The 121896-nt window shown below is 39.7% G+C and overlaps 1 protein-coding gene across 3 annotated transcripts; it reads right to left on the bottom strand.

The window, feature by feature from the left end:
• Positions 1 to 3319: 3319 nt before the first annotated feature.
• LOC140232574 (uncharacterized) lies at positions 3320 to 107109 on the bottom strand. 3 transcript variants are annotated; one of them, XM_072312669.1, is made up of 4 exons: positions 16607 to 16853; positions 8382 to 8581; positions 4602 to 5273; positions 3320 to 4230 (listed from the first exon to the last, which is right to left on the bottom strand). In XM_072312669.1, exons 1-4 carry the CDS (start codon positions 16788 to 16790, stop codon positions 4198 to 4200), a joined length of 1089 nt encoding a protein of 362 aa, XP_072168770.1. In that variant the 5' UTR covers positions 16791 to 16853; the 3' UTR covers positions 3320 to 4197. The 3 variants fall into 3 exon arrangements, with proteins under 3 accessions (XP_072168770.1, XP_072168771.1, XP_072168769.1); XM_072312670.1 differs by lacking the exon at positions 16607 to 16853 and adding an exon at positions 106743 to 107109 and having other exon boundaries at positions 3320 to 5273; XM_072312668.1 differs by having other exon boundaries at positions 3320 to 5273.
• Positions 107110 to 121896: the final 14787 nt, after the last annotated feature.

Genomic DNA, 121896 nt, shown 5'->3' with positions numbered 1-121896 from the left:
GGCTGCAACAACAGTGGCTGGTCATCCGGGCATGCTAGATATGGCTACGCTCGTTTTCGACAGCTGCGACATACCACCACAGCGATACATCCAGCAAGCTCCCACTTTCACGCTAACCCAATTCTCCTGAACGACACATACACAGTATGACAAAAACATGTAGACCTTGTCTCTCATAATCTTATTTTCATCTGCTTGGCAGGAAGATTAAAAAAAAAAAAAATGTCATTGTAATGATGAACAAACAATCAATCTCACATACCAGTGACAGATTAGCATGAAAAAAAAAAAATAAATAAATGGATTAAAAAAAAAAAATGAAACATTTCTTTGTGACTACTGCTCATGTGAATAACAGAAGACATTTTGTTTCAGCGATCAAGAATGATTGATTGCACAGTAGGGAAAGGACAGGACCTATGAGAAGCAGTGATAAATATCTACAATAGTATAGACTGCATCCAGACAAGTAGGTGTCTCTCAATAATCCTGGTGGGGTCTGAAGAGTTGCTCACTACTAGGACTATTGACATCTTACACCTGAAGAAATTCTTCAAAATCTCTGATCAATGATCACTGCATGTCAAGGTGTGAGTAAATGGAGGCATTTTCTTCAGTCTTTCTTACTTTGTGACGAGGAAGGGAAAGATGAGGCTAATGACCAGAGCATGACCTCTCATCCTCTTCTTCTACTACTCCTATCTATCAGACACATGACAGAATGAATTGAATCTTTCCATTCAAACTACTTGTCAGTTGTGCTCTTTGGTTTGTTCTCAAGTCTTTGTCAAGTAGAAGATGATGAATGAGGAAGCTAAAACATTTGGTAAAAAAGTAATTTTTTATTATTTATTATTATTATCTTCTTCTTTATTTTAACTTGACAAGGTGCTCGCAAGTCCCATACAAGGTAATGTACCTCAATGAATTTCAACAAATCACGTTCTTGCATCATGCGTTTTAAGCAATTTCCATGTCTCCGATGAATCTTAGAATCTATCCTAACGATAACAAGAAAGGACAAATTTAGTTCACTCAGAATTATTCTCAAGTTAAGGAGTAGCCAGCCCAGATGATGGTATCACACATGTGATGAGGGAATAATGTGTTGGGCTACCCCACTACCTCTCGGGTCATCTCTTGGTAAATGTTCACTTTACCGAGCCCCATTACCTCCCATCACCATGGAAACAGACATGAGTTCTGCTTGATTAAACATCAACTGCCAACTAAAAATTGACAAGCTACAAAGTCAAGTTTCCTGACAAATAACAATGAAAATACCACATGTAGTCATCTCTTATTGTGAATTTGATGGTTTGTAGCATTTTTTCGGTAAAGTGTTTACAGAGATTGCTAAGTCTCACACATACTGGTCTAACCAATTGTAATTATTATGCTTTACTTCTCATAGGTCCATACCAGGATTACAGGATCAGTGCTTTAATGAAGAACTGAACATAACCACGAAACATGCATTCTTGACCAACTCATCCACACAGTAGTCAGTAGTACACACGTCTTTCTCTGACACATAACAGAGAAAGGCAGACATCTTGGATGTGATAAGCAAGAGATGTGGAAAAAAAAAAAAACAGACATTCAGGGCTTACTTTGTACAGGCAATGTCTAGAAGACAATGGTGTCATCGTATATAACATGTCAAAATGTGTTAATAGATTTACTGTCTGCTAATAAAATAGAAAGAGAGCAATGCCTGGAATGCCACTATGTGGCAAAAGCATCTTTTAAAAAAAAGAAAAGAAAAGAAAAAAAAAGAGTGATGAAGCGGACAAGTAATGTAGACTACACTGCTTTGAGCAGGGCTGGCTATCAGTCAGTATACAGACTCATGAAACGTGCAAACTTATGGATAGCGTTTATCGACAAAGTTGTGTTGTTTACAAATTGACATGATACCTGCGTTTCATTTTCTGACACAGTGCGGAGAGTAAACTTGTGCGGCATTTCATCTGCCTACAGGCTGAGAAAGCAAAAAAAAAAAAGAAGAAAAAAAAAAGACAGGATAAGATTGCAAAATATTTCAAATCTTTCTCAGTGCGTGTTCCTTCCATGAAGGAAGAACTTCCCTTTTTTCTAATTTTTCTTCATTCCCACGGGAAATAGACAATTGGCCACGGTTAATATAGATATAAAATGGCAATGCTTTGGTTACCACATTATCAAGCATAACAATGAACAAAACAAAACAACTGAGGGGATACTTATGTCTCTTTTAGAACAATGCTACAAATACAAAGTCACACACTTATGTTGAAGTTGGCTATTGAAGGTCAACATTAACAGAAAAACTGACAAAGTTTGATGTATACCCAAAATTGGTTTCACAGCATTCAGCCCAAGGAGCTTTGTTCCTTAGAATGCTGGGCAGTGACCACTCTTACCCATTACACAGGCATGGGACTTGGTCCCAAAAGCTGTATGGCATACCATAAAGATACAGACTTGTTAGCTCTTTGCCTCTCATATCAATTTTGAAGAGGTTTGCACAAGGCAGCTACACTCCTTCTCACGTACACAAGAAAGCATCTGTTATATTTAGGTGGAGTAAAGAAGAGTATCATTAAACACATTAGAACCACCTATTTCCTTTCACTGCTTGCCACAGGCACCTACACATTCACTTCCTGTTACCATCTCTGCTCTCTGGGTTCTTCCATTTTTTGCAAGGGGGTTAGAGCATGACAGAGTTTTAAACAAAGTCTTCTTTCACAAAAGGAAAGCTCTCTTTCTATACAACTGGACACTGCTGCATACCGGTCACTGCTGAGTACCAGTCACTAGCTTCTGGTAGGAAGAGAATGGTGGGAATGGACATCACTCATTTATTACAGTCAATTAAACATCTACTCAAATTTCTGTATCTCATACACACATACCTGTTGTATGCCCTATGGTCTAACAGTGTTCATCCATGGGGGGGGGGGGGGGGGGCGGCGGCAGTGTTACATTGACTGACTCCATACCAGGGTCCTTTTATACTCTATACTCTCATCATTTTAGCTTGGCCTGATTTTTTCCCATAGATAATACACCAATGAAAATGATCATTGCTAAACTCTCAATACACCACACTTACAACCATGAGTGTTTTTTTTTTTTTTGTTTTTTTTTATATCTTTCCAATCATTTTTGTTCATTCCAATTCATTTGATTCCTATTACCAAGATGCTTATTCAACAGATAGAGCAGCTTTAGGAAACAATATGGCATAAGATTTAAAAAAAATGACTGAATTGTATATTCTGAGGTCTAGGTAAACATTAACTGTCCAGAGTATCCCCCCCCCCCCCCTTGGCCTTCAATGCTTGCTTATGTTTGTCACCATGCATAGATAAACATGTGACCATTTTGAAAGCAAAACTTTCATTTTCACACAGATTCTGTGCAGATGATGATATTGAGTGTGAAAAAAAATGAGTGATGTCATCCTGTCCATTCCTTCTCTACATGGTAACATTGCTACAGCCTTAGACAGCACACTGCTAAAACTATCTCTTTGTAGTTTTTCCAAGCACACACTAATTACACATTTTCACAGGAACATTAAGAATGATTTATGCAAGTTCCAAGTAAAAGAAGGTGGATTCTGATTAGCAAATCAACTGGGCACACTTAGTTAAAACCAGGACAGAATTCTTCCTACGTCATTATCTGCATTCCATACACCAATGTTTGGTAGTGGTTTTACTTTGGTATTTGACAACTTTTATTCTACTTTCCTTTAGAATGTAGATGACTGCTGCTCATTTGACAAAGATAAATTGTGTGCATGTGATTTTGTCATAAGAGTAGTAATGTCACTGTTACACAGCAGTCAAGTGTGGCTCTGTCAGTCCTTGCAAAAAATGAAAAAAAAAAAAAAATCAGGACTCTATGGGCAAAATATAGTAAGATGGAACTTAATGTGAAGGGACCTTAGTATTTCCAGGATCAAATTTTCTTTCAGGAGCCAGCGAGTCTTCTTCCTTGTGATCCAGTATACACACCAGTGTTGCATCCATCGAAAGGGAACAGGATAACATCGTTCCAAGATGGCGCTATCTAGTGTCAAGAAAGGTACGAATTCTTTCCAGTCGTTCTTGGTGCAGCAGAGAGAGGTACGCTGTCTTGGTTCTTGTGAAGAGATGAGGGGGGCAGAAATGGACAAATGTTTCCTTCTTGTGTCTTTTCCTTTCATTTTATCTCTGAAGATGCACTTGGATATGGCTTGATGAGGCGAGAGATGAAAGGCAGCAAAGCATTTTGATCCAAAGATTTTAAGATAATCACTTTTCAGACATAACACAAGCTGAAGGGTGTTTTGCTTTTTTCCTTCATTCAAGAATCAACAATTTTGTATTTTTGCGGCAATATTTCTTCTTTGTCATCAACTGAACGACGGCAACATCGTGCTGATGTTTTGCTCGATCTCACTGTCTGCTATGAATGTTACAACAACCCCCTCCCCCCGTACAATATCCCACTTCTCATATTTTTCCTTTGTTTGCAAGTCTAAACGCACCCACAAATAGTTCACAGGTTCACACAAAGCAGAAGCAATGTCAGACACAGTCTGCGCTGTCATACTTTAGTCTTACCCCGCTGCCTCGGCTGGCCCCTCTTGTGTTTGCGTGATATCTCCCGTTAGAGTTTGGCTGGCAGGGGGAGAAAGGGGCTTGCTGTTGGTCTTGTTGGACCTGTAGGAGGCCGTCCGTGCTGCTACTGGTACTGACGGTACTATCATCACACACATTGATACTATTGTTGTTGGTCTGAACCAAGCTGGCATACGGAGGAGGCCCCTCCATGTCTGAGTCCACTAGATTGAGGGGGCTTCGTGTCTCGCTATCTATCACCTCACCTCCACTGCTGCCCCTCTGTAACGTTGTTGCACCTTGCTTGCTCCCACCTCCTCCCCCGATGCCCCCTCCCCGTTTAGACGAAGCCGTGGAGGGGCTGCGTCGCACTGAATGTCTCTGTGAGTCTGGTTTGTGGTTACTACAGACTCTCATCAAGTCCTGCTGTTCACTGTCGTAGACAGTCCGATTCGGAGGTGCCCGAATCCCATTCTCCGACATCACCTCTCGGTGTATCCTCACGTTTTCTCTCATGTGCTGTGGCTCATCCTCATCTAGGAGGCACACAGAAGTTGGAAACTTCTCGGTGGACTCGCTGCGCTGCGGACAAACCATCTCCCGCTGCTTTCGCAAGCGCTCTTGCTGGTGCTGTGCAGAGAACCGGTGGCTGGAAATGAGTGGTGACTGACTTGCCTAGAGACAAAGAAAGAAAGGTAGATAGGGGGAAATTGGAGAAAGAAAGGCAAAAGGAATCATGGTGAGGCCATAGAAACATTTTCCTTCTCTCATACAGCAAGGAACGTCTACTACATATTGCACAACACATGCTCAATCTTTCTTCCAGAAATATGCAAACTTTTCTCGCCAATGGAAAGGACACATTCTCTCAAAAAGCTAAAATCCAGAATTTTACTCTTTTTTTTTTGTCTGCCTGTTACTGCATGAAGAATGTTGGTTTTGGCTGTATTTTGCTTTGTTTTTCCATTCATAAAGTATGCTAATGCCAGAGAAAAAGGAACAAACACACTTCTGCCCAAGGTCTACAGTGAACAAAGGCTTAGCACAAAGTAGATCACCACTCTTGCGAAACAAAATCCAGCTCCGAGTCTTTGATTTAAAGGACCACGCTGCAGCAGCCGGATTACTACTGTCTTGTCTCTATCTAGACTGCTACCTTCAGAACCACAAAAAAAGTCCCCCATAGAATGATCAAGGCAGAGTTTAAGACAGCCATTAATCAGTCTCCTCACAGGGCAAGGTTTGTTTGCTTTGGTTTTATTTTTTCTACCCCATTAAATTCAGCCTCAATCTGTCTCCTTCTTTTGTTTTATTTATTTTATTTTTTTGGGCAACAGTCCTCTGGTTAGAAGACCTTCCTTCAATGCATACAGACTGTCTTACAGCACTCTATTAAACATAACGCCACTAAAGAAAACACAACTGTCTTATCTGAGTGTACCTAATACACACATACTCTCAGTTCACCTCACCTGCCATGTCCTTACAAATGATTTCAGTTGCACAGCAGCACCAACCAAGGGCCATGCCATACTGGTGACCACAGAGAATAGTTAATAATTGCCGATTTCATCCACTAACGGCCCTTTAGCCAAGTCTTATCATCAATGGCCACATTTGATGACATAGACTGCTTCTAATGAGATTGACATTCCAGACAAGATGAAATGTGACAACATTCCAGGGTGCCAACCTGCACTCTGACCCTGTCCATCACCTGGGAGTGGGGGGGGGGGGGGGGGGGGGGGAGGCACTCATTGTGGTCCCTGGATCCTTAGTATCCGTCTTACCCTGCGAACATCAGCAGCAAGTCAGCGTGTTGACACTATGCATCCTTTTTCAGTTCATATTTCTTCTCTCTCTAGCAGTACGGCTGCTACATCTCCATTCCCACACATTTATAAGCAACGGTCTCTTGAAATCTTTTAATGGCTTTGACAAAGTCGATCCCAATAAACATCATTCTGAAATATCCAACATGAAGGAGCTTGATTTTTATAATCCACTTTATCTATTATATGAAGCATGAGAAATATTCTCACTGCATATGTTTTGATGTAAAGTGAGTCAACTATGCATCCACTAGTAATTAAATCACACAAAATGAGCCTCAAAAACAGAAAATCTATATCTGGTTTGAAGAGAAAGAAACAAACGTCTTTGGAGTAACAGGTGGGTAGGTAAATACTAGTAATGGGGAGGGGTGGTTCAAGGAAAGATGACAGAGAGCACTACCAAGTCCTTCCAAGTCAGGTATCAAGAAGGGGGCACCCCATGCCAGCCCAGGAGTCTGAAATTAAGGTGGGGAGGGGGGGAGGGCTTCCTCACTAGTATACTACAAAGTCATAAGGGAAAAGAAGGGTAAGGGGCACAATGAGTACTTCAAGCCCCAGTAGTTTGGGGATACAATGGAGTGGGAAGTGTAGCCAAACTCAGATATATTCAGTAATCCCTGTAAAGAATTGTGTACAGTTCTATTACTGATCTCTACGGATGTACATACATGGCCAACTAATCTTGACTGGAGTCGAACATTGCTGATGAGCTTATTCTTTGATGCACATATTTGCTGATGGCAATTCTATTCTAGCAGGCCTGTGCTTGTCATGGTTTTCTGATGTACACCATTGGGTAGCGAATGAAGATCAATTCAATCAGGCTACCCCCCCCCCCTTTCCCCCATGCTACCAGGTCTTAAACTTGTGGTCCAGTGTGATGATTGGAAGGGGGAAAGATTCCCCCATGCTTCCAGGTCTTAACTTTTGGTCCAGTGTAACGATTGGAAGGGGTAAAGATTCCCCCATGCTACCAGGTCTTTAACTTGTGGTCTGGTGTGATGATTGGAAGGGGGTAAAGATTCCCCCATGCTACCAGGTCTAACTTTTGGTCCGGTGTGATGAGTTTCGGAAGGGGGTAAAGATTCCCCCATGCTACCAGGTCTTTAAAGGGTGTGTACAGTTCTGGTTGAGGTGAGGATTTAGCTTTTAACGTTTTGCGAGATATTCAGAAACTACTCTATGAGATGTCAAGGAGCATTCAATGCTAAGGGGTATCAAGAGTTTATTTGATGAAAATCGGTTTTGAAATGGTTGAGATATCCAAAAACAAGGTGAAACAAAGAGATCCTAATAAAATTGTGGCCTGTTGCTTCTTATTATTATCACTTTTTTGGATATCTCGGCCATTTGAAAACCAATTTTCATCAAATAAATGTTGAATCGTTCTTAAAATGACATGCTCTTTCATATTTCATAAGAGGTTTCTCATTATCTCACCAAGGAATGTTCAAAACATGAATCCCCACCTCAACCAGTACTGTACAGTCCCTTTAACTTGTGGTCCTGTGTAATGATTGGAAGGGGGTAAAGATTCCCCCATGCTACCAGGTCTAACTTGTGGTCCGGTATGATGATTGGAAGTGGGTAAAGATTCCCTCATGCTACCAGGTCTAACTTGTGGTCCGGTTTGATGATTGGAAGGGGGTAAAGATTCCCCCATGATACCAGGTCTAACTTGTGGTCCGGTATAATGATTGGAAGGGGGTAAAGATTTCCTCATGCTACCAGGTCTTTAACTTGTGGTCCGGTGTAATGATTGGAAGGGGGTAAAGAAGAGACTCGCTTGGACTTGAAGGTGTCACAGGCTTCAGGGATAGGGTGAATGAAGAGTGCCAACTGACACTCAGAATCACTAAAGTACTTACTGGTACTTGGGGATCAACTCAGAATCACTAAAGTACTTACTGGTACTTGGGGATCAACTCAGAATCACTAAAGTACTTACTGGTACATGGGGATCAGAGGTGATGGAGTAGCTGGACGTTGGGAGCGAGGATGAGTGGGAGGCGAAGCGGCCACCACTGCGGCGGTGGTAGTAAAACATGATGACGCAGCACAAACACACAACGGTCAGCGGTGCCAGGACAACCAGTACGAAATATTCCATGTGCAGCGCACTGCCACTTTTGCTACCTTCTTCTGCACCTATGTGAGGTTGAAGAAAGAAAGACAGACATCGTCTGGTTACTAATAAAGTCTCTGCTTGTCTGACATGAGACAGGTACACACATACAGCAAAGTGACATAACAAAGTTTGACAATGATGAAAACAAATTTAATAAAATGATGCTGTTAAAGTCAACCATCACTGACAAGGATTTGGTGAATGAAATTGATATCCATATAATCACAGGTATGACAATCAGACCACGATCATGATCATTTCAAAAAAACCCTCCCTCATGACTTTGTAGCAGTTTACAGATCAGGCATAAACATGACTGTAGAATAACAATTATCTGGGGAGAAAATTATGTCTTGTTTTCCTGGGATAAAAGACACACATGTCAGTTCCACAATGTATTCAAATTTCTAGCTGGTTATCTCCCTCAGTAAGATAGCACACAGCTCAAAAAGGTCAGCCATGATCATTGTGCTGGCAACAGATTATAGATTCCAAACATCACTTGCACCTACAACAGCTAATGCCCAAGGGAAATCTAAGGAAATCTTGGGAAAAGCTCTGGTGTTGCCACGGAAACCCTTGAAGATGAAAGTCCGTACAGAATTTGAAGACCCTCTCCTACCATATCACACTAACAATAATTTTTTTTTTAACCTGATTGCACACTTGAAGCACATTACATGTGCTACCACACTACATCATATACACACATGCTATCTAAATCACTTCATCCCGTCCCCTCCCCCCCCCCCCCCAAAAAAAGGAACATGTCTGATACAAGACAAGAATATCAACTATTCCAAAATATCTGAGTTTGAGTAGAATTGACAAAAGTGCAATGGATTTTAATCTATTTAACCACAGTTCTACCAGTAATTATTATCTTTGTGAAATACCAAAGGTGTAAACTGATTGCAGAGCTAGGATTACTGGGATATCTGTGACTGTTTCCATGACAACAAACAGCACATGAAGAAGATGGATCTTGGCAACCTTCATTAGTTACAGTTTAAAAATTGATATTACTCAAAGTATTTGGATGAAAATCTCTGGAATGAACAGAAACTAAAGCAGCCCGTGGCAGATATTTTTAGTCACATGCAGTCAAAATTACAACTCAGCTGACTGTTAACCAAAGCATCCAATGAATGCACACATCAGAAATCCTTGAAGTCTGAATGAACAAATTCGCCTCTAGCTTTTAAGCCAGCAGGGAGAGCAAGGGAGCAGACAGTAGGCTGCCCTCTGGTGTTGGAATCATGCCAATTTGCACATGACACCTTCCCTGGAATGGCTTCCAATTACAACTAGAAGAAAAACAAAAAATGACAGAAATCTTGACGTGCGTACACAGAATGCAGGCATAGCAAAATAAAGATTTTGACTGCAAAACAGAAAATTGAAATGTAAAATTACAACTTGTTGGACTCCCTTCACAAAGTTCAATTTTTCCACGAGATGTTGAGAATATCACAAATTATTTCTTTCTCTCTTTCCCAAGCAGATATCTTCTGTTGAAAATGTAGGTCTGTGATACAGAAAATAACAGTTAGAATATAAGTTTTTGCCACATTAACAAATTAACTTAATTTGTTTTTTCATTTCTATCTTGATGCATTTTTTGAATGTGAAAGTCTTACATGAAGCATATTCCCCCGTCCTTCAGTATAATGACAACGAAGAAAAAGAGACAGCTTAAATTCAACTACCAGTAAAAAGATGTCTGTGCATGACAACACAGGAGTTTTTCCTCATGTTTGCTTCTTTCACGAATATATCAAAATTGAACTTGAGGAAAAATAAATTCAATGGAACATAGCAATTAAAATGGTACTGGTAACTCTTGTGTGCAGGTATGTATCGTGTATATGTTTGTGTGTGCATATACGATATGCACGTATGTCTTCACAGCTATAATATGCCTGACAGAGTTGGTGCGTACATTGTGAATGTGTGTGTGTGCGCGCCTGTTTAGTGCATGCTTGTGTGTATGTAGGTCAGATGTCTAGACAATAGCCTTCATAAGACACTGATGTATGAAATCCTATCCACTGCGTGCAATGCTTTTATATTGACTGGCCCTGAAAGAGAGGATAATATTTTCCAATGTCATCCAACAACAAAGGCAAGCCATTATCATAATCATCACTGATACTACCTCAAGCCTAATGGCTGATGATCAGATGTGCAGGTAATGCATGGAAGTGTAGTCCACTTCTGCAATGCACACTTAAATTTCAAAAGACAGACACAGCAACCTGGCCCTATGGCTAGAACCGCCTTGTTTGCCATCAATAGCGTTTTACCACTGACTAAGACAGCATTTCTATCAAGCTTGTCTCTAAACCAAAATGCTCTCTTACTGAATAAAAGCCAGTTAATAATAATACAGAAAAGTCTGGTTACATTAGCCTTTTGACAAGGCCCCTCTCACTGTATGATGGTTAAAATAGGCGTGTAAAGCGAGCCCAGTCGAGTGCAACAGCCCAAGGACCTTTTGAGATCTTATTATTCATGACCACATGAACCCTACTGATAATTCATATTAATGGGTTCCGGTCGACCAATGGAATGGCGCGCTGCTGACATCCTGTGTCTTGGCGTTCTGGCCTGTTCGCATGCATTACTGACCACCAGTGGAGGTCAGTGGCATGCATTCACCGTATGCAAATTGGGCTCGGGCAGACAGACACGTAGACAGGTCGATCTTTGCTCCAGAAATCAGGGAGCAAAAAACGGTAATTCAAAGGGCTAACATAAGGATGTGAATCAGATCTCTAAAGGCTCTTGCACTCAGCTGAACTCACTTCGTTCGCCCCTATTCGTTCACCACCATACAGTGAGAGGGCCTTGGCAAAAGGCTATGTACATTCTGCCAGTGAGTAATTTACATGGATTCAAGTGAAGAATTGTTTCTTACAAGAAGTAACCTGATAATTAGGGGTCAAACTTGCCAGAAATTCTGGTGTACCTTGGGAATCCGAGGCATTTTCTGCCCTGCTTCATACTACACATCATCATCATGTAAAACTCACGTTACCTGCAGTTACCATGGCAACAGCCAGACAATAACCATGGCAACTATCACTGTAATGACTGCTACACACACTGCAATCACTCCTACTTGAAATACTAATCACAATATTGGAATCACAGGGACTCCTATAAAACCAACTCCTGAGCATGAACCAGAGTGAATTCAACCAACAAAGAAAAAAAGTTAATTAGCTCGATCAAGTAAAAGGAGATGTTGTGCTTTTCAATAAATTTTAAGAAGCCTGGCACGTAACTTATTCATAATCACCACTCAATCTAAACTGGGGCACTGTCTGTAATCTTGAAAATAATGTCTACATCTGTAAAACATAAGACATCAGCTATAGCAGGACTTTACAGTCCTGTCCACATTGCCAATTTGATGAAGTCCCTCCACACAAACTTGACATTTACTTGAACAACAAATATATTTCTGAACACTATACTGTTGAGCATACACTCAAAATTGATGCAGAAGCCATGAATACAGTCTTGATTGAAGAAGTTATTATTTTGATACAGGTGGGGTACCAGCCAACTGTAATGCAAGGCTTTGTAAAATTGTTTTCTGGCTAGAATGTGATAATTTTACATAAATGTGTCTAAAAACACATGATCACAGTGAGGCAAAACACACCTCACTGAACTTCTTTAGTTTGCAATCATACATTCCTGAGTAAATCAAACATGAAGTCACATGACAAGATTCCATTCCATGACATCTCGTCATCTTTCATTGCCATTTCTCACAGTGATGTCTGACGGGACTATCAAACAACCTCTAGCTCTGTCACAGAATTTGGGGGGAGTGAATATGCCCTTCCTTCAGCTGTCTTCAAACCGCAACCAATCCAACCAGACTGACTGTTTTAATCTCAGCACCACGTACGCAACAGATTAGCTGGATAGAGAGACATGGGGTTATTTCTCTCCTATGGCATTCATGGTGAAATCTACAATCCCCTCACTGGTTCACAACTGCTTTCCATAGCAGCATAGAATCCCCCACATAGCCAGACACACAGAGGCAGAATAACAGACACAGAGACAGACAGAATTGATCAGAAAGAGAGAAAAAAAAGTCCTCTGAATCATGACTAGGAACGCTGGCAGAGAGGGAAAAAAAAAACCTGAAAGCAACAGCAGGAGAGGGAGGAAGAAATAGTTGTTTGTGTAGACAGACAGTTCACGGTCACCTTGTGTCTGGTTCATAAAAAAACAAAACATGTGAGTAGAGCAACATCCCCATGACGTTAGCTATGCATCCGCCTGATAAACAGCATGCTGCAGCTATGCAGCTTTTATTGTGGCAGGTTCTAGGACACATTGTTCAAGCTTGTTATGATATTATATTGTATGTCATGAATAACATTCCAGACACAAGATGAGCCCAACAATGCTTGTTCTAAAATATGTCATCTGAACGAACTATGGCCCACGTAACTTTCTGACAGACTTCTACATAGACTTGCGGAAATGACAGAAAAAAACTGATTTCCTTCATATATGAATAAATTACAAGTCAGACATGACAACTGTGTCAGAGTGTAAATACTAAATAAAAGATATTACAGACAGGACAGTCCTTTGCCATTCTTAGGTGATGATCAATAGCTGTATGGTCTCAGAAAGCCTGTGAATAGCCTCTTCAAAGGAGTCAGTCTCATCAAATGTCAAAATATATCAAGTTTGTCCTCATTGCAGATTTAAAACAAAATAAAACAAACTTTTATTATCCTTAAACACAAATGGAAACATGCAGTGATGTAGATTCTCATTTAATGGAATCAAATTTCTTTTCTTAAAATGCAAGACTTGTTTGAATGCCAAGCAAGTATTTCAAGAAAAAACAAATATCATTGGGTTCTGTGTGATTGATAAGGCAATTCCACATATATCCTACAATTTGCAACCATGCCCTTCCTAAAAAAGTATATACAAAGTTCAGTTTTTAAGACCATGCACGCTAAAATACACCAACATGTGGGACATCACAGATTATCTCATATCTTTAAATCCACATACATGTTCAACAAAATTATTATATTCAAGCATGTTCTTATCTACCTATTACTTGCACACTTGTAAATAGATATCTCATTTCATACAAGCATTATACAAAAGAAGAATTCTTTCATTTTGCAATCGTTTCCTGGAACTTCTCTCTAAATCACATTTGGACTTTAAAACCATTTGTATCTCAGCGATTCTTTGTTCCCTTTGACCTTTCATCCATACTTGTCTGATCAATATTTACAGTTTTGTCAAAGGTCAGACAAAACCACTGATAAAAAATTGTTTATCAAATAAACCAAAGAGAGGAAACTTAAGTCAGTCACCTAGTTTTGGGGGAATTCATGAACTGTGAAATTATCTTGAAAGATAAGTCAAGTGTAATGACAAAAAAACATATGACTTTTATTTACTTTTTATTCTATTTTTGATCAGAACAGAATTCTTTGAACTCACTTCTATTCTACGAAAATATGATGGTCAAGACAGCCATCTGTGGGAATTCATAAAACACTTTTCTCAGATATTAGCAAAAAAAAACGTCAAGGAAGCTTGAAAAGTCTAGCCACGCATGCTATCTTCCCTTGTCGCTCACAAAAAAATAGACCGGTACTTTAAATACTTAACATGAAGCCAAAATAATGTCACAAATGTAGCATACTGTACAACGAGGAATGTTCACATGCATTTTAATTTCACGAATTTCATGAGAGCCAAGATTCGCAAAATTAAAATGCATGCGATGGCTCTTGTCTACACTATATGCATTGAATGCCAGAAGCACTTTGCGAAAATTTCATGCTGTGAAAAAAAGGCAGTTGGCTCCAACTCACGCAAGTTTCATGCTGCTGAAATATATCATGTTTTATAGTATGATACTGCGGAATGACAATACATTGTATGTCTTACATCTGACACAGTGGAGGCACTATTATCATCATCATCATCCAGTTTTGTCCCCTGTAAAGGGGGTGGCCTAATTTAACTGCTAAGAGAGAAATGGACACACTCTTCATGCAGAATGTAAGAGAAAAATAAAATGATGGTAACAACATGCTACTCAGTATGATAACACATCTTTGCAATGTTCCACTGACTATTATAAATCTAAAAGATTACTTTACCATAAATGTATGCTGTGAAAAGGAGTTGAATATATAATTTTGAAGTGACCGAGTGTTTCATTACAGAATACTGCACAACCAGAAATTTTCATGTGCATGCAACTTGCAAATTTCGCAAAGAGCCAACGTTCAAAAAAGTAAAATGCTAGCGAAAGGTTTTGTCTACACAATGCATTAAATGCCCATGACAATGCGTGAAAACTTCATGCCATGAATGTTTCTGGATTTACAGTAGAATACAACCACATACACTATCTCATTAAAATAATGTACTCATGAAGGGCCTTTTTTCATAAATAATAATCAAGTCAAAGCTGCCACTACGCACAAGTTACCACAATAAAATATCATCTTTTGCTAAACTGACAGTCAAAACACTCTTTAACTTCACCCTCAGAATTACAGACTCGGTAGCATAGCGACATAAGATTAGCTGGTTTGAATCAATTTTTATTTGCCGCTCATCGTGGTACATTTGAAAACCACAACCAGCACAGGACTGCCAAAACAGAATTGCTCGTCAGCGAATATGCATCAAAGCATATCAGTAACGTTCAGTCAAGATTCTTCTGCTGTGCGAGTACTCTCAAAGAGATCAGTGATAAAGCCGTACACAATTCGTTACATGCATGTCTGATTATATCCGAGTCAGACCAGCTTTCCATTGCATGGTATCCCCATGCTGCTACAGTAGGTCTTTTAATAGATGCTACAACATAGTTACGGCTTGAAAACTGAGTGTCTTGGAGAACTTTGCTTGAACTCAGTGCTCCACAACATCTCGCGTCTTTTGAGAGCGGTGGCACGACCCAGCCTTAATGAGGATGTCATTTTATAACTGACTCTCATCAGACAAACTATGATAACATCACGATGATGAAGTTTGGTCTTCTTACAGACTCCCCTTCCCTATCATTCTCATCTCTGTTGAAGTATATGAGACACAGTTATGGCCCTGAGACACTAACAGTCCCAACCATTCCAGACTTTGTCCCTAATCAAAGGAGCCAGGCTACTATAGGTACAACAATGTAACTACGGCTGTCTGAGAGCTGCTATCATAAAAGTAGGTTAAGTGAAGTAGTTTTTGATAACATTTCTTCTTTCTCTCCCCAGCCACTTGTTCATTCCACATCTCTTTGTACCACAAGGAAAATCAAATATTTGCTCAGTAATAACAAGCGCAAAGGGCAAAGGCACTTGAGGGCTGTCTGTACACGCCAGACAGTCCCAGTAGATTGGGTTCGATTAATTACGTGTCATAAGACTCTTGTCTAGCTTTATGTGTCTGTACAGACATTGCCAACATACTACATCTACACTAAACATGAAGGAATATATCTGACAATGAAGTTTGACTTGCACAGAGACAATCAATAGAGGGTATATACTGAATGCCCCTCGTGCGTCACCGACACTAAAAATCTCTCACAGTTCATGAATGACAAGGAGGTAATATATCATGTTACAAAAGTTTACACCTCATATTCTCCTCTTTCCATCCACACAACACAAGAACTGGAAATACATACCCAGTGATGTAAATAGGTCTCCCAGAGGGGTAGCCCAAACAAACGCATAAAGCACTCAGACTTGTGATAATATATACGAGCATTAATGATCCATTCAGACTAGAGCTAAGATCACACTCAACCTGAAGAGCACTCATCTGATCAGCTGTGAGTGAAAAATGCTAAAACTCCAACAAATTCCATAAGGCAAGGCACAGGGAGTGACAAGGCAGGAGAAGGCGAGAGGCGTTCTCATCCAATGACGACTTCTATCCAACTATGCAGATCTGTCTGGGAAAGAACAGCGATCAGCCGAGAACTCTGAGAACATGATATACAACTGTTATTACAACATACGTACATTGTTTGCGCGTAAAGTCAGGGAGCACAGACAGAGAAAAAGGAGAAGCGATGCTGGCAGCCACGAAGACGACGGCGCGTTGGGCACACACACCAGGCACTGGCCGTGTTGTTGGCTTGGGTGGCAGCGACGGCAGCGTGATACGACCGACTCCTGGAGAATGTATGCGTATGTGTTTTGTCATTAGGACAACAAGCTATAAAGCCGGAATTGAGAGGAAGGTGAACTTGTCTCACCGCTCACGTACACTCCCCCCACGGCTGCCTGTGCCCTGACTGCTAGGCTGCAGAGTGTGTGTATGTCTGGTAGCCTCGTCTGTGTGTACTCATCACCAACCATGTCTGAGCTATGTGCACTCCACAGGCTGTTCTCTCTCTCCCTCTCTCTCTTCCTCTTCTTCCCTCTCTCCTCAGACAGACAGACAGTGTACTAAGCCTTCCGCATTGCCTGTCTTTCCCTTGTGGAGTCAGGCCAGACGTGTGTACGTATTGTGTACACGAATGTCCTCGGCCACAATAGTGTGATTATATCAGAGAAGGATTATTATAAGCCCGCTTATAGTCGTGACAGGCACACGGCCAATTACCACACCGTATTTCCTTCTCTCTCTCTCTCTCTCTTTTTCTCTTCTTTTCTCTGTCTCTGTCTCTCTATCTCTTACTCACTCTCTTCTCACACAAAATTCTCTTTGATGGCCATTTATTGGCTGATCAGAGCTTCTATCGTGAGCTGCCATTGGCTGCCTAGTTGTGAGTTACCTGCCTACTGATAGACAAGACCACTTCCAGCCGAGGAAGAGTTGCTAATGCTTCCCTTTAAACCACATCATGTGATGTGTGTGGTTGGTTCCTGTGTCTGTCTGTGTGTGCATAGTCTGTGTGTGTTGATGCGTGAATGCGAATGATGTGCATGTGTGTGCGCACCCGTATCCCTTCCCCTTCTCTCCCTCCCTCTATGTCTTTTTGCGGACAGTTTTTGAGGGGGGAAGTTCCCCTCGTGTTGTCAGACATTTTAATTGCCTGTAAATGACGACAGGAACTATTAGCAATCCAGCTATCAACTCACAGTAATGCCCCCTAGACGGCCTTAAAGCCACAGTGTAGCAGGCTGATGACAGCGCCTGCGAATCTGACCATCTTTCTGCAACACTCCCACGGAAATCCTAGAAGAGCACGACTTAAGACTAGAGGATCATATATTACGATCATAAATGCACACTCAGAATGGAGGAGGGGCTAAAATCTATGAATAATGATATTTTTGTAATATTTTTACCTAAGGATTCTTCCCATAAATTGAACATGAAGTCTCATTCTCTCCCTGTGAGACTGGACTGGCATTAGGAGGAAATTGTAAAGAGGAAGTTGTACAAGACTCGTTCCAATGCACTTCTCTTGTCTAGCTCCTACTAATTACTTTAATGTGATGTCAGGACAGCTCAGCTGTGAGGGAAGGGACACGGCTAAGGCAGATGGTGGGGGGGGGGGGGGAGGAGGGAGCATAGCTCCTCCAACTTCATAGGAGAAAGACCTTGGTGAGCTCTGAGACAGACGGCTTGCTTAGCAAAGACACAGTGTTTGATCGTGAGCTTGCCATGACACATGGGACAGAAGACTTAGGTGTGAGATACTTTAATTATCTCTGCACTAATAAGCACATTGTATCTGTATCGACTACTACTTTATCATCGCTTTCTATGTCTTCACTTTTTCCCCCTCGGCTCCTTTCTTGTGCAGAAGGAGAGGCATGCTTTGCTAAAATTGATTTTGTGGTGTTGTTATGTGCTGGAGCCTGAGAAATTATGGGTAGTGGCAGATACTGCGGCCGTGTGAGAGGATATTTGCTTGTCTTTCTCTACCGGCTGTGCTTGATGTATGCAGGCTCATAAATCATGGTTTGGCGCTGAGACTAAATAGAGTGCTAAATGGACTGGCTGAAACCTGGGGCAGGTTCCTTGTAGAAGGGAACACCCTGCCACAACACTCAAGCTTCCTCATGACAGAGAGGGCAGAAAAAACAAATCTGAGTATAATATGTACACGTATTATATATGTAAAAAATTTTTCCACAAATAGAATTTTATTCCTTTAATAATTAGCAAACATTTCTTATCTGGATCTACTAATCTCACCTTTAAAAGAAAAAGGAAATTAATGATGGAATTAAATATGAACAGTCTTTGTAATTTTCACCCCTGTTTACTGATAGATAAAAGGAGAATGCTTAGGCCTATATGAAACAATACCACTGTGATCCAACTCCTATATTTTATTGATAACCTTTTGTAATACAGTGTGGCCTGCTTAGTGGCAATAAAAGATGGGATCTAAACTCTACATAGGTCCAAGTCAACAAAAGCCAAATATCTCCATCTTCAAAGAAAAGAAGATAAAACCCCCTGAAATTTTCCTATGAAGTCACATATAAAGACTTTCAGCTGAAGTTACATGGTCAAATATCAGATTAAAACTAGAAATGTCGCTTTGGCGACTGGTATGCCTCCGCCATAATGCATGATTTTCCCAATAGGTCTAGATAGTACATGTGGACACTGTGTGATTACATTTCCACAAAATTGGCAAAATATTGGAATGACAAGTTTGTCACAAATGTGTTGAATGTTCACCTTCCTTGACGTAGGTTTAATTGGATGAATAAGAGAGCATGTATCTAGGGATTTAAGGACTTTAACTTGACTTTGACCCATTCATACATTTAGGCATTGATTAATTTTCAAGGTACAGGTGTGGAGAAAAAGTGCAATTTCTGAATTGAATAGTAAATTGTTACCATTTTCATCTGGCCCTTGACCCTAAAATTCATAAGATAATTACTTTCAGGTAGAACATGCATAATATGTACTAAGTTTCAAGGTAACTTGAGCCACTTCCGAGATATGGAGGAAAAAGTTAGTTCAGCACTTTCACTTGATCTTTGACCTTTTGACCTTTGAGGCAAAAAGAGAGAAAAAAAAAACTTTCCAGAGAATTTCTATTAGGTTACACACGCATACACCAAGTGTAAAAAAATAACCCTGCTGGCATTGCATAAATATGAGGGTAATAGTAAAATTTTGAAGTCTTTCACTTGACCTTTGACCCCATGAACCCTACATTCTCTAGATAATCACTTCCAGTCAGTACATGTATATACTATGTTCCATGAAGATACCTTGAACAATTTTCCAAGGTAGGGAGAAAAAAAAGAAGTTTTAATATTTTTACTTGACCTTTTGACCTTTGACCTCATGACCCAAACTTTCACCAGAGAATCTTAATTGGGTAATACATGTATACACTAAGTTTCAAGAAAATATCTTCAGGCATTCAATAGATATGGTGGAAATAGTGAAATTTAATGTATTTGACCCTGACCTTTTGACCTTTGACCTTTGACCTCATGACCCAAACTTTCACCAGAGAATCTTAATTGGGTAATACATGTATACACTAAGTTTCAAGAAAATCTCTTCAGGCATTCAATAGATATGGTGGAAATAGTGAAATTTTATGTATTTGACTCTGACCTTTTGACCTTTGACCTTTGACCTCATGACCCAAACTTTCACCAGAGAATCTTAATTGGGTAATACATGTATACACTAAGTTTCAAGAAAACATCTTCAGGCATTCAATAGATATGTTGGAAATAGTGAAATTTTATGTATTTGACCTTGACCTTTTGACCTTTGACCTTGAGCATGTGCACCCAAAAGTTGATAGGCACAACTTCACCCCCTAATACACATACATGCCAAGTTTCATTAGGATACCTCAACAGGTTTCGATAGTTACCTTGTCCACAAAATTCATTACGGACGGACGGAAGGACGGACGGACGGACGGACGGACGGACGGACGGACGGAAGGACGGACGGACGGACGGACGGACGGACAACCCGAAAACATAATGCCTCCGGCACCACTTCGTGGCGGAGGCATAAAAACCTTTCACTTGAAATGTACTACAATTCATTCTCATAAATCAAACCAGTTACCTTTAACACATTAGTATCACTCTGACTGCCTTCAAAAAGTCGCAATCAGGATGGCAACCCAAATTTTGAAGTTTTTACAGTGTGAACAGAAACAATGCACTATTTTGCGAGATTTATGTTGAGATTCAAATGTCAATATTATGGTGTGATTTTTTGCAAATATTATAGACACGAAGTTGTTCACTGAGAACAGTGACTGCAAAAATTTTTTGAAATTTCATATCCCATAATGCACCGCGCATGTCGCTCCTTGCTAGTTTTACCAACTATGGCGCCTACGGTTACCTAATTGGCATTGTGATGTATTAAGCATACCATTATTCATGTACATGCACAGGTCAGCTCCTCAGCAAAGACTCGCAACTCAAGTTTTGCAATTTTTGACAGTGCAAATGAAGAATCTGTATCTTTTATTATCGTGATCCAAATCTCGATATTCTTGCAATGAGAATGGCACTTCATTTGGCTGATGCTGACTTGATCGTGAAATCATCTCTCTGAAAATCTTTCAACGTAAGCATGTGACATGCTATATCAACCATCATACAACTCCAATAAACTCACTCCTTTTCTGTCCTGTAGGCCTACATGTCTGGTTTGGTACAGAATGAAAACCAGTCAGTCAGAGTCTAAGAAATAAATCAAGTCTTGTCGGAATCAAATATCGCTGAACTTGAAGAACTTTATAATCCCCCAGACTTTGACTCAGGAAAAGTCTACTGTACACTTAAGAAGTCCAGTGGAGTGCAGATACATCTTATCATGTATTTTGACTCTCTTTTCAACATGGCAAGGACAACATCCACTTTTGAAGAAAGAAAGAGGTTAATGACCTGTAATTTTGTTTAGATTTTGTTACACTGAACCCTTAACATTAGATGCTGCTAATTCAATTTCGCTATGATGAAAAAGGGCAATAACCAGTAGTCACTGATAGTTATGTAGTCAAAAAAGAAATGATGATAGTAGATAAAAAGGGGTTGAGGGGTATCTCACTCTCTTTGACTATATATATATATATATGAAAAGAAAACTTTGCAAAAGAGGAACAAAGATGACTTCTCACAATGGCACATTAGATCATCTACACTTTAACACAGAATTACGAAAATTGCAGTAAATACCATAGGACATTTTCTAGGTAACAATGCCCTATTGTTGAAGAAGGAAATGAGATATATAATGATGTATGTCATCTACCACAAGGCTCGTAGCAAGGACGGATAGGCGGATCTCAGGGACTACTGACTAGGACATCCTGTATACCATGAATTCATTATTTAGATAACTAAGGCTATGTAAGTTGGGGGGAGTGATGGAGAGAACCCAGAAACCAACCAGGATCAACTCCAGACCAACATTGTCTGAGAGGGAAGTTAGCTGTCCGACTCGTATCCTGCCTTGTGAAAAGAGGGGGGGGGGGACCCACATACATCCAACAGTTGCATACATCATATATTCGAGCACAGATGCTGCTCTACTCCTAAACCTACATGTGGGACTGAGACATGTCTCCAACTCTCCAATACCAGTAGAATTAGTCTCCTTGCATACAAGGCTCCTCCTTCAAACAGCCTGTCTTAAGAAAGCACAAAGTAACACTCATATCACCTAGCATCTCATAACTTTTTTTTTTCCCAAGGGGGAAAAAAAAATCTCCTTTTCAAGTTCAGTAGTCAAAAGGTAATCTTTCTCCATCCAATCTTCTTCCTCATTTATTTTTATTTTCTCCTAAAAGTGGAATTATTGTGACAACGGCAGCAGAAAATATTTTCATATCACCCTACTCACTTCTACCCTACAACATTAGAGGCCAGAGCTCATACAGAAATGATGTTTAAAAGTCTAAAAAAATGTTTTAATGTGATGGTGTATGATGAATTCCAAAGTTGCAATTTTTTCCCCCTTTTTTTATGCAAGAAACATCATCCTAAGAATGGGTTCATTCTGCATGAACTCAAGAGACAGGTAGGCAAACCATTTAGTAGTATTTTGGAGAAATACTGGAGAAATATTTTCAAATATATGATTGCTTGAATACCAAATATGTTTGCAATGTTGTCTTATTGATCAGTACTCCTGGGCAGAAGCATTTACATTGTCCATGAAATGTCACTAATATCACATTTCCTCACCATTATTCATTCTTAACCACACATATCAAGAGTTGTGCGTCTTCACTCTTACACAATGCTATCATCATTTTTTTTTTTTACTATATTCACTGCAAGAAGGTCGCACCTCCATATAAGCTGCATATTGACTTTAGCACACACACAAAAAATATGCAGAAGGATTAAAATTTTTCTTAAGCGTGACAACAAATTTCATTTGTATTTCTGACTAGTTTTGCATGATTCAATTCTTTCTTTTTCTGTGTATGTTAAATTTTAGAGGTACAAACTGAATAATGCAAGCTCCTTGTCAGAATTTTTTAGAATGATTGTGTATGTGAAGAATGTGAAGAATAATCAAGTGTGAGCAAACTGTTGATGTGTCAAACTTGAGAATAAAACTTGTATGAAAAAGAGCGTGCATGTGTGTGTTTTTATTCACACACGGCGTAAAGTTTGCTATCCCAAAGCTGAGTATTGCATGAGATAGCGCAGGTTATTGTCATCTTTAGCTGCGATGGCTATAAAAAGCTACAATTTTTTTGTGTGTGTGTGCTACACTATGTGTCTTAAACTTTGGTTTACTCCTCCCCGAGTGACACAGAAACAACAACAATTAGTAGGTAATGACATAAAAAAATTAAAATGTCTGTAAGATTGATTGATTCAATGTAAAACATCAAGTTGCTCATTGGCATATTGCATAATTCCATACATGATTACACATATTGGTTAAGAAGGTGATTCACTGGGTTGGAAGACTATGATTTGATCGTGTTGGTGTATAAGCTACATCCCAAGTTTATCATTTTATTTCTGTGAAACAACAGTGCGGCCTTATTGCCGGCAAATACAGTAATTTCAAAATCCATGCAGACAGCATCTGGTATTGTTTGACACCCACACCAAATGAAATGTACCCATTGACAAGGAATGCTACCTCATGACTCTAGCACCGTGCCATGATGGATGGCTAGCTGATATTCAGTGTTATACCTCTGTCAAAACTCATCATTTTACTTCTTTTTTTCCAAGCTGTAATTTGTGTATGTCAACAATTTCAAATACACAAACCTGTTTGGAGGTAATATTGTCTTAGATATATTACAGTCCAAAGGTCTACTAAAAATGAAACAATAACCTCCTATATTTGAATTTGATTATAACATCTGTGATGTAATTCATCTTTCTTTCCCCACAGTACTGACAGATGTATCAACAGAATTGTTCTATGTACAAGAAACAGACAATATTGACTACTGTCTACAATCACAGGTAGAGAAATTATATCCCTGAAAATACTCAAATCATACATAATCCACCAGCTAATTTTGGATTTTAATGTACTTATAACAACTTGCAAGTCTTCATAACCCCACCATCAATCAAATATAAACTTTGGGAGTACCTACACTTCTCGATTTAATCTGCTCATATTGCAAAGAAAATAATTCCCGTTAACATAAATGCTATGACTACCCCTCTTTGAATCTAGGATACCCACCCCTTCACAGACACCCATGATGCTTTTATTCACTCTGACAATCTTTTTTTTTTTTTATCAATCTATCTAGTGCTACCTCTTTTATAGCCAGGATATCTGTATAATTCTACAGAACGCTACTATCCCTACCCCCACTAAAAAAAAAAAAAAAAAAATACATACACACAAAACAACAAAACTAAAATGAAAATGTGATCACAATCTAGTTTAGGTACAACATGAAAATGAAATAACATGTACAGTGCCCTCGCTTGGCCAATTAACCTATAAAGTGCAAAGGCAGTGCATCAGGGATGTTTCCACACCCCCCCCCCCCCCTTTCCCACAAAAAGAGTAAAGTCCCATCATAGCTCCATTTTGTAATCACGTCTCTCTCTCCCCCTCCTTGTTTGTTAACACAGCCAGATTCGAGATTGGTGCAAAATCTCCATGGGCACTATTACAAATACATTTACCATTCTCTAATGTTGATGAGTCGTGATCTGATTAAGGGATGGGATAAGTGCATCATAGATCTGGGCCATGATGCCAGCTCCCCTCCCAGGCAAGGATTAAAGGACTCTAGTCACAAACTCCATCACTACTATAGATTTATGTTAAATGAATGCTTGCCCTGCTTTCTTAACAAATCACCAGTCAGGTGTACATCCTACAGCCTCAGACTTACTTTACAACATATTCTCACTCTCGTTTACTTATTATCATCCAATGGTAGAATGAGGTTAGAAATATATTCAGTTAATCTTTAATTGATGTCCACTTGCATGCATGGGTTAGCCATTTAATCAAAAACAGACAACTTATCTACAGTTTTCCACCCTGACATGCTCAAGATGTCTGCCATCATTAGTAACCAACCTGCAGGTGATAAACTTTGTCAGATGTCCCTACCCAGAACAACAATCTTACTATTCATATCCTGGCTACTTTTAAGGGTCTTATTTCTCTAAACACGATTATAATATCATTATTTATCATATTTAGCTGGCATTTGACAAATGAGGATAATCTACATCAAGGCATAACAAATAAGGAAAGCACTGGTATCTTAGTTACATGAAATGCTCAACTACACAGCACAATGCCTCCATTGGCTGTTTGTCTTTTATTTTATTTTACTGCAGAGCACGGAAATCTGTTTGTTTGTTGTTTTTTTGTGTGTGTGTTTTTTTTTTGTGTGTTTCCTTTTTTTGCGCTACAATTGTCAATGCACACAGTCTCTTCAGGGTCAGACTGAAAACATAAATACAAGTAATTATGCATACGTTATCACTTCATGTACAGCAAAAATTGATATTACATCACAATGGCTGCAGTTCTTTAATGTAAGTCAGCATGTGAAATCCTACTTTACCTGATGTGGGCATTACCATGCACTTAGCAACTACAATGCGACCACATAAGTGTGATGGTACCCCTGAAGGTTAAATGAATCCAATTAGAAATTAATATAATAAACAAGGCTATAAAATGTGGTTTGAGGTAAAAGTTTGATGTATTTAACTGTGTGTGTACAATACAGATGTGTGTGTCTGTGATGTGAAAATTAATGCGTATATGGTTTATGTGATCATGTTGGGTGTATAAAGGCGATGCAAATGTAATAATGTCTTATTTGATATACTTCCTACCCAGCTTGGTGATACAAGCGAGGAAAGGAGAACGGTCAGACATGAACTCATTCCTCTTCTGAAAGGGGGAGGTGATCGTTTGCTGATGTTGGGGGGGGGGGGGATACATCACGTTACATTCAAATCCATCAACATACTTCCATTGAAAGCGGTGGCTTTATCCTTCCTGCCTTTGTCACAAGTGACTGTGAACATCAGCAGTAAGGGAGAATGTTTGATGGGAGAGGAAACACCACTGGGTTGGGGTAAAGCACAAGTGTGCTTGTCATGATGACAGAAAAACTTGACGATTCCTCGGGGACATCAGGATGTTGTATAACCTTCGGATATGTGATAGAAAGCGTGTCACTTTGTGGCAAACAACGGCCAATTCATGTGCCAAAACGCAGCAGAACTCCTCACTTCAAAGATGGCGAATATGATTGATTGCAACACCAAGCAAGATACACTGTCTGGTCCAGACAATTCTTGCCTTTATTATAAACTAACATGTTTAGCTGTGGTTCACACAACCTTCAACATAACTTTACTTTGCTACTACATCTTTCTACATGTTTCTCATTCCATGCTTCAGATAGGAGTACCAATATCACAGCATACTTCTATCTGTAAACAGTTTGCCTTGGAGCCAGTCGTGAAGATACACAAGTTTGTGTGGTGTCTTTTTAAAGCAAAGTCTGTACAGTTCATTCTCCTTGTTCTTTAACTTAAACTACCAGTACCTCTGCCTCCAACTGATACGAAAAAAAACAACAACAAAAAAAACAAAAACTAAAAGATGTCTGGGCAGGTAAGTTTCAAAGATGATGGCCAGATGCTATGGATGCACAGCCTCTCATGAATAATTTACATGCATCTCAACTCTTATAAAAACACTTAGCACAACACAGTGCTTAGAATAAACTGATTAATTTAAGATGAAATACTGTGTTGTTCTAACTTGCCACTTCCAAATCAACGAATCCCCCATTTGAACAATGTCACTGGAATACAGTGAGACTTCAAGCTGCTGCATCCTACTACTGTATATGCCAAATATTTCGCGAGGTTTTTATTTTCATGAATTTCGCGAGTCAGCTGCTATTCATGAAATTAAAAACACGCGAAAATATTGACTCTGATCTTGATATGAATGTGATGTACACGTACACATTCTCCATTCAGTACAGGACTCCAAAATCGCGAATTTAACCATTCACGAAATCATCGGGAAGTCTCGATTCACAAAAATTTAGACTCGCGAAATATATTACATTTACAGTACAACAGAGAAATGATTATCAGCAGAATGAAATGAAACAATGTCATGTCAAACATGGTGGGCATCCTCAAGACCAATGGCTTAATGAGTGACAGGTCAGAAACACAATGATATTCATTTTATAACTTTAGAATCCCAGAACTATTTTATTTCATGTCCAAATCTTACAAATACTAGACCAATTTGACTGAACTTTTTATCAAAGTCAACACAGATACAGAGGGAAATTGCACTTGCAATGTGAAGTCATAGAACAGTAATGCACTCACAGCAGGGAAAAAGCATCATAGAACAAAATTAAAAACTTGTTTGTACTCTACAACTCAAGCTCACTGAGGACCACATACAAGAAAAAAACTTATGCACATCCAAACTGGTCAAGTTTTGTCTTTGATTTATTACCAAATGCCCATGTTCACACTGATACTGACACAGAAAACCTGCTTTTGTTGTGAAATCTGAAATGCAGTTTCTCAGACATAACAATTGACAAAACACGGAAGGATCCCTCTAGAGAAAGAGAAAGCAAAACAGAGACTGGGGTCAATAAACTCTTCAGCTTCCCCTATTCTTGTCAGAATCACTGTTACACACACAAGATTTCTCCCAAAGGGCTAACTATGTCAACACAAAATATAGGTGTTGTAGTTTATCACTCCTGTCCTCCCACCAAACTAGAATACACTGTGTTTTAAAGACCTAGACTGAATATCCTTGAAGATTGCCTAGCTGATAATCACTTCATGTTGTCCACGAAATAATGTTAGATATTCTATGCAATAAAACTTTTTTTAAGTAGCATTACACAAAGACAAATCAGATAATCTATGCTCCATCTTTACATCTTGACCTTAAAGCTAGATAGAGAGAAAGATACAAGAGATAATCCTTGCATACACACAGACAAATATACACACAGACAAATATACACACAGACAAATATACACACACTCAGACTGGAGTGATGTACATTGTCTTTAGCGTCTTATAAATTCATATGATCATTCAATCCCAACCTTGAATTGCCTCCATGCATGCTGAGTTCTAAATGAAAAAGACATCATGCACAGCTTGACAAATAATTACCATTTCTGTTGGATACAATTTTACCCTGAAAGCATTGCAACTATAGCTGCAAGGCAGCTGCAAAATGGTAGAATTGTGCTATGTTTGGTCAAACATCATGTCTATGTTGACTTGTAACTCGCTCCTCAATGAAAAGTTCATGGGCTGGCCATCTGTCCTTTTACTTTGATTGCATGGTTGACTTCAGCACTAGGCCAATGGTAACAACATGGGTACTATGTCACAGAACACCGACAGCAATGATCTACTTGTGCATACAATGATTCAATACCGTGTCAAGATATGACTGACTAAATTGTTGCTCTAATTGCTCCAGTGAAAGCAACTCTCCCAACAGATGAAAAGACAGACAACAATTGACTACAATCATAGTCTAGCCAGAATTATTTCTGCTACACACTACTACTCTCTTTCAACGAAGCTTCATTTTATATCAGTCTTGCCTCCCTCTTCTCACCAAAACATTTATGAATTTCCAATTGGTTTCCCCCTTTTCTGTGCACAAGTTCTCCTTGTATTTTATTTGTAATGATTCTGAGAAGTGTGACCAAGCTCCCATTCCTTGACACACTACCAGGCTTGCCAGCGCATTCCTGTGTATTGAAGTGAAAGACCCTCACATCCAATCAACCTCCAATGTGAATATGATCATTATGTATGTCAATCCACTTTTTTATTTTCAATCAGACCATGAAGAGAAAAGACAAGGGGGAAGCATGATGTTAAAATAATGTCCCCATCTTAAACAGGTCTCTTTTCTCTGTCTGCCATCTCTCCTCCAGCACACTTCCCATACCCCACCTTCCCCGGATTCTCCTAATTGTGAGCTGATGACATTCAACCTCACATTTTGGTCACGGCTCAGCAAGAACTGATTATGATGAATTTCCAAATTCATGTTTTCAATCACACTTGGACGGGTTGATTGATAGCCAAGACACCTCCTGGTATTCATGTGATTTGCTTCAGAGCGTCTCGGCAAGTAGCTGCCTCCATTGCTAGTCTCTCACTGCTTAGAGCCAAACCCATGGAGAACCAAATAAAGTTAGTCAAGAATGGTTGAAGATGACACTTTCATCACAGGTATTCAGGTGACAGGGGTGTAGGGTCAGAGAATCAAAGCTTAGATAAACCCTGTTTATGTTTCTTTTTCATTATATAAATTCTTTCAAACTAATAAAAGACAGTAAGATAACTGTACAGTAGCAAGACATGAATGAATAGATTCAATTAATCAGACTGTGCCCTCTTGCTCATAGTGTGGAACACAATACACCTCAGCTACCCACCGAGAGCAGATGGAGGGAGCTGGATCAAGATTTTCTTGTTATTTTTTCCTCCCAACACCACCATAGATGACTGCCTTTACCCCCCAGAGGAAAGTTCAGAAATTTCTTGCCATCTCTGGATGTGCCATAAAGAGCAGACCATTAACCCCATCCTGACCTTGCCACTTCAGTGGAAGCAAAGGACCATTTATCCCACTTGTGTGGACTCACATCAAATCAGGTGGCAGCACTACCCAAAGAGAAAAAGACTTCATATTCCATAATCTCTTTTTTTTCCAGAAATTGTTTTCATCATAGTCCCCAGATTGACTTGAATTCCTTCCCCTGCTAAGGCAATCATAACTGTGATTTCAGCACTGACAGGGTGAGGATAAAGTTTATTCACAGAGAATTTCTGGAGTTCACTGTTGACAAAACAGTATTACACTTTCCACTGATCCTGATAAATCTTCATAACAGACCTCATGACCAAAATGCCACACTTGAACGAAAAGTGAGTACATGGAAAGCTTATCTTGCCCTGTATAGTAGTAGCCTTATCAGAAACCCTCCACAATTCAAGGCAAGTTTACCTCAAGAGTTCACTCAGTACATCCTCCTACTACCTTACAGATTAACCCATTGAGGACAGGCTGATTTTGCTACAACACGCATTTCCCATAAAAACTTGCCCGAGTATACTTGGGACTCATCCTCAAAGGGTTAAACTATCCTACGTCAAGGCCTTGCAAGGTTGCGACCATAAACCAAGTCTTACTATGCACCCAGGACAAAAGTCTTTCAAGGCTGCCTTGAGCCTCTCTCTGATGAGGTGAAAATCTGGGATACTACCTGGCAAACAAAACATAGCACACCTCCGAAACAAAGAAGTGAAGGGCACTTACCCTGCAACCATAAATGAAATTTCATCAATTCAGCAATGCAAAGAATGAGATTTTAAAAGAAAACAAAGAGGCATTCCAACCTGTATGGTGTATCCTTGATAGAAAGGACTTCTGGTCACAGCCTCCTCCTCCTGGAGTATGTGTCTTTGTTCAGAGAGAGAAGCTTGCCCAGAGAGAAGAGAGAGAGGAGACGGACACAGGAGGTGGACGATGAAAAGGCTAGCTTGACCATCATAGCCTGACCGGTAGTCACGTGATCAGGTGACAGCCAGTAACATGGTTACCACCAGCAATGAATTCTGGCCAGTATGCACTGAGGACAAACTGCGGCCAGACACTGGACACACAGACCATGAACCTAGTTGAACCTCAGCCAGGGCATTGTTAATCCCTACCCCCCCCCCACCCCCTCACTTTCTTCTACACAGCGGCTTATTAACTTCAGATAAGGCCAGTCCATACTGACCCCTCCCTCTCTGTCCCCTGCCTTTCTCAATCTGTCTCTCTCTCTCTCTCCTTTCCTCTATCCTGTATGTTCATATTTCACCAGCTGCCTTTCTTTGTCCAACACTCTCTACACTTATCATTTATACCATTCATTTCTAAAATAACTAGCCCTGTGATAGTCTATTGAACAGACAGTCCAGTTGACCACCTTGCCAACAGTAAATCTTCCAGTTGATGATCATTACAAAAGATCTATTAATTGTTGTTTTTTCTATTTAGTTTTCCTGATGAGAGGCAGAGATAAGGTCAAAATTCCAAGGTTTTCCAAAGAGCTGGCATCACCAGGCATCCAGCTGGCCTTCACCCCAACCAAAGGTCACCGGACCAGAGAACTAGTCTGGTAGTGATACAGCTCTTTCCTCCAACTCACATGAAATACACTAGCAATGACAAGCAGATATTTAGATCTTTAAATATAATGCAACTTTGATTCTCAGAGATATGATTTCCATAGAGCAGTGGGAGATAATGGGGGTAGTATCCCATCTCACCACGCCTGAAGGCAATTTCCTCTATGACCCAACGCTGTGAAGAGGCAGCTCTTACTCCTTCCGTATAATGGCCACGCGGGCTAGAAATATGAAGACTATTGCAGCGGTCAGTAGTGAGTGGCCAGTAGTGGTCAAGCACAAGGGTGCAAGCTGGCTGGGTAATGAGTCATGACCAAGCTCTCAGCCTCTGAATTTTAGCCAGCGAATAAGAGAGAAGGGAAGGGGGAAAAAGAGATCACAAAAGCCAGGCAGGCCGGCGCATTTATGTGCCGACCCTTTTTACACCAGATGTCCATGATCCATTGCGCAAGGCAGAATTTGGACAATAACGCTTTCATACCATTCTTTGTGTAAGAAAAAGTACATATATCATAGTTTCATATCAAGGACATTTCTTCTCATCTAGAAGGAAGCTACTAAGCAATAATGAATATTGGCAACAAAATCAGTGGTCAGTGAAACAGCTGAAAATTTCACAACAAAAGAATGAAATATGAGAGGGGAACTTTGGACGATCCCAATATGAATGGACACAAAGAATAAGATATCTGCAGATTTCAGGGATAACAGAGTGTAATGGTTACTAGAAAAGGAAGCAGATATTGTAGACATGAAAAAAAAAAAATCATACCTGAAAAGACAAGATGGTCACACTGGAATAGGCCTGAGTAGAGTCAAAGCAAGGGAGACAAAAGCTGTAGACGTGACTAAATCCTCAAACACTGCATCCTTCATATGATTATGTGTGTTTATATGACTAATTTTGGTTGTGCATATTTGATTCCCATGAAAAGATATTTCTTTTTACTGCAAATGATGATTGGTGTTAATTTCTGTTGATGAATGGCAATTATTGATCAGTTGTAATGTTAATTGTGTAAGATACATAACATATTTGTCAAATACATACATTAGACCTCAATTTGATTTGGAAGATTAAATTTTTTGTTCTGGCAGACATGAATAAGCCCTACATCTGCAACATATATTATAAGCAGTCATGATGAAACATAAGGAGATGGGGACATCTTTCAAACGAAAAAAAAAAATAGTTTTGACAGTTTTGCAAGATATACAATGTTCATGTGGTTGAACAACTTATCATGCTGTCCTTTGACAACAGAAATGAATAAGATTGACAAATGAGATTTCTAAAAGGTCTGTCTTTTGCAATGAAAATTTCAACTTCTTCATTTTCACTACTCTGTTCCAGTTGTTCCATTGCAATCACATGATGTAAATTTCTCTTCCAGGTACACTCTCCTTTGAATAAATCCTACTGCATGCTCCACAAAAGCTAGCAGTAGTCGCACATTTGCTATTGGAACTGTTCTCAATGAAAACCGGGTAGCAGCCAGCCAGACAAACTGACCTCTCATTTGTCTGGCTGGCAGCTTCCTTGGATAGGTAGACTGACCATTTGCAGACTGACCATTTGCATTTGGCCATGTCTGTAGGGGTTTGTGCCTGTCTTTGGGCAAGCTTGGCCAGACCATAATTGGCAGAGAGAGAGAAAGAAAGAGAGGGGTATAAGAAACGGATGGGAAGAGAGAACAGAACAGAAAATGGACTAAAAGGGAAGAGGAAAAAAGAATGAATGGAGGCTGGAGTCAGGCAGGCAGGCAGGTAAGGTGACCAACTGGCCCCTGCTAGAGGGACGCTAATTTGCATTTCCACTACTCCAGTAATAATTTGACCAGATGAATAATGCAGAACAGCACTGACCGGCCGAACAAACAAAATTCAGTAGGCCATAGCTATGGGATAGTAGTAAGTGACCGATGCATGATTCATGACCAATCCCCCTTCTGATGGTCAGTGCTGGACAAAGCTTTCATCACTTTAATTCACACTTTATTCATCTCACACAAAGAAAGGGCATAGTCCTGACAGGAAAAGAGCCAACATCACTCACACAGCTGAATACCAAATGAACATCAGAAAGCCATCCAACTGTCTCTCACATATCATCACTTTCCATTAGCAACACAGAAAGAATATCATTATGTCATAACTACACACAAAGCATACAAGCTTATCAAGCCGTTTGCTACTTTTAAAGATAGTCTAACTTCATTCAATACATTTAAAGGCAGTAACACACTAGAGAGCATCGAGCCAATGAATGCCCAATAAATTAAAAAATATGAAGAAACATTTCCATGTTTTGAATAAGGTCAAAATTTAAAAAGTTGGCTCTAGTTATCTCTGCGAATCCCTACAAATATTGCAGGTAAATAGGCTACACAGAATGTCAAACATGTCACAATCTATTCTAGTATTAGCAATGGATACAAACATATCTTCACATTTTCAAATTTGTTGGGCATTTGCTGACTCGATACGCTCTAGTATGGGACCTTAATACACAAATTCAAGGAATGGTTATTTCCTCCTTGATTTATAAATAGATAATCATTTGCTACGATATGATGGCAACATTTCCTCATAATTTCACTTCTCTAAAAAGTTATACCACACTCCTTTAACCCATTAACACTTACACCAACAAACAAACAAACAAATTCCTCTCTCATTCACCTGTCAGTGAAGTAAGCCATACAAGACCCCCACTTTTTGTGTCAGGTTTTGTGTGAGGTTTTAAGTCGCATACAGATTCTACCCAGTCTTGTTCCTCTTTATGAAGGAAGCCCCAGTATGAGCAAGACACTCTTGCTTAGAAAAATACACAAATAAAGAAATATAAAACAATACTTTCCCACACATGCTTGTTTGACATTTCTTAATTGCTCCTACTCCTCCAACCACATTCATCCTCTGATCTCAAATTTAGCACTCATGCACCAAATATACAGGCAGACTGGCAAGGTAGTAGTTGAGATCTAATATGTCTACGTCTGGTCACCTCCAGACAACTTACCAAGGTAATTATGGCCCTACACAAATATCACAAAACAAACATGGATGAAGCTTAAAGTCTAGGAGTGTGCAAGTCTGTTTGTATTGCGCAATGACAGAGTTGTTTGGCACTGCTTTCATAGACACTGCTCAAATAGACCAATAGATGGGTGTGAGTTAAATTGTGTGTGAGGATATTAAAAGCTATATCATGTGGTATCATTTTACAAGAGCCTGTCACGACATCACTTATACTAGATAGCACATACCAGTTTGAAAATGTGTCTTGGGTTCAAATTGGAAAAAAAAAAAAAAAAAAAAAAAACCTGTGTGGCTGAAGTGTTGACCCACAATACTACAAACGAGAATTGCTTGATTTCTGATTTGCATCATCTTGGTTTCTGACTACATAGATACATTCTTCAGGCTTAAAGACATGAATGCAGCCATGACATAACAGATTTTAGTCTGTTTCTTCTCAGGGAAACACAAATATTTCAGTGGTCAGTTTTCAATCTCCAGGCGCTGGCTGGACTTTAAGGAGTTCAATTTCCTTCCTCTTCTAAACACTCTTCACACCATGGGAAAAATATTCAGAGGAAAGGAAGACTGGTAGGGTTCTCTGATTTCACACTGGTCTGGAAAATATCACTTACATTAATGATGTAATCAAGCCTTCCTATATCAATACTCAGTGGTAAAGAGTATCATTTTTCTTCTAAATAATGCAGAAAAATAAATTACAAATATGATATTGTCACTAAATGTTGGTTACTCATATCTACATTATTACATGGTCTGCAAAAAATTGTGTAGTTGTGACAACTTATGGCAGCACAATCAAATTCTATATTTAAATTTACTGCATAATCAGTTCGGTCAATATAGTCATGACCTAAATTGAGGCTATGACACACTAGTCACAAAAAAATGATGTATGAAGGTATTCTGATTAAAACGAGATGGCCTTAGCTCCTTGGTTCAGAGACTAGCATGCAGCTGTGTCTATTGAGAGTTTTGTCTATTCTTTGTCACTACCTCATCAGGTCCATCCCCTGGCCTTCCCTTCCACCCTCTTCCCCTCCACCCTCACACCCCCCCCCCCCTTCCAATACATCTAAGGACTCATCAAGCAGAATCCACTCTAGTACAATGTCCCCCCTGGGAGTGTGACCATTCAATTACGGCCAGACACGAGAGAGAGCTGGCAGGGCGGGGCAGGGCAGACGCTGGCCTGTAAAGGAGAAAGATGAAGAGATCAGGTGGAGAAGGTTTGGTCATGCCACGCTTTGGCCTCCAACAAGGTCAACGGCAAGCAGACCAGCCAGCCAGTGATTTTGGGGGGGGGGGGGGGGAGGGGTGCAGAACAATTTATTCTTTCTGCCTCTTTTTTTCTCTCCTTCTCATCTTTTTAAATCTCTGTGATATTGCTTTGTAAAAGCATCAAATCTCTTGCTTATCACAACATGTAGCCAAAGGACATTCAGCACAATTCCTATCTTTAATTCTCATCACTTGGCCACAAAGTGACCATTTTTGCTTGGTCAAATTCCCCCTTGATGCGCCCCAAGCCCTTGGTTTTCAAAGAATGGCATGTGTGTACAGGCCTCTATCCAATCTTTCTCTCTTTTTTAAATCTATCTGTCCTTTGTTAACAATTACTCTGTCTAATGCAGCTGTCATTTGTATGACGCACCTCTTGACCCCCGGGAAATGTGCGTCATGGTCGCGTCAAGTACCACCAATTTGATGACGCGTGGTGCCGTCACGGGAGCAAAATGTCCGTCACAATACTGACCCATTATGTGCGTCATAGTCGGTCATTTAACCAGAGTGTGTCAAAAGGTTCGTTAATGGGACCGTCATGTAATTTTGCGAGGCTTCTTGCATGGGGCATGGTATCCCTCCGTAACAGAATAAAACAAACTCGCGATCGCGAGTCGGCCGAATTCACCGCGGCTCCTGGAAACGCGAAAATGACACAATTTTCAATCAGTTTTATTATAACATACTGATACTCACTTCATTCTCGTATGTCTTCTTTTTCTATCTGATGTCAGACTAAAGGTCTTTTCAGAAAGTTTGAGTACAAATTTGCTCCAAAACCACACTACCAAACACGATTTGTGATTAAAATCATCACATACAGCCCGCGGCATCGCGAAGCTCGCTATCCTTCAATCGCATTCACTGTAGTGTAGCATCATGGAGCTACCTAGCTCCATGGTAGCATCGACCGTCGACCGTGGAACCTGCAGCAAAACCACGTGCGTGATGTCGACCATGTGGTACATGTATACATACAGTACACGCGTACATACGTATACAGAAGGCGAGGCATGGCAGAGGCCAGGCCCCAAAACACATACAAACGATTATGGAACTAACATTACTGAGAGTCTATTAAAACCTGCATTAACTTAAAATAGTAAATTCTATTTAAACACTAGCCATATAAACCATGTACCTAACTTGGGTTTAATAAGGTTCGTGTTTAAATAGGCAGGGGCTTCAATCAAGCTGTTTTCGAATCGGGGAAGGGGAGGCGGGAGGTTACGGAAAAAATTACTGTGGCCAGGCCGTATTATACAAGTAGTTTCGCGAAACTAGATAGTTTGCCATAGCAACGTGTATATCAAAACACGCGTTTCTATGGGATGTCCATGAACTAGGGAACGGTTTAGAGAAATTCGAAGTCATTCGAGGTTGAAGTGGTTTTTTCCTACGCATTTTTTTTTTGTTTTTTGTTCATATCTAAAAAATTCGATTTCTTAATTTTTTTCAACTGGTATTTGGGAGTCTTGTAATATATTTAAAATGTTGATAGAAATTTCTGAATATATTCAGAAAGTACGCCTAGGCGCCTACTGTTTGGATAAACGGTAAACATGCAGTCTACGTTCGATACGAAGAAATCATTACGTCTTTCACGAGGAAAAACATACAAAACAAACAAAAAACACCTACGAACAAATGTTGATAGCCAAAACTTTGATAGTAATAAGCAGTTATCATGAGCGTGAACTGAAATTAATTGTCATGATTTTGTTGTCTAACCAGGTGATGACTGCATCTCATTGAACCTACTCGTAGTCAATTTCTCTGGGCACACGAGACCTTTTAAGTATTTCTGGCTCAGTTGCATTTTTAATTGACTGATTAATCGATCTTTTTTTATTGTTCAGGGAACATAAGATATTCGATCAAGTACATTATATTCGACTGTTTGATGTTTCCTACTATGCGCCAAAAGAAAGGCTATAGAATCACGATATCTTTGCAATGATTCCTTTAATTCAACTAATGAGCTGGTTCTTTGATCGATATTTCCATGATATTTACACGCTGTTTATTCCAGTGCGCGCATTCTTCCGTCTGGCACGCACCTGGGTGTGGCACCTGCTTTTGTGGAAATTTCCACAAGGGGAGAGGGGTGGGGTGTCAAGTTTCTTCGAGCCGAAGAGACTGCATGTAAAACAATCTCTTCGCTCTAATTTATTGTCATTCGTGCTTTCCCCTTATTCTTTGCTGATATTGAACATTTAGATTTAACTTTACGAAGGTTGGTAGCACATGGTTCTATTTTGTTGTGAGGTGTATGTAATTTCTTTTTTTTTATCATTCTTGGAAAGGAAAAGAAGAGTAAGGGGGAAAGAAGAATAAGAGGGAAAGTAAAATGGAACGAACGGCCCGTACGCTCAGCATTCACAGTAAGCCGTCTTTTTACACCAGCATAGTTATCATCATCACCATCACACATCACTTAAGACCATTTTAGCCTTTTCCTATCAACATTAAGAAAAATAAATAACAAATACAAAGTATCAACACCTCCCAACAACACAAATATTTAGAAAAGACAACACACGGCACACTACACACACTACAGAGGCTGGTATCAAACTTCGTCGCTTCGATTCGAAAAAGTATTGCAGCAAAGCGGAGAAATCGCCGTTACGAAAATAGCAGTGCGAGACACTTGAAAGAATTACGTCAAATACTTCAAAGTATAAAGGGAACGGATAAAGTGATATAAAATGGAAGAAATCGTACCAAACGATGTGTGAGAAACGACAGTGGAGAACGGTAAGTTTAGTAGTAGGCTTAGGCCCTAGCAACAGTTTACAGCACCGAAAGCTACGCGAAAATAAGGTGAAAATAAATACACATTGGAAACTCGGTATTGCGACAAGATCCTTAGGATCAAGTCAATAAACGATACAAAACAAAGGAAATCAATTCATTTTGACCGGAAAATAGTTTGTTATAAGTATTCTGTTGTATGAGATCTCCTTTGATAGGCCGAGAAATACATCGAGCTTCCATGATACTCGGGAAAGACAGTTCGAACGCTTTTCACCTGCACATACTGCAGTGCACATCAATACACGAACAGAAACTCACCTCTTCCTTGCAGAAAAATGATGCAATAACGTTACAAAAAACACACACAACACTCTAAAAACCATTTCATACTTGGGAGGCAAGGGACAAGCGGATGAAGAAGAAGAGAAAAAGAAGCAGACATTGCACAACGGAACGCTTCTACCCCGATTCGAATCGAAACAGAGTACTTGAGTGTAGTGGCAGCTGGCTACAGTGTGCAGCTAAGCTACTATACTAACGCTCCCCAGCCGCCCACAACATGGGGATACAGTACCACGGCGATCGAAGTAAACATCCAGGGTCCGTAGGCGACAGGGATTCACGCGGGCGAAGTTCCGTTCGGTGTACACAGTTCGCAGGCAGCGAATTGCGTGAGCGCACACAGAGCTCTGCAGCATAGCATTCCAGTCTGGCACGTACTGCGAATAACATGTGCGTCAAGGGTCAGTCATTTTCACGAAGAGGTGCGTCACCATTTTGACTGGTTAATGCGTCAATGTCTCATAGAGGTGGGTCACTTTTTGTGACGGAGGGTACGTCATGGTACCTAAAAGGTATGACGCACATTGGTACTTTGACGCACCTATCCCGGGGGTCAAGAGGTGCGTCATACAAATGACAGCTGCATAACTTTATCTCTCATTGATATTACTTTCTTTGTATTACCTTTAAATTCTACAGAAATCCTCTTATCCTTTGTTTCTGGCCCTTCTCTTGCTGCGTTCAGTTTTGTTTCACTTGGCCTTAAATCACACCTTCAACCTTAACACACCTTCAACCTTAACTCACCTCTCTGGACTATGTCCCTTGTGTTTTATATCATAGAGCTCCACCAGTCTACAGCCTTTTCTGTCTGGATATGCCCTCTCCTCCTAGCTCTCCAGCCACTCTGTTTAAATCACCCATGGCCCAGACACAACACAGACTGCCCTGGAGAGGTTTCACAGCTTACAAGTGACCTACGTCTGACCTCTCTCAGCGAGGTCACTTCTATATGTGGACAGTGCTGTTTTCAGGTTCTCCATATGTCTGGTATCTGCTCTGAAAATGTAAGCTATCTCAATATTCCTACATTTATTTTTGCACTTGTAGCTTTTTCAATCACCAAAGTGTGACATAACAAATATCTGCTGAGACAAAAAATTAGCAACACATACAGTGAATCTAGTCTGGACACAAAAGACATGGTAGAATGACTTTCAGCATTAATTTCATTATGCAGGTCATGTACTGTGGTGATCAATAGCGCATGACACAGATCCACATTTCTGTCGGCCTAAATAGCATCAATGTCCCATAACTGTGTCAAGGGTGTTACGACCAAAATCACTCTGAGAATGATCGCACAAAAGAAACAATCAACTAATGTTCAGGCGGTTTATTAACAGTGATATTGTGGGTACAGACTCGTAATCGGCTTTCACATCAGTACAATAATGATCAATAGAAACAATTACAAATCGGTAATAGAATCACTTACGGGCAATATCCCTGGAAATCAAATAATCCTTTGAGAATGTCCAGATACGATGTTCGATGCACAAATTAATGGTCCTTGATGCACCGATGAATGATTCCTCCAATGTAAATCCAGAGGCACTGATTGCAATAATCCACGTTATAGATCCGGGGTAAAATCCACGATAATGGCCACGGCGAAATGTGCAAAATCCAAACGTTATGACGACCACGTCCAGTTGATGCGTTGAATGATGATTCACTTTATAATGTCCAGCGAGGAATTCAGCCCGTCACAGCTTTGCCGTAACAATGTCCGTTGACATTAAAATATGGAGTCTGTCTCCAACGTAGGCAAATGGATTCTCTGCAGGCAAAATGTCTCCCAAGCCTTATCTCCATAAACACAGTTTGTATAGCAGGTCAGCAGGTAACACAGGACTGACTATAACAAGTCGCTTCAGAGCCAGAAGTGACGTAACTCTCAGAGCAGAGGTGTTGGGTACTCTGCCTACCTCAGAATTTCTCCTGCTTATATACTATCCATTCACCCCTTTCTAGTACATTCTGTAATTTTCTCCAACCTGGGGCCACATACCTGAACATACTAGCAAGTCCAAATTCCAGGAATCCTGGATGACTCACTGCCTAATATGTGCATAACATCATTGCCAAAATTAACTACCAATCACATTGGGTTACAAGGGCAGTGCCTCACTCAGCCAGCACTTCCTAGAATTTTCTGGAATGGGTTAAATCATTCTAGATTGAGTGAGCTATAATGTATTTCCTGTCACATGCATACATGTACTGTAGCTACATTGTATACCACATAGAAAATTCTCCACTGATCTGGTCAGCCTGTATGTACTATATCTATATCATATAGAATGTTCTCCATTATTCTGGTCTACCTGTATACATACAATGTACACATTAAAACAACCATGCATACAGCCTTGATACATTAAACATGTACATAACTACTTGTGTATACATTTGTGACACCATCCCCCATGGGAAAAAGAAAGCCTTGCCGTAGCAAGGGTTTCTTTTACCTTCACAATTTCTCATTGTTATTTACAACAAATGTGAGGTAAAATCCAACTCAAACAACCATAATCACATACTATCACATGCCTTTTGAAAAGCTGCATTGATTCCATGTTCTCTTTTCATGGATGCCAGTTACATTGATATTGCTTGGATTCTCGGAGCTTATACAATCATGTCAAACTGTTTTGCATACATTAATGGATATGCTAAACACATACAATGTACATCAGTGATATGCGGTGAGAACTTTTCACCTTTGATACTCTCTTCATGTTACACTCTTGACAAAGCGTCAGCAATTACATTATTTTTGCCTGCCACATGTTTGATTTTGAGAGCATATGGCTGCGTCATCATGCTCCATCTGAACAGTCTATTGTTCTTCATTTTGAACCGGTCTAAAAAGACCAAGGGGTTGTGGTCAGTATAGACCGTGATCTCCCCTTTGCTATTTGTCAAGTACACTTCATATTGCTGGAGGGCCAGGATGAGACTGAGAGCCTCCTTCTCGATAGTTGAGTATTTCTTTTGGTATGCGTTCAACTTTTTGGAAAAGTAGCTAACCGGTCGTTCAGTGCCTTCTTCATCTTCTTGGAGCAAAACCGCTCCCACTCCTACATCACTAGCATCGATTGCCACTTTGAATGGCTTTTGGAAGTCCGGAGCTGCCAGAACAGGCTCATTAGCAAGGACTGCTTTTAGTTTCTCGAAGGCCCTTTGACACTCATCAGTCCAGGTGTACTTTGCCTTACCCTTCAGCAGGTTTGTTAGGGGGGTGACTACAGTGCTGAAATTCGGTACAAATTTCCTGTAGAAACCGGCCATGCCCAGAAATCTGAGCAACTCCTTCTTGGATTGGGGAATGGGAAAGCCTAGTATAGCTTCTACCTTGGCTTCTCTTGGCAATACCTGTCCCTGACCGACTACATGCCCGAGATACACCACTTTGGCCTTTGCAAATTCACTCTTTGCCAGATTAATCACCAATCCGGCCTCCTTGAGTCGATCAAAAAGTTGCCGCAAGTGTGTAATGTGCTCTTCCCACGTGTCACTATACACTAGGATGTCATCAATGTATACTACACAGTTGTCAAGTCCGGCAATGATTTGGTTTGTTAGCCGTTGGAAGGTGGCCGGAGCATTTTTCATGCCGAATGGCATTACTTTGCATTGGAACAAGCCATCTGGTGTAGCAAAGGCAGAAATCTCCCTGGCTTTGTCGGTCAAGGGCACTTGCCAGTATCCCTTTAGAAGGTCTATTTTACTGACACATGCAGAATTTCCGACCCTGTCAATGCAGTCTTCTAGTCTGGGAATGGGGAAAGAATCTGTTTTCGTCACGGCGTTTACCTTTCGGTAATCTATACAGAATCTTTGAGACCCATCCGGTTTGGGCACCATGACGATTGGGGAGCTCCAACTGCTTTTACTCGGTTCTATTATGTCATTGTCTAACATGTACTGAACCTCTTCCCGTACTTTTTGCAGTTTGCTCGGGTTTAGTCTGTAAGGGTTTTGCTTGATAGGGTCAGCATCTCCTACATCAACATCATGTACAGCCAGAGGGGTGCAGCCTGGTTTGTCTTTACACAATTCTTTGTACTCATGTAACAGACTAGTCACATCTTTCCTCTGATTTTCAGGTAGGTAGTTCAGTGCATCATCTACTTTCCCTAACATCTCTGAGTTAGACAACCTGACACTAGAGGGCTCACTTCCATTCTCATCTTGAGCTTCTCCCTCTTCATCTACTTCCTCTTCTACCACCTGAGCTACACCTACAGGCTGACTAGCCTTTCTTTCATAGTACTCTTTCAGCATGTTTACATGACACACCCTCTGATCTTTTCGTCTGTCTGGCGTACTGATCACATAGTTCACATCATTGAGTTTCTTTTTGACACAGTATGGGCCACTGAACTTGGCTTTCAGTGGTTCACCTTGTATGGGCAGCAGTACAAGAACTTTGTCACCTGGTTTGAAGGTTCGGGCTTTGGCATTTTTGTCTGCCTTTCTCTTCATTGAGTCTTGTGACACTTTCAAGTGTTCCCTAGCTACCTCACAAGCCTTTGAAAGCCTTTCACGAAACTTTGACACATAGTCAAGTAGGTGGACCTCATCATCCTCTGTCATGAATTTCTCTTTGATGAGCTTCAGTGGGCCCCTAACTTCATGACCGTACACCAACTCAAATGGGCTGAAACCCGTCGACTCATTTGGGGAGTCCCTCGTTGCGAACAGCAGGAAAGGGATGCCCTTATCCCAATCCTCGGGATACTCCTCACAAAATGCCCTAATCATTGTCTTTAGGGTCTGGTGGTAGCGCTCCAACGCACCTTGGGATTGGGGATGATAAGCTGACGACTTCAGCTGCTTCACACCCAAACGATACATCACCTCTTGAAATATGCCTGACATGAAATTTGACCCTTGGTCAGACTGCACTTCCTTAGGCAACCCATACCTAGTGAAAAACTGCACTAGAGCATCTACCACAGTCTTTGCAGTGATATTTCTCAATGGGATAGCTTCTGGAAACCGTGTAGACATATCCATGATTGTCAAGAGGTACTTATGACCCGACCTAGTCCTAGGCAAAGGTCCAACACAGTCGACTAGAACCCGACTGAATGGTTCTTCAAACGCAGGTATCGGAATCAATGGCGCCGGCTTCACTGAATGCTGTGGTTTACCAGCCACCTGACATGTGTGACAAGTCTTGCAAAACTCGGCCACATCCACATTCAACCCTGGCCAATAGAAATGCCTCATGATCCGATCCTTTGTCTTTCTGACGCCTAAATGGCCGCCAACAGGTAACTCGTGAGCAATCCTCAAGATCTCACCGCGGTAACAGGGAGGGACAACAACTTGACGGACCACCGTCCAATCCTCATCAGCTGGCCTATGGGGAGGTCTCCACTTCCTCATCAAAATGCCATCTTTGACATAATAGCACTCAGGGACCTTTTCAGCCTCAGCCTCAGAACACGCCGTCTGAGACAAGCCTTTCAATTCAGAGTCTGCCTGCTGTGCTTCAACCAAGGAAGACTTGCTAAACAGCCCATCACTGTTAGCCTCGGAGCCTAATACAGCAACCCCATCGTTCAAATCCTTGAAAAAGGTTTCTGCCAACCAAACACCGGAATTCTCCTCCACATCAACAGAATCCGCATCATCTTGAACAGCTCTACGAGCCTGAGACCTAGTCACGACACAATCTGGGAAAATCCCAGGAAACTCCTCCTGCAACTGCTCAGTTTCAGCAACCACCACTGGTTTATCCGAAACAACTGGAGACGCAACCACCTTGTCCCCAGCCAAGTCATTCCCCAACAGGAAGTCAATGCCTGCCATGGGCAACTCAGGAACAACTCCAACAGTAACAGGACCAGAAACTAGGTCACACTTCAAATCCACTCTATACAGTGGTACTGACATATAACTGCCATCAACAGTCTGAATCAAGACTTTTGCATTCACTGCACTATCTGGTGGAAAAATCATACCGCCATCCACCATCAACGACTGAGAGGCCCCCGTATCCCGCAGGATGACTACTGGCTTACCTGCCTCACCAGAAGTACATGGGGTCACCTCACCATCAAACAAAAAGCTACGATAGCTCTCATCCACCTGCTTCAGCCTATCTTTGAATTTGGGAGATCGACTTTCAATGGCCTGTGTTTCACTGAACGGGACACTATTTTCGGGTAGGACACTTTTTGACATGACAAATCCCATGTCCTTCTTTGTTTTGTTTTGCAACTTCCAACACTGTGACTTTACATGCCCTGTCTTGTTACAGTGAAAACATTTGATGACATTTGCACTTGTACTGGACCCTTTGTCAGATTGAGGCTTTGGTGCCGATGAAGTTTCAGAACTCGTGCCTTTTTCAGAACCAGCATTCTTTGGATTGCTCGACTGATTTTTGTCTCTCTTATTTCCAGAGAAATTCCTGAAAGGTGGTCTGTTGTCATTTCTGTGGGTCAGCTCATACTCATCAGCCATCAAGGCTGCTTTATGCAAACTTGTCACTTTGTGATCATCCAAATGTGACCGCACACTGAAAGCAACACTCTTTTTGAATTCTTCCAAGAGAACAACCTCACGTAGGTTATCAAAATCCTGATCCACTTTCAGGGATCTGTACCACCTATCAAACATCATTTCTTTTTCACGAGCAAACTCAACATGTGTCTGGCCTGGTTTGCGGTACGAATTTCTGAACTTGTGTCTGTACGCCTCTGGCACCAACTCATAAGCATTCAACACTGCTTTCTTGACTGTAGCATAGTCACGTGATTGCTCTTTGGAAAGAGATGAGTACACATCGGCTGCTTTGCCGACAAACACACTTTGAAGGAGCATGGGCCAAAATTCCTGTGGCCAGTTCAAACTGTCAGCCACCTTCTCAAATGACACAAAATATGCATCAACTCTGTTTTCTTCAAACTTTGGCACCAATCGAATGTTCTTGGCCAAATCAAATTCAGAGGGAGCCCTTTCACGATTTCCAACAGTTTGTGCATGAGCCAATTCCATCTCGCGTAATTTCAATTGTTGCTCCATTTTCTTCTCTTCAATTTCAAGTTTCTTCATTTCCAGTTCTTTTTGTTCTTTCTCCCTCTCTAATCTCATCTTCTCTTTCTCTATTTCCAATTTTGCAAGCTCAAGCCGTGTCTGATCCGAAATTTGAGCTTGATCTGGAATGTCAATTTCTTCTTTGAGCTCCATGTGACCAGCTACTATGTCAAGAATTTCTGCCTTTCTTACACCTTGTGGAACATCAACATTCAAATGCTGTGCAATAGCAGTCAAATCACATTTGCGTAACCTTTGCAAATCTTTGAGGGACAAATCTGTCCTCTGAACAAATGCCTGAACATCCATTGTACTGATTGACATTGTCACAATGTATTACACACAATGTACAATTGAACAATCAACTCAACTGGTATTTTGTCTGTACCAATATTCTGGATTCCGGAACGTTCCAAATTCTAAGTTTTGGCTTTAAATTCACTTCTCGGACACAAGCCCCCAATTTTGTTACGACCAAAATCACTCTGAGAATGATCGCACAAAAGAAACAATCAACTAATGTTCAGGCGGTTTATTAACAGTGATATTGTGGGTACAGACTCGTAATCGGCTTTCACATCAGTACAATAATGATCAATAGAAACAATTACAAATCGGTAATAGAATCACTTACGGGCAATATCCCTGGAAATCAAATAATCCTTTGAGAATGTCCAGATACGATGTTCGATGCACAAATTAATGGTCCTTGATGCACCGATGAATGATTCCTCCAATGTAAATCCAGAGGCACTGATTGCAATAATCCACGTTATAGATCCGGGGTAAAATCCACGATAATGGCCACGGCGAAATGTGCAAAATCCAAACGTTATGACGACCACGTCCAGTTGATGCGTTGAATGATGATTCACTTTATAATGTCCAGCGAGGAATTCAGCCCGTCACAGCTTTGCCGTAACAATGTCCGTTGACATTAAAATATGGAGTCTGTCTCCAACGTAGGCAAATGGATTCTCTGCAGGCAAAATGTCTCCCAAGCCTTATCTCCATAAACACAGTTTGTATAGCAGGTCAGCAGGTAACACAGGACTGACTATAACAAGTCGCTTCAGAGCCAGAAGTGACGTAACTCTCAGAGCAGAGGTGTTGGGTACTCTGCCTACCTCAGAATTTCTCCTGCTTATATACTATCCATTCACCCCTTTCTAGTACATTCTGTAATTTTCTCCAACCTGGGGCCACATACCTGAACATACTAGCAAGTCCAAATTCCAGGAATCCTGGATGACTCACTGCCTAATATGTGCATAACATCATTGCCAAAATTAACTACCAATCACATTGGGTTACAAGGGCAGTGCCTCACTCAGCCAGCACTTCCTAGAATTTTCTGGAATGGGTTAAATCATTCTAGATTGAGTGAGCTATAATGTATTTCCTGTCACATGCATACATGTACTGTAGCTACATTGTATACCACATAGAAAATTCTCCACTGATCTGGTCAGCCTGTATGTACTATATCTATATCATATAGAATGTTCTCCATTATTCTGGTCTACCTGTATACATACAATGTACACATTAAAACAACCATGCATACAGCCTTGATACATTAAACATGTACATAACTACTTGTGTATACATTTGTGACAAGGGCTAGAGGCAAAAAGAACACATTCTATGAATACATCAACCTCTAAACACAGAAACATTCCTACTATCTCAACCTGGGAAGCTGCATGATCTCCTAGTCTGGCTGAGACAGTTAAATTCCATGTTGCGATATTATTTCCACATGAGATTTCATCTCAGTATCTTGGATGACGAGCAGCGAGATATAATGTATAATTCATAAAGAACCTGCTAAGGATTTTACAGGCTGAACCCAGCTAACATAAATGTGGGCATGTGGGACTGTTAAATAATGTGAGAACTTCTTTGGTCTTTCTTCCTTCCTCTACATAGCGTTTACTTCCTGTCTTCAAGGGTACCCATCAGAAAATACCAAGAGACCTGAATCTTTTATCATCACTACTTTCTTTTCTGGTTGTGGTAGTGGTGGTGTTATTTCTTTTCACCAACAATACTTGTTCTTAAGAAGGTCATACTGGTACTTCGCATATCAGTGGGTTTTACCCATTTCCTGCTCGACTGGTATTTCATTAAGATACTGACTGTGGGATCACAGTCAAAATAACAATATTTCCTGAAACATATGACCATTTTCTGACATTTCTTCAACAACTTATTTGTTTATATATTTCTGCACATGAACCTGAATTGTCACATAAGTTTAGATAACATGTCTATTTTTAGTTTTGTTTTTAAGACTAAACAGCACTGTATTCAAATATCAAATATCCCTTAACAAATGTCATGAAATCTTGCATAAAAAAAGAATAGCATCTCCCAACATTGTGTATCAAATTTTATGGTACTAAACCTCAGTTGTTGTTTTTGTAAATAAAAAACAAATCCCATGTCAATCCACAATATGCTCTACTTTAGTACCAAGAGCACCAACTGGAATTCTTTCAGATTCCTAATGAATTTACAGGAAATTTTATACTATTGTTTCCTTCTCCATCATAAAGAGGTTTCTAGTTTTTTATTCCGAGGAAAGGTCTGAATTACCTTCCTCTACAATATACCTACCAGCTTATTAAAGGAATTCGATTTTCAGGGTTGCAGAAGGGACATACAAACTACAAACCTCTTGTATGTCTAACTCTAGATGAAGAGTTTTTGTGAAATGCCAGAAATGATTTTTATTCATATGCACAAAGGGATGCATGAATCTGATTTCATATAAAGGAACAAGAAAATCTCGAATCTACCAGGAGCTTGCTGCCATGGCAAGTGATGAGTCTGCAGACGAGACTAGGTATGCTCCATTAACAACTGACCCAGACAGATTAATTCAGCCAGAAGTATTGGCTAAAAGGTGACAGATGCAATAGGTAAGAGATTCCATATCAGTTTGAAATGAAGAGGCCAAGGCTGCATTTAACCTTGGCAACCAGAAATCTCAGACAGCACGGTCAGGGTCACACAGACCAGAGGGGCTAACAGGTGTAGGGAGAAGGGGAGGGGCTGGAGGAGAATAAAGCAGCTCTCACATTAAGCCCCTCAGGCCTACCATGCCAAGAGACCACAGACTTTGTACATACAAAGTTTGCCAATGGCAATGATTGCCATCAGTGAAAGATGTTTCACAATAACTCTTATATGATACTTTCATTTTTGCTCCTCTTTGAGTGCTACTACATGAAAGGGAGGGAGCCTACACATTTTGCCATTATTTGAATATCTGTATCACAAAATGTCAAATTTCTTGTAAGAATGGCATAATTTTTGAATCAGCAAACAGTCCGTCCTCTATACCACTGTTCAGATATTGTGTAAAAATGCTATCTCTTCAAACATCAGGTGTACATGTTATGCAAGTATTGTTCACGTAGGAGATAAAACCACCGAGTATTCAAAAATTCTATTTCTATCCTTATTTCCACTAAAATATAAACAATTATCTTTTTATCAGTCATTGATACACATATTTACGGCCTGCAAACATGCATGCTGCTCTGTGGAGATCAAGGGAAAGAAGAGTACCATTCTTCCCATTTGGCATCCAACACATTATCTACAATGACATCAGATGTTGACACACAAACCATGCAGGAGATATTGCGGAAACTCCCCCAAGCTGTGTATGGCAGTACATTGGAGACTGGTGACTTGCAAATAGAAGAGAGTAGAGTGAGAGGCGAGGAGATAGAGGCCTGCAATGAGCACATTGCTACAGGCATCTCAATTAGGAATTCAGGTATCACTGTATCTGCCTCCACATCAAACTCCACCATTATCAATCATCTACCTGTAGCACTACTCATCCATTATTCAACACTATCTATGATATGCTGATGGGAGGAAAAGAAACCATCATCACCATGCACTCGCAAAACACACGCACAGGCACAAATGTGAACACAAATAACACACACATATGAAAAACAGGAACTTTTTTGTTGTTGTCTGTGTGAAGAAAAACACCTCTTCACCGCAGGCATTGACAAAAAATGAAGCATCATTTTTTTTTTCCCCCGTTGAAAATGTATTTATCACTCAGCCTCATGCATTCTTTATGTTTTATTTTACTTCACAATATTTTTTTTCATTCTAACATTTGAAGATGCAAACATTGCTTGAAGGCATTTCGTTTTTAGGACTACTCTGTCACTTTGCTCAAACTTTTATCTACTGCCAGCCTTGAGTATCGTACCATATCAGCATGCCATCAATTATTTTTTTATTCAAATAACTTGGATGCCAAACAGTAAGAAACTAATGTGTCGCTGAGATGTTGTTTGAATACCCGAGGCACATTTCTCAGTCAGTATGATTAAATCAATGAATCAAATGTATTATTAATTTTTGTTCTTGTATAAGGTTTCTTTCATGAATTGCACACTACGGCTACTGGTCCTTCAAAGTTCAGCTCATAACAGTGCATAAATCATATGGAACCATGCATGTATTAAGTTTAGTGCCTTAGTTAGTCCCTGCACACAGAGCAATATTTGAGCCATTGCTGACTAGCTAGCAGAGTCTCTTCTTCCTTGTCTAAGAACACACACCCAGAGATGAGATGCAGTCATACAAGGAGGGCTCTCAGTCCCACACATTCACACAGGTGGGGTGGTGCTCCTTACCTAGAGTCAAACAAACCCACTTCACCCCCACTGCTCCTACCACCCCACCCCCCTTCTACCTACCTACTCCAGCTGAAAAGTACTGAGGCAGAAGGCATGAACCTGTCCACCATGACATCATCCAATGTTCCAATCTCCCTCACTACTCCCAGGCCCCTCCTTGCCTATTTCATTTCAAATGGACCTTTTACCTTTTCCAAGCTCCCGAATCCCCATTTCTCAAAATGCTCTTCCCATTACCTGCTCTGGTGCTATATTATAGATGCATGGCCCAACATATGACAGCATGCTAGCATGGGAAAGGCTGAAATCATGGGATTACAGGAGTCTGGATTAAAGGAGTCCTTATCATTTGCAGGTATGAGGAAGAAGAGATAAATATTCGTGGGAAAGATGATCTTTCAGGCAAGCTTACCATATCATATTTTCCTCCTTACTGATACACTATTCATACTGGAAGTCTTCACAGACAACACTCTGTGCCCCCCCCCCCCCCCAATATTTCAGGATCAGGAAAGACACAAGAAAACAATTAAAATCTTACAAGCACAAAAGTGACAGTTGATCAGAATCACATTGAACAGTAAATATGAATATAGCTAAGTCATGACATCAATTTGCCATACAGAATGTACATAGCATCATTAAATTTCCAGCTTTTTTTTTTAATCAAACACAATTACGCCTCAGTCTCAAATCCTGATATATTTGACTGATCGTTATATTGAAGTTTTCAACTGGGGTAACGTTGATAATTTTATACTTTAAGACAAGAAGAATTAACTTTGGGCCATTTTTTGGTACATGATCAACGGAACATTGTATGGTGATGACTTCATCGGCTCATTCATTTACATATTTATATCAACTATAAAAGAACTGTTGTGCAAAAATCATCAAATCTTTGAAATTTCATAACTTCCTTATTTTTTATTCAATTTGGATCAAATTTTCACTGTTGTGCTTGTCATATGTTACCCTTTCTTCACAGATGACATTTTAACTGGTCTGGAATTCCTATTTAATACTGTCATGATCAGCTAGCTACCTGATCAAATCTGTCACCAGAAACTTGAAGTCTACCTAAAAATTTCAATAACCACTATCAATGACTATCATCATTATGATGATGACTTTTAACATCTGTTTTATTCATGCCATGGAATGGAATCCTACAAGCCAAAGTGTGTAGAAGCTGTAGCCCTTTGACCCTAAACCCTAAAACTCAACTCTCCTTGAGGAGGGCAATCAAAATAATATCAAAATCTTCTAAGAAACACTAACTGCTGTCAATCAATGAAAGAAAACCATGATGTCACTTTAGCAGGGTTTTTGTTGTTGTTTGTTTGTTTGTTTGTTTGTTTTGTTTCTGTTTTGTTGGGGGATAGGTGGTCATTGCCCTGCTTTCCTTCAAGTAAAGACATAGTCAATACATTTAACCCGAGTTATAGACAATAGACATGTGTGACTTACATAAAAAAGTGTAATGCATAGATGCTCATAAGCAAATCTGCAGTTTGAGATGGTTTGTATGTACTTCATGTCAGCTATGATAGGTATCATATATCAAACTTCTTCTCTCTTTTTTTTCAGGAAAGATTTGATGAATATAAATGACATATCATCTCTGGGACTGTATCTCATTTTAGACACTTCATCATGAGACAATAAAGGATTGAATATGACCACCTGTAACACAGTGACAAAAGAGTATCTCGACAGAATGGGATATTCCTGAATGGAAGACTCATTCTGAAAGCCAGCAACCTGAAGCATCAGGACCTTGTATCAGTATCAGCTTCCGGCTTGACAGACAAAGAAAAGAAGTCAAACGCCCTTACTACTGTAGTTGTGGCTTTAGTATATTATTACTCATAGATTGTACTAAATATAGGAACCTATTCTTAATGGCAGACTGTCGATTATGGCACAAAGAGAAAAACAAATTAATCAAGCCTAATACAAGTAATCCAACACTCAGCTCAGACCTAATCTTTTCTCATCCCTCTTTCTCCGTGATCATTCAAAACCGTTCAGTCAAGGGGGTGAGTGTGTTGTGTGCCGTAATATCCATGATATTACTGATCCACTGGATACAATTGGTCCCAAATTTCTGCATCTCAATGTGGGATTATCAACTTGGTCATCTTGTTTACTCAGAAAGCAAAATATCTGACAGGCTGGAACCAGGTCAAGGACATCTTCAAGCAATCCCCTGGGCCCCACTCCGCCCCGCCCAGCCCCGCCCTGCCCCATCCCATCCCTAGGAGCAGAACAGGTGAGTATGGTGCAGGTCATTTGGCCTGATGGAAGGACAAGAACAAAAGCTGTAGGGCACAAAGCAAGGAGCATTTGGAATAAAAACTACTACTGTAAAACCAGAAATAATTGTGTGCATTTTGATTTCATGAATTTCACCAGAGGCAAGATTCATGAAATTAAAATGCACACAAAAGTTCTTTTCTACACTATATGCATTGAATACCAGTGGCTATTCACAAAAATTTCATGCTGTGAAAAAGGCAGATGGCTCCATTTCACAAAAATCTAATGCCACAAACATATCTTGCTAAAGGAAGTATGTCCTCCTATTAAAAAAAAAACAACCAAAGAACAAAATATAATGGCAACATAATCATATTCAATGACAATCACATTCAAATGGAGTTTTTCACACTCATACCTACTGTATTCAAGACACCTACTGTATTTCAGAAAATGCAAATTGTCATTGTCACACCTCCGAGTGACAGGAAATTATTGCATTCTATATTAATTGCCATTCTATGCTATAGACTCTACGTAAATGGAGTTTATATCATAAAGAAAGGTAGCTGCTACGACTGTCCTTTCCCTGCATAAAATTAATAACACTTTTGGGCAATGTACGGAAGAACTCGAGATGCCCAGACTGTGTAGCCTGTTGCCATGGCAACAAACAGATTAGCAAAAAAAAAAAGAAAGGTGCAAGGCATCAGTATGAATTGAGAAAGCCCAATATTTATGAGCCCATGGGTTCTCATATTGTTGCTGTATTGTTTTTATCAGCGATCACTGCTGCGAAGTTATGCAGACCACCACAGCAGACGAAGCTTTGACTGCAACTGATCAGAAAGTGGGTCAGAGAAGGACAAAAGTAGGACAGACAGGATCTCTGATTACACATCGGACAAAGTCAGGCCTAATAGGTCAGGCTAACTGGAACAGCAGGGTAGCTGTGACATGAAGCAGACGAGTACAACCAGTCAGAGAGGATTGAAGAGGACAGCAGACCACAAGATCTAGACCCCTTTTACACCAAAGCTCATCCATGGCTGGACCACAGACGGCCCTAGCTTGGTGTAAACGGCAATGCCAGGCCGAACCACAGCCAAAACTTGGGACTACTTCTGGTGGTAGTCTAGGCTGCGGCTTGACCAAGGCCAAGGTGCACAATTTTTCGGTGTAAATAGGTTAGAGTCTCTGCCACGGCTCTTACATGGCTCGGCACCGCATTTCACATTCAGTACATCATCATGAGTTCTTTTATTGGTTTCAGGCAGTACTCAATCGCGTACATGCTAATCTGAGCACTGTCTGGAAAGACACCAGCTCTCATTTTGTAACTAGGTAAGATAGACCTTACCTTCTATAAACACAACTGAATTTGAAGTAAAAGAAGTGAGTGTCAACCACCCTTATTGATGTATTCTTCCACAACTTCAGATGGGATATATTCTAAGCTTTCCTGGTTACCTCACATTTTAGATTTTAGTGTTAGTATCATCGCAGTTAACATCCCTTAGATGTGACAATATTGGTTCAATCCCTTTTGGCCTTTTTATGTGTATCAGCTTAAACTCCTTCAAGCTTTTCTATGTGTGTGGCTTTAACTCCTTAACTTATTACTTCAAAATTCAAAAGATTTACATTACCTAAATTTGTTTACATGTAGCTTGCCATGACAATGTGACTGAGAAAGTCAAACTTCAAATTTCTCATGGTAAATGCCACAAACTGTGGGGCCTAGCTGAAGCTTGGACCATGTCTTTGGTGTCAATGCTTAGTCCAAGATAGCTTGCTCCACTGAACTCCCTTGTGTGATGGTAACAGAATGTTTCCCTCAAGAGATAAAACTATGTCTACAAAGCAGTATTATCGATTTTAGTTGACAATCACTTTCACATAGATAGAAGCTGCTAAACTGTCAATCATGTCCCAGAGAGGAATTGGCTCAGCGTTTGAGAGATTGTTTAATTTGTCTCAGAATTTAGTGCACTGCTGAAATCATACTACACAACTGAAAAACATATTTGTAGCTTGATCTCACATGATGACAGAAAGAAAATATCCCTTGCACAAGTTGCTTCTATACCATTTCAAAAAAAAAAAAAAAACACAAAAAACACCAACAACAACACATTAGAAACTTGCATCAATATGTATCCCACTACATCCTGTCTGGAATCCAAATCTTTTGTTTATCCTGCTAGGAACTGCTGCAAAGAAAAAAAAAAATGCACAAAACTGTTCTTAGAATATTGCCTAGAAAAACAAAACACATAAGTCTAAGTTTGAGACACTGTATCTTCTGAGATGTTGAGGATATTGAGACATGATAATTAAGCTGGCATCTGTCTCATTTTCTCTGTCGTGATGCACAAGTCATTTATTTAACTTGTTACTTTAGACTAAATTTCCACCAATGTCTTAATGGCTGTGAGAGAAATGTCCCTTCCTCGAATCCTGACACCCAGACAAGCTTCCTACTTCCTTGTTTCATAGCCAATTTTGTTTCATTCATGTAACTGTCAAAAGATGCAAATCTAATTGCCAGAAAGCGTGACAAAACAAAGTAAACAAGAAAAGTAGTGACCCAGACATGACCTCTCGACTGGCAATAATCTGCTTTCAACCTAATGCTTGAAGTGGAACAGGACAGAAAACAAAGCGAGTATCATATATTCAAGTATCACTAGCTGTCTGCTCTAAGTATGTTAATTAATCATCCTGGTATATGAGAGGCTGTGATAAGCCATGTTCTCACAACCAGTATCTTTCATCTGATGAAGAGTTTACAGTGATGATCACACAAATCAAGTGGTGTCCTACACAAGTATACTCCAATAACAGATTGACACGCTGTGATACTGAGTCATGCTGCCTAACTCAGCTCATTCTCTCAAAGGGTAAAACTGGAGAACACATGTTTAATTCATTAAGTCCTCTGAGATTATGCAAATTCTGCTACACCTAACAAAATAAACAAATGCATCAGAAGAATATCAATATGGTAACAGCTGAAATTTGTGTTTCGAATGCACTGTGTAAAGCATTAAGCTCTTATAGCTTACCTTTTAAAATACAAAGAAATGTCTGACAGCACATGCTTACGAAATCTACTAAAATATCATAATCCATCACACTGCAGTGTGGTCTTTTCAAAGTTCCCATACATAGCTACATAGTATGTCTGCATATCAAATGTAAAGATTTGAAATAAGTCTTTTTGTTTGTTTTTTTTTTATTCAGTATTAGTCAAATTTTGCTAATTTCTTTAATGACTTAATGCTGCCAGTCTGTATTTATTACAAACAGACAAATCATCCACATTGTGTTTCCCCCTTTCGGTTTCCTGGGGTTTTAGTTGTTAATTTTTGTTTTTGTTTCATCCTTTTAGTTTCCTAAAGAGAACAAAGAAAAATGAGGAGTGAAGCTCCTTAATTTGCTGATAGACAGTGTCTCTCTCCCTCTCTCTCTCTTTCGCCCTATTTCTATCTTTCTTTCATATTGTAATATGAAAATGAAACCAACACACTCTACACGCAATCCAGGAATGTCACATAATTTTTGCAGTATCACATCCTTTACTCGCGTCTGATAAATGTATGAGAAAAGCTATAGGAAGAAAGGCATTTGGGATACAAGGAGGAAACTGGCACCTTGTGTTAGGTACTGGGCATCTAGACTAATGCTGTGTATTCTCTCATACTATGAACCGTGGGAAAACCAGTAATGTATCTAGGTGTGTGAGCCGAAGGTTCTTTCGTTTTCAGTCCTGTAAGGAAAAAGATATCCTTGCCTCTCTCAGCCCTTAAAACAATGGGCCATGAACCAAACAATACATGGCTGAGATTTTCCTAACACTTTTAGCGCGAATGTTTTATTAGTCTGATATTATCAATGCCTTGGTTTAGACGAGCCAAAATCTAAAAGATTTGGAAGGGATCAACTACTAACATTGCTCTCGGCAAAGGTTCCGCGGCCTACAATGCTACTAGCGAAGAATGTCTCCATATACATATGAAATGTCATCTCCCCTCTGTATTGTTCCTCAAGCTACAGAGAGCAGGAGCGAGTAATTCTGATCTAGAAGAGTACAGCAAGACACGGTATGGCACTTCATATCCGCAAGCCATTTTAATCACAGAAATGCAAAGGAATGAAAAGTCCAAAAGAATGGTTGTACTGTATAGTATTATCGGGATAGCTTCCCCGCTGCTACAGTTCTTGTGAGTGGATTTTGACATCTTCACGCCTTACTAAGCCAAGACTTCAGGGATAAATTTCCCTTGACTACTGACGCTTGACTTCTAGCAGTAATGTATCAATTACAATAGATGAAAGAAACTCCTATCTTAACGCCAAAAAAGAACAGAAATGACAGAAACTTCGATGCTGCACTAAAAAGATATTAAAACAATAGAAATGAAACTAACTGAGCTCTTGGAGCAAAGTTGTGTACATGCAATGAAGCATCTAGCATCCTTACAGGTTCTGTATTGAGGCACTATCAATTCATTATAAGAACCCACAAACATTTCAGTCAGTATACCACTAAGCCACATGCCTTCTAACTATAAGCAGTATATTCTCTGGTAATTTAATTTTCACAAACTGTGTGAGTCTACTGACGGATGTAATATGAAGAACTCATGAAAGTTTTGCCTCCTAGAGCACAAATGGAATGGATATCATAGACTGTCAAACAGAAAATCAACCTCTTTTCTTATGAAGAGAGAGAGACTACGATTTTATTTCTCATTCCGTCCTTGTGATTCCTCATGACGAATATTTTATAAGCACTTGCAAAATTGTCTTTCAAGATCCAATTTACGTAGATATACTTGTGAAAAACATGATGTATATACAGTACATTGACCAATATGTCCCTACTTGAAACTATTGATGCACTTTTTAAGTCAACAATTGAGTGTAAGGCTAGACACACATCTTGATGCTACTCTTTCTGACATGTCACACTGACTCAACATAAAACTAAAAATAAAGCGCTGTTATCTATTGTTATTTTTTTCAACAATCATACAGTTGACTAAATTTCAGAATCTTTTCAGAGTTCATCTACTCTTGTTTCATTATCTCATGGCAAAAGAAAACCTCATATCTTTAAAATCTCATTAGGATTTTGTAAGTAAAACCTTTTCTGCCAGTACTACCACATCTCACTTCCACCCCCCAAAAAATAATGATAATAATGGAATAATAAAAAAAACTTCAAATTGTGGGCTGTGGTCAGGTGTATGCTAATATGGCATCTTTCTGGGTTTAAACTGGGTCATAGATGAGTGCAGCCTGAAAGTCTCACACAAGGATGGAGGTCACATATTTCAAATTGGAGTGTCAGACAAATACAGAGGCTAAAAATAAAAGAGAAAGTGCATATCTCTACAGTGACTTTCTATGTAATTCATGTTGCGGCAAAGAGAGAAAGTGCAAAAGTGAGTGTGGGGTGAGATAGAGTGAGAGAGGGTGTGTGTGTGTGTGTGTGAGGGAGAGAAGGGGAAAAAGGGATAGTCCATACACTTTGTGTCAGGTGCTTGCTACTCATAATATACAACAGCTAATGCATTGGTTGGGAGTGAGGAGAGAAAAAGTGAGAGAGGCCACAGAAGTGCAAATTTGACAAAGCTTTCTGCACTCTTCAAAAAGCATGCTTAATTTAATTTGATTACGCCTTCCAAGTCTAGACAGGGCTGAACACAGCACGCGGGCCGTGGGAGAGTTATTGGCAGTTCTCCATATGAATATGAATTCACGCTATGATTGGGCCTAGCACGGAGGCTTGCCCCATGCTGAAGATATGAAGACAAGTCACAGTCTGTAACAAGGGATGCAGGTATTTCCACAAACCGTCTTCGTTCTATAAATCGCTCATTTTCAAGAAATGGTGAAAGTCACAATAACAAATATATATTGAGCCATAAGTATCGATGAGACAACTTAATTACCAGTCTAGGACAACACACTTTGGCCAAGTTTGGAAAGGGACAACCCCTTGCTTCTCAGAAGGTGTCAGATTGAACGAGATTCTTCCTCCCAACTAAAAAGGGGGAAACTAGAGTGTTCCTTGGGAATCAGTTTTTCTCAAAACAAGATAAGGAGTGAAGTAGATCTGGGTTGATGAATGTCATCTGAGGCCATAACAAATGACTGTTTAATCATTCTTTCCAACAAAACAATGGGATTAATCTTTGTTTGTGTATTGTACAGACCTGTGTGCAAAGATTAAGATCAAAACTTCACTTCACAGATACAAGTGCAGAAGCCTAATGAATCAGAGTCCAACTGTGACAGTGTGCTTTAATACATGGATTGCATCACAGGATCTTTTATTGAAAATTTTTGGAGACATTTCCCAAGAATTCTGACACTTGGTAAATTACTTAGTTACACTATGCAAATCTATTCTAATTACATAGCCCAGTCCACTTTTCTTTTTTCTTATGATAATTAGCATCTTGGGAGGGGCTTTAAGTGGAACTAAACTTCTCTTTAACAGGTGAACGTGACTTCAATCTGGCTGTGCTGTCATCTGAACATCATATTAATATAAACAAAGTATTGAATTATGTGTACCTAAGCATGTACATGTACATGTTTGTGGTTCTGTTTATGTATGGTGAAAAATACTATCTCTTCTGAAAATGCCACAACTTGTCAAAAACAAAAGAAATATATAAAGCTGTTTCCCCCACGAATGAAAATATTGACAACGTTCTTTGGATTTCCACCATCTACAGCAGACTAGTTCTCCACAATAATTCCTCATTGACAGCTTACACTCAATGAAGCATGCAGTAAGGGGACAAACCAGGATGAATGAACAACAGTAAAAGCACAAGATATTTGAAATAGACCACTTAGACCACTTGAATACCACATCATATCGTAAATGATAAATGCTATCAATTCAACACTTCAAACACTATATACACTACTAAATCATCTAAACCTTTTACACTCCTATTACTTGCTATTGGCAATCTAAAATCACCCACCAATGTAGGACTGGTAAAGTGACAATCTGGTAAATCTAGAAGTTGAGGTAGTTGGTTTGAGGGTGGGTGGGTGGATTGGTGGGGGAGGGATGCCCAGAGATTGGGAGGCAGGAGGGAAAGAGAAAGGAGTCACAGAAGTTGGAATTGATGTTGCAAGGAATGCGTCCAGCCCACGTGAAGCGGCTTTGCCATGTCTCAGGAAGCCATTATTATCCTGGCTACATCCGCTGCCTATCCGCCCCTGGAGAGCCGCGTCTGAGAAGGAAATTTATCACGTTTCCTATAATTTGCAGGCTAGAAGCATGGAGTGCAGCCTCGAATGACTCAGGCAGGTGTGCTACAGAGAAGAGGGCTACAAGACTGACATACACACATACAAACAAACAAACAAACATTTAGACAAACATATCATCATATCTGCTAACAAAACACAAAGAACTGTGAACAAGAGTCCCCTTTACTGCTACAAGAAGCAGCTAACAAATGTTATACATGGACCAGATGAAGACCATGGGTAGCTAGAGGTTTGAGTCCTCTCATCATACAACTTACTCTACTAACACAGAGCTCCCTCACAAAATACAAGCAAGGTGAATTCTTTCAGAGTGTATTACTTTTGGAGTTTGCATGATTCCTCCACATTTTTAAGTATCGATCACTTATTCTGCTTCCAAGCTCAAGGGGGAAAATCCTCCCTCACTCCCGCTCCAAAACCCTTTTACTGGAGAAATGAGGCATTACGTAAATATGTGGCTTTTTGCAGTCTGCATGGTAATCAAGACATCTCACTTTAGTTCAGTGTTGAAGAAAGGTCACTTGTTTCTGGAGACTGAGTGGATCATGGCAGTAAGGCAAAGATGGAAGGGAACCATGGAGAGCCTCGGATCCTAGCTGTGAGAATCATAGAGGACTTCTGGGTAGGGAGAGATACCACCGCCTTGATGACCATTTGGCCCGGCTCCTGGTAGAGAGAGGTGATGAGGGCTGGGTGTGGCACTGGTGAGTGTGTGCCAAGTGGAAGGATGTAAATCAGGAGCAGGATAGTGGGCTGGGTGAGCAGAGGGGAGGGATATTAACCCATTCAGGATAGTGGGCTGGGTGAGCAGAGGGGAGGGATATTAACCCATTCAGGATAGTGGGCTGGGTGAGCAGAGGGGAGGGATATTAACCCATTCAGGATAGTGGGCTGGGTGAGCAGAGGGAAGGGATATTAACCCATTCAGGATGAGCTGATTTTGCTTTCATATGTTTCCCATAGACACCTGCTAAGTACACTCAGAACTAGTCTTTAACGGGTTAATTGATCTAGCGTAAGATGGATCTAGTTTATCTACAATGAGTCTGCAAAATGAATAGTTGTATCAAATTCCCTCATGCTTCTTCTTGGGGTCTTCAGGGACGGGCAAAGATTAAGTATGAAAATATGTTGAATAGCATATTTGGAGAAAGTGGAAAGTAAAAAACACAATACACTTTGGCACTACAAAATAAAGATGAGAGCCTGTCCATGAAATGAAGACGAGCAGGTACATACACTGATGCAAAAGGGTGTAACTCCTGCGAATGGGTTAGTACGGCCAGGGCACTATGCATACATAGGAATCAGATGGGAAGAAGAAAATGTCATATATTGAGTAACAAGTTCATTGCTCTCACAGAGGGAAGATCGATGAACCCATGTCCACACTAACGCTACCTAATGCATTCTATCAGTCTATTCATTTCTATTATTGGTGGGGGGGGGGGCATACTGAGAAAGAGGAAAGGATAGGAATGCGATAGGTTGATGCGAGGGGAAGCTGGGCCTACATCAAAGAATATTTCTGGACATTTTTAGAAAGCTGTCGACATGAGACACGGATGCATATTTTACCGAGGGGCAGGATGGAGGCCCAGAACCTCTCTGGAGTGTGCATGTATTTAAGGTGAGTCATCCAGGTGTGCTCAAGGTACATGCAAATATTGGAGGGAAAAAAAAGGGGGGGTAGGGGTGAGAGGGGGGCCAACAGATACTTGATAGTCATGAGTTGCCGGTCTGCCGGCGATGGACTGTGTGAGCTCTATGATGACGAGAGTAGGTCACATGCAAATTTATTATACCTCACCCAATTTTTTTTTTCTCCCTGCTCTCTCATCTGACTCTCTAGCTTTCTATGAATTACAGGTAACTGTCAGTGCAAAGTGCTGGAAGTCAGTGGTGTCAAATGCACCACTCCCTTTTTCCCACAGTGCATCACGCCACCTGGCTATCTCCATGACTTTAAGTCGGAGTTCAACTCTACTCGAGTCTGAGGTGTACAGAACAATTTAATTGCCATCGTCGTTTTATGCTTCTGACCTACCTACTTTCCAGCATGACAAATGAACATAAAAAAACCTGCTTTGCGCAATAACCCAATTTTTTTTCCTGCAAATTTGTTTTTAACATTTTCTGTACAACATCGACCAGACTGAGGATGTTATGAGCATGAAATGTATAAGCAATACAATCAAATCACTGCACAAAGAATGCATATCATAAATGTAATAAACATAAAGTGGTCTGATACCTCACACAGCATCACTTTCTCAAAGGGGTAGGCCCTATGTATTTGGATGAGGGCCCCACACTTGAGATAGGCAAGTTACATATTGACATACATGTATTGATGCTACAATCATATCATACAATCATACAGCTGAAGGGGAAAACCCCACTGAGCTTAAGTTTGATTACTACACATGGTACCATCTATACAAGGAATCAACAACACTGCAGAACTCAATCACAGGCTAAAAGGCCAAAGGAAATCCAATGTGACTAAACCTTCCCCTAACCAAATGTCAGATCCTACACAACTGTCTAATATTCTGGCTATAGATGGTCAATACTCTCAACTCCATCAGATTGAACTCCTACAGCTCTACCTCCTCTATACAATGATTCAATACCTGAAGGATCTCTCTGTCTTCTTCATCATCCTTGCTGGTAGGACACAGGACTTGGTCTATCACCTGGTGCAGAAATCAGTATAGCAGCAACAAGCATGGTGCTGGAATTAGGAGGGACCACTCTCACACTGGTAGGCTTCTACCCCTGCCTTCAGTGTGGCCATGGTGTGGTGCCCAAGCTGAATGAAAGAAGAAGACTGGAAGGTCTATAGGGCTAAACTAGCCATGCACGACCAGACACTGGTCTGCAGAGGTCCACCTCTGGCCAGAAGCAACCCTGGTCAATTGGAGTGCGGTCAACCGTGATGCAAGCCCCCTCTGCCAGCCAGTGTGGTGTTTCATCGAAGATGCTACTTCTGTGAATAATGTCATGTTGGGCACCCTGGTTCAGCTTTTCACAGAACGGGATATAGATTCTCTCGTGGAAATTGAAATGGTTAGATAGTGGAGCACAAGTGTAACTGTGTACGATGAAACGGTTTCATGACCACCTTGAAACATTTCGTACGAAGTTGATTGAAAGACGTCATGATGACGCTGGTGCTGGATGAATGAATCTGTCAATCATGCTGGTGATACCCCACAGGAGTGGACATTAGGGAGTTTTCGATTGGGTGAACGAGAAGGACGTGCCGCCGAGCGCAACCGTACGTCAAGGCGTCACGTCTGTACGTTGACCCGCTGCTAAAACACATTTCGATTTCGGGCGCCGGCGTCACGTCTCGTGGCGTGTGCAGGAGGCAACCAGGCACTGTGCCTTGCGTGCATATAAGCGGAATTTGTGACTCGTTTCTGTACTTGTAATATTTATTTTGTCTTTGACTAGATGCGTATCCTGGGAGGAATTATGTGGATTTTAAAACATGATGCATGGTAAGACTACTAGGCAAATGCACTGCTGCACTAGCTAGGCCAAAAGCACCAAAATCTGTTTGCGTACAGCATTACGTGTAAATGGATGTGTGGGACTACGGTAGGCAGTTGCAAAGTGCGAAACAGTGAAAACGGGCAAAGAAAGTAGGTACCAGAGGCTGTAGTTTGTATGTCAGCGCTGCTGCTGTGACGTATCAAGATCATAAGCTTTCATGTAATTAGAATATAAATATTCTCTCGAAAGAAAAAGGAAAACAGGTGAACTGAGCACGGATTTCCCGAGAGTCATCGTGCTCTTTCGCACGATACCCGAGAGGAGTGTGACGTCATAGCAAGGGTGGGTTGAGCGCGGCGCAACCGATTTGGGTGGACGGTGATAACCGGGGTTAACGCGTTCGAAATTTGTGCGATGAGCCGAGGGTCGACACTCGCGCATGCGCAGTACGTAAAAACTACGTCATAACAGGGTGACGCCTGGCTCAACGTGCAAATCGAAAAGTCCCTAATATTAACAAAGAGTGGACATCAAGCTCATACACACATACATACACACACACACATGCATACTCAAAGAGTAGTTGATGCAAAGTACGAAGAGAACATTTACTCACCATCATCACTATGACTGAAAAGAATACAGTACATTCACATTATAACAAAGTCCTCAGGACTGGCAGTTTTCTTTTGTTATATCAAAATTCTAATAGCCGAACAATTAAGTATGTACAGATATATAGATGATTATTTTGTGATGTGAATTCTTTAATGCTTTGTTGTAATGAGAATTTCATTATAAATGTGTTCGTTGTAAGAGGTATGCACTATATATTGCTACAGCAACAAATCAGATAGACAGCTAAAAAGGGCAACAAGAAGATCTTCCCTTAGTGGAGTTACTGTAAAGCAAGAAATATTTGCAGCATAAAATTTTCGCTAATTGGAGCCAATGGTCTTTTTCACGGCATAAAAAGTTTGTGACTTGCCTCTGGTATCCAGTGCATAATAGTGTAGACAAGAACCTTCATGTGCATTTTAATTTCGTGAATCTTGAGTCTCGCGAAATCTGACGAGTCCCGAGTATACTCGTGCAAGTGTCTAAATGCAAGTTGTAGTAAAATCAGCCTGTCCTGAATGGGTTGAAGTGCATGTGAACATTTCTGGTGATACAGTTTTACATTCTTCAGTGTGGAAGGCACTTCCATCACCACCCTTTTCTTTTTTTTTTATTTTTTTATTTTTTTATTTTTTTTTTTGGGGGGGGGCTCTACATAAACTTTTGATGGCAGATAATAATATATAAAACACAGCAGGGCATCTTCAATCTAAAGCATGTCATTTGCTAGCAGTTATGACCTCATCACAACAGAAAGCACATGTCACATGGGTGTTTGCTCCCGTTATCGATATACTAAAAGACAACACTATCATTCATATCAAGATATTCATCTCATTCTCAAACATGAATGTATAGTAAAAACATTCTTTTTTTCTTTTTTGCTTTTTTGCTTTGTTCAATAGAAATCTAATCCTGGAGAATGTAAATCAGTAAAGGGCATGACCTCTTGATGAAATTCTCAAACAAGATAGAATCCCTGAAGGTTTTCTGACAGATTCTGCTGCTAAGACATGGCAAGAAACATGATCAACTTGCTACTGACACAAGTAGACTAATGCATGCTGTACAACATCATATACTGGTGATACAGTGAGGTGAAATTTTGCACCTCTACTCCCTGTAGTTGATACACAAACCTGACTGCTAGAATCTGCCTTACCAGCAGGGAGACTCTACAGCCCTCTGTTGGCTGATGGGATCCTTAGACTAGCACCCTTCAGGGTGAGGATGATAGGAGTAAATTAAGTCTCAATGCTGCCAGAGAATCAAAAAACACCTGCTACAGTAAGTTTCTTCTGCTTTACAAGTGAAACTTTGGTGTGCTTACTTCTAATGATGAAAACATACCACACAAAATGTAGCGTGAGTGACACATTTTCTTGCTCTTGTTTACTAGTTTGTTATGACTACAGCACATTGCTACAAAGGAGGCGAGTTTAAATTTCTTTCACAGACAAATAGTACACAAGTATGCAACAAAGAGACCAACACTGTCTCTGGGGAATGATTCTAGAGGCTATGGTAACACTAAAGTTATTGACTGACAATATCCATGAGAAACAAACCTACCAGTATATATACACAAATATGAGGCAAAACATCATTATATGTGCCTACAATGTCTACACACATTGCATGCAAATCTAAACACCAGACATAAAACTAGGAAAGATGTTTTAAAAAAAGACACACACATAGCACATTTGAATACCTTTCAACAAAGTCCTGATCACTGTGTGAAAAGTCTTATATTTTGGGGACTTTTCCATCATATTTCATGAATAATCCAACAAAACCATACATATGAAGTCACTGATGCTTAGAAAAGCCTCAATTCTACAAAGCTTCCAACACCTGATTAAAGATTCCACAACTGACAAGTTCAGTGAAGTCCTACAACATTCACCTGCTCCTATGAAAATACATCTAGAGCAAGGGCTGCACATTTCAAGTGAACCATGTCTGATTTCTTTTACCAAAGATGTCTGAGTAAGTTTGCATTTATAGGCCAGGAAAACAAATGGAGCATGTATCCTAAGAGGTTGTAACAGTACCCTCACAAACCACTGCTTATGGCAACAAGTAACATATTCACGAGACAGCATGACCTTTATCTGTCCTTTCTGCTTGTTCTCTCTCTCATCTCTACACTGTATGTTTGTTACCTGACCCAACCGTCAGAACTCTTCCTTTGCTAGTCTTGTAAGACAATGAACAACGGAAAGAAAAAGAGAAAACAGAAAATATATCTGCACTCATGCTTGTACGACAGCTCAAATCATTCCCCATTTTTCCTGGTTTTGTAAGAATAGCCGATTCCTTGTCACCTGTACTTGGGACGGCAGTGGTGCAGCAGCAATCTTGACTGGGTTTATTGGCCCAGCCAATCATATCCAATCTAGTTCAGCAATTGGAAAGAGTAGATAGGGAGGTAGGGAGGGATGGGGAAAGAGACACACAAACAAATCTATGACCACTTGAAAATATAACCTGATATGCCCAATTCTGAAATTCAGCATATAGTGCAATAATGCACAAGCACAGAATTTCAGCCACAGAGTAGGAGGAAAGGACAGTGACATTGGGAACACTCTTCTAGCTATGGCAGATAGTAGATACTCTTTTAACTTATCACAGGATGAAAATTAATGACAAGATGAAATTGCAGTTAATGCAGAATGAAAGCTTTCAATATAAGTCTTCATACCAGCAAGCAAAGGAAAGAAACAAGACTTTGCAGTAATTTTCTATATCTTCAATGTTAATACGACCTGACTGGTTCATCGGCCAATCCCCCCCCCCCCCCCTTCCTTCCCCATACCCTAAAGTGTTGACAGGGAAGTACGGGTCAGTGCAGAGGACCATGACCAATCAATGACAGGCCTCTATTCACACTAGCCCATCAAATCTATACTGGCCCCCATTGGTGGACAAAGGACTCCACAATACTAAGCAGCTGAATCAATGAAACTATTTAGAAATGACATATTTTAATGTTGTTCCTTTTCTCCAGCTCATTTAAAATCTTTTAGCCCTCAGAAACCAGGATTTCACAAAATAAGACAAAACATTGGAAACTTTGATGACTTCATCATCTATTTTTTCCCTGTCACACAATCAGTATTACAACTCCACATTGAAAAAAAAATACTATTCTATAACTGTGTGGTAATAAGATTATCAAAGAAACATTAATGACATTGTGATAGTTAACAGGTACACCTTATAAATGGCTTGCTATTCATTTGATCCACTTCACAGGTGGTATTAGGGCTGGTATCAAGGACCCCTTTCCTGAAAACCTTTTTGTCCCCCTACCAGGAACTTTCATGACTGCCTCTTAATCTATTGCTAATACTATTTGAGACCAATCGTAAGATCAATGCTAGATAACACATGAATGTAGAAAGCCTACAGTGCTAAGGCTGTGAGTGTAGGTATATGATATCTGATGTCTTCACAGAAGAGTAATAGACAGGAGTTAACCACCGTGACTTCCAGGTCTAGCTGTCAATCAGTTTGCTACGTCCCTTTAGCCACTGGACTTCACAGGATGCACTAGACCAGACAGAAATCAATCAATATGGGTCATGCACTGTACTCATAAACACTTCTACCTCATTAACATGACACATTCCTAGATGGATGAACATCAATACATTCAAATGATTTCTCACAAGTTTCTGCTTTTTCAGAATCAAAACCATAGTCTTAATGACCGTATTCATTTGTAAATGTTGTGGTACTTATTCCACTAAATCTTACATTTCAGAAGAGTCTGATGAGAAAACTTTTCATCTGTTCTACTAATTTTTTTTCCCTCATCTGCCTAGACCTCTCTCCAAAACTGACAAAGAAAATTCATTAGACGATACCAGCATGTGATACATTTTACTCATGAATGACTTTGTGTGACCTTCAGACACCAAAATATATCAAATAATACACAAATACTATGGCCCAATATACTGTTATTGATGTAATCAAATGTGAAACATCACCTAGCAACCACGATTGGGTAACCTCTGACACTGAGTACTTCCGGCAAACCTTTTTTAGTTAATATTTTGGATTTTCATAATTTCCAAACAGTAACCATGTTATCATGGTGTTCTTTCACACACAGTGCAAAAATCAACAGTCCAGCAGGCAATTTTCACAACAGCTAACACTGATATGGACGAACAACATATCAAACTTTTTTTTTTCTCCACAAAGTGTAATATTGCCTAGCCTAAATCTTGAACATGTTGATATTGCAATCTCTGTCTATCTTGATACATTCCAAAAGTAGACAATCCTTTGATCTGAAGACATACAGAAAATCTCCAGAATTTTGAGTCATGGGGATGAGGAAATATTCATGGAATAACCACCATTTATAAACAACTCCTAGCAGTTACTTATTATTGTAATATGCTAAAGTCAAATGATATCAAACTGGGAATTTCCCAACTGCTACATCCAGAAGAAAACAGCACAGCTTCTTAATGCTGTTAAAGTTATTGATATTATTTGTTAACCATAAGGTTGGTATAGGGCACATCATAACAATTGGATTGAGCAGCAACACCAAACTTATTGTCAAAATCATAAGAAAATCCCAACAAGAGAACGAATGTGCCAAAGTCTGATATAAGGGGGCACACACTGTCTGCTGGAACTATTCTGAGAAAGAAAAATGGCAGAATAGCTGTTTTCAGGAAATACAGCAAAGCCGCACAATTTCTTTCATATTGCTTACCTCACATGCAAATACTTTCAAAACACATCAACTTCCAAATGGGGAAAAAATATGAGGGACATAATATTTCTTGTATGAAGTATTTCTCAGAAACTCCTGTCCAGACAGACTACTCGGGGCAAAGCATCAAAATTTATCACCATCTTGTCTGTCTGAGCTTCTTTCCATTCCAAAATTAATACCAGCAAGTTAACCTACAAGGACAAATACTGCACGGATACACACCATCTGCAGACACCACCACAGAATGCCTTACAACAAACTGTCCAAAGGCAACTTAATTACTCCATGGGAGTAAACACAGAGAAAGGACAGGTGAAGAGATTATGACCTCATTAAGAATATTCAAGGTATGTCTCCTGCAATAAATGATAGATTTCAGACTAAAGAGATATATGTGACTCATGGTTGAGATTAAGGGGTCAAGCATTGGTCGACCATGTGGCTACAGTACCTATACTTTCTTTAAGCACTCTGTATTTGTCCTTCCAATGCATTGATTGTGTTAAAACTGCCGAGCCAGACAGACGGATCAATATTCTCAAGATTATGACAGTCACGTTACACACGAACACCAACACCCTCTTCTGCCCAGACTCCAAGGGCATGCGTGTGCAGTGTGTACACGTGCAACTTGCCCTCGCTATCCAAGATGAGGTACAAAGATCATATTACCCATTTGAAGTTTAATTGAGCTACACGTGTATTTCTATGCTTTTCTTTCAAAGAGGTGAAGTATATCATGCAGGCTCTATCTAGCCCAGAAACTGCCTTGCTTTCCTTTATCTGGGAGTGAAAAAAAAAGGGAGAGGCAGCATTGAACAGAGACTACATCTCATTATTCAGATTTCCACAGTATCATGCCATGCCAGGATTTCCCATCATGGCTGCAATATATTTTTCAGACAATCATATCACAGTGCTAAAGTCTCCACTAAAGAGCCATTACAAAGAAAGCAATACTTTCTTCACTTGCATTGGATAACAAGGCTGTGTTTGTCTGGCCAGTCAGGGTACAAGACTCATTAAAAGATTCTGCTAATATTTAAACCATGGCACTTACAATGTCTACAGCTTGCAAACTCTAACCAAATACACCTACCCTTGCTATGGAGATATTAATGAAGATCTACATGTGCACGACATGCCTTGTGCAAACAATGAAAAGACAGCTAATGAGAGGAGACATATTTTAATCACTTTGTTTGTTCAGCTATTCTCTATGGATTTAACATGAGCTTTATCTCTCATCCTTGTCTTTCATATCTTGATACTACTTCAAAAATTACATTAAAACTAAGAATGTGACCATATCAAGAAAGATGTTCACGTTCTACAATTAATTGACCAATTACTCCATAAAGTGGGTCAGAGAAGGCATAGTGAATAACAAAAATGCTTGGATTAAAGGCCTGTGAAGGATGCAAGTTTTTGTCTCCTTTTTTTTCCAACCAGATAAGGTATTTCAGCCTCATTCAGTCATCGTTCAGTCAAATAAGGTGCCTTGGTTTCTTCAGGTTAGACCATATTTGCAGAGAAGACACGACATAGAGATGGTCTCAGATAATCTATTCCTTACAACATTGCCTGCTTAGTACCCATGTAGTCTCATAATGCCCATTTACCATACTCTCTGGCCAAGACTTCCACGAATGGTTTGGTTCACAGGCAAACACATCAGGCATCAAGACTAGAACCCAGACACAGTCATTATGTGTGTTTTCTTTGGCAAATAATGACACAAACCATGCCAATAATGGGTGCAGCAAGTATATTTTGTATGAATGAAGAAGTTTTCATTAATTTCAGAACATAGAGAATAAATCTTAAGCAGCCATTTGCCATCATCATAGTGAAATCCTTATGGCACATGTTCTTAACCACGATAGTTTGCTTTGGAGGATCACTCCATAAAGACCCAATCATATATTACACCCAAGTATGTATGCCCATGATTTTTTTTTTTTTTGGCTACTACTAAAATACATAACTAAATAATTGGTGTTGATTTACACTGATGTAGGGCAATTTGTTAATTGGTTGCAATGAATGATCCCTTCATTTAAGATACCCCTATTATCTACTGAAACAGAAGAGCTATCATTTTGTGAGCAGCATGGTAAATGATACCTCAAGCTAGGACATTTGATGAGATAATGGCTACTTCATTCATCACAAGCCTTGAGGTTTATTAACAAAGATTAGTTTCATTATCAACATCTCTTTTCAAACTGTCTAATATTGCACACAGCAGTCCAATTAATGTAATTCCCCTAGACAAGGACCCTGTAAGTTGTGAATGTGTGAGATGACACACTGTACGATTTCAGAAGTGACAAAACAATCATGCGTCCCACAGAATTTGACTGGAAGCTTAGCATTGAATTGGCCACAATAGAGGCAAGGAGTTGAGACGCCGGGCTGAAATCAGACACGACGGCTCGGCAGGGGCTTGGGTAAGCGCAATCTGTTGTGACATTCCATTTATAGCCCCTGTCACAGATCTATGCTAGAATATCAATTCCCTATTTGCCGTGTCTTAGCCTTTCAATTACAACGGTATGATTTGCAGAGACCACAAAAACGCACTACTCACATGAATTGACCTTTTCTCTCTGGGGACAACTTCTGATCATGTACACAGACAGAAATCGTTAGACTCACTGAGTTGAGTCGCACGTCCACGAAAGTATGGACTTTTGTAATTTATCTATTTATGAATTATGGAGAGGAGGTTGAGGGAAAGGAGACTGATGATGACAACGCACTTCAAGAATGTTACCTCAATGTGTCTTCCTTCTGACTTGCCTCAGATTTATTTTTTGTTTCACTTTGTGACGGAGAGGAGGAACTTGTTACTTGCAGACACTTTGCGGATTCTGCTGTCTGGCCAAGAGCTGGATTTTCTGCCTTTCTTTCATTCCCTGGTGGTGACTAACAGATATTTCCCAACACTCACACGTGTGGTTTCTAAGCAATGAATAGAAGGGATTTGACTCCCTACCACAAAGGATGTCTGGAACAGACTGACATTGTATTCAGACCCTTTGCGCATAACATCTCAAGCTCTACTTAGCGCACCAGACGGAGAAGGGCATTGCGCAATAAAAGTTGTCCTCTGACCAAGGCTTGATGACCTAGCCTCATTGTCACATGACATCACATGTCTGATGTTAAAATCTACAGCTGTCTTCATTATCTTTTGATTGAGAGAACAAATTCTGTGGTATTTTCTCCTTTCTATTTGCCTCCATATTTTCCCTGCTCAGCTTCATTTGGGGGGGGGGGGAACAAGACAGATGACCTCTACGTACAGCTGACCTCCTTTACTGGAAAAAGAAACACTATGGGGTGTGTGTGTGTGTGTGTGTGTGTGTGTGTCTCAAGAGAATGGGATGTACATTGAAAAACACCACTCGATATTCTATAACACAATAATCTCACTGTCAAGCATATATTGCATGCTAATTTCACATCATAAGGCCTTTCTCGGATTCCATACATGTATTTGTTTTGTTTTGTTTTTTAATATCTCACTGAAAAAAAAGAAGAAGAAGGTTTTCCCCTTTTAGTTCGATCCATTCTCATCTTCATGATTCAACACAGCCCGAGGCATTGCAACACTCAGGAATACACATTTACATCACATATCCCCTGGATTTACTCTCACCCTGGTGTTTGGCTCATATACAGGTCCTTGTAGACTTTTTGAGGAAATCAGATCACCATGGGAACGAAGTCTATCATTTTTTTTTTTTCACTTAAAATGTCCCAACCCATTTACATACTTCATCAAACAGCAATCCACTATTTCCTTTTGGAAATTTAAAGTAATGGTTTATTCTTTTCTTGTGATATATAAAGTAAGAGAAAAAGAAGAAAGGTCTAATTTTGAATGACATTTAGGAAATTGAGATTAACATATATGAAATTTGGGTGAGAAAAAGGCTACAGTACTCAAACCTCGTTTAATTCAACAGCGGGAGGCATGAACGGAGACCTACAACATACTGCAGTCTACTATCCTTACATCAAGACAAAAACATGCAAAGACATCATTTCAACATTTGATACCTTCAAGGCAAAAGTCAAAATAGTGGATAAGGTTACCTTCCCATACTCTAATATAGCAACTTTGCTGAATTTGTGCTAATCATCTCTTAATTCTTGACATAATAATATCTCTAAGATGCCTCCAGCTGCAGAACACAGTTTCTGATTTGTAAATTACATTGTGCCTTTGAAATGATCTGTCATAATGGATTAGCTTGATGTGCCACTACTCTGGGTCACATTTACCCCATTTCTATTCCCCGAGTCCCCCAAGATGTCTGATGAAACCACTTTCAAATTCTTAAGAACTGTAAACCCCATGAGTGTAGGCAATGTAATAGCTTTAACCCACATGTAATGTCATGAGAGAATTGCTAATATGAATCAGCTATTGCCTAAATATGTTTATTTCACCTATTTCTATATGTAGTCATTCTTCCAACTTTTAAATGCACATAGCAATGTGTGGTTTCATCAATACGTTAGAAATTACACAAAATGACAACAATTCACACAAGATAAAAAGGTGTCAGATCAAACAAGTGTCATATTTTTGGGGTTCAAATGACTTCACTTGAAGTCCTTAGTATTGTTTCCGCTCCATCATAAAGCTTCTGGTTTTATTATTATGAGGAAAGGTGTGAATTACCTACCTCTACAATATACCAGCTTATGAAAGGAATCTCATTTTCTGGGTTGTAAGAGGGACAAATGAAAAGACCTGCTTCTCAGAAGAACTGAGCATATGGAACTATCAACTTACCTTGTCATGAAGCTCCTGCAGTATGCATCCAATGAAAGGTTGTAATCATATAGGCCTACAGGTACACCCACTAACATACCTCTCTATAGGAAACAAAACATCACTCACACATCCATTAAGAGCTCTTCTGTATACCTTGTCTTAATGTTGATCTCCTTCAGCAAACTTTGTGAAACATTGCTATAATCTTTTCTTGAAATTATTTGTAAAGCCTTATTTCACTTTGGCAACTATTCAGTATCCATGAATAGCTCTCCTGTATGACTTAATGTTGATCTTCTCTGTAATTTAAGCAGACTTTGTGAAATAATGTTTTATTTTCTTCTTGAAAATATTTGAATAGCCTTATATCACTTTGGAAACTGTTCATACATTGTACATGTATACTCCCACAGCATAACACAAAGGAAAATTGTCCTCCTAGCACCCCACCCCCCAACACACACACAAAATATGTAATCACAGTGAACTTTCTCTAGCATCTCAGCATGGCTACTTTTTTGTTCAGGTCATGTTTAATACCGAGTATTGACAGTGTTCTCATGGCTGCTGGTATCACAGTAGTGAAGTTCCCTGTCATATTACCAGTATCATTTGATGACAAACATGTATGTACACAATCAGCTGTACCCATCCTTGTCTATGGCAGATTTCCTATCTCACAGCCATCATAAAAGTCTCCTTTTACTTCTTTATTTCACTGCACATTATTACATACATATGTAACAGGTGTCATCACTACGACAGAGACATTTGAAATACCATGACCTATGGCATGACGTTTTGGGTGGCCCCGTCTTGTTTTTCATCATCCAGGACACAATGGCGGTGATTAGGCTCAGGTGGTGAAGGTACAATAGAGTATAAAGTCAGAATCACATGCAGCGTGTTGAAGAAGGCAAACAAGAAGATCAACAAGAAGATCAACATGAAGAAGAAGACACGTCGCCATGACAAACCCATCACGAAGACAGAGACACCAACGTACCCATCAAGACTACGGCAAGACAGAGGTATGATGCCCAAAGATGCCCAAAGAGGAGCTATAACCCAACGGTGCACACTGGCACTGGTCTGATGGTCCCTGACCAGTAAAACTCACTGTTGGACCAGTAACTTTTTCAGAAATGGACCGGTTAAAAAAAAAAGAAGGAAAATTTGTGTACCTACTGTAACCTGATATAGGAGGGGTCCATGGGACGACAGCCGATGCTAAAGGTTTGGTTCAGACAGAGTGCTCTGTGGTCTGTCTGCCAGTCGGCATCACACATGATTCAGGACATGGCCTGGGAGACGGGAGTGCATCATTCATACCTCCTTACATCATCCTAGATCACAAATGCTCAATATGTTACTATGTGGTAACGACTCATCAACAATTAAAGTCTGCCTTGCACAGGTGACGGCAAGTCACATTTTAGTTACATTTCTTTCTGTCTTCATGCACAAGCGCATGTATGTATGCTTCAGTATTTGTGCACTTACGCGTTCATACAGGGCAGTTAAAACTCAAAGTTGGGGGGAGGTAATATGAATTACACAATCACTTGAAAAATGTATGCACCCTTGCGTGAATGCCCACATTTGAGTAAAGTGGAAGAAATATTTTTTGTAATGCATAACATTTCAGTCTGCTTCAGGAGTTTTGTTTGCCAAGTGGCTGAGTTATTTTTCTTACTAATGTCAAAGAAGCCACGACTGAGAAAGGGGGGGGGGTGGAAAATTGTTATCCAACTAAATGGTGTTTGAAAGCAAACTTTGGAACTCAAACAGAGAAAATTCCACAATGACTGCAGTATTTGCCTCCAATGTGACCTGTCACTGCCAAACTATGACAGCAAACACCAATTCCACCTGCCAACAAACCTCAAGATTCTTAGGAAGTTTTAGTTTGAAAACATCAGCATGTCATGAGAAATGACCCCATTTGCACTTTACAACCCTGTCAATATCACTGCTTGTGTTGACCACTGCAGTCATTGCATCAGTAGCAGACATTTACACACACACACAAACTAATTTTGTCTGCAGCTTTCCAGACATTATTTGTCGCTTGAAAAGGGCTACATTTTATATTTCTGTGGCAGTCTGGTTTGTGCTTTAAAGTACCAAGTAATGCTCTCTTTCAAAGGCGTTCTCAAGGACTTCATCAATCTTCAACATGACAATGCTTAGCAGTTTCATTGCCCCACTTGCTAAACAATATCTCAGGGGAAAAAAAGAGTTGAGTTAGAGGCAATGCAGGAATTTAGTGGTCACGTGGTTCAAGAAAGCATGACACACTGAATGAACAACTCATTATACCAAGATTTCATTACAGCACTTTTCCACCTCAGAAAACATATGATGCCAGGTTCATTTATTTGGAAAGATCTCTCAGTAAAAAAAAAAAAAATATATATATATATATATATATATATATATATATATATATATATATATATATATATCCTTATAATTAGTTATAGTGTATTGCGATCTGTGCAAACGTGATAAAAAAATAGCAATTAATATTCAGAGCAGAATTGTTCCATACACTTCTTTCATTGTAAGAACAATGTCATGGTTCTGTATCATGAAAGGAAGACCAATGATAAAATGGGATGCAAACATGGAGGATGTGGGTACAGCCGAATAAATCACCTTGCCATTTACCAGAGAGATGAAGGAGAAACAAGGATTTCCTTTTCTTAACACCTCATCCCATGTCAAGTAAAGACTACAATCACCCCAGGTCGAGGGAGCAACTTCCTACATTCATCAAGGCACTGTTAGTTTGACATGGGCTAACCCCGTTCAGCTAGTGCATGGATTCCTTGTTATGACAAGATCAATTGGAGTGGAATGCTTCACTAGCTTCCCCGGCTGGCTTGTCCATCTCCATCTTTCCATCCAAAATCCTCCTATAGCTCCCTCTCTCTCCCCCTTTTACCTTCCTCTCTCTCTCTCCATCTCTGTAACTAGCTCCCCCCCCCCCAACTACTTCTCCGAGATGGGAGTAGCAGATATTGCAGGACTCACAAACAAGCGGCCCTCCACTCCTTACACACACAGGATTTTTAGCATGTGCTGTAACCAGGAGCTGGAGAGAGCATGTAGCAGGCAGGTCTCGCTGTGACAACCCCTACGAACCCACACGTCGTACAAGAGAGTGCAGGCCTAGGAGATGTGTGATTCAAGCTGTACTACAAGCCGAGTCAGTGTACTCTGGTGACCTGCATAGTTTAAAGGTAGTATCCCAACATGGTAAACCCACACAGTGTCTGCAAAGCTCTGACTGAGATGGTCTATGGATCGAAGAAAGCATCCTGCTGCCAAATACCACTCTCATCACCTCCTCCTACTCACGAACATTATGAAAAACAGCGAAATGGAGGGATAGGAAGATGAGGATGAGGGTATAGGGTTGAAGAAAGGAGCTGTTCATTGAACCCAAAGAGATTATTTTGACATACACATCCAGCAGAGGGAATATTACTAGGAACCATTACTAACATCTTAAGACTGTTTGTCAAAGAGGCTCCCCTAAGGTCTCGATATATCAAGATGTTTGTCATTCAAGTATTTTCACTATATATTTCCAGATGATACTTGCATATTTTGCTCTCAAAAGAGCAGTATTTTATCCCATAGATATGGCTTGTTTGTTTGAGAATTTGAATAAAAATGAATCTCAACTATATCTGACGTCCCTATCCCATAGCCCCACCCCTACTAAGGCATACAGACATAAAACAGTAGCAAGGACAACAGCAGAATTGAGAAGCACGCAGATAGAGCCCTGTGTGGCTGAATGTAGAGGGGATGGTTCAGTGAGGGATGAAGTTCAATTACCAGACAAATGAAAATGGCATTGGACAAGTATGAGGAGCCTCTACCAGGGTGAGCTCAAATCCATATACGCAATACTGGCTCAGGTCACAAGATGGAATATGAAAACCCCCAACAAATGGCCTTAACTGCTAATTCCAGAAAACTTGAGAAGCGGTGAGGGAGACAGAGAGAGAGAGAGGGGGGACAGGGAGATAGAAAGGGAGAGAGAGAAAGAGAAGGAGAGAGGAGATGAGAGGTGGAGGACAGTGACAGAGATTGGAAGAGGAAGAGATGAGAAGAGACAGCTAGAGAGATAGGTCTATCGCGGTCACTGGTCTAGATCTCCCATCCATATTTTTCTACCAGCCTGCCTAATGACGACTGCTCCAGCGAGGGGAAAAATTACGACGGCGTTTATTAACCTGCCTATTCCCTGCACCAGGGCGCGCCTGCGAAATCATTCAGGAAAAGGGGGCACGTAGCGCGTTTTAATGAAATCAAGCATGGAGCGCAGGCACAAACAGCGTTTGGCTTTATTGGCGTACAGTGGCACGTAGCACTAATCTGGACTGACGAGCTAAAAGCAAGAAGCCTTCCGCACGCAAGCCAAGAATCGGAACTCCAGAACAGTGAAGGCAACCATCAGCCTTGCACCCCTTTGTTCTCTGCAGTCACAGCTATCTTCAGAGAAAGAGAAAACAGTGGAGACAAGACAGAAGGCAAGCAATTGTTGAAGAAAAAAAAAAAAGTAGGTCTGCGGTTTTCTCTCTTGTCTGTAGTACAGTGAAGAGAACCTGCAATGCTAGATTGACAGTTCACTTATTCACTGACACAATTCCTTTACCAAGCCTGCCTGGTATCTGTATCAATAGCAGGGTTGAATTATTCTCATAATCAATCTTGTTCTCTTGTCACGATGAATGTTTTGAAACATTACAAAATGAGTTAATAAAACATGGCATTAAAAAAAAATAAAAATGCATCATCCAACTCACTAGATAGCGATGCTTAGTGTGACTGAATACTTAGTTCTAGTTTGAAGAGACAGAGTCATGCCTTCAGATACTTCTACAGTTTTAGTTGTCACCTGCCCAGTGGGACAACTAACATCAAGAGCCCCCCCCCCCCCATACTACTTATGCACCATGAACCACTTTGCAAAGCCTAACATAGCTTCAGAGTCTGCTGGTCTCAGAAACAACACCCCCTCCCCTATCCCCTACAGCTGTTTGAATTAATCAAGTTTGGCAAACCACAAAGTCAAAGTGCTGGCAAAGTCTTTAATACTCCAAGGCCACTGGTCAGCACAAAGAATGACCAGAATTTTTGTCCTCACCAATGGTCAGCTAGAGGAAAAGGTGGAATACGGATGGGAGAGTGGGGTAGCACTCTAACCTGAGCTGACCCTAGATTTATGCACAGGGTCATCCCAGGACATAGGGGTGACTGGACTTTCCCTGGGCTAACGTGGCAATAGGAGCTGCCTACACCTTGCTGCCAGATTGATGACAAGTAACAGGAGGACAGTGTTCCTCCGCAGCTTGGTGCAGCTGCCAAAGAGGGGAGGTATGCAACAAAAATTGCATGGGCAAGGGGAGGGGGAGCAGTGGATGCACAGTGTGGTAGAGGGGTGCAACAATGAGCGGGAGGGAGAGAGGGGGGAGAGGGGGAGAGGGTGGGGCATCAAGTGTAGGGTGGTGTAACATTCTAAGGAGCATGAGGAGGGAGAGCAGGAGGTATGGGGGAGGGAAGAATGACATTGGAAGTGGGTGGTGCAGGGCTGGCAGGGGTAGGAAGGGGATGCCATGATTAAATGGATGAGGCCTGACGGGAGCATTGAAAACTGATGGAGCACTGAGGAGGAGGAAAAGAGGGGCGGGGGAAGCAAAGGGGAAAAGAGGAGGAGGAAATGGAGGAGGAAGCTTGATGAGTAAAAAGGGAGAAAAGAAAAGGAGCAGGAAGTCAAGCAATGCATTGACAAGACAGAATAGATAACTGGGGACATGAAACAGGACAAATGATTGTCAATGGCACAGACAGAGATTGAGTAGGAGTTCTAAGTCAAGGCTGAGTCTCATCTAAAATGGATGAAGACACAGAAAACTCACAACCGATATCCAAAACACCTTCCTCACAGTAGAAAAACTTTCATAGACTTCATTCAGATATTACTTTTGAACGACCATGAAAAAATACTTGTTTTTTTTTTTCTTCTTGAAAAAGGAATCAAAGGAAGCATATCCTCCAATAGCAACAAACAAGTTTTTAATACACAAGTTGTTGTGAATTCCTCTGTCATAACCATAGTAAACAGGATTAATGTACTTTAGTTGCACCTGAGAACCACAGAGTCATGAATTTCACAGAGAGCAGAGGAAATTTGTCTGACATTACACATTGTGGTACAAACTTATTGTAGTCAATACCCGCAGTTCATAAATAATGAAGAAAGAAGAGAAAAGAAATTATTTCAGTAGAATGCCACTGGGATTTGTGTGGTTCAGTTTGATTATTAGTTTGCATTCAAAGAATGTTATCAGGTTGTGGGCTTACGTGCAACATTGCAGTCTCTCCTAATAAGTCCATGGTTCATTGCCTATTCAAACAGCATATGTACCATATACAATAAAGCATAATGACTAGATTCAGAATATCAAAGAATCTTAATGCACAATGGGCTGACAGAGTGTGATAAAAAAAACAAAAAACACCTGAAGCACTGAAAAATGAACTAGTCCCTACAATTTACTCCCCCACCCCCATTTAGAGAAACACGCGATTGCTCGAGGCGAAATTATCTTTAATTGACAAACAGACATTACATTCCTGACAACAAAACCTATGCTACAGCCTCCCCCTGCTCTCGTCAGTAGACACTCTATGCAATGGGTCATATTTTTTTCCCCTTGCTTTCTCCTCCTTTACAGCATTTGCGCCTGATATCAATATCCTATATTTACTCAGTGTCTAGCCAGTTGGCAAAGGTCTGTCTAATGAGGGCGCTAGAGTCCTCCAATGAATGGTTCAGACAGAATCCTGAGGGTACTCCACTGGCACAGACTCAAGAGATCGGGGTGATCAACAATGACAGGCAACTATTTTCAGACAGCATGGGTGTCTCCAGTCAACACTGGCCCTCATGGTACGTCCACCATTCCATCAATTGTCAGAAAGGGGGGAAAAAGAGGAGGGAGTTTCCAGGAGTTGGAAGCAAACAACTTCCCCATTATACAAGGATGATGTCGTCACTAACCTGATTGTGTGGGTGTTCCATTCAGAGAAGGTACTGCATGCTGGGTTGCAGTAGTTTTCATGCTTAATTCATTATTTCCCTATACTATGAAATGACCCAAGTACTCCTGCAAATCTCTAGTGGGAGTCTCATTTTCATACAAAGTGTCTCTCATAATGCTGAGATACTCTACACCTCTACATGTTATATCGACAAGCACAACCTATTCTGTGAGCGAAAATAGCAACAAATTTAATGCACCTTTCATATTCATAAACAGTTTACCATCTACACACATCACCATGGGAAACACAAATGGTCTGTATTCATAACCATTGTTTGCTTTCCACAGCACAAAACAAATACACACACCAAATCAAAAAATAGATAGAAAAATAATAATAATGTGGTGGGAGTATGACTGCTGGCAGTAAGTCTGCTGAACATAAACATGTCAAAAAGCAGTCCACTTTAGTAGGTCCTTTTTAGTTCCTATGAACACACCCTCATCTATTGATGGTCACTGTTACGAGAATAATGTCTGTGAAAAATTACATCAAGAAGACACTGGGACACATTCTTTTTTTTTTTTTTTTTTATCTGGACTAAACTACATAACTGAACTACTTTGTACGTATGGTCAGAGCATGTTATACCAAATTTTGTTTGTGGATTTGAAAGGAGGCACAGGTACAAGTGACATTTAGACAAGTATATTGTACGTGACAATTTCACATTGGAATTTCAGTATCCAATGCATTAACTCTGCCCCCCCCCCCCAAAAAAAAAAAAAAAAAAATGATAATAAATAAAATAAATGAAAATTTAAAAAATCCAAATTACCCAGAATTGGTTGGTTGCTGCAAATTGTTTTCATTCTCTTTTGCTTCTAGGAATATCATGGCATTACATAACAGTATCATAAGTGGCAGGTTTTGGTATATGAACTACTAGAAATTTCCACTTTATTTGAATGTTCAATTGTACGAAAACCACCACATAAACACCACATATCAAAATTTAGTCTATCATTTCCTTCAAATCATATAACACCACTAAAACCATACAAGGGGTGCATTACTTGTGATTTTTCAGGATGTAGGCCCACATCAGAACTTCAAGGTGAGATATGAGAATGGTGTGAGAAGAAACAGTGACAGAAATGAAGAGACTCTGCTTGTACATTTCTTCTGGGGGTGAATATTCTAGGTCTACGTGAACGTAGTCTATCTGTGACTTTTGACCCCAATGTTAAGCTACACTGAGGGAGGGCTTGAACCATACACCTAACATACAGGTCTAGAGGTTCTGAGCCACATACCACTCCACCACTGAGCAGGAGGGAAAGGGAAGAAAAGGTCAAAGGTCATGATCTTACCACCGGGGCGTTCATCTACGGGAATGGAGAGGCTGGGGGGAGGCAGCGTGTGAGATGCATTCATTGACTTGGCCAACGTCTGCTCCAACGGGCATGCTAGACAAGGAGGAGAATCTGTAGCAGAGGAAGAAGACAGCAGCAGGGGAGACTCTCATTAAAAGTCACCTTTTCAAATATAATCAGCACCTTCAATGCAATAAAAAAAACTTAATAGCAAATTCATTCACTGCTTTTGATGATTCAGTAAAAAGTATTTATAATCATAGATACCAGATTATGTGCCCATGTGATACAATTTCATTTACAAATGTTAAGCAACCCATTCATATAACCATAATACTATTCCATGTCATGTACACAGTATCAAACATCACAAGTCATTATTTTATTTGATTTTTGCAACAGGATGAAAAAAAAAACAACAATATTTCCTGTGTTTGGACTACAGAAAAAAATAGAATAAAGCATAAAAATCTCTTTTGCAGACACAATGCAAAAATCAGATCACCTTGAGGTTTTTCTTCATCATCTTTTACATTTCCTCTCAGCAGTAGTCTCTCCTGAGGCAGCAGACGACCAATGCCAAATGAAGTAAAACCATCCCGGTCACTAGGCAACCACCATCCTTTAGTCTTAATGACATCAGTGGGGCTTTCCCTTCTTCTACAATCAAGATGAAACTCTATTTTTCATAGCATTTCCCAACCTACTTTAACATTTTTTTTTTCTTTTCATTGATCCACTTAAAACATAAAATCATCCTCTTGGCAAAATGTGACATTTTACTTTTCTGATGAATCATAGAACACAGACAATGCACATAACAGAGATAATACAAATGTGAATCAAAAAGAAAAGAAATGTGCATAATTCAACAAGTCTATCATTAACCACGACAACCTGAGTATATACTGTCTATGGTATTTGGCGATGGTGGTACTGAGGGGGTTAATCCTTGTTATAACACACATGCAGCCAGGCATGCAACCACAGTAGAGACTGGCAGGATGTCTACTGTCTTAGGACACCACTGTGGCTTTTTTTTCTTCCTACATACACTTCCATTATTCATGATTCCTGTGAATTACAAAAATGTAATTCCATCTTATTTCCTGCATCATCAACGAAGACGTTTGTTCCAGACAATGGAGGAATCCTCCTCCATACGACCTTGACAACTGCCATCATCTCCTGTTCTCCGGTTCGTCGGAAAGAAATTACAAAAACGACAATCTTACAAGGGGCGTACATCTGAAAGACACCATACAAAAACCGGCAATGCTGATAGCATCACTGAAATACCATCTCTACAATCTCTACATGTCTCCTTTTCATTCCAGCTTCTTTCTGGTTGGAAATGAAATTCACAATGCTGATCTTGGTGCACCATTACGACGTGCTTCCGCTTTATATTCTCTCTCCAACATCCACCCCCACCCCATTCCATTCAAACATCCTCATGTAGCAGTACTTCTGTGCACATTTGTAATCCAACTAATGAAATGCACTCCACAGGCAAAGCAGCCGGTCTCGGTAAGGAGGCAAGATGACAGCGAGCCAGACAGCAGACAGACGAGTCAAACCTTTTTCAAAATGAGAACTGTCTGGCACGCCGATTATGAGCAACACACAATGCTAACTCTAAGCCTTTACTTACCCAATCCTTAATCCTCCCCCCCCCCTTTCTGTCTCACTATCACTTACTCACAGTGATGTATGTCATATTTGCATTTAAACTTTTCTTAAATATATCTGTTTACATATCTATCCATCATCCACATGTCAATCTTCTGTCAATCATCTATCATCCATCCATCAATTTCTTTTTGTCAGTGATCAACCAGAATTTGCCGCTACAGTGACATCATTCACACCGCACATATTTATCCCATATTACACGGTTCCATGACATTTGCTCCTATGACAATTGCCCCTATGAAATATCTGCATGCTAAGCCAAACATAAATTGTACCCACAAACATAACCCTAATCCTAACCCTAATCCTCACATCAAACTAAACCTAAAACTGTATTAGAACCCTAACCGTAACTCCACGTACTTGGAGAAAATAAGACCGGAGCAATTGCTGCAGGAGCAAATGAAGTGTCACCATTATGTAGACTACATATTATTCCTGACAGAAAAATGCACACATTGAACAGTTACATATCCGTACAATTTCTGTGTGTGTATGTGTGTCTTTACAAAGGTAAATGTGTTTTGTTTGCGTGCTCGCTCTCTTCCAACTTTTTGTTTTCTTCATGGGAAAATTTTTGTGAAAGAGGGGGAAGAAGGAGTGTTATCTGTCAACTTTTGTGTACATTCAAACTTGAATTACCAATACCTCAGTAATTTGTTGGTACCTTTCTCATTGGCAGAATACCAGTCATAGATATCATAGTAATTCACTTGATACGGTGTCACTCCCAAAATACCATGGTATTTCTGATAGGCATTGTGCATGCGCATATATATCTCCAACAGCAGAAGACGAAGTGTGTCGGGTCATGTGAGACAAATACACTGCTGTATGATCCATGGTATTTTGTAAGATTCACACTTAATCTCACATCCGTACATCAAGCAAAGTTTAAATTATCAACCTAAATACACAGGATTTCTACATATTTCAGAGTACTTCATGGCATGCTTGCGCTCACATTACGAAATACCATAGTATTTCACCCTCAATGTATATATGTTCCTTACGAGATGAAGCAAAAAACCACTGCACTCTGCAGTCTACCAGACAATAATCTCTTCTACCTCACTTCCCTTTCTAATGCAAAGGACCTTTAGTGCCTGCATCCACTGTACTAATGGGTCATTTTTCACCAACACAATTTATATTTCCTGCTCTCTGGTAGCAGAGCTTCATCTATTGAATGTCCATATTCATTTTCCAGTGGCTATTCACAACATAAGTTTGCATTACTGTTAACAAATCTTCACTTCCAATCACGTGATAACCTTGTTGTTCCAATTATTCCCTCAAAGAGTCCAAAGAAAGTCTTTCATTTTAAATACATTATTTGCCATAAATGGTCCACATTTGACAATTTTTGAGGTGGTTTTCTCAAGAAGACAAGCTAGGTAACCGAGTTCTATTATTTGTACAGTAGGCAGCAAAATCACATACTAGAAATATTTAAAAATAATACACGCTTCTTTGCCGACAGCATAGCTTTACATAAACGATTGAAGACCTGTCACAGAACACTGAAAGTATCACATACTCATGACATTTAAGACAGAAAGCCAATCTAATATTGCGAAAATGTTTCATAAAAAGGCAATAAATCTACTTGATATCTGGTTGAGCGAGTTCACTGCAAGTCCTACATTTTTGACCAAATGGCACTCTCCTTGGAAAGGACACCCTATATCCCAATCTCTTGGGATAGTGACATAGTGAACTCCATTACAACTAGGGCCAACAGTTGGTTGGTTGTTCCCTATAGACCTGTAGAGGGCGACCTTGACAGTGTGCCAACTACATGAACATCGCCAAGACTTGATACTTTGCATCCTGGCAGTGAGGTCCACATACCAGACACTCAAAAGAAGAACAATTTGATGGAATTGGTAACACAAGGATTACTGTGATCCAACTTTGATGACACATTCTTTGATCCAGTACTAAAAGGGCACCATGAAGTGTATCACCTGTAGAGTTAGTATGATTTCAATTTATGCCATTCTCCTAAATTGAGTCATTCTCTGATCTATGAAGCTGACTGCAAGAAAGCCCATCTTCAATTTTTTCTTTTTTTAAAGGCAAAAAAACAGGTCAAGCTGTTTTGTGCTTGATTTGAATCTTTCTTCTTCCATAGTAGCATATAATAAGAAGGATAACATTTAGGTTTGAAGTCAAATGAAAACGTGAATACCTCTTTATTTCACCAGTACATATAGGGGCCCTATACACTTTCATATGCATGTCCACTGTCCACTCATCAACACTGAATATTTTACTCAGAATTGCTCATTACTATTTCACCGAGTGACACATAATCCTCTAAAACCTTCCTGTATTTCAACCTAATCTCTTCCATAATGATACTTTAGACTGTTTGAATGAGACTTGCATTGTGAAGCTCTCTAGAGTGAAATATGCCACTGGTGATAAAAAAAAAAAAAAAAAAAAAAATCCTATGCTTTGTATGCCATCCAATGTCAAAATGCAAACTGGATATCAGTATCAATGGTGCCCTGCCTTTCACTACTCATAACTACCCTTTACTCCCCCCCCCCCCCCCCCCCCCATTAGAGACAGGTCTTGGCCAACCCAGATAAGTCAGTCAAAATGGTCAACCTTTCCAGTGAGCACTGCCCGTCTGATGCTATACACTGGCCCTTCAAACCCTTTCATACCCAGCCAGAGGAAATTTCCGCGGATTTTAATAACTTTCCTGAGTTAGGTCCATCTTGTCTAGACAGGTTGTACATAATCACCAGAATTTTCCCCCTTCAAACATAACGGCTTATTAGTCTGAGCTAAGGGCTCTTCCAGACCCAAGTACACATGATACAAAAAAAAAATGCTAAGTTCCCCTTGCGACAACTGGATTTGCCAAGCTATCATGAGTCATACTGTATGTCTCTCTGTCAATCCATACTTGGCTACTGAAGCCTAGAAACACGGAAGGGAATCTCCATCTCTACTGTGTGCAAACTCATTTTTAATTTCATTTGATGACAAAATGAACGAGACAGATATGCTACTTTCATTCAACATTGTTTGAAGTATATACACTCCTCTGTATCTCTTTACATTGTGAAATTACAATATACAGAAGTAAACATAAATACATGCCTGTTCTGATAAGATACTGTTTTTTATGTTAATTTCTATTTCAGCAACAATTAGGGGCTTCAATGTGTCTAACACTAGTTACTTTTATGTAGTGACATATCACTGTACCCGACTCATAGCATAACCCATTGCATCATCTTTTCTTATTTTGAAAGCCCCTCAGTTAAATGTCCAACATAAGTTATGCTGTTTTAAAACTGAAATATGCCCATAGAGATATATAGATATGTAAGTATATGGATAAAGATATATAGTGAGAGAGAGAGGGAGAGAAGCTGTAGTACTAAATCACGAGTGTAACCAAGCGAGGAAGCGGCAGGAAAAGTCGGGGTTACTTGCCTTCTACACCCTGTATGATAACCTTGGTGTTCTACAAAAGACAAAAAGAAAAAGAAAAAAAAAAAGCCAGACAATCTAGACGCGGTAAAATGATTACTTTCCTAACAGAGTCAGCTACCAGCTATCAGACAGACTATGCATTCACAATCTATATATATCAGAAGAGATCTCTATGATGCTGACTTGAGTCAGGTGCCATTGATGATCTACGCTAGGACTGTTCCAGACATACCTTCCCTTCTCTATCACATGCTTCTCTCTGGTGTTGGTTAGGGAGAAAAGGTGACCGGGCGTTATCTAGCAGCTTTTCAAATCTAATTGCCATAGATTTATAGACGGGTATCATCCCTTCTGGACATACATTACACATGAAAAAAAAAATGCACTCAGGGAATTACAAGTGTACTTATCACAGCATACTTTTTGTCATTGCTTTGTCAAATCAAACTATTACTGACTTTAGGTACCTGTACACAAAGCAAAGCAAAGAGCTACTGTAGTAACTGCTTAGTCAAACCCTGTCCTTCCCCAGAAAAAATAAGCATTATACCTGTCATAAAAGGGGCTAAATCATACCATGTAGACAGCAGTGAATCAGGAATAACTAGACAGTCAACACTGGGCGATATATCAGTGTATATGTACGTATGGTATATGGAGTGTATGTGTGTGTGTGTGTGTGTGTGTGTGTGTGTATGTGTGTACACACGTCTGCCTGTTTGGACTGCAAATCATATCAACATCCAGGGGCCTTGTAAGCCAGGAGAAATATGCATGTATAACAAGTTCACCTCGTAGATCCTGTGTATGATCCACAGGCATTATAATGTGTAACATTGTGTCTTGCTAGCATCCTTGGCTTTCTATCTTCTTCTTTCCAATCTTCTCCTTTCCTACCTTCTCTTTTTTATCCTCCTCTCTTTTATCTTCTTCTCATTTCTTCCTCTCTCTTATCTTCCTCTCCCCTCTATCTCCCCTTTCCTTTTCTCTATCTTGCTATTTCCTATCTTCTTATTTCCTTTCTTCCTCTTATCTATATCTTATCTCCTTCTATCTTCCTTTCTCATTTCTTTTTTTGCTATCTTCTCTCCTGAATTCATCTCTCCTTTTTTCCCATTCTATCACCTATCTTCCTTTTTCATATTTTCTTCTTTTTTCACTATCTTTCTCTCTCCTTTCTCCTCTCCTATCTTTTCTTCTATCTTCCCATCTTCTTCTCTCCTTCTCTCCAATCTCCCTCTTTCCTATCTTTTCCTTGATCTGTCTCTTTCCTACCTTCATATCTTTGTATCGTCCTATCTCCTATCTTTTTATCTTCCCCTTTCCTATTTCCTTCTCTTCTATCCTCCTCTCTCCAATTTCCTATCTTTCTATTGTTTCTTCTCCTATATTCCTATCTTCTTCCCTATTTTCCTACCTTTCTTTCTCCTATTTTCTTCTCTAAATATCTTCCTTTCTCCTATCTTCCTCTTGCCTATCAACTTATTTTCTACCTTGCAACTGAACTGTAATGCAAGTACATTGTAGTTTGGGGAGTTCTGGAATTTTTGTGTGGTTTCCCAAAACATTATTCTACATTTAATTAAATATGCACATTACCCCAAATACACCCACATATGCATGTTAACCTACATTAAATGAAAATGAAACGCAAATAAATGCATACATACACAAACAGAAACCAATTCAAGAATACAGAGTGAAATAATGACTTATGAAATATAAACACAAAACAAGATGGAATTTGTGAGGTTACAACGCCATAAAAAGTACACAATCAGTTAGTCATCACGGTAATGTCATAAAAACAGACCTGTGTCGAGCTTGAATCCAGTCAAAGAGCACAAATAAACAAACAAAATGTCTTCCCTTCTCTATACCCACATGCAGTATGAATAAGATTCTTTTAAAAATAGTCATGTTGAAAAATCTTTATGTATTTTTTGCTCAAATTCTTCAAAACTTTATTCAGATCAATCTTATTATGCCAAACACTATTTAAGATATGTTATCAATTACAAGACATGCACTAATCACAATCTTTATCCAGGATTTATAACATGTTTTAACCCACATCAAACAGGGTTTTTCATTCGTTTCACCTGTAACCATTCCATAACACACCCAGTCAATCTTACACTATCTAATCTATTTGCATAAATCTTCCACTACATCTACAAATTTCTCATTAACTGGGTTTGTTTCTTAGATTATAAAAAGTTTCTGAATATTACTGTAAGATAGCAAGATGTATTAATTGTTTCAGAGGGGAACTAGGAACTCTTGTTTTATGCATACAGCCATACTCTGACATTTTGGCGATGTACACATCAAGCTGAATTCTCCAAGGAAGAAATCAAAGACAGAAACAGAAAACTGCTGTGGATAGGAAGGATTCTTCAGCGTCGTATGTCTGAGCAAGAAGGTATTATGAACCAAAACTGAAGAGTAGACTCTCATGGTAACAATGATGATGGGGTGTACACTGTATTTCATTGTGCCACCTAACTAATAATGGTTCCAAAGTGCAAGATGAATGTAAGAGAGAAAAGAAGGAAAAAAGGTCATCTTTAAAAAAAAAAAAAAAAAGACCTACAAAGTTGTGTCAAATGACATTCATGTTCCTCATGATATTAGAGAAAGAAATGTTTTCATATCAAACTTCCAGGATTCCAAAGTTAAACAGAGAACAAATATGAACTGGTAACTGAGTCTACAAACATGGTGAACAGCTGAGAAGGTTCTGACTCCAAAGAACAATCCTGATCTTTGAGCCACAAATGGGCTCTCACCACAACAGGACCCGAGACCACCACTTTGCACACACTTGTACTGCAGTCACATTACCCATTTGTCCCAGTGCTGTATCGGTGTTGTACCTCAGTTCTACCGAGACGGATTGCAATGTAAATGTGCACCTCCATAAAAAACTACACCAGTGAAGTTTGTAACGTTACAATTCCATTGCAGCACCAGTACTACACCAAGACAGGTGGCAATGTTACAGCATCTCGGTACAGCTCCATCACAAAAAGTTCGGAAGGTCAACCAAACATGCAGTCCGTTCATAATATTGAAGGAGTTGGTCAGCTTTGAGAAAAGATGTTGTTGAAATATTAGAACATGATAAATTCATTTTCAAGACAAGAGATACCTCAAAAATCACTTGCAGAAAACAGTAGCAGTTCAAGTCAAGAGTGGCAGAAATGTGCGCACATGATTATTTCTTTTTTCTTTTTTCTGTGGGCAAAGCCCCCCATTGATTTATGTGATTCGGAAAATACAGATTGTGCTTCAGTGCTGGACAAACATCCTGCAATACGAATGCACTATAACTGGACTGCATCAAAGTTGTTCCAAGATAGCAAGAGCAATGCGAATATACGTTTGTTACAGGGACTGTCCCGGTGTCATACCTAGGCACTGTCTCCGTGCAACACTGGTACAAATTTTTTAGGCAATGTCAATGCAGTTTCAGTGTGAGGTTGTCATCGTATGACTGGGCAAAACGATGTAACGTCCTCCAAGTGATGAGCAAAACTTGGACTCAATACACTCTCTTGATGGCATCCAGAGAAGTCTCACTAAAATTTAGTAAAAAAAAATAGCCACAAATAGTCACAATTATTGGCATCATGATTGGAATCAAGATGCAAAATCTATTTTTTTTTTTTAATGCATGAGGAAATAATGAACATGACTATTAGTGAAGTTCAAATCATGATCCACGCACCACTAAAAGCGTGATGTTTCTGAAAAGGCCGTGCTTTTTTTTTTTCAGAATACTTGCCATTATTTGTAGTGCAAAGGGTATATGAATGGTGTGCAAAATTGTACCATTTGTTTTCTATCCAATAATGCAAAGCATGTGTGGAACAGTAGGGTTAAAGGCATAATTTACCTTTTGCAGATGAAACAAAAACCCAGCATTAGTGCTTTAAGATAGTTCTAAAATGTGAGTTAGGGATAGAAACAACCACTGTAAAAATTTGAATCAGTAAAATCGATGTTAAGTATTTTTAAATATACAAAATGTGAACAATAGTTATAATAAAAATGTTTCCAGACTAAACCGTATACAGTTACGGTTTATTGAGAAAAATACTTATATCTCCTCATATTTTAAGCTTTATTGTGAAAATTTTATATGGTAAGATGTTTTGTGGTACAACAGACCTACTCATATGCATCAAATGTGATATCTTGCACATTTTTAAAATCACTGCTCCCAAAGGTAAACTGGACCTTTAAAGTCAGGCCAAACTCAGAGACTCACACATGCACACTTTGGTCTCACGAACAAACCAGTGTGACTTGGGTCACAATTTTTCCCTTGTGAACTGGTGCACTTTGGATCAATACGATGTACAATAGAACCACAACGCAAAAAAAAAAAAAAAAGAAAAAAAAAGCAAGATTTGAATCATGCTCTACCAGTGTGTGTAAATGAGCCTCACATGGTCCCTTTGACATGTCCTAGATAAGACCCTCGCAACAGCATCTTGTGCTCTCTGTAGCTTCACCATCTTAGGGCGGACGTCCACTTGGGAGCGGACAAGCCCCGGAAGGGTTGCGGAAGCAAATTTTGTTATTTCGGCATCCTGTCCGCGACAAACGCGGAATAACTTTGTGAATCGGCTTGTCCTGGGACATTCCTAGGACTGTCCGCGGACTGTCCGCGGACTGTCCGCGGACTGACTGCGGACATTCCTAGGAATCACTCCGGAAGAGCGCGAAATACCTCGGAATATGCTAATCGTAGCCGGGCAGCGCGGAAACATCTAGGATTATACCAGGAATGAACGCGGACAATCAGGATGCCTTCCGGACAACAAAAGTTAGGCATGCGGACAAACTGCGGACAATACCAGGAAAATGGAAAGGTATAAATTTGGCGCTGACTTTAACTTTTCCTCATTTGACTGCTAGCCGTCATTGATGCTCCTTGTTTTGCTTCCGCAGTAGCGGCTGATATTATATCAATATGATTGGTCAATATCATTTGACAAATGTGACCACCAAAAGTCGAAGAATAGGATTGTCTGCATGTGGGCTGACGATTCATTTTTTTTATTTCTGATTTGTCTCATCTGGGAGAACAATTTTTTTCTCTGCCTACAGTCACATGGATGATATTCGCAAACTTTTTGAACCATATATATATATATATATATATATATATATATATATATAATATGCATAAAAATTTAAATGCATATACATATATATATATATATATATATATATATATATATATATATAATCATGTTGATAAGGTAGTCCACGTGTGGGCAAGATAAAAAGATAAGTAACAAAACTGCAACAAAGTTCATGCTGTATTCACCAACGATTTATTTCTTCACAAGAAATAAACCGTTGGTGAATACAGCATGGACTTTGTTGCAGTTTTGTTACTTATATTACTAACTGTTACTTATGTTGCTATATATATATATATATACATATATATATATATATATATATATATATATATACATATATATATATATATATATATATATATATATATATATATATATATATATATATATATATATATTTATAAATGTATATATATATATATATTCTTTATTCCCTTTTTTTAGACATGTGCTTTATCCATCATGAAGTATATACCATGTTTTGTCTGATACTTCTGTATAGCATGCCAAAATGATCCTAAGCATTAATTCTTTTTCTTTCTCTGATTTTTACCCTTGTGCATCTCTAACCCTCTCTTATTTTGATCACTTTTGAACATTTTCAAGTCCGAGAATTTTTTTTTCATGCTTAGAGCTTACTACCCTATTGCCAATTAAGTGTAAAAATGGAGAAATATTTGTAAGCTACTTTATTTTACTTTTTTTTTTTGGGGGGGGGGGGTTTCAGCTGGGCTGTCAAATTGGACCATCGAGTTTGTTTGCAACTAAAACAAAAAAAGGTAATAGCAACTACGAAAATCATTCAGGTAAAGAATATTTCTGAAATGATTTGTGATGCTTAATGTGTACTTAAATATATACGCTCAGCAAAAAACAAAGCAAAAGAAAGACAAAAATTTAATACTTTTTCGAGTTCATGATTTATTGCTTTTTCTCTCATCTCACTTGAGTTTTGAAGTGACAGAAAATTCATTTTCCTCCATCATCTTTACCTTTCATTGTTATTTTGGGCTTCAAAGATATTACATTGTAATGAGACCACAGGTATATCTTTGCAATTGAATTCATGCTTTGTAGTGTGATGAATTTGTCTTTTGTATCATTAGAAAGCATTTACGTATGAATAACAACTTGTTCATATTTATATGATACATTAACATTTAGCCAAAAATTCTATGCTTTTTTTCTGAGTGTACTTCCACCTCACTTTTGTGATTTTTCAGCTGGGCTGTCACATGGGACAACCTAGTTTGTTTGCAAATAAAATACGAAAACAACATAAAGGAGAATGTACTATCGTAAGTAATAGGGACCAGGAAAGTCATTCAGATGAAAAATAATTTCTGAAAAGATCAAATCAAAACAAATTTACTAGGAAGTTAGGGTGCTGATTTCACTTCTTTCTGGTTGCTTTTGGCACAGTCTCTACTACCTTCTTCTTTTCCTTCTGGGACCGGAAATTCCTTAGATTTACCTGTTCTTCATCACTAGACGAAAGGTGTGCCTGTGATGGGGATATTTGCATGGGGGCCTCGCCTCCCTTCTTGCTCTTTTTGCGTTTCATTGGCATGACGCTCGCGGAAAGTGTCGACATTTTCGTGTCTGGATCACAAAATTTCCGCATCGGTTCCGGACACTTGCATATATAGATCCGCATCGGCTCCGCGCTGTCCTAAAACATTCCTGGTGTCTTCCGCTTTCATTCGGGAAGCCTCCCCACACCGCGGGATTCTTTCCGGAGCGTGTGCGGAAGGAGCGGAAGGGTTCCGGACAAGCGGGACATCCTCAGGACATCGTCAGGACAAGTCGCCGAAGGTGTCAGGAAGTTCATTTCCGCGTCCAAATTTTGGTCTCGATCAAAATTTGGACGCGGAAATTTTTCTCTCTCCCGAAGGTGCGGAAACGCCCGGACATGTTTAGGACAGTGAGCGGACACGTTCAGGAACGTGCGGACAGGTTGCCGAAGGAGTGCGGAATGCCAAATTTGCATTCCGGGTCTTGTCCGGGTCTTGTCCGCGCCCTAGTGGACGCCTGGTCTTAAGAAATGACATGCGTGTAATGTGACGCATAACAAAAGAACCGAGAAGACACACACACACAAAAAGAACTGTAACCTTTCATCCAAGAAAAGCATCCTTGATAGATAACCTTGACATATGCATCCAACAATTCCCATACAAGAGAGAAATAAAATCTTACATGCTGTTGTTATCTTTGTTATATTTCTATTCAGGAAAGATCGAACAGAGGCTTCCATCAACATACATGTAGAGCCATATAAAGTTGTTATCACAGCATACATGAAACAGTGAAAATGAGAAGCATGTGTTTGCATGAATGCATGAATGAGTATGATCATAGTGAAGTCTGTTTATCAGTTTTATTTATCTTAATCAGTTTTGTATAATTTCTTTTTGTGCATGTCTAAAAAATGTTGTATTTCTTATGATTTTGAATTGAATCTGAATTTGATAATATTATAGGATATTGAAGGAGAATAGAGGTGAATATATCTATAATACTTTTTTAATGTATATTGTATTTTTTGTGTAACTCATAGATATACGATATACATGGACGATGATTTTGTTTTGCAATAGTGGTATCCTGTTTTTTTTTTTGTTTTTTTTTCATTAATTCACACTTTTGGGTTCTTGTCACTGAGTTTGATCATGGGTTGTGTATCTTTTTGAAGCATCCAAAATTATGAGATATTTATGATTATGTATGTATAGAAAATATCTTTTATTGTTATACATATATGCAAGCATTAGAAGAATTACCATATTGGGTGATACTGAGTGATTTTAATTTGATATAGATATCGATGTTATTATATATTAATGAATAGTGTATTGAGAGAGAGAGTGGGAGAGGGAGAGAAAGAGGGAGAAAAAGAGGGAGATAGATACAGTGAAACATATAGGAAAGAGAGAGGGAGGGAGAGAGGAAGATAGATAGACAGAAAGAGAGGGAGAGAGAGAAGGAGAGAGATATGGGAGGCAAGACAACAAAACTGGATATTTTTTTTTTCAGTCTGAGATATATATCATGTGCAGTATTAATCTTTTATTCAATTTTTAAGTGTAATATTTTATATTTCACAGAATAAGTTGTACATTTAATTTTAGTTATTATGAATATCTATGTGTAGTCCAACTTTTTGTATTCCTTTTTTTGGAGCTATTTTGATGTATACTTTTTTTTTGGTATCATTTGCTGTAAAACGTCACAATTCTGCCTTTGGCTGCAACGATGTTGATATCAATAAACCATTTAAATTCAATTCAATTCAATGAATTCAGTGAGAATTGGTGATCAACCGATGAACTTTATTTAAAAAAAAAAAGAATAGAGGAATGTTATTAATATCAGTGAAAGGGGAAGGGGTAACCTGTAAGGAATTATGCAAAACCAACAGAATCAGCTGACATGCTAGCCCTGATCTACACAAAATCTCTTTTCAGTCATGAAACACTGACTCTCCATAGCCAATTTCCCACTCATACTGGAGCAAGTGCCTGCCATAATTACTCCGCAGCATAGCCAAACCTCACTTCAGACTCTTTGTTAGCAGTCCATCTCTCTTCTAATCATGGCATTTCATCACCATAATTATTCCTGTTAGAGACTAGTTTGCTCTTTCTACATAAGCCTCATGGGGTGATTGCAAAATGAAGACAAGACTTATGAGCAATTCTGATGTGCTCTCATTAATACATACTAAAAAGACTAGATCACCAGGGGGCAGCCACACACAAAAGCACGGTGTAGACAAACTGATTATTTTTACATTTCTGATAAAGCTCGACTCTAGGGCAGTAACTTGAGTGCCAGCATACAGCATAGCCTTGCCACACTCACACAAATGATGTTGTGTCTAATGATACAGCAGTTCCTTTGAGCATACATTAAAAAGACATGTCTAGACAGGGTCCCCCCATGCATAACATCAAACCTCCGCTATGCCTGCTGTATCCCTCTGGTCTCTTACTGACAGTCTGCCTTCTATTCACTGCTCACTGAGATAGCACGTCGCAGTGAAAAGCAGAGAACTTGATATAAAGCATCAAAACATGCATCATTCTGAACTCTGTGAAGACTACATACTATAACCATGAATTGCAAGATACTTCTGGTAACTGATATCAATGTTGTATTAACCTGACTAATTGTTTTTTGAAAGGTTCATTATGTACTGTATACGCCAAATATTTTGTGAGGTTTTTATTTTTGTGAATTTCACGAGTCAGGTGCTATTCGCAAAATTAAAGACATGCTAAAATAATGACTCTGATCCCGATATGAATGTGACGCACACGTATACATTTCTCCATTCAGTACAGTACTCCACAATCGTGAATTTAACCACTCGCGAAATCGTCGGTAAGTGCGGATTCGCAAAAATTTAGACTCACTAAATATATGGTGTATACAGTATATATCACCTTGCCCTGTATTCAGGATACAAGAAGCTTGAAGAATCAACATATTTATTATCACACTTGTTCAGACCATGTGCACTTAAAACAATTATAACAAATAAATTGTAAAACCAGAAATGTTTGCATGCATGAAATTATTGCAAATTCTGCAAGGAGCCAAGACTCACAAAATTAAAATGCATGCCAAAGTTTCTGTCTACACTATCATGCAGTGAATGCCAGTAGTAAATTTGCAAAAATTTAATGCTGCGAAAAAGGCCGGCGGCTCGAATTCACGAAAATTTCATGCCACGGGGCCCCTGGTTCAATCCTTCAATTTTGTATGTTTACACCAAGAAATTACGCTGCAGTCGAGTCTGACTTATCTACCCTACCATAAAGGTACGCAACATAAAACAAAACCATAGCAGCAATATAGATCTTTACTGAACTCTGCAGCAACAGGTTAATATGTTTAAGCTTACACTAACATATGATTGAATGGTACTGAATGTACAATCTATTCAAGCAAAAGGGCCATTCGCTGTGATTAAACTATTAAAAACACAGCAAAATCTAAGCAGATGGCAAACTGGAAATCTTCAAAAATATCCAACTTAAAATGATCACAGGATACAGTAATCAGGGTAGCTGATGTTCCACACTTTCTCTTTAAACTCGTCAGAAAATATAGCTTTTGTATCAAGGAAGAGAGTTCAAACTTTTTTTCCTGACAATCAACGTGCCTGCATGCATGATGTGCGTATGTGATCGAGGACCACCTGCACAAAACCGATGACGTTTCAGTATGAACTAATATTGGACATGTCAAATTGAGGGGACAAGCCACGGCCAAGCCTCTGTAACAGTTTACACTTTGCATGGCTGAGTCGCAGCCAAGCTGCAGCCGACACCAACTCTACAGGTAGTCCCTAGATGGACCATGGTAACGGAAGACATAGAATAAATAATTACAACATTTGAGTCGCAAAACTTTGCATGAAATAGTGATATAGTTAACACATACTAACCAGATGAGGCAATGCATCACAGACTTCAATAAGTCCAAAACTGACATAGCTAGACTTCAACGTGTCCAAAACCGACATAGATAGACTTCAACAGGTCCATAGCCGACATAGCTAGACTTCAACGTGTCCAAAACCGACATAGATAGACTTCAACAGGTCCACAGCCAACATAGCTAGACTTCAACGGTTCCACAACTGACATAGCTAGACTTCGTGTCCAAAACCGGCATAGTTAGAATTCACCATGTCCAAAACCGAACAGCCCATGCTGTGCTTGGAGCACATAGGAGTGATTGTGCCATCTCCACTACTCAAACAGTTATATTGTGTACATCGGTTGTCTGCAGACAAAAGAGTCACATACAAAATGTTTGTTGAATTTTCATTGCCTACACTATTTTGCTCCTAAATATTGATCACAAATGATACATTCTCCCCACCATTCAACTTATAAACTGCCCTCTGCTATGGATACTATGGTGCTCTGGTTACCATGTGTCAAAACCAAGGCTGGTGCGTGAAGTTCCTCATTTTGTGGACCACCAGAATGGAATACCTAGTCAAAGGAACTCCTCTCATCACCCTCAGTGTCAAGTTTCAAAAATAGAATCTCATAAAGTTCCTATATTCTTTTTGACATGGTCACTGAAACAATTTTACCATGTAAAGCACATTGATCAGTTTCATTGGAAATGCCTTGTAGAAAAAACTGTTTATTATTTACTGTATCATTATCATTGTGTTATTATCTCACTCCTTCAACACTGGTTTGTACACAAAGATATTATATCAATAACCTCATCCCTTGAAGTCATTACTTCTAGGTTATTATAAAATAGCATAAACCTGATTTAAAGGATGCACTAAATGCTCTCCCATTTAAGTTTAAATAAGGATATTAAGTGTGAATTAAAGAATTAAAGATATACAGGTAGTTTACCATTGGGAGCAGTGATTTAAAAGATGTTCCGAGTTATCCCATTTGATGCATACATGTACGTCAGTTGTATCACAAAACATTCGGCCATATAAAAATTTCGCAATAAAGCATAAAATATGAGATGTTACTATTTTTCTCAATAAACCATAACTGTAGATGGTTTATTCTTGAAACAATTTCATTATATCTATTGTTTACATTTTGTATATTTAACAATACTTAACATTCATTATACTGATTAACATTTTTACATTGGTTGTTTCTACCCCTAACTCACATTTTAAAACTATTTGGAAGAACTAAAGCTGGGTTTTTGTTTCATCTGCAAATGGTAAATAATGCATTTAAGGTCAATGGGAGACTTGAAGTAATGACATCACAGTCACATCATGCTAAGGGTATTAAGTTTTGTGAGAATAGGTGACAAATATAGACAAAAACACATCCTACTATATCAGATCTTAATGAAAACTTCTACCATTCTATATCAGGGGCCACAGAACGGGTGGGGGTGCTTTGATACCATTGACCCTTCACCCCCACCCTGCCTACACACACACACACACACACACACATACACCACAGCCTATCATCCATATGTATGATTGTATTCCATCAACCTGAAGATGGAGTAGCATTGCATTTTAGTTTCACAGCTTTGAGGAGACTAACATGCAACACTCAGTTTATAATATTAGGTTCACAAAGCAATCTACATCAAGCCTGCTAGTAAAGTGGATTGAGATAGTAAGGTGGGTTGTGCCAGTAAGGTAGGTTGGGGTAGCATGGTAGGTTAGGATAGTAAAGTGGGTTGGGATAGTGAGTGGGTTGGGATAGTAAGGTGGGTTGGGGTAGTAAGGTGGGTTGGGGTAGTAAGGTGGGTTGGGGTAGTAAGGTGGGTTGGGGTAGTAAGGTGGGTTGGGGTAGTAAGGTAGGTTGGGATAGTGAGTGGGTTGGGGTACTAAGGTGGGTTGGGATACTGTAGTAAGGTAGGGTGGGATAATAAAGAGGGTTGGGATAGTACGGGGATTGGGGTAGTAAGGTAGGTTGGGGTAATAAGGTGGGTTGGGTAGTAGGGTGGGTTGGGGTAGTAAGGCTGGGTTGGAAAAGTAAGGCAGGATTGCGAAAGAAAGGCGGCTTAGATAAGGAAAGACAGGGTTGGGGTAGAAAGGCTGGGTTGCATGAGGTCAAGTTGCCATGGGGAGGAGCTTAATGCATTCATGTTGTGAATGTGATTACTGGCCATGCACTACTGATTTTTCAAGAGGTAATGGGGGGGGGGGGGACCTTGGGTAGAGAAGGAAGGTTTCCTGGCACGAAGCCATAAAATAGCTGCACATACAAACAAGCCTTACCCAGCACTGCTCTGAAACTCTAGTCATTGTAGACATGTCAGAAGAGTTCCCACACAATACATGGCTGTCTACCCAAACAAGATACATTACTCCCCATTCAGATGTGCATGGGGTGTATTATGGCTGTAACACATTCACCACAGCAAGTTATACTCAGTGAACCGTCTCCATCAATGTCTGTATACGACAAATTGAATGGGTTAGCTAAACATGCATTGTAAACTGTGTTTTAAGATGATGTAGACAACTGTACGTCACACTCAAGATGTGAAATTTGACATACATCACTCATACAATGAATCTAGAATCATTCCATGATACACCTTACAAACATACTTTATAAGCTTGTAAGTCACTCATTAAATCACACATTTGTCAATAACTCCAGGCTCTTGGTAATGCACTTCACATTTGATTTTGTTGACTGAGGTCTAGCTGTCATTCAGATCCCCCTGCCCTTCCTTTGTACAAAGAAATAACATACAACAATGATAGCCTGTCCCTCATAATGATAATGAAACAAACCATGTCATTACCCTCATCACTAAAGACTGCTTGTCCCCTTAATCACATGGCAAGCTGGATCGGAAATCCTGTTTCCATGTGGAATGTGGTAGGTCCAGTTCAGGGAGGGGTTGTAGTACAGTAAGGTAAAGAATGGGGGGAAAGAGAAACAAGGAAGAAACAGAGAGGGAACAGGGAGAGAAGGGGGAGGGGTAGAGAGGGGGTGGGGGGGGGGTAAAGAATAGAGAAAGGTAAGAGACCAAGAAGGATATGGGGTGGAGGGGTGGGGGACAGGGAGGGGTGAGGTCGAGGGGTAGGAGGGTAAGGGATAGGGAGGGGTGAGGGGTAGGAGGGGTGAGGGGTAGGAGGGTAAGGGATAGGGAGGGGTGAGGCTGAGGGGTAGGAGGGTAAGGGATAGGGAGGGGTGAGGGGTAAGAAGGGGTGAGGGATTGGAAGTTATGGGATGGGAAGGATAAGGGATAAAGAGGGGTGAGGTATACAGAGGGACGAGGGATAAAGAGGGTGAGAGGGATGGGGAGGGATGAGAGGGATGGGGAGGGATAAGGAGGAATGAGGAGTAGGGAGAGGTAAGGAACAGGAAAAGGTGAGGGGCAGAGATGGATGATGACAGAGAGGGGGATAGAGATGGGTAAGGATGGGTGAGGATCAGAGAGGGATAAGGGGCAGGGAGGGGTAATGTACAGAGGAGTGAGGAACAGAAAGGGAGGTATAGGGAGAGGTAAGGAAAACAGAGGAGTGGGGCAGAAATGGATAAGGGGCAAAAAGGGTGGGGGCAAAGAGGGATAAGGAGCATGAAGGGGAAGGGTGCTAAAGGAGCGAAGGGGGAAGGGCGCTAAAGGGGCAAAGGGCAGGGAGGAGATGAAGAACAGGAGGGGTCCGGAAAGGAGAGGGGTGAGCAGCAGGGAGCTGGGGGAGAGTGGCAGAGGGAACAAGGGGGTAGTGAGGGGGAAAGAGTGGAGTCACCCATCTCTGTCATACTTCATTAGAGAATGGGTGACTGAACACCCCACTTTTAGAGCACAAATGTGTCTGTGTGTTAGCATTTATGTGCAAGCCTGGAGTGCGGAGAATGTGTGTGTCAACCTGTGTAATAAAGTCTGTGAGCAGACGCGTGTGCTTGTAAATGTGTGCAACAGTCTTCTGAGTGCCTGTATGTGCCTGTCTACGTGTATCTATGTGTGAGAACATGGAATAGAGGACGCCAGTTGAACTCTAAGGTTGTTTCCAACAATGGCCCACGTTCATCACCACCTGCCGGTCCTGACACCCATCATACGTGTCTATGGGTGACACTAGTCACCCCTCACGATGAGGCTGATGTCAGGGGTGGGAGGGAGGGTAAGGCAGGGAGACTGGGGAGTGGTACACCTACACTCTTTCCCCGCAATCGGCATTCTTCCCAGACTACACTGAAACATGAAGTTATGTGGCGTCGTAAATGATGCTCGGCATATGTTTCATAAGTTGTAATCATATTACATCTGCCTATAAAGTCATATTCTTAAGGTTAACAAGAGCTAGACATTTTCACTTGATCTAGACTGGTATAAATCTGAACCTTGAACAGACATCTAAGTTCCATATGAGGTAAGATATAGAACATCATACAAAAGAATTCATTATGTTCAATTCAGAATGATTTATCATCAAAACATCTTCACTGAACATACTGAAATACCTGTTAACAACTCTCATCAAGAAAAGTTGTTGCTCTGCTGCTGATCCAAGTGCTCTTTTGATAAAAGTGGATCCACTCAAGAAATACGCATTTCAACGGTCATTTGAAGGGTTGCTGTTTTTTCTTGTTCATCTACATTTCATGACTCGAAACTCATCAAACCAGCTTCGTTCATGACAATAATGAAGTTGTTACTTGCCTTGAAGTGGTGGGAATTGAAAAAATCATGTTCTAACCTTGTAGCTCTAATAAAGCATTTACCTCAAGAGCACTCCAAATTGATGAGTGCACAAAATGTCAAATGCAAAATCCATCTTTCAAAACCTTAAGGAGGCTGAAGTCAACTAGGAATTTGATATCCTCGGTTATTTCTTCTCCATTTCAAGTACTACTTTAGCATGCCAAATGATACACATCTCACTTCTTATAATTGGAAATGAGAGAAGATTAACCAAGTGTGCCAAATGATACACACCTTACTTCCTATAATTGAAAATGAAAGAATATTAATGAAGTGTAAGATGAGATTGATCAACAAATTCTCTGCTATCATACGTGTGGCGTGATGACCATCCAAAATCTAGCATGACAGTCAAGTCCTGTGTGTCAAGTTGCACCTACATGTATTAAATGCTGTTTCAATCAAGGTGGTTCGAGCCACTTCCTAAAAGTAACTCCATATCGCATATTATTCTATGAAAGGAAATAAGAGGAAATTCCCTAAGTTGTAAAACTAGAACACATTTGATATGTTGACACAAAACACAGTCAAACCTCATGGCTTTCTTCCTCATAACTGCAGGGTTATATATCCACACCACCGAGAGCAAAAAAGGGCAAAAACAACTCAAAAGCATGCTTTTTTTTTTTCTTTTCTGCTTCAAGTCAGCATCATATTCTTGGCAATTTTCATATGCAGTTGCTATTTCATGTATGTGTGCATGAGGGGAAGGTTCAATAAGAATTCTAGCAAGATTCTCTTGCAAATGCCTAAAGAGCATTTGATAGAAGTACGTGGTTTGCAATAATTCTTACCAACTGATGTATTGATAATCAGTAGCCATTATAAGTAATGTATGATACGGCATATATTTTATAAGCTGTTATTTTCGCGAGGGTTTAATTTTTGTGGATTTTGCGAATCACAGTCGGACCGCAAATTTAACAACACGCGAAAATGTCACCATACACTAAGGCAGCAGTGCGCTTTTGAAGGCCTCTGTGTCAATTCGCAAAAACAACATCTCGCGAAAGTGTCTGTGACCTTCTCACTCGCGAAAATATCTGTACGCGAAAATAACAGTGTATACAGTATTTCGTACGGCTTTTATTTTCCTTGACTTTGCAAGTCGGGTGCCGTTTGCAAATTTAATAACAAATGAAAATAATAACTCTGATTCTGACATGAATGTGACACACAGGCGTACATTTCTTGATCCATTGTTATACTCCATGATCATGAATTTAATCACTCGCTAAAATGTTGGGAAGTCCTGATTTGCAAAAAAATAAAAATAAATAGAAAATAGACTCACTAAGCATATGGTGTATACAGTATTACAATAGGCCATGACTTCATGTTATCAATGTGAAAGAAAGACAATCTGTACTACACACTGTACCTATAGATTTTTCCATGACCTACAAATGATCAGTGTACTGTATTCACAAGATTAATACATGCTTTATTTTATTCAAAGGGTATAAAAGAAAAATTGTATTTGATATAGTCAATGGCATGTAATTTATGCAGCCAAATATTCACAATTCATGGATTAACCTTTCAAAGACACAAAAAACTTGAGGCATTTTCTTCTACATCTAATTGCATATTACACAGAAGTCATCCTGCATACAATAAAACATTTTGTTGAATTGTCAGGCTTGATGTAGTGTTCTAGAAAAGAGGGAAAATATGACATCATTATCAATAGGTCATGTCTCCATTGGCATCCTGTCCTATGACTTTACTATCATCCAAACTGACAAAAATCAAGATGTCTGCAATACAGACTGTGTGCTACACAGAAATAGGATGTCACTGCACACAGCATCATGTACAGTCCCCCACAGCTCATGCAGCGAGATCAGCTCAAGTGCAGCTAATCATCACCACCGATTACTGGCACATTCCTGGCAAACGTGACATCACCACACATCGCAGCTCGCCGAGAGCTGCAAAACGTGACTGACATCTCCCTAATTAATCCTGGCGTTACGTCTTCGATGACAGTCGACATCACTATTTCCTATGTGTTTGTTATGTCTGGGAGTAAGCTGGAGATTCAAATAGGCCGATGCTGGTGGCAGCAAATGTCTGGCTCATCCATGTGTAAGCCTACGCACGTGTGTGCGTGTGTGTGTCTGTATGTCTGTCTGTCTTTCTGTATGTGTCTGTGAGGCAATACTACAAGTCAGTTCAGGTAAGAGTGACCCAGACAGATTAATGCCAGCAGACAGGGCCATCCATGCTTACCTTGCTGCTGGATTTTATGATGTGGGTCAGAGCTGTGGTGAAAAAGCTGCTGCCAGAAAATATCCAGAAGGTATACTGTATAATGTCCAGGGTCATGTCATAGTCCAGCACATAGACAAGGGTTCAGCAGGGGAGGGCTCAAAATCTGTGCTAAGAACTGGCCCATATACACAATAGAGTCATGTATATCCACAAGAGACCAAAGATAGTACCCTTCTCATTCTGATCTATCACTACCTTCTTTCTTCCACCAAAGTGCCTTGTCTCAAACTTTGAGTACTTTCTAACGTAGATGGCACAGGTGAAAAGTACTGTAAAAGTGGATATTTTCACACAAGTAATTTTTCGCGATCGGCCAGATTTGATGAATTTTGCATGTTTTTGATTCCACGGAATTGAGACTTTCATTGGTGGAACACATACCAAGCAAAAACGTTCACATGCTTTTATTTTTCCTAAAGCAACTTTCCTTAGCATGTATACTTTGTTACACACCCACATCTTCCGCGCATATATGATAAACATTCATTTCTCAGCCCTGCCTCTTATCATACGATACTAAACATGCATAGTGGATGAGAGGCCTGTCCAGAGATCAGGTCGTAGGTTCAAATACTGCTCAATTATGTATGCCCATGATCTCTTTTGTCATAGCTACCACTATTAACACTGATCAATTCAGATTATTAACGTCACTGAAGGGCAATTTGTCAATCAGTTGCAAAAACGACTCAACGGGAAAAATCTCATAAATTTGAATGATTACGCAGTCCCCGCTGCATGCTGTCAGGATAAGGACCAACACTGGCTGTTGGGTGAAAGCTCAGTGGTCTAGTGGATAAGATGTCTGCCTCAAGATCAGGGGGTTGTACATTCGAATCCTGCTGGAGTATGTCCCAATTTCTTATGTCATGGCTACTACTAAAACTCTGATCAATTCAGTGCTTATTTACGTCAACGTAGGGTAATTTATCAATCATTTGCAATAAAAAACAACTCAACAGAAGAATTTCATGAATTTGAAAAATATCAAACATGTTTCAGAAAAAATATTTCTTACTGCTTTTGTGCTTACAAGCCCTGAAAGCTTGCAATCTGAAATGACTCCCTGGAAGCACTGTAGCTGATTACAGGCTCATTATCATAAAGGTATTGCCTGGTTGAAAACAGACTCCTGTCTCTACCGGTACTTCAGACCAGATGCATTCAATCAAAAAATTACAAAAATGTGGATGAGTACTTCATAAAGGCCTACAGATGGCCAACATCTGTCTTTGAAAGCATTCGGAAGTGACAAAACAAATTACTGACCAATAGGGAATCAGGAACTAAGATAGACTTCATTGATTTATCACCTTTTTTTTTTTTTTTTTTTAGATTCACAACTGACTAATACCACTTTTCAAATCTATTGATGTGAAAACAAGAAATCAGAGCCTGGGTGGTATCATTCAGCATTAGTAAAGTTTGTTTGTGTGCTTGTTTTCAGTCACAAAAGATATAACAAGCAGACACACGCAGAATCCAATTAGTACACAATACTCACATGTGCTGTTGATGACATGCTTATGAAAAGTTTTAGTTCGACAGTGAATGTAGCACTTGTATCGATGATGATGTTCTGAATAATACTGCATGCAAAGTCAGATCTTTAAGAAAAGGTAAACAGACAGCAGAGTGAGAGAGAAGGGGTTAATAGTAAAGAATTCCAGCTTCTAGCTAGAGGCAGAGGGGGTGAATGTTGCATGGAAGCAGCTCATTTGCTAGAACTTGCTCTCTGGGCAAGAGAGATAATTGAAAAATAAAGGGGAAAAAAAGCTTACTGTAAGAAAACACTGGGGAGGTTGGAGGATGGGAACAGCATGATTGATAGAAGGAATGATAATTGATAATGAGGAGGGGGCAAGCCCAAACTGACCTAGTTTTTTATGGAAGGTGAATGTGGCCCTAAAGAGGCTCGTCTGTCGAACCTGGCTTCGGAAGACAACGCGCAACTCGTTGTCTCGTGACTGCACTAGGAGTGGTAGAGGCTCCTCCCCGTTGCAAAGTGTCGCCAGGGGCGACGAGTTGCCCACACCCACGTCCTTCACCACGAGGCGAGGCAGGCAGTTGCGGTATGAAACGCCCTCTAACTGCGTTATGTTGAGAAGGATGTAGTGGTCCGGAGGAGCAAAGATGCGGTATCGGCAGGTGGTCGTGTGCCCTGGAGGAGAGCGTGCAGTGTTGGGGGATGGGGTTGGGAGGCTGTTGGTGATTAGGCCTGGCGCGTCCGTGTATCTCTTGGAACATTCAGCTGCAAGCATGAACAAAACAGTAAAAAAACATCACTAATTGATAAAAATACTCATGTCTATTTTGAAACATGTCAACTGACTGACTGTTATTTCATGGACTTATCCATCCATAGAAGGAAATCAATGACTAATCAAGCAATCTGTTGAAATCTATCTAATACCAATCAGCAATGTATAGAGAAGCTGTCACCACAAGTGGTAACAGGACTCAGTGTTGACATGGATGAAGAACTACCATGAAAGCTTCACATTCATGACTACAATGATGTGCCAGACACCTATTGTCAGCTCGTATTTGGTGCATGGTTCCCCAGGTTTGTGATGCGCATTGGATTCTTTTAGTGTGGTTAGCCAGATGTAAAATGAGGGGAGCCGCTGCTTTCGGTTTCCAGTGCAGGCAGAGAGAGGGAGAAAGAGAAGCTAACTGATTCATTCACACTAAGCCAGAGAGTACAATACAATATTTGACTTCTAATCTCACCCCATTTCCCTCTCTGCAGACATACTCAAATACTTGTGGTTTTCAGCTAGACATTTTTTTGTCCATTCTTCTAACCACATTGTGCTCTCTTGGTGGTTATTTAACCTAAACAGTGTTGACGGAACACTTTGCCACAAATGCACAAATACAAGAACATTTATACAGCCTGAACCAACTTTAAGTGACACTAATAAAAAGAACTCATAGTACCAAAATCAACACATCACAGACTCCACGATATGAAATGGTTTTGGGTACACTGACTTTTTCCTCCCACAGCCTGCTGTACTTTCTTGAGGTTTGACATTCTTAAGATTTGCGGTTTACCACCACTTCTGCTACACCACCTTTGCGGTTAACAAATGATTACCAAGTAATTTGCGGTTTCGTCTCGTTGGGGATGACACTCCAAGCTGGAGAAGGCCTTGTATGTTAACAGAGACAGTAGGATGGCCAGGTCTAAGACCTGAGACCAATATTATTAATTTGTCGCTCATTCTACTTTAAACCTCTCTTTAGTTTTATATCACTTCCGAGATTCGAGCTTCCAGAAATGCTAGCATTCACCAACAGAGATACATGAAGTTGTTACACAGCCTATGCCTTCTATATAACCTTGAAGGAGACACCACCAAAAGAAAAAAAAAATACGATAATCACACTTATGAGACAAGCCATGTAGCGTTATTAATATAATATAATGATAAAAGCTTTCCTGAACTTGTATCATTATGTTCATACATTTGGCCATAGACTGCAATACATTTTGCCATAAATTGCCAAACTATTTACTGGCATTCCATTAACCCATCCCCCCCCCCATAAAAAGAAAATATATAATATTGTAATAATTCATATTTTTTTTGCAGAGCAACGAGAGGTACTTGAGTTGCCAAGACAATTTGTGTCATAAAAGTTTAGTGTAATGTGGCAAATGGATACATGCACACATGTTTTCAATATTATCTTGAATAACAGACTCAGCTTTATGAGGCAATCAGAAACAGGCTACATTATATGATGTCGGTAGCTTTTTATTGATCTCATTTAATGTAGGATGTAAACACTTTCATTAATAATATACATAGTTTGTATCCAGCGAATGCAGGTGATTCATTAATACGGCCTTTGTTTGAATGCACCTTTAGGATCCATTAAGTGATTTTATCTTCAAGGGAGTGGACTGGAATAATACTTTATTCTACCTGTAATGCTGGTTGCTGGATGGTGTGGATGGTGGCATGGGTACTTTCAGTGGGATGGTACAAATTTGTAAACTAGATTGAAAAAAATATCAACAGACAACAGCAAAGAATCAGTCATATAGGGTCCTATCATATATCTTACAGCAACCATCTAAATTTACATTTCTCATTCAGATTTATACGCATCACATACACCAATAATCTATGCATATCATTTATACATATTCTACATCCGTACACTACACTGACCATAAAATACATGACACAAATTTCAAAGATCATATTCTATACACTGATCATCTCCTCATGTAAGATCACAAGTGGGGGCACTGTGGCAGAGTGGAAAAGACTCCCTACTACCAATCAAAGGACCTGAGTTCAATTCCCGCCCAGTGCTTACATCCTTGGACAAGATGTTTTTACCCACCATGTCCCTCTCGACCCAGGTGTATAAATGGGTACCTCGCTAGGGTAATAATAATGGCAGGGCCCTCTGGTAGAGCAGTGGCAATACTGAAGAGGCTACCCTGGATATAGAAAGAAGACCTTATTGTTATTAATATCATTTATAATACACTGGGATAAATGTGAAAGGTGGACTCACTTTATACCACTCGTTGCATGTAACCAAAACTGAGCAGTGAAATGTTGGTTATTTTAAGACAATCTTATGTAACAAGATGAAACTGCATCAAAAGAATTCAAATTCTCGTGTTTTCAATCCCTCTGACTGACTGCACATTTACATGCTTTTTCTCTTCTGCTGCTACAGTATCTTCAGACTCTGCATTGATAAATCCCCTTTGTAGTATATTGTGAATGTAATATGAATCAGGTATATATGAAGCTGACTGATGTTAGATTGATGTTCATTTCATAGAATCAACAAGACACTTGGTAAGTTAAATGTCTGTTTGTCCACGTCTAACTCCTCCCAGCTTCAGCTCATTTCCACGACAAATGACGAGACAGTCTGTCCATCTCTTGATAGGACGGGAAGGAGGTGAAGCTGACATTAGCGATGAGTTGACAGGAATCAGCATTTTCTCCTTCAGACAATAGTAGTAAGACGCATGACATATGGCTGCATGCCAAGACTGTGGAGGGAACAAGGTATCCGAAACGCTGGGTATCCAAGACGCTGGGTATCCAAGACGCTGGGTATCCGAAACAGAGAGTATCCGAGAGAAGATGTAGGAGGACCGAGGGGAGAAGCAAGAAATGTGTCATCGGGAAAAGAGGGGGCGGCCTCGGGCATCTTGAGATCGCAGGAAAAATGTTTGGAGTGTTGTTATAGCTCAGATCCTTCCACGCCCAGACCAAAATAGCCGGCTCTGTCACCATCGGTGTGTTTGTAGCACCAAGGTATTCCTCCTCTCAGCTTCAAATGGTCATTTCTACTCTTGAGAATCAACTATGTATATTTGTTGTACTGAATATCTATCTTTGAAAAAAAAAATGTTAGGTCATATGACACATTTTCATCTCTCGTAAAAGAAAAAGATCAACACAAGTACAGAAGAACAGAAAAGTCTGAACAAAACCTCAACTTGGAATGGAACTTGGTACATGTTCATTCTACCACACACTCCCCTACCCCATCTCCCAATTCCTACCCAACACCTCCTATCCCCCACTCCTCATCCAATATACCCCCATCCCTGACTTACAATGTATACCCAACACTCCCTCTCCCTTCCCCTCCTCCCACTCCCCATCGACAGTCAAGCCTTCGTCATACCTTCAGCAAAAACAAGCCAAGTTTTCATAATTGACAGATTACACTTTTCACACTCCCACGGATATACACTCTCACACTTTGCATTGTCCCTATTACCATAAAACTCTCTTTAAATGAAGGTTCTTCTTCTAAAAACAAGCAATCTATCATTATTGAATTCGCACCAGCTCTACAGGAAATTTCAGCCATATTATAGTCACTCATTAAAGACTTCCTACTCACTGAAGAAACAGACATAATTCTCCGACCACTATTCCCACTCATGGCCAGCATGGATGATATTCATCGCCAGAATCCAAATCTACACATCTGACAGTTTTAGGTTGTTGGTTGGTCTTTTGTTTTGTTTTTTGTTCCTGTCTGATTCAGAAAAAAAAGGAGGTGCCGCTCAATGTCATCTGGTCCCCATTTTTCATTTCCTCTTCTTCTAATGCAAGGAATCAATTGTCATTACTGATACAAAGCAACTTCATGACCAAATACAAATTTCAGCACGTTTTGTGTCCATCAACCTTTTTTTTTTCCCTTCAAATAGAAGGATTTCATGTGGACCATGCTCATCATAATTACATCCTTCTTCCATGATTATGTTTTTAGGTATCACACTGCAGAAGAACAGCACCTCACAGCACACAGTAATAGTGGTAGCGAAAAACCAGAAAAATTCACAAATTGGAGCCGACAGCGTTTTTCACGGCGTGAAACTTTTGCGAATTGCTATTGGCACTCAATGCATTGTGTAGACAGGAACTTTTGCATTTTACTTTCGCGAATCTTGGCTCATCGTGCAAGATTCACAAATTGCCGCTGGCACTCAATGCATTGTGTAGGCAAGAACTTTCACATGCATTTTACTTTCGCGAATCTTGGCTCCTTGTGAAAGTTTTGTACACACAAAAATTTCTGGTTTTACAGTAATCAACCTGGACAAGATTTCTTAGTTGTTGCTACCACACTGCGCCGGTAAATGCAAACTGCTCTAACAACTTTCCATGTATTAGTACAATAAGTGGATTCCACATGACTAAATTAATTTAAGACCACAAGCATACAATATGGCATAATAAGACTATATTGTAATCACATAAGCAGCACAAGGTTTGAATTATTTTTCTCAAGAAGGGTGAGATAAAGTTCTGAGAGAGGAATTATCATTCATTTATGCAGATATATTTCAATATATGAATAATAAAAATAATGGAAATATTAATAGTACTACAGTTGAACCTCTCGTATCCGGACAAGTCGGGACCGGGGCTCATCCGGATGAGGGATTTGGCCGGATACGGGAGACTCAATGCTTTATACATGTACATATACATACACATGTACTGATGTAGCCCATTGTAGTACCACATGTAGTAATGTGTATACTGCAACCTTTTCAATGTTACACTCAGTAACAGACCCCAAAATAGAGGTTCGTGTTTGCAGGAATGAAATCATTTTCTTTTATAAATTCTTGGGATGATTTACCTAAATAATTATTAAGAAATGTATCAAGTATATGTAATTCATTGTGTTTGTGTAGGAGATCTCAAGGATTTGGGAATCCCCCCTTTCCTCCCGTAATTATTTTTTAAAAATCACGGCAAGATTGCGTCCTTATAATAGAGAGATCCGGATAAAGGGAGGCTGGATAAGAGAGGTTCAACTGTAATTTTATTAACAATAACAATGATAACAATAAAAGTAAAAATCATGAAAAGAATGATGATGGCTGGCAATTTTCAGGGAATTCAGAATTGCTTAATCCTCATTATGAATATAATCAATTATTTTAAGTCATGGATTATAATGCCATTCAGGTCTGTAAGATGACTACATACAACAACACAAATATGTTTACTGCAGATACCATCAGTGATCACTCTTCTCATCACCCTTCCATTGTTACATTGATACCTTAAGACAAACTTATGTGCCAAAGTTTATAAAATCTGCTTTAAAAAAAAAGAAAAAAAAGAATGTTGTTTGCTCACAAATATAGGCTTGTTTTTAAGGGGGCACACAAACCATTTTGCAACGGATGCTAATGTCGTTAAAATGGCAAAGTACAACATCCACACATTTCAGGCGGCAAAAGATTGCAAAAAGGAACATGGGGATTCCGAAGCATCATCAATTGTTCGTGGGCGTATTTAATAGTATTGAGGGAATTTCAACAAATTTTGTCATTTCTTACAAATACTTTCAGGATCCAGGGTCATGATTAGCTCATGATTTGCTCGTAAGTTGTTCTTGACAATGTATTTGCGTTGTCATACTCATCAGACATGAGCAATGCTTGCAATATCTGCACATTATACTCTCCCGAATCGTGTCATGTGGGATAAAATGACAATGATTCCTCCCATTACCAAGGAGATTGAGTTGAGTGTATGATAGATAGCCTAAATTTCACCCAGAGTTAGGACAGTTTACATGCAGAGCTAGTAATATTCCAAGAGCAGTCACGAGCTCCAAACATTCTAGCCACTCTTCTTGCTTTGAGTACCCGAAGATTGCACACATGTAACTAAAAGGTACTTTCTAAACAAACAGCAGTGAGCATTCTGTGTTCCCAATGACACCACATAGTCTGTGCTGAAGGTCATCTGAACTTTGATAAAATTACAAACACAGCTCTTTGAGATGATGATGATGAGAACCTTTGTGTTCCTTTTGAATTGCTACAATACTCTGACATCGTAAAGTTCTGGTCCACCAGTGAGAATATTTTTAAAATCAGTGTTGATTTCCACATTCTGCATGTCTTTTTTTTTTTTTTTGTCATTTTCAAAGAAATTTAATGTGGCCTTTAAATCAGTCTAGTTGAGCTCTACAGGAGTGCAGCAAACAACTTCTTTTGCTGGGAATTCCTTCACGAACTGAATGTTTCTCCTAGCTGCTGAGTGGCAGATAAGGCTGAAAGGTCATGTGACTCCTGTGTGACCTTCTAGCTCTATTTCATAATGTATACCTATTCTCTCTACCAGCCACAATCTTTAATTTCTTTCGCTAAAACTTAATCACTTCATCTACCATCTTGCCTAACTTTTCCACAGATATTCCCCAGTAGGCTATGTTTTTTTTTAACAAATTAAAGAAGCCATCTGTCAAAAGCAATGAATGCAAACTCCAATACAGGTATTGTAGGGCAAATCAAGTTGATTTTCAGAAATGTTGGTGGGAAAATATGTGATTTAACCCCACAGATGGACTACTGTAGCATTTTAAAAGCAGTCTGGTATATTCTTTAAAAAAAAACCAAAACACTTTTTTATTGAACCACAATATTTTGAAATTGCTGGGAGAGATGTGAGAGCAGTGACGTGACAGGATCACATTGATTTGTGGAAGGAACTCGCTCCAGAAAGCTGAACTATCAGCTGTGCTGCGAGACACGCGAGCAAACCCGTGTACAAAAGGTAAACTTGCACGGCCAAGCTCGTGTGTTCGTCTGCCGGCTTCGGCAATAGGTTGAGACACTGCCCTGTGCGAGTGATTCTTTAAAGACCTGGTAGCATAGAAGATTCATGAAAGGTCCAACTTAAGGTGTGTTTATGCTCAATTTGCGAAGGCAGAATCAGCGTTTCCAAAACGCCGTTCACGGGAGCACTGTTTATGCTCACTTTCTTCCAGTCTTGGAAAGAGCATCTGCGATTGCTTCACTGACCTCAGCAGAGGCAGGTCAAATTGGGGCGTGCGCTGCGATCGGTGGCCTGGCCTGGGAGAGCAGCTGGGAAAGACATGCGTACGCACAGTACATGGGAAAACTGCACAGGAAAGGGTAGCTGGCTGGCCCGGCGCGCGCTTTTTCACGTGAACCAGAAAAGCGTTTAGATGATGTCACTCTAAACGCGTTTAAAAACGCTGTTGCGTTTATGCTTCCCCGTCAAACATGATTAGTCAGAACACCGATCGTAAACGCACCTTTTTGTGCGTTTTGGATTGGCGTTTTGAATCAGCGTTCCTATTGAAGTGAGCATGAACGCAACAGCATTTTGCACTAATCACATTTCAAAACGCTGATTCTGGCCCGAAAAGGGGAAGCATAAACACGGCCTTATTCACTGCCAACCGGGATATATTATAAGAAAACCGTGAATAGCACCGGGCAGCGAATGCGCGCATCGAAACATACAGTTACTGTACATTCATTGCTAAGGGTCGACTCCACTCGAGATTCTGCAGCTGTGTGTGTATTTACATAAAGATCAGTGATAAAGCTGTACACAATTAATTACTGGGATTCGTGAATACATCCAAACCGGGCCAGTATTCTAACTCCATGTATCCCACGTTACCAGGTTCTTTAATGTACTTCACCTTCATCTCATTCTTATTTCTGTTGATATCATAGACGGTAGATTCTATTAACTGTCCTTTACAAGAAAGTGAAGTTGGATCTTTCACGAGCATACATGTAAATTGTGACTCTCTCACACATGGGACCTCCATTTCATGTCCCTTCCGAAGGACAGAGCAGTTTTGCTTCTTACTACAGGGACAGTATGACTACTTACAGCATTGACTCAACTTGAATCCATTTGACTGCAAGGCAGATGCACTACCAACTGAGCCATCTCAACACCTTCTTGCCAGATATGACAAACAACAAATACTGTAAATGCGGATATTTTCGTGTGACTAATTTTTCGCGCTTAGCCGGATAAGATGAGTTTGGCATGTTTTTAATTCCACAGAATCGAGACATCAACGACCGGAACATATGGCAGGTAAAAATATTTGCATGGTTTATTTTCACGGTAGTTTCTGGTTGCGCGAAATATGCAAAAACTTCATCAATTTCCACTTTTACAGTAAATGATCATTATGGAATAAACACTATAAGCTTTCCATAAGAGTTACACGAGTCCTCTGCAGCAGCGACATCTACGTACAGAGCTTTTGTTATAAAGCAGATAGCTAAGTGACAATGTACTCTGGACTGTCAATCAAAAGTGGTAGAGAATGTGTTTCTTTGCTATAGTTACATTTTTTATTTCAATAGAAAATGAGTAACTTTTTTTGCCTTTTATTCTGCGATTTATCTGACACCATTTCAAACAACTCAATTCAAGCATGTAGGCTGCTGGACGATGTTGATGGACAAGCAGAGCCAGTCATGACTCCTAACACAAATAGGTCAAATCTACAGTGGCCTCTACAGGGGAGCAGTACTTTGTGAAGATGACTGCTGCAGATACCTGTTAGTAACAAGACTTGGCTTTAAATTTTATGTTGTGAACACAGACGATGGGGTAAATAATTCTTAATACTGCAAGCTTTGCACTGAACATTGTATCATAGTCTGGTATACATGATCAGATAATTTTTCATGATTTTTTATTTTTATTTTGATGAAAACCAGCTGTGCAGGTATAGTTTTAATGATTATAGTGTCATGTTTCTTGTATTGTGTTTAACTACCAAATGGTCTGTGAAAATACATAAGGGACATTGATACGGGTATGGAGCAGTGAAATTTGTGTGAGCGCCTTGACACGATACTGGGGCACTTGATGTCAGTTACTGGTATAAATTTTCTAGAAATTAGAAAGGTCCAGAAGTAATGTCATCTGATTCATGTTACATCTCAAAATGGTATGAAGAGTTGACTAGAGGGTTCTTAACATGGTGTCCACATGATGAATCCTAGTCCACTATGCCAGACATGTTTCACAAGAGACCTCGGGTGATTTGCGTCAAGTTCACTTATCCAATTACACACACACACAAAAAAAAAAAAAAAAATAGATAAATAAAAGCTAAAAAACATGGTTTATCATATACATCAAAGGCAATCACTTCAAATTGTTTATAGTCTAGCTACTTGTGACAATTAGAAAAGGGGGTCAAGGTCAACTGTAGGTTGAATTTCAAGTGCAACATGAATGACGCCCCCACATGCTGCAGAGAAAAATTACAGGTAAAGAATCCATACATGTTTACAATTATTATTTCATTTACCATTCCTCCTTTCTTCCTATAACTTCCTTCAAAGCACAACCCTGAAGACAGAAGCAGGTAAATATCTCAGCTTGGTATTTATGGCTAGACAAGGTACTGTAACTTGACTATGGAATATCCTTCCCATTCCAATCGAGACCTTACGAGTTGAAAATGCTGCATCCAAGTTAATCTACTCTTTCATAAAAGAGTAAAATACTCTTTTGAGAATATGTCAAATCTGGAATGAAGGTCATGTGTCTGACAGACCCACTCCCCTTACCCAACAAATACACATCTACTTCTATATGTTGCTCTGATTAAAAAAAAAGGGGGGGAATCAATATATTGCATACCTCTGACACTCAGAGGTAAGTGTATCTTTTAAGCGATCCTCCCAGTGGTTTATACACTTTGACCGGTAGTTGTCATGAGCACTGAATATTGACTAGCGAGGTCTTGGGGAGATCGTGCTTGAACTCATTACATTGACATCTCCCTTTGAGAACTTTCTACTGCATGCCCTATGTTGGATAAAGACTTTGTAAAATAATTATTTCAATACATCAATGAAACTTAGATCTACAAAAAAAATACACAAATTTGCCAATTTGAGATATACATATTAATCTCAATCTTTGAAATATGTTCTTAAGTTTGGGATATGTTAAAAAGATGGGGGGGGGGTTCATAATTCTTTTTATGAGATTAATTATTGTATATATTTTCGATTTGCCATGGTGTTTGGTGCAAATGGTGATGATGATAGTGGTTCTGAATGTTTGGCACAGGTCCAAATGATTTGATAAGTGATGACGATACTAATGCTGGTGTTAAAGACAGCTTGCTAAGCAGGTGTTTCCTTGTTTTGTTCTCCCTTCTTGCCTTTCACTTTTTTTTCTCTCTCCATGAACGATGAACAAAAAAGCACCATATACTGACACAAGCAAGGGCAACATGCTGACAACCAATATATCTATGTCTCTTGATGTTTCAGAATGACGAATTAGGAAGATAAGAGAACATTAACGACATGAGATAGGGAACATAAACTTGACAAAAATAATATCCCATAATAGACTCAGACTCCGTTTACAGTGTGGGGCTGGGCCGAGCTGCGGCCGAGCTCAGCCTGAATTGCGAGGCCGGGCCCCGCAATTTTGTCCGTTTACACTGCCGGGCTCGGCCGCGCTTTTGATTCAAACATTTCAATATGTTGTCGTAGTGGCGCTCTGCTTGTAAACAAATGCAATTTGGTATTGTCTGGTTTTCAGACCCTTTGCCATATGAATTCTGTGGCGACGAAGTCGCCGTTCGGGCAAAGGTCTTTGCCAAAGGAAAAAATCCTTTGCAGGACAAAACCACCTTAAACTATACTAGTTTTCGACGTTGAGGGGGTTAATATCCTGAACAGTGAAATAGCACAGGAAGAGGGTTTGGAAGCCAGACTAAAATTGGCCGTGCATTTGGCCCAGTTTACGTTTACACTGAGCCGTGGCCGAGACCACCTCCAGAGCGAGGCCAAATGCGAGGCCAATTTTGGTCTCGCATTTGGCCTTTTGCGCGTTTACACTGAAGCTGGTCTGGACCGAGCCGCGGCCGAGCCTCGCACTGTAAACGGGGTCATAGTACCAGACTTGGGAGGGGTGGGGTAGAGACCAGCAAACTCAAGTCAGAGACCCTTGGCATGATTATGAAAGTCATGATTCTTCTTTATTTCTTTCTTCTAGTCTAACGTAAGAACAGTGAGTAATGGACATATGTGTCTGAGACAGTCATTCAACCCTACAAAAAGATTACTTTATCACTTCATGGGAAAGTCAAATCAAATGTCCACAGAAAATACTAAGAGGTATGTCAAGGCACACATCTGTAAGTGACACTGCGGCCAAGTGGTGCTGCTGTTGTTGCACTGGTCGAGAGCTACCCAGGACCAGTGTTATGGCAAGGTACTATAAAACTTCTTGCAATCTTAATTGACAAACCTACGTGTTACTGCTCAAAATTGGCAGAACTTTAATTAAAGGAAAAAATCAGAAGGGAAAAGAAATTTGCATGAATTTCTAAATAGATTAAAGGCTCCAATTTCACATCAGGTTTTCCCTTTTCAATTCTCCAAGTTTTTTCCCCAATTGATTTTTGTTTTGTTTGTTTCTTCGCCAGGATGTCCAAAAGTTGGGGTGCAGTTTATACATGGGTGTGGTTTTCATAATGGCAAAATGTGGAAATCAAAATTTATATGTATATTGTTAAATTTCATTAGGCTATACTTAGAGGATTTCAGCATAGGTGAAGCTAGGTTTCAGTTTATCAGGCATAAATGGTTTATTCCAAATAAACTTTCAGATCATCAATTGAGCTAAGCTATATATGCATAACGAGATACTATTTATGTAGTTTCACCCAAAAATGTGATGTGATACTAACAAATAGCATACGTGGTGGGTTTCAAAATCTGGCATACTATAATTATTCGTCAGCAATACGGCTACATCACCATAAAAAACTGCATTCCAATTTTGGTAACAACAAAAAAAAACAGAATAATTTTATTTTGATCAAAACTTTCATTACTTTTCTGAATGTTCATCAACTTTATTAGTATTTCTGAATAATATTTCATGGCTGTTTGATTTTAAGTTTTACGGATATGAATTGAATGACACAAGCTCTGTATCAGAATTTTCATGCAATGTTAGGAAGTACTGATTGTGTCACAATATCATGATAAATAACTTCAGAATAAATTTGTGTGAAAAAGAGAATGAACATTTGTGTTTTCATTCAGGCTATATGAAAGCCAATGCACTGCATGAGATAGCAGTATAATATGATGTATGCAGGGTAGGGTATTGAATTTGCAGTTGCCCCAACTGCTATGCACACTTACTTGCATGCTGCGCCTTGTGCTGAACACTTTGTTTTTACCTCCTAAGAAATGGCGAGGAAACATCAGCAACGTGTAAATGACCCCCCCCCCCCCAAAAAAAAAAAAAAAAAAAATCAAGTTGTCACTTGATTGTGGAAGGAGGCATTGTCTGTATTAAAGATGGATTAGTTCACTGGATGAAAGTTGCCCATTAACACACTGTACAGTCCCATACCTGATTATGTGTGCTGGCTAAGCAGGTGACTCGAGGTTAGAAAGGCCTTAATTCGGTTGTAATAGCGTACAAGTCGCATTCTGAATTTACTTCTTTAATTCCATTAAAAATGGGTGTGGTTTTCTATACTACAGATGTACACCTTTTACAAAATAGTGAATTAGAACATAGAAATGACAAAACTTTTTTTTAAGTTGGCATGTAATTTATTCATCATGGTCAACATGACTAGGTAAACGAGTATGTCTACACTAAAAAAAAAGAAAAGAAAGAACAACCTGTTGAATTATATGTTGAAAGGTACATGTATAACGCTACTACTTTCTGGTGCATTTCTGATAAAACTGACTCAAGGATTCTCAATTCCTTGCGCATAGTGGCCATATGGTTTAGAACAACAGGAGTTTAATAATAAAATTATATAACTCAAGTATAAATTAATTGATGAAATTCACCTGCCCTTCACATTTATGTTACCATCCTCACAATTGAGAGTATACATGTAGGCTTGTACATGTATGGCTTTACAAACAGCTCAACAAGTTGTCCTCAGTTGAATAACAGTATTTGTGCAGTTAGTACTATTCTACACTCAATTACCTTGAGTTGTTCTTGTGTATAAATGTTTCTCTATTATCAGAGTGAGTTTAGCGATACGGATTGGGTTGCATTTCACTGAAAGGATAAACTTCTCATTATCACAGCTCAAAATATTTCAAATTCCTCAAAACGTGTGATTTGTTAGCCCTACGTACTATTATTAGATCCCAGCACTTACACTTGTCATGTCTTTTGCAAAAAAAAAATAATAATAATAATAATAATGACAATAAAATAAAAAAGAAATAAACAAAGATATGAAATAAAATAAAAGAAGTTTCCAACCTGATTTTTTTTTTTTTTTTTTTTTACCCCTGCATAGTTTGGTGGATAATAAAACACAGAACACGATGAGTTAAATGTGATTTTTGAAATTACATAATTGCACATATGAAAAATTCTAAACTCCTGCAAAAACTAAATTTAATGTGACATTTAAGATGAAAAACTCCTTACATCCCTGCAACTTGAAAATTCTTTCTGCTTAATTAAATGCCATGACAGCAGAAAAGTTTTTCACTTCATCTTTCAGACTTTCTATAAATAAATGAATTTGGACCAAAAAAAAAGTTGCAAGCATGAAACAAACAGTACTGTAAAACAAGGAACGTTTGTGTGCATTTTAATTTTGTGAATTTCGTGAGCCAAGATTCACGAAATTAAAATGCATGCGAAAGTTCTTGGCTATACTATATGCATTGAATGCCAGTGACAAATTGCGAAAATTTCAGGCCGCGAAAAAAGCCATCGGCTCCAATGCATGAAAATTTCATGCTGTGAAAATATATCTCTTTATAGTTCTGTAAAACATGATATTTTCACAGCATGAAATTTGTATGAAATACCTCTGGCATTCAATGAATATGGTGATATAGTGTAGACAAAAACTTTAATGTTCATTTTAATTTCACAAATCTTGCATTCTTGGCTCTAGCGAAGTTCACGAAATTAAACTGCACACAAGCATTCCTCGTTTTACGGTATCTAAGCTAAGTCTTGTGTTCCATCTTTCAGGCTCCAATGTTCCATGTTAATATCATTCATGTCAAGTAAAATCCAATATTGTCCCTGTATAGACTATCATACAAACAATATAAAAACAAACATACACAGCCATATGTATCCTCCACACACTCATGTACACACAGACACACATACAAACAAACCAACTTATGAAACTCTGGGTTGTCCTTGGGTTGATTTGCATGTCTAGGAGACACACACATGATTGTGGTACACAGCCTATGTACATGCACCCAGACACACACACACACACACACACACACACACACATACACACTAGGCAGACAGTAGCCAGACAGTACACTACATGCAGACTTTGAACACATCCATTCAATAATACAGCTCTAGCTGTGACTGCCACATACCTAAGCATGTCTCTCTACTTGCCTCAGCTCATGATAATAACTGCATCAAACCACAAAAACCTGAAGATAAACATGCACATGTCATAGAAAACTCTCCTCCTCTCTCTCTCTCTCTCTCTCTCTCTCTCTCTCTCTCTTTGAATTAACATGCCTGTCATATTCACATTATCATTTTTTTTTGTCCCTTGATGACTTCTAGCTGCTGTAAAGCAAGATATTTTCGTGAATTGGAGCCAACAAGCTTTTTCGGGGCATGAAATTTTTGCGAATTGCCACTGGCATCCAATGCATTATATAGTGTAAACAAGAACTTTCACATGCATTT

This window comes from Diadema setosum, chromosome 9, assembly GCF_964275005.1.
Source record: "Diadema setosum chromosome 9, eeDiaSeto1, whole genome shotgun sequence".
NCBI lineage: Eukaryota > Metazoa > Echinodermata > Echinoidea > Diadematoida > Diadematidae > Diadema > Diadema setosum.
This window is presented reverse-complemented; position numbering and strand designations above follow the sequence as displayed.

Bases quoted from the DNA above. Each gene is read 5' to 3' on its own strand.
- LOC140232574 (XM_072312668.1), bottom strand. From the start codon at position 16,790: ATGACAAAACACATACGCATACATTCTCCAGGAGTCGGTCGTATCACG. The intron at 8,582-16,606 runs GTACGTATGTTG...AACCTCACATAG, and splicing joins TGACTTTACGCGCAAACAAT to GTGCAGAAGAAGGTAGCAAA. The intron at 5,274-8,381 runs GTAAGTACTTTA...CTTTGTCTCTAG, and splicing joins CCTCTGATCCCCATGTACCA to GCAAGTCAGTCACCACTCAT.